The 144,179-nt window shown below is 38.8% G+C and overlaps 2 protein-coding genes and 2 long non-coding RNA genes across 4 annotated transcripts in view; 3 read left to right on the top strand and 1 right to left on the bottom strand.

Moving 5' to 3' along the window:
* The first annotated feature begins 31,342 nt into the window (after positions 1-31,342).
* On the top strand, positions 31,343-54,684 carry LOC115992075 (sister chromatid cohesion 1 protein 4). The gene is made up of 15 exons (XM_031116124.1): positions 31,343-32,325; positions 36,881-37,142; positions 37,640-37,737; positions 37,840-37,889; positions 38,086-38,135; positions 41,909-42,020; positions 42,217-43,186; positions 43,444-43,893; positions 44,092-44,236; positions 45,377-45,513; positions 46,224-47,260; positions 47,819-47,852; positions 51,695-51,806; positions 52,531-52,660; positions 54,236-54,684. The coding sequence occupies exons 1-15, from the start codon at positions 32,202-32,204 to the stop codon at positions 54,332-54,334; spliced, it is 3,810 nt and encodes a 1,269-aa protein (XP_030971984.1). The 5' UTR covers positions 31,343-32,201; the 3' UTR covers positions 54,335-54,684.
* Positions 54,685-55,258: 574 nt separating this feature from the next.
* On the bottom strand, positions 55,259-91,028 carry LOC115992084 (beta-glucosidase 42-like). Its single transcript, XM_031116136.1, has 13 exons — positions 90,844-91,028; positions 89,933-89,999; positions 89,745-89,803; positions 88,565-88,640; positions 86,469-86,543; positions 86,312-86,399; positions 66,485-66,710; positions 58,917-59,032; positions 57,547-57,761; positions 57,404-57,438; positions 57,193-57,295; positions 56,735-56,843; positions 55,259-55,848 (listed from the first exon to the last, which is right to left on the bottom strand). Exons 1-13 carry the CDS (start codon positions 90,958-90,960, stop codon positions 55,653-55,655), a joined length of 1,482 nt encoding a protein of 493 aa, XP_030971996.1. The 5' UTR covers positions 90,961-91,028; the 3' UTR covers positions 55,259-55,652.
* On the top strand, positions 68,041-70,475 carry LOC115992093. The gene is made up of 2 exons (XR_004092418.1): positions 68,041-68,165; positions 70,002-70,475. It is a non-coding gene; the product is annotated as an uncharacterized LOC115992093 (long non-coding RNA).
* A 49,400-nt stretch (positions 91,029-140,428) lies between the features above and the next one.
* LOC115960253 overlaps positions 140,429-144,179 on the top strand; it is a 21,137-nt gene continuing 17,386 nt past the window's right edge. The window contains exon 1 of the long non-coding RNA XR_004085137.1: positions 140,429-140,625. This is a non-coding gene — a long non-coding RNA (uncharacterized LOC115960253). The remainder of the gene's footprint in view (positions 140,626-144,179) is intronic.

Raw genomic sequence — 144,179 nt, forward strand, 5'->3', positions numbered from 1 at the left:
ATGTGGCAGAATGCATTAACTGACCCAATTATCCACTGAACCGACCAGTGTTTTAAAAAGGCTCCTTACAGGAATAACACGCAGGAATTGATTTTTATGATCTTTATACCATGCCGGATGGATTGCTATCAACGACTAGGAACGGCCTTAGCGTTGTCCCATTATATGTCCTGACGACGGGGGCCAAACCAACCCTTGAACTAGGTGAGCCGGGTTTCAACAATGAGGTTCAAGATGCTCCAAGATGATGAACAAATCACGCGAAAATAAACTTCCCTAGTGTAGGTTTTGTGTGGTCTTGGTTTGTGCAAAAAATCCCCAAACAAATCAGTTTACTACTAAACCGCCTGTGTACCACTGTTAGTGTTGAAACCGAGGGAATCTTTGCTCCAAAGCTATTTGCAATTTTTCATTTTTCAAATCCAATGGGAAAAAACATGTGGGGCTATGTCAGGAGGCTTGAAAAGCCCTGGTGCGTGTCTTGAGGCTCGGCGGCCACTTACGGTGTGCTAGGTAGGGCCAACAGCCACTAAAGGTGCGCTGGCCTCGAAAAGCACGCATAAAGGTCTGGGTGCCCGCCAGACCTTCCATATTCTGGTCTGTGATTTTTTGGGTCTTCTCTTAACCATTTTCTTCACTGAAAACTCTTAGAAACACTATTTTCTTACACTTTCTTGCACGAATTGGCATCAGAACACTGCATTCTTTCAGATCTGAACATGGATGCTCTTGTGTTCAAGTTTTATGACAGTTGTGGAGCTTGAGAGGCAGACTTTTCATGAGAGTGAGCTCAAGTGATGGTGGGCTTCAATCTCTTCTAAGGATCGAGCTTACATCAAGCGGTTCCTCGGAGATACCACTTCACTATTTCACACCCCTCTAGATTAGCATTTATTGGAGGCCATAGTCATTTGTTTTGATCCTATTTGAGGTGCATCACCATCGGGGATGTGGACTTGGTCCCTACTTTGGAGGAGTATGATCGCTTTCTTTCTCTTTCTACCCCTGTGTGTCGTGTTTATCGGTCACCGGTTCAATCTCACTTTCACAAGTGATTGGCGGAGCTATTAGGCCTGAAGACACCTGGAATGGATGTTCTGACCTAGTATGGAAGCAGGTTAAGAGGTAGCACCCCCTTGGATTTTCTAATCTATCAGTTTAGCCTAGCTCAGTGCCCTATTCTTACTTAGAGGACTTTGTAGACTTGGAGGAGCATTGGACCTTCTATTAGTGCTAGGCCTTCTTCTGCTCAGTGTTATTCCCTTCTCAACCGGGTTCTATTAGATTCACAGTCCTACCCCTAATGAGTACTCTACCTCATAGTACTTCCTTTATCCCCTCTCTTCTCTCTAAGACTATTCGATCTCTTTCTCTGTGCCATGAGACAGGTAGTGGTAGGCTTGGCTAATATATGCATATGTTGCAGCTTTGGTTCTATAGTCATTTAAGTGTGACATCTACAGCACAACCCATAAGGTTCTTAAGGAGGAATAGAGTTAAGATCACTGTAGCCCTTGATCTTCCTTTTACTGGGGATACCACCACTTGGTTGAGATATTTGTTTGGCTTGTGTCCTACTAACTGGGTATGGAGAGTCAAATGGGGAGTTACTAGGTGGCAAGGTTGGACCCACTATGTTGGTTTACTTGGCATCCCTTTGGTGGGTATCTAGGGTTATATAGGGTACTATCTTGGTATGGCCATGAGGCAATTTAGGGGTACCCAGCATATTCCTCGACTTAGTAATCTTTCTATCATCACTTGCAAGTATGGACTCCAAGATATTGATATAGTCATTATAGAGCACGCTTTTGATTTCTGGAAGGAGCGTAAGTTGACTATTGATTACCCCATTTGTCCCAAAGATGATTATGAGTGGTCTATCGTCGAGTTTAGAGAATGGATAGCCACTAGGGATCCGTGTTTCACCATTGACTTGTCGAATCCTAATCCACTTGATCCTCGCCTTCCAGTTAATATATTGAGGGACTATATACTAGAGTTTGTAGTCAGAGTTGAGAGTACTCTTAAAGACCTGAGAGAGTGCCTGACAAAGGCCATTAGAGACAGGGATTGCTGCAAGGAGGCCTTTGGTGCCATTGTGGAGGACTTCGATGAGATGGGGAGGACATATAAAGTTAAGCTCACCACACTTCAAGCAAAGCTCACACAAAAGGGTCAGATCCCGTCAGCCACAGAGGTTGAGTGCACTTAGCTGAGAACTTGGGTTATGAGTTTAGAGAGTGAGCTAGCAGATCTTACTTAGAGATTCACTATCTTGGGCCAAACGAGAGATGAGGAGAGGGCCATGAAGGAGGCTAGCCATGTCACAGCAAGTAGTAGGGCTGATGATTTAGTCATGAGGCTAGTGTAGGCTACATCCTACATTCAATCTACTTTGAGTCTTAAGTACAGGTCAGCTGATGAGCCTAGTGAGCCATAATTGGCATTTCATCATCTCCAAGCTGAGGTAGCCGAGAAGGAGGAGGCATTGAAAGTTGCTACTGATAGTCCAAAAATGTATTGACCCCTTTTGTAAATTAATCAACTAATTAGCCAAGTGAAATTAATTAGATTCAATTTCATGCAATAAGCATGATAACACAAACAAATCACCAACTAAGTTAAATGCAATGGAAAATAAATTTGACATAGTTGATTTTTTTACGAATAGGGAAAACCACCGATGCAAACCCCACTGGGTGAATTTAAGGTCACCACTCCCGAGAATCCACTATTATCAAAACAAGCAGTTACAAGTAAAAGGAATCCTAGTACCTAATACCAACTTACAGTTGAACCCTTACCCCAATACCCAATTGGACTTGTAATGTAGCGGCAATCTCTCCTTTCAATGCATGGCTCCCAGTACGTGACTAACCAATGATGCATAGATCCTAGTATGTTACTAACACACCAACTTAAGGAAGATGTTGACTGCAAAGTTCTTCAGTTTATCCAACAATGAAGATCAAGAAGCTCCTTGGTTACAAAACCTTTAGCACAAAGACGCAGTAGCTTCTACATAGAATATGATGAACTAGGGCAAATTGTTTTCGGTCACAATATGCATGGATTATCACTTTGCATCAAGTTGCATCACCTATGACGGCCCTTAAAATAATCTTTATTTATGTCTAGGGTTGTGAGAAAAGAAACCCTACTCAAATACACATGGATATGCATGAAATCAGATCTGGAAATTCTAATTTCATGATTCTCGACGGATACAGCTACTGTCGAGTTTCTGTTGAGCTTCAACATTAAACCTCGATAGATATAATTCTATCGAGATATCTGTCGAGCTTTAATGAACAACACTTCTTCACTTGTTTCTTGGTCAAACTTGCATGGCTTTAATACTAAAATTGAACACTTTTTTCTTGAAGTACTAAACTCATCCTAGATCTATCCAATTACAAGTAAAGTGCGTTTTGTCAAAGGATTAGCTAATATACATAACATATGTCTCTAACAATTTCACATATGTCCTAACAATCTCTCCCTTTAGCAATCCGTGACAAAACCACAACAAACAAATGAATCATGAGAGGTCTTAAATCACTAAACTCATAACCACTTGTTAAAATACAAGAAAATCTAACCCTAACATAAACTCTTGAAAAACTTTACAAGAAGAGAGTTTATGGCATGATAGATTTTCACAACCTGTCTTTCTGAAACACTTTAAACAAAACTCATCAAGGCATCTTAGTGTGAAACAGAAATAAAGATTGCATACATAAAGAAACATGTGTATAAAGAGAGAGAAAAAAAATACATGGAGAGATAGGTGAAAAACAACATACACCATCATATATATATGAAAAACAAATACAAGGTATGTCATAAATAAATGGTAACATGACCGGTGTACAAAAGGACAATGTAACTAAAGAGAAAGAAAAGAAAAGTACATAAAATCCTCACTACATCCCTCAAAAATCTAACACTCCCCCTAACAAAAAAAATCATATGCTAACTCTCCCCCTAAATACAAGACTACTCTCATTATCCCAAAGCTACTCCCTTTTTTGTCACGAATGACAAAGGGTAAGTTATCAAGAGGTCGTCATCTCATCATCACTGAAAGAGCTAGCATCTTCTTCCTCATCATCATCGTCAACACCATCATCGCCATCATTGTCTGCAGAAGCCTCCAAAGAAGGAGAGGGAGAAGCGGCGAAACCAACAAGGTGAGCCTATCGTCATGCAATACAACCGACACAAAACTCATCATTGATAGTGTCAAGGTGAGCATCCATGTGCTAAAATTGCACCATGATGGCCTCAAGAGTCATACCACCATTTGAGATTAGTCATCTCCGTCTGTGGCCACTTCGGTCAAAGCTGGGCCTCACTCCGTCGAACAGAAGTTACGCTGATGGCACTCATAACGGTGTAATAAGGAGAATCAGGAATAGGGATAGAAAAATGGTCAAGGATCCCCGTGATAACCGAAGGAAAAATGAGTTTATCATGAGTCACCGTATCCCTATAGACATCAATGATAGAAGTAATGAAATAAAAGGGGAAATCAATGGTGAGATCCTCTAAAAGGGACCACAAAAATTGAGCACGAGGCTCTGTGATAGAGTTATAGTGAGATAGGGGAATAAGAACAAATGTCATCACCATATTAAAGAATCTTGGACCTTTTGCCAAGCTTGAGCATGGGGTGTTTTAATGCTCACCCCATACAGAAGGTGTCTCATAGAAATGAGACAAAAGCTCGCCTTTGGACATAGTCCTCAGACACTGACAATCGGGGTAATCAGGATGCGATACCCTCGGAACATGTAGTATCTCAAATATAAGATTCGGAGTGACTACGATACGTGTACCTCTGAATGTCGTGGTAAACTAAGGTACAGAGGTATCGATACCGTATATATTGGAGTAAAACCCCTGTATAAACACGTAGGACATCTCAAGGGTATCTCACAAAGAGATTCCCATCCCCAAGTGTGAATAACACTAGGTAGAGGAGTGTCAGAAAAGCCCAACAGAATGACATGGTGCTCCGAATGAATGCCACGTTTTTGAAAGTTCTTAGAGAAGTCCTATTGGGCCTTCCCACATGGAACCAAACATGAAGAAGGGGTGTATCAGAAGAAGAAGACCTGGAACCAAGAGGATTTCAAGTTGGAGTAGATTTGCACTTAGATGCCATACGCAGTCTATCCGTGAGAGAGAGAGAGAAAGAGAAGGAAATAGAACACTATCACAATCCAGAAAAAGGAATGAAAGAGTATGTATGCATGAAATATGCATGAACATGTGACGTGCTAAAAATGAATTGGATCATAGGTTGAAACCCAATCCAAACCTACCAACACACAATTTTCAATAAGTAAGCACACATCCAAATGCATGAAACATTGTTATAATGCTAAAGGAATGTAATGCATGATCATATATCATCAAATAATCAACACCCAACCCAACAATTTCACAAAAATCTAAAAAATCCCAAAAATTTTCAAAAACCCCAAAACCTAGGTCTAATATGCATGAATGCATGAGAAAAGAGTGTTAAAGAACACATACCAAAGGATTAAGGCTTGATTTAGGCCGAAATAGGAGTGGGTGAGGAGATTTGAGTGAAAGAAATGTGTTTGGGTCAAGAGAAAAGTGTTTTCAGTCGAGAGAGAAGTGAGAAAATGAATCTGATTTCGCGCTCCATATATAAATAGAAATCGCAGCTCGATGGATCGAAGTATCTGTTGAGATCTATCAAGAACTAATTCTCGACAGTAATGAATTTGTCGAGGTGCTGTCATCGACAGATCGAGATTCTGTCAAGAATCTATCGGCCAGACAAAAAGTTTTTCAATGGATCGAGAAGCTATCAAGACACACCCCAAAAAGCTCAATGGATCAAGTATGCGATAAGATCTATCGAGAAAGGAAGACAAAGAGGCTCAATAGATGCGAATCTGTCGAGGATATGTCGAGAAGCTGTTGAGCTTAAAGAAAATGAGTTTTTCAAAGAGATGAAAAATACATAGAGATGAATGCAACAAGCAAGCTACTCAAACAGAGATCCAATCAACATGTTAAGCACTTAAAAACATCTCACAACAAAAAAATGCAAAGTATTCATGATCCAAAACACACGCGCAAAACAAGTCTAACCAATTTTATATTTCAAAAACAATTTATGACAGTTTAGTGAGCATACATTAACACATATATTCCTTGTGATGGCTAAATCACATTGTACCTGCACATGTATCAAAAGTAGCAAAGAATCTGGGTATTGTGTGTGAAAACATAGCAAGAGTGCATAAGTGTCTCATATTATGACAATTTGAGATATAAGAAAATCAAATACACTCACACACAATCATAACTACTTAATGGGGACTATCACCTTCGAGGTACATCCTATAACTCCCACATCTCCTAGAAACACGCTTGCAACCATATTTAAAAGCATTTTTATTCTTTTTGCTTTTGTTTTTCTTTGCATATTTTTCTTTTTGAGCATATCATGCATGGGCATATAAGGGAGAGAGAAGAAATACCCAATAATATTAAGCCAAAAACATCATAATTTTACTAAGTCGAAGCACATAGATGTTATACATGATTGGCAGGCTTTAGTGGTGACATAGTTATTTATGCCTTTCTTTTAAGATTTTTTAGTCGCTCCCATCAAAAAGAGTGATATGAGTGTTAAGTATAAGAGATTACTTAATTGTACTTATCACAAACACGAGTCACAAAGCTCACTTGCCTAGTTATGTATTGAGATGCCAATCTAAGTTACAAGAGATAAAAGTTTAGAAAATTTTGTTTCATTGGCCATCCAAGGTACACAAGTACCAATGTACACAAAACACACACTATTTTTGTATTTTTCTAATTTTTCAAATTTTTTTTATGAAAAACAAAATACCTCAAAGCCAGTTTTAGGAAAACCATTTGAAAACATTTTTGGAAAACATTTTTGAGTTTTGAAAATAGTTTACTAAGGATATAGTAAAAGCAATTTTCAAAAGGAAAGCCCTGGAGGCTAATGCCAATTTCAACATTTTTGAAAGCCAATGTCCAAAGATTAAAACGTTATCAAAATCTCTAAAGGCTAAACTCTCTAAGTGTCCCCAGTGGAGTTACCAGTTTGTCGATGCCTCACAACGATTCGACCACCCATTACAGCGATGCTCACATGCACCTGAAACGTACAGGCTCGAAAGCTCAGGTGCTATAGAGAAGGGTTATACCATTGGTGTGTGACTGGAAAATGAATCAATTTTAATGGAGTCACCAAAGGTAAGTGAAGTCGCCACCAATCATTGGGTTTTTTCTAAGGTGTGATTGGTCACCTAATTCTATTTGATTTTAATACCAATCCTAGGCTAAGAAAAATGTCGTTTTTCCTAATCTAATGTGGATGGATAAAAAGTCTTAATTCTTGAGTCCGGAAATCTGGTTACATGTGGGGAAGGTGTTAGGCACCCTATAACGCCGTCTGTAGATAGTCCTTTGTTTTGGTAAAATCTTAATTTAAGGACATTGGCAATTAAAAATCAAGCTATTGGCATTAGCTTTTGGGGCTTTAATTGAATTGGGCTTTGAGGTTTGGTTTCGGAAAAGGTGTAGTCTAGATCGATGCTTCCCTAGTGTGTTTGGGATTGTTGCTGAATTTTCACGACGAAAATCCGAAAACATTTCGCCTTATTTTCATGACGAAAATTCGGCAATGCTTCACCTCAGGTGCGTCATAGCACAAAAAACACTATTCTTACTAAGCTTTCGTCATGAGAATACGGCTACCGAGGTGCCCCATTTTCACAACAAAAATCCGGTAGAGTTTTGCGTTTTATGCACAATGGCATACCGGCAAGGGTTCATGCTTGTGTATACGGCATGCACCAACATTCTTGTGCTAGCTAGCAAGCCGGAGCCTCTCAATGCATTAAACATATTGATGCGTGTCGCATGCACAAGGAAACCAATATCACTTGGTGACATGGATCGGAACGATCACACCGCAATGATTATGCACACAATATAGTGTGAATATACACCTATAGCAATTGCCTTAGGCATATACCCACTCTACTAGATTAAAAGCACTCATGGCTAGAGAAGGTCGCTCACGTAGCCAAAAGGGTCCATCATACAAAGTGCACAATCACCCACATATAGGCATATATATATACATACATACATAGATACATACATACATCATGCACAATACTATCACAGCAAGAAAGTGAAGCAGGCATTGCCAAGCGGTCGTCAGCCCATTACCATTAGGCCCAAATGGTATGGGTTGAATAATGGCTCCTTAGTGGGCCCAATCTCTACTATTCAATAGGTTTAGCCGAGGATCGTTCGAGTCTTAGGGCCACACTTGCTTGGATTCATCTTGGGGTACGTTAGTAGTGCCTTGGGATACATCGCCACTGAGCAACATTCGGCGTTTAATATGAGTTCCAAAGATCGAGTTCCTATTTCCAAAGAGGGGCCCACTTTTGTCAGGAATAATCCAAATGGGCCCCACCCGTGCGATAAATGCTAAAAGCAATCATTGCTAACCCACTAATGGAATGCTATAAATAGGAGAAAGGAAAGGGAGAAAGGGGTTAGACATGGGAGGGTAGGGAACTAGAGAGGAGAGAGAAAGGGTGAACAAATTTAGAGGTAGGATTGCTCAGTTAACTTAATTAGCGACCCCTTTTAACTTTAACTCTTGTCCTAAGGAACTTCCCGTTGTAGAATATCAATCAACCCACTTCAATAAGTAAATTGTGAGCCCAACCACCCAGCTAGCCCTATAACCGAGGACTGGGCACGCACAAAGGGTATGACCCAGCAAGGTACAGTAAATGAAAAACAAGCATTGCCATATCTAGGGAACGCGGCCTAAGCAAGGTGTAGGAAAGATAAAGGGTACATAGAGAGGAAACCCTAATACAATGCTCTAGAGAAGAGGCTAAGAGAGAGAGGTAAAGATGTAACCACTCGGGGAGGCTAGGCCTCCTAATCTACTGAACAATGCCCTTTTTGGGCTTGTGTCTTCTTGATTACACCCCTTACCCTTGTTGCTTGCGCTTAAGAGGTCATGCACTCACTCCAAGCATCCACTTTCCATGCATGTATATGAAACAAACAAAGAAAGCAGCCATTAGACAAGCAAAAGAGATAACAAAGAGGTAAAAAGAGCATGCAAAGAGAGCCAAACGAGGGCAAACAAGTATGTTGTCAAACAAAATGGCAAACAAACATGTTAAGAAAACTAAAAGGCAAACAAACATGTTATCAAACAAAAGGGAGTGTCCTTGGAGGACCAATGTAAGTTTGGATTGGGTGTCTATAGTTTCATGAGATTAGAGTATGGACGACACATGTGCCATCAAGCAAAATTCCTAAAGGGGACTCGGGGTCTCGTATATCAAAGACGGGTATGAACCCACACGAGCTAATAGGAATTAGGCTTGGTGACATAAGCAAGCAAGGACTCTTGCATGAACATGTAGGCATGCGTGCAAAAATATAAAGAGACAAAGAGAGCCAAACGGGTGGCACAAAGCAAGCAAGGCAGGCATATCATCGCACGAAGTGTAGGAAAAGATGTGTATCAAGCACCCTAACATCAAGGAGATGTGTCTCACAAGCGGTCACATTCGAACAAGCCACAAGAGGGACAGATGCAACCACACAAGAAAGTGGCCCTAAAGACCGACAAGCATAAGCCCATGAATGGCACAAAGCATGGTAAAGCCTAGATCTAGACATGCAAACATGGATATAAAACATAGAAGTAAGCAAACATACACATGCATAAAGGAAAATTATCCAAACCCTTTGATATAGGCCTAGGTGTATGGATGTAGGCCTAGACCAAAAGATCTAGATCTAGACCTTACCTAAAGGGCCAAAACACAAGAAAGAGACATATCAATAGACAAAAAGGCTATAGAAGCACTTGGCATAGCAACCAACATGTAGATCTAGACACATAAACATGGCACAAAGCATACAACAATATAGATCTAAGCATAAACATGGCAAAGAGCATATAAACATATAGATCTAGGTATAACCATAGCAAAAGGCAAGAAGACATGCTAGGAAAGCTATAAAACATGCTAAGACACAAGATAAAGCAAGAGATATACTATGGAAAGCAATAAAGCATGTTATGAAGCAAGATAAAGCAAAAGGTTGTAGATTGTAGCTTAAAAGCTACATCTAATCCCTTAGAACCTCAAATTCAAGGTCCTAAGACCAAGGAAAGGAAAAAGAGTGCAAGAACACTATCTCTTAATTGTTGATAAAAGAGAGAAATCAAAAGTTTTTGGATGTGTTTAGGAGAGAATTTAGAAAGGAAAAGAGAGAGAAAAAGAGAGAGAGAATTTGCCCAGAAAAGTGCTCCAAAATTCCCAAAAACATTTTTTTATTTTATTTTTTTATTTGAGAAGGTCTAGGGATATTTATAGGTGTTTTTTGACCCTTCAGCTTCTGGCAGCTTAGTGGCCATTAGTTGGGGCCGGTGGCTCTTTAGCGGCCGCCGGGTCCAATGCTGACATTAGCAATCCTGAGTTCTTCTTTAGTTCAGTTTTGAATGCCTATTTTAAGACCTTCTCTATTTTGATTGAGCTGATCTTGGTGTCCTTAGAAAGGTCTAGATGTCTAGTTTCCAGAATACTGAAGGAAATGAAATTTCGATGGTCGGATCAAAAGTTATGGTCTCAGGAAGCAAGCAGAAACGCTTTGCACGATTTTAAAGATATCTCAACTATTTTAACTCTGATTTCGACTCATGAATAGTCGTTGGAAAAATAATTCAATAATCTTCACAGTGATTCTGGCCTCAACCTATTCTAATGATCTAATCAAAATTAGGATTTTTGAAGCCCTTGGGAGTTAACCTTGGGTCAAACTTAGTCAAAATTGACGAAATCACCAAGTAGCTCAGGTTTGATGTAGAAACATGAAAAATATGGTTTGGGGATGATTTTGATCACCTTTGACCTTTGGTCAACCCAGGGTTGACTAGAGCCATTTTGGTCAATTTGACCTAAAATGGCACTTAGAGTGCTCCAATGCTTGAACGGTTGCGCCACGTCAATTTAGATGTTTCCGCTGCCCCATAGAAGAAAGTTAATATTTTTGGAATTTTCGAGGTCTGGCATGCAAATCGAGGGCTAACAAAATACGGTATCTACATGGTCCATCCAATCAAACTCTTCTTGAACCTCCTTAATTATAATTATAGGCTTCTCCTTGAAAGTGAGCTTCTTCTCAAAGAAGATCTCCCAATCGGGATACACCTTTCCATCCTTGCCTACCCAAAACTTGGGAAAGACACAAAAAGGAAAGTCTCATCCTTCCCTCACAAAGTTCCTATTGAGAGTATTAAGGTTTTTCTTGATTCCGTTGCAGCCTTCAAAGAATCTCAAACCTTCCCTAGTCAGTTGAGTCTTGAAATTGGGGAATTCAGCCACCCTTTTTCCTTCTTTGCCAAGACCCATATTGGGCATTTACCCTGTTTTCATTATCAGTGCAATCACTTCATGTCTATAATATGGAAACAAATCTATAGTGTATTTCTCATATTTCAACCCATAATTAGTCATATTCACAAAATCAAAGCCATTCATCTAAAGCTCATTGTTCCCACTCTCAAGTTCACAAATGGGAGCCAAGATTTCTATATCCCTATGTATCACGGTAACTCCCCCATTCCATAGGATTTTAATCTTTTGGTGTAAAGTGGAGGGGATAGCTCCACTAGGATAAAGTCGTGCCCTTCCTAAGAGAAGGTTGTTGCTAAAGTAATATCCATCACATGAAATTCCACAATTTTATCCAAGGGACCAATCTTGCAAGGAGCTTTAAAAGTTGTTATTACCTTCCTAGAAGTGTTGTCATAGGCCCTAAAGATCAGAGGAGAAGGGATGATGGTATCCATGTCTAGACCAACCTTGAGAGTAGTCCTAAATGGGCATACATAAGCACTATTGGAACCTTAGCACCCATGCATTCGATGGTGATTTGTAGTGGCCTAGTATGAGTAGCCCCTTCCGGGAGGAAGTTCTTCACCAGAAAAAGCACTTTTGGAACCTTAGCACCCACGCATTTAATGGTGATTTGTAGGGGTCTAGTATGAGCAGCCCCTTCCGAAGGAAGTTCTTCATCAGAAAAAGTGAAAGAAGGGTGAGATGCAGCCTCTACTCTCAAATTTACATATTTTATTTGTCCTTTAGAAATAGGTGAGCACAAGATATATGGTTGAACAAACAATAGAAATAAAGGGTACCCCCTTTTGATAGGATCTAGTATCTCTTTATGTGTGGGTAAGCTCCTTAAAGCTAAAGGGATAGATCAATAGGTCTCTCAAAACTAGGTGTGTCATTATTCCAACCTTGGGCCTAAATGGACCCCATATGGATTAGTGGTGAACCTTTGATGTACTCAAATCCCATCATAGGCAATGGCACAGATTATGAGTTAGTGGGATGAACTTTGGAAAGTCTTGGCCCTAAATGGAGCCTCCACTTTCCCACTCATCACCAACAATGACAAAGGGACAACAAGAACCAAGTGAAAGTATGTGCAAAAAAATATTAGAAAAGCCTTTGTTAGGATTAGGAAATGGAACACAATGGAGTCAAACTTCTCTATCCCCAGTGGAGTTACCATTGTGGGCGCAACGTCAGTGACAAGTGATTTTTAGGTCTCTTCGTGAGAAGTATGCCTCGACCTAGGGTGGATCGTGGTGGAGAGTGTAAATGGAATTGCCACTTAGATTAGGTCAAGGCACCATGCATATGCACTCTTGCCGAAGGACTGATCTTTACCAAAGCACATGTCCATAGTTTAGGTATGGGGATGGGAAGGTGTTGGGCACCTAACCCCACCCAACCCATAGGTCGAGCTCCACTCATTATGTTCTAAATCCTAATCCTCTCAAAGGGTCTTCTAACATGTTATTCTAAACTCACATGCACTTTAACATGCATCTAAAGCAAATAACATGGCATATTGTCCCCAAACCCTAGCATTCATCTTACATGGCATTCAAACACATTAATAAAGGGCAGCAAGTTTATCACAAGAAAGTAACATCAACAAGACAAAAGTCAAACACAAACATCAACCAATCCTCATGGCATTCAACCAAGCAAATTATCATAATTGAATCACTTCATATTTAAACACCTAAATGCAAGTCCATGTGGTCAATGCATGACCCACATCACTTACCTCACTACATCTCAGTATCTATGCATTAATGCATGTTCATATTCTTATGCATGCTCATGGCATTCAATCAAACATAAACCCTAATCATTCATCTAACGAAAGAACAATGCAAAGCATGTAAATCTACTGGCTCCAAGACTTATACATGAAATTAGACCAAATAGAGGCTATGCATGTGAAAGAAAACAGATAAAAGAAAGGAAGAACTAATCCTGTGTTTTTGGGCACGAGTGTGCATGCACATACATAGGGTATGCGTGCGCATCCCAATTGAATGCGTACGCACACTACAAGTATGTGTATGCATGCATAAAGCATGCACACGCATACACTCCTAGAAACTCAGTCCATAAACACAGAACAAAAAAGAAACAAAGCAAGGAAACTAGCAACTTATCATGCTTATAATAAAAAAATTAAAAAAAAAAAAAAATACCTATGTTAACACAAGTATATCAAAACATTTAAACATGAAAAACAAACAATAAATAAAGAAGAAGTGAAAAGCCAAAATTGAACCTTTACCTTAACACAAGAACTCTCTAGAGCTTTGATTTGACTGTTCCCCCCGGTTAATCTAATCAAGAACAAAACCAAAAAGGTTAATAAACTTTTAGATTTTAAAGGTCAAGACCAAAATAGGTCCTAACCAAGACAAACTTGACTTGATGATGTTTTAGTGTAAAAAATCCCTCATTTATAGTTCGTCCTCCTTTGTAAAAGTGCCTTTTTGGGCTGTTGATACCATATTTTGTCCTCTCTCGCTTTTCATGCTGAACCTCAAAAATTCCAAAAATATCAATTTTTCACCAAAGGACCATGGGAACATCTAGATTGACATAGTACAACCTGTTTGGGCATCGGAGCACTTGAAGTGCCATATTAGGTCAAAATGACTAATAAACCCCTAGTTAGCCTAAGATTGAGTAAGGGTCAAAATTGGTCAAAAACACCCCGAAACAACATTTTCCATGTTTTTACATCAAACCTGAGCTTGTAGGAGATTTGTTTTTCAACGTTGACCAAGTTTCACCCAAAATTGACTCCTAGAAGCGATCAAAAATCTAGTTTTCATCTGAACGTTGTTGGAACTAATTTCATTATGAATATTATTGAATTCTCTTTCCAACAACTGCTCATGAGTCGAAATCGAAGTTAAAACGGTTGAGATATCTCAAAAACCATGCTTGGCACATTAGCTCGCTTCCCGAGGCCATAGCGTTTTATTCCTCCGTTGGATTTTCAAATTGTTAAGAGTTATGGAAATTGTACATCCATACCTTTCCATTAATACCAAGATTAGCTCAATTGGAGTTCGGGAATATCTTCAAATAATCAATCAAAGTTAGAACTAAGAAGCGGGGGAAGATGACAGGATTGCTAAGGGTGCGCCAGACACTTTTTTTCCTATAAAATGCTCAAAACAGCCCCAAAATTATCCAATAGGGATAAAAATGAATTTTGGACATTTTGGAGCTTTTTTGGGCGGTTTCTCTCTCTCTCTCTTTCCTCCTAAATTCTCTCCAAAAACACAAAAAACCTTTGATTTCTCACTTTTTCTACACATCAAGAGGTAGTGTTCTTGCTCTCATCTCCCTCTCCTTGGTCCATATACCTTGGATTTGAGGTTTGTGGTAGTAGATGTATCTTTTTAGCTATAATCTAAACCCATTTAATTTTTATGCATGTTTTATTACTTTATTTTGCTTTCTAACATGTTTTATTTCTTTTCTAGCATGTCTACTTACTTTCCTAACATGTTTTGTTAATTTGATGTTGTTGGCCTAGCCTTCTTGGGTTAGGATATGTCTAGATTTCATATTTATGTACTTCTTGCCATGTTTAGCTGCTTAAAACTTTGTTTGGATGCTTTAACTAGTGTTTTTATAGCTTTATACATCTTGTTTGTGTCTTTTTCTTGTGTTTGGCTTTTGGGTAGGGTGTAGATCTAAATCAAGTGGTCTAGGCCTACATCTATACACTCAAGTACAATAAAAGGGTTTGGATTAGTTCCTTTTTACATTTTTATGCTTTGTTTGCTCTTTTCCATGCTTGTATGCATAGATATTGTTTTTTGCATCCTTGTCATGCTTCTTTTGTCATGTTTCCTTTTGTGGGTTTGTGCTTGTTGGCCTTTTGTGCCTCTTTGTTTGGTTGCATCCTTTCCCCTTTTGTGGCTTACTTGGATGCAACCGTGAGGGTGAGATTACATCCTAGTGATGTTGGCTTGTTTGCTGCTTGTCTTTCCTTCCTTTGTTTAAGCTTTGCATGTTAGGGTCCCCTTTTTATGATAACATGCTTAGCCTCTTTTGTGCTTGCTTCGTGCCACCTCATGTGGGTTTTCTTGCTTTTGTTTGCATCTTTGCATCCTTGTTTATATTTTCATGCATATGTCTTTGTGTGCTTGTTATGTCATCAAGCGTCGTTCCTATCCAAAATCTCGTGCAGATTGTGGGTGCAAAGGAGTATGCCTCGGCCTTTAGAGTAGATCATGACAAAGGATGAAAAATAAAGTCGCTACCTAGATTAGGTTTAGGAATCATATTAGGCTTTTTGGGCTACTCACTTACATACATCGGTCTGCATACCAGATTATGGGTCCAGAGTTTGGGTATGGCTTGGGAAGGTGTTAGGCACCCAAGACAGCCTGGCTTGTGAGCTGGCCTCCATTATGTGTTACTAGGCTATATTTAGATAAAGAAGTTATTAAAAGAGCCCTAATCCTTAACTTAAACATACATCATGCACTTAAATAAAATAATACAAACAACATGTTAAATATCACATCACAATATAAAAGGAAACAAATAAAACACAATCAAATAAATATTATAATAAAAAGGGAAATATAACAATTAAATAAAACACAGAAGAAAAAAAATATCAAATAAACCAAATATGGCAAAAATACCAAAATAAACATGGAAAATAATTAAACACAAATAATTAACCTAAAATAGAGTCAAACATAATCAAAGAACATGTGAAAAATGATTAAATAAATAAAAACAAGATTTTTGCCTTAATCTGGGTTCAGGGTGCATATGCATACTCAACTATGCGTACTGTAGATACTTCATTTGTACCCCTTACGAGTCGGGCCCCCGTTCCTCAATGATGGTAAAATTCTAAAGCCCAAGGTTGGTTTAGGGCCCGATCAGATTATAAATTGACTTGAGGAAGGTTTTTATGGAAAATATAACTCTTTTATGAATAAAATAAAACTATTTTTGGAAAATAAAGACCATTGAAACCTTAGGGTTGCGTACGCATACACATATATGCATAGGTAGGTTTAATGTATGTGTGTATGCGTACGCAACTAGGGTTCCAGAAGCTATGAAAGGCAAGTTTTTCTGCCTTAAAACTGAAGTTTGGAATGAATCTCACATCGTCTAGGAGCCATTTCAAACCCCCCATTTTTCAACTATATAAAACCTTATATGGTATATTTCAAAAACACACGGGAAAATCCTAAGGGAAAACAAAAGATTCTCTAGAAATAGTAAATTAAAGAGAGAGTTTTTCACCAAACATACTCAAGTCAATATTTTCTTATTAGGGCCTCTTCTAACATTGATCTTTGAGTTTTAAGATTACTAATCACTTTTGTATTTGATTGTAAGTAGATTGACTGAGCAGAACAATTAAAATCAAACTTGAAAAGCTTCTTATCTAAGGTATTAAGTTCTAACCCTTTTCTTTTCATTTCTCTACTTTAATTCTATTTTCTTTTGGTTTTCTTGCTTTGTTTATGTTGAAACATGATAATAGCTTAATTTTGCATATCTATATAATTATTAGAAAAGTATTATCATACTTATTTTGAGTTAATTCATGCATTTTATAGTTGATTTTAGAATAATGCTAAATAATCAATTTTGTGCTTAATTGAATTTTAATGTGTGAATTTGTCTTTTGTAGGATAATGAAATTAAATAAGTGGATTTATGCAAAGAAGAAAGCTAATGGACTTTAATTTTACAAGGGCCATGATGAAGTCAAAGAAGGCTAGCCCAATTAAATTCAAGTCCAATTGGAGTAAGGAATCAAAGGAAATTTTCACCTAATCCAAGTTCAATTCGGATTAGGATTCCAGTTTACACACCAGTTAGTGTTTGGAGCATAACTTTTGGCTTAGATGTCCAATTGAGATGATTTAAGTTGGGCTAGAAAGCTAAATTAAAGGGCTACAACTTTGTAGTTACCAAAAGTCTGAATTTTGAAGTTAAATGGGCCAAAAATGTCGATTAAGTGAAGTATAAAAATCTGGGTTTTTTTCCAAACGAGAATTCAACCTGTAATAGGATTCCTTAACTTATTTAAAGGCTCTTTAGGGCAAAATTCAGGGGGGAGCTGCTGTAGAACATAATTTAGGTTTTCTTAAAATTTCTTTACAGTTTTTAGAGTTCTATTTATGTTATGGCTTGCTAGAAGTCTTGGTAAGGCAAGGGGTGAAACCCAACCGTTTATTGATATGTTCTTAACAATTATTTATTGGTTTTAATACTTATGTTTTTATGTTTTTGATTGTTTTACTCATCTAAAAAAGTGTTTAGTTCTGTATAATACTTTGATTTATCGTAGACTCCGGGCACGTTAAATGCTTAGTATTCCCTGTGAACTAATTCACTAGTTTTGTTTTGTCTAAAATCAATCAATTGCATGAAACTACCATAGACAATTAATTCTTGAGTTTTTATTGTTAAATCATCCGACTAAGATCATCCTTTGTATGAATTTTAGTTGAGTTATTAAATAAATATTATTAATACTACTAATAGATGTGTTATGTGTGGATCCCTAAACCTTAGCACCTTAATATATTGTTATTTTCTCTCAATTTAAATTACCTTTACTAAACTATTAAAAATCTCTCCAGTTAAACTTTATTGTTTTAGTTTTATTCTCTTGTGATTTGTTAATCAATTCTCTTTTTCCTGTGGATTCGATCTTGGACTTTTTGAGTTATTACTTCACGACAATCTTGCACTTGGGAGCATTATTTAAGTCGCAGCATAACATGTTTAGGTAGCCTAGGGTTTAGTAGTTTTCTATATGCGTACATAGGCCTATGTATGCGCACACATACTCGTACCCAGAAACCCTAATCTGAGTTTTTCTACTTCTATTTTTTTTTTCTTTTACATAATATGCCTTTGTTTTGACATTCTTTTATGTTTTTGAGTCCCTGTTTCTCTATTTGATTGTTTGTTTGTCTTTAACATGCTAGAATATGGTTTATTTCTATTTTTTGCTATGATATACTATGAACATGCATTAATATGATCATGCATTGATGCAAAGGTGCTGTGATGTAGTAAGGTAAGTGAGGTAAGTCATGTATTTATATGAATATGCATTTTGAGAGTTTGAGCAATTGCAGCTCTAGGAATATTTTTTAGAAGGGTCATTAAGAAACTTAAATTAAACAAAGTTTAATAAGAAGAAAACTTGAATATATTGAGATTTTTTTATATGAGTTTTCATATTTTGAAATTATTTCATGATAATTCATTATTAGTTGTCAACTTGTCATTATTTATTGTCAATATAGGTAAGTGTTTTATTTTAATAAGTTTATATAACATGATTTATTTTTATGCAATTGTCATTATCTATTTATCACTGTTTTTATAAATATATTTTAAACTAAATGACAAAGCTCAATTCACTGGTTTTGTATTACTTATTGACCCATACAGCTACATTTATATATACATAAATAATATATTAAATGTCTAATTAACCAATCAAATGCTTGAACAATCATTAACTATACTCTTTTTTCTTTCTTTCTTGAATCACTAATTTTATAACAAAAAGTTCTATAACACAATAACAATACACACATATGTTAAAAACCCTCAATATTTCCTAATTATTAAATTATATAAAGTTATATTATATTTATACTATATACGCACACATTCACACATATCACAATTCATACAAATAACATTATAATAAAATAATAATAATAATTCATACAATCAATATCATACACAATCACACACATAACATAAATTTATAATAAAGAGACACTCACGCACATCTATTGTGGGGGCCAATTTATCAAGAAGTATTGTTAAAAGTGGTACTAATTGGGCCTATGGCCCTATCTGAGGATGTTAGATCATCTGAGGAGGCCCAAATAAGGCTATGAGTAGAATAAAGTTAAGAGAGGAGTAGAGGCAATGTGAGATGGGTCCAATAAGTGTCCGAGGACAAAATTTTTCTCGGCAGCATGTGTCCGAGATGAATCTGAGTGCCTTATCATCACGAACTTACTTCGGGGCTATGTCACAGCTGAGGGTAGGACATTGGACCAGGGATAAGGATAAAAAAGTAGACAAATATCTTCAAAGGCTGTGGCCTCCACATTAATTGCCTCTCAACCAACTCTCTGGCCGCATTAATATGGAAGTGATGCCTGAATAGTGATCAAGCAGCCTTACAGCTACTGGTTGATGGTTCCAGGAAGTGTTGGATGGGATAGGAAGGAATCCCTCTAATCTAGCATACACGTGTGTGGTAAGGATGACACGAAGATTGCAGTATATAACCTAGAAGAATGCACTGAAAGAAAGGGGAGAACTCTTATACAATTTCTGTCGTGAAGAAAACCATATAAAACAAAGAACTTAGTTTGTTCCGAGGACAAATTTTATAATCTTATTTGTGTCAAACCATATTGAATTGTTAAATTTAATCGTTTTCCTTCTGAGATAAATTTAGTTCTTCAATCCACGCTCTACAAATTTATTGTTTGGGTCGCTAGAGTTTGGGCCGTTAGAGTTTGAGCCCAATTCGGTTTTGGGATCAACACAATTTCAGTCCCTACAATTAGCGCCGTCTATGGGAAGAGCTTGATTTAGATTAAAGGAAATCCGATTATAACGTTCACGATGGAGGAAGCGAGTCCAGATCACTTCGCAGCAGGACCACATCAGGTAGATGCTAACCTACACCAAGCACAGTCAGGAGGTTCCCAGCATGAAAATCCACAACGGAGCCTCGAACGGAGAAAGGGCCGTAAGGGGAGTGTGCGCACAACTCATACCAGCAAAAGTCAATTTCGTGGGAAGAGTCACGTTTCCTATACAGAGAAGGATAGGGACATGCAGCGTGAGATTGACGAGTTGAAAAGAGAGTTGTGCCACGCCCGGCGAAGGCTTTCCCTGCCTAGCTCCGAACCATCATCCAAAGAGACAGATGGAGCTAATTATAGGCGAAGATCCAGGACTTCGCCTAGTGAAACTTTTTCCTATGAAGAAGAGCACAGCCATCGACGTAGGTGCAAAAGCCCGCCTCGTAGGGGCTTAGGGAACAACGCCATGAACAAAGAGTTAAGCCAAGTTTCCAAATCACCCTTCACAAGGAATATTGAGGAGGCGATTCTTCCTCGGCGATTCCATCAGCCTACATTCACCCTGTATGATGGTCGGACAGACCCAGTAAAGCACGTTAGCCATTTTAGCCAAAGGATGGCTATCTACTCCAAAGATGAGGTCTTGATGTGCAAGGTTTTTCCATCAAGTTTGGGTCCGGTGGCAATGAGATGGTTTAACGGTTTAAGGGCCAACTCTATTGAGTCCTTCAAAAAACTTACTCGGGCTTTTGGCGCTCGCTTTATTACTTGCAGCAGGGTTCCTCTGCCTTTGCGATCCTTGCTGTCTATGTCCATGCGAGAGGGCGAGACTCTTAAAGCTTATTCAGACAGATACTGGGAAATGTCTAATGAGATAGAGGGAGAGCATGATGATGTGGCCATAAGTACTTTTAAGGCTGGTCTTCCAGCCAAGCATGATTTAAGAAAATCTCTAACTGGTAAACCTATTACTAGTGTACACCAATTGATGGATCAGATTGACAAGTACAGAAGAGTAAAAGAAGATCAACTGCAGGGAAAGGGAAAGGCTAAGGTAATCCCTCAAGATAGGAGGGATTTCAGGTCGGACCGTTACAATAATAATCGACCTCGGAAAGACTTTGTTGGGCAATCAGGTTCTGCTGACACTCAGGCGGTTAATGCTGTGTTTCGGGAGCCGGTGCGACAAGTATTGGAAAAGATCAAGAATGAGCCATTTTTTAAATGGCCAAACAAAATGGCAGGAGAGCCTAAGAGACGCAACCAAAATCTTTATTGCCACTATCATCAGGATCATGGGCACACAACTGAGGATTGCAGGAATTTATGGGATCATTTGGAGCAGCTAGTCCGAGAAGAAAAGTTGAAGCAACTCTTGCATCATTTCAGTGGTCAGGTAGGCCAGGCAGGCTTCGAGATGCGTGGGGATGCTTCTTCGAGACTCCCCCTTGGCATAATAAATGTTATTTTTGCTACCCCAAGGAGGACTGGATCTTGTCCTTCCAGGGTACTGTCGGTGTTACGATCTCCAGCCGAGGAGCATAGCAAAGCGTCTAAAAGAGCCAAGATGGACATCCCACTGATTTTGGGCTTTTCGGATGAGGACAAGGTTGGGACCATACAGCCCCATGATGATGCTCTGGTGGTCACACTGAGAATTGATGGGTACGATGTAAAAAGGGTGATGATTGATCAAGGCAGTACTGCTGATATAATGTACCCAGATTTGTACAGGGGGCTAGGTTTGAGGCCTGAGAACTTAGCAGCCTACAGTTCCCTTCTAGTGAGTTTTGAGGGAAGGATGGTCTTTCCAAAAGGCCAGATCAGATTACCTGTACAAACCGGTATGGATGTGGTGGAGGTGGACTTCATCGTTGTGGACATTTTCTCTTCGTATACGGCTATTATAGGTAGACCTTGGCTTCATACCCTGGGAGCAGTCTCATCTACTCTACATCAGAAGGTGAAGTACCTATCTAGGGGCCAAGTTTTAAAGATAGTAGGAAGTTAGGTTATAGCCCAGTAATACCTGGTAGCGACTATACAACATCGGCCAAAGGCAGAGACCTCGGCTACTGCCGATAATGGAATATAGCAATTAAAGCCCCAGCATTACCCTTAAAGTGTGAAGATTTAGAGAGGGTAATTATTGTTGATAATCCGGAGAGATTTTTCTAGGTTGGCGCTAAACTGCCTTTGCAGGAGAAGGAGCGATTGCTGCAATTCCTCAAAGAAAATGTCGATGTGTTCGCATGGAGCCTATATGAAGCCCCAGGCATAGATCCGAGTTTCATCTGTCATCGACTCAATGTGAATCCTACCATTATTCCAAAAAGACAGCCACCTTGGCGCCCATCAAAAGAGCACGCCAAAGTTGTCAGAAGTGAGGTGACCAAGCTCAAGCAGGCCGGGACTATCAAAGAGGTTTTTTACCCTCAATGGCTAGCTAATACAATGGTGGTGAAAAAAAAAGACTGGGAAATGGCGAGTGTGCGTGGACTTCACGGACCTCAATAAGGCTTGTCCTAAGGATCCTTTCCCTATGCCGAAGATAGATCAGTTGGTGGATGCAACAGTTGGTTATCCTCGGATGAGTTTTTTGGATGCCTTCAAAGGATATCACCAAATACTGTTAGCATTGGACGATCAAGAGAAGACAGCTTTGTCACCCCCATTGGAAACTATCATTATAAAGTGATGCCTTTTGGTTTAAAAAATGTAGGATCTACTTATCAACGGATGATGACTAAAATGTTCAAACCATAGCTAGGCAGAAACATTGAAGTCTATATCGATGATATGGTTGTGAAGAGTAAGGTGGTGTCCGAGCATGTGGAAGATCTTACGAGCATTTTTGGAATACTGAGAAAACATAAGCTACGTCTGAATGCCTCAAAGTGTTCCTTTGGTGTAGGCTCCGAAAGGTTCTTGCGATACATGGTGACTCATAGGGGAATTGAGGTAAACCCAGAACTGATTAAGGCCATTAACGATTTACAAGCACCTCAGAATCCGAAAGAGGTGCAGAAACTGACAGGAATAACTGCTGCTTTGAACCGATTTATCTCCAAGTCAACTGAGAGGTGTCGTCCCTTTTTCCTTTTATTGCATAAGTGGAAAGGATTTGAGTGGACTGAGGAGTGTGCTACGGCATTTCAGCAGTTGAAAGAGTACCTGTCCAGGCCGCCTATCATGTCTAGCCCTGAGGTGGATGAGGTCCTATTTGCTTATCTGGCAGTTGCCTTTCATGCAGTTAGTTTTGTCTTGATACGAGAGGACAGCGGCGTCCAAAGACCAGTTTATTACGTAAGTAAGTCATTTCACGAAACTGAGGTGAGATACTTACCATTGGAAAAGGCCATCTTAGCGGTGGTCCATGCCACACGTAAACTCCCACATTATTTCTAGGCCCACACTGTAGTAGTTTTAACTCAGCTACCGCTCAAGTCCATACTTTGAAGTGCAGATTATACTAGGAGGATTGCTAAGTGGGGCACAGTCCTAGGTGCTTTCAACATCAAGTATATGCCTCGCACCTCGGTGAAAGGCCAAGTCCTCACCGACCTAGTAGTCGAGTTCGCTGAGTGTCCAGAAGAAGCTGACATAAAGCAAACTGACATGGATGAAAAATCGGTTGGTCTGATCTCCACCCAAGGCGTTTCCTCCTAAAGAGTCTATGTGGACGGAGCGACAAACCAACGGGGGGCAGGATTGGGGCTAGTTCTGATATCCCCTAAAGAGATCATCATTGAAAAATCCTTGAGGTTAGGATTCTCAGCTACTAACAACGAAGCAGAGTATGAAACTTTGTTGATGAGAATGAGTATGGTCCAGAAAATGGGTGGAAAAGTAGTAGAATTATTCTTGGATTCAAAATTGATAGTCGGCCAGGTGAAAGGGGAACTGGAAGCTCGAGATGTAAGAATGCAGGAATATTTGAGTCAGGTTAGGCGTACGCAAACAAAGTTTGAATCTTTTGACTTGACGCATATTCCCGAGGTGAAAATACCCACGCCGATTCCTTGGCAACCCTTGCCACCTCTTCGGCACGGAGTTTTCCCCAGGTGATAATTGTTGAGGATTTATGCACCCCCACCCTAACAGGGAAGGACGTGCCTCAGGTTTATCAAGTCAATCTAGCACCGAGCTGGATGGATCCCATATTGAAATTCCTTGAAAGTGACACCTTGCCTGAAGAGAAAATAGAAGCCGAGAAAATACGGATGAAAGCTCCTCGGTTTTGGTTGTCCGAGGACAAAAAGTTGTACAAACGCTCTTTTTCTGGGCCGTATCTGCTTTGCATACATCCCGAGATGTCAGAGTCATTCCTAGAGGAGCTGCATGAAGGAATTTGTGCAAGTCATACGGGGGGAAGGTCCCTATCACACAGGGCCATCACTCAAGGATATTGGTGGCGAAATATGCAGAAGGAAGCGCAGGAGTATGTTAGAAAGTGTGACCAGTGTCAGAGGTTCGCTCCAAACATCCACCAGCCTGGAGGAATTCTTAACCCTTTGTCTAGCCCTTGGCCTTTTGCTCAATGGGGGTTAGATATTGTCGGCCCTTTTCCTAAAGCATTAGGAAACAAAAAGTATTTGCTGGTCGGCACGGATTATTTTATTAAGTAGGTCGAAACTGAACCTTTGGCTAACATAAGAGACGTAGATGTTAAGAGGTTTGTCTGGAAGAATATTGTTACGCGATTTGGAACTCCCCACACCCTTGTCTCGGATAACGACCTTCAATTTGATAATAAAGCTTTCAGGTAATACTGTTCGGACTTAGGGATAAAGAATAGATATTACACTCTGACTTATCCTCAAGGGAATGGGCAAGCTGAAGCTGTTAACAAGGTAATAGTCAATGGACTTAAGAAGAGGCTGGATGATGCAAAAGGAAAATGAGTGGAGGAATCGCCACATGTTCTTTGGACCTATTGAACAACACCTCGACGATCAACAAGAGAGACTCCTTTTTCCATGACCTATGGAGCCGAGGCCGACATCCCTCTGGAAACTGGTTTCCCAACGTTAAGGACTAGTACATTTACCTCGGACGGTAATGATGAGCTGTTGGGGGAAAGTTTAGACTTGATCGAAGAACGAAGGGATAATGCGATGGTCCAATTGGCTTACTACCAGCACAAGCTTAAGCAAGGCTATGATACCAATGTAAAGCTGAGGCCGTTAGCTGTAGGAGATCTAATGCTGAGGAAAGTTCTCGGAGCTACCAAGAATCCAGCTTGGGGAAAATTGGGGCCTAACTGGGAAGGACCATATCGGATTACCACAGTAGCCGGAATAGGGGCCTATTATCTGGAAGATTTAGACGAAAAACCTGTACTCCATCCTTGGAATGTAAACAATCTAAAAAGGTATTATTATTAATAAAAGTAATCTAGTTTGAGTTTCTTTTAATTTATACTAATCATGTATCTTGTGTTTCCACATCTATGGAAGTATTAAACAGAAACTAAGTTATGTCAGGTCCTCGGACCACAAGCTTAATGGAAATTAATACCCTATGACATCTTGTGAAGTATTAAACAGAAACTAAGTTACGTCAGGTCCTCGGACCACAAGCTTAGGAAATTAATACCCTGTGACATCTTGTGAAGTATTGAACAGAAACTAAGTTACGTCAGGTCCTCGGACCACAAGCTTAGTGAAAATTAATACCCTATGACATCTTGTGAAGTATTGAACAGAAACTAAGTTATGTCAAGTCCTTGGACCACAAGCTTAGTGGAAATTAATACCCTATGACATCTTGTAAAGTATTAAACAGAAACTAAGTTATGTCAGGTCCTCGGACCACAAGTTTAGTGGAAATTAATACCCTATGACATCTTGTGAAATATTGAACAGAAACTAAGTTATGTCAGGTCCTCAAACCACAAGCTTAGTAGAAATTAATACCCTTTGACATCTTGTGAAGTATTAAACAGAAACTAAGTTATGTTAGGTTCCTCGGACCACAAACTTAGTAGAAATTGATACCCAATGACATCTATTGAATTACTAAATGGGTTCGGTGGAGACTAATACAGCCTCTTGTTATCAAAATGCTAGTGCCGCGTGAGCTTGGGCTTTCCAAAATAATAAACCCTCAAAATCGTCCTCGGATCAAAGGGTTCTTAACTACCTGTTGAAGATATAAACCCCAATAAGCCTGTGGGCACCATTTAATGTATAACTGAAGTGCTTTAGACCCAGCTTTATCCAACTTTTGAATGCTTCCTTAAGTTTCGCTTTATTAGAAGGAATACATACGTATCCAAAATGTCTCCATGTGATCTCATAGTCTTAATATTTATCATCCATTTTAACCACCAACTGTAAATGTATGGAAGTTATATTTTTCCCTTATAAACAAAAGACAATCAAGATGAAACCCCTCAAACTGAAATGACAAAACGAACAACACAGAAACAACGTAAATGGTAACTCAAACAAGTTCCAAAAAGTGAAAATGCATACTTCATTCAGATAAGTCTAAAAAAAATAAAAATAAAAAACAACAACAACAAGCAAACGGAGAAAAAATCCTTATAAAAGTCCTAATCAAATTATAAAATAAGACCTATTTTTTTAGCTTAATTTGAAGCTTGGAAACTTGGTTGGTCGAATTGTCTGCCTCCGAGGTAGTTATTCCCTCTTTGTCCTTAGCAGCTCCCTCGGCTGGCATGACTGTAGAAGCCAAATCTTGCTGAAAGCCTTGAGAGGCTACCTCTGCCTCAGGAGTGGCTGCAGCTTTATCCAAGGATGCTTCTTGGGGGGCACTAGTCTCTTTGGCTGGTTCTTGTTGGCTAAGAGGAGGAGGATTCTGAGGCGGAACTTCTTGATTAGGATCAGTAGTTGTAGGAGTCACCTCGGCTTGAGTGGATGGAGGATCCGAGGCACAAATCGCAGTAGGATAGAACACATTCTCTGCCTTCCTTAACTCAGATGAAGCCTCAACCCCAGCTCGGTTAAGGGCTTCATTTCAAGTTTGGGCGCAGTAAATGCGGCACACCATTAGCACCTCTGCCCTGAGGGTTTCCTCTGTCTCAGCTACCCCAAGGTCATAACCTTTCTGTTCAGCCTCGTTCGTTGCCTGCTTTACCTCAACCTTTGCCTTCTCGGCCTCTTCCCTGGATTTTTCAGCTTGATTCTTTAACTTTTGGGCCTCCTCCAGCTTCTTTTTAAGAACTGCCATTTGATCCTTGGCGGCCTTCAATTCTTCGTTTGCTTCGTGCAAGCGCTTCCTCTGATCCTCGGTTTGCCTTTGCGCACCTTCCAAGGCTGAGTTAGCGCTTTTGTGAGCTTGCTTCTCAGCAATTAATTTTTTCCTCGCGTCCGCCAGGTTGTGCTCGAATATGGTTAATGTTTGTACGACAGACGCCCGTTTTTTCCTTTCATCCTTTAACTGTTGGTAACAGTTATTGAGCATCTCATCCAGTCTAAAAGTGTTTTGGATAACCTAAAAGGAAGAAATCAACACCATAGTCAGTAGAAAACACACATCCTTGAATAATGATTGCAAAAAGAAAAAGAAGAGAGTTAGCACTATACCATTCCCAAATATCTTTTATTGTTAAGGATGAATTCATTCTTCCTTGCATTTTTTAGTTTGGCCATGTCCTTCGGAAGTAATAAAGCCTCCTTTACAGCCGAGGCTATGTGGCACCCAATGCCACCGTTGAAGTCCTTAATTGATGCATCATCTCTTAGGGGCTCTCCACCGTGCATAGGTGCTGGCAGCCAGGCTTGTGGTTTAGGAGGTTGAATGTCCGACCTCTCCTAGCCTCGCTGTGAAGTATGGCTAGTCTTCTGTTGCTTTGCAGCTCGTTGGGCTTCTTCCTCACGGGTCGGGCGGGATTTTCCGGTATCTACCACGTCTTTCCCTTTCTACTCCCTTCGTCTTTTCAAATCGGTAGCTTCAGCTCGGACCGGCTGGGGAGGTTGGTAAGGAGCGGGAGGTGGAGACTTGGTAGGAGGAGGAGGAATCTGAGACTACGTGGATCTCCCCGGTGCACTCTTACTAGGCTGATTCTCTATCAGCTCCATTCGACTTTTCTGGGGCTTCCTTTGTACACCCATTTCGTCAAGATCTTCCTTGGAGTGTATAGTTTGATTAAAAATCTCGAAGTCGTCCGAGGAGTCTGACACTTCTACAACTTCCTCTTTCTTCTTCTTCTTCCTCTTTTTCTTCTTCTTCCTCTTTCTCTTCCACTTCCTATTCCCTGAGGGCAAGTTGGGATGAGAGGCTCCTGCTGAGACAGTGGCAATAAAAAGAGGTTGAGTGCGGGGGGTATCTCTAGGAAATGGTATACCTTCTAGAACGACGAACCCCTTGTAGGCGACGCTGATACGTTGGAGTCGAGGATCATGAGCTCTAATTACGTATTTGGGAGCTTGAAAGGCAAATGAGAGAGGTGTGTATCCGAGGATTAAGTGGGCTACTCGAAGTTGACCGTTAGCTTCGTTCACATATATTTCAGCTCGCAACACCCTATCTAAACTCGCTTTGTTGACTAGGCGGAGGTTGGGCTTGGTATAACGCCTATCTGCAAAGTCATTGAATTAAAGGAAAGTTTCATGAGAAACAAAGGTATTGAGACACGGAACAAACAAAGAAAAAACTCATGAGTCCATGGCTATACTACCACCTGGTACTCCCTCCTCTGTTGGGCAAGACAAGCCATTGTGCCATTCCCTGGAAAAAATTAGGAAGTCCTCATTTAAATTTTTGTTTGAAGTGGGAAGGCACTGAATTAGTCTTACTGCGGGATACCTCGATTTGAGGTAGTATCCCTATCCCTTCAAATTATGTAGATTGTACACCCAGTTTACATCATAATGGGTCAGGTTCAAGTTCATTCTTTCATTTAAGGCTTCTATACTTCCCAGGACCCTAAACATGTTTGGGGCACACTGTGTGGGAGACAACCTAAAAAACCTAAGATAGCTTCTAGTAATAGGACCCATGGGAATGGTCATCCCACCTTTTATGAAGGCGATCATGGGAATGACTACCTTCTCTGTTCTCCTATTGCCAACCCATTCCCCCTGAGCAGCGTATCTCATACCCACAGTTGGTGGAATTCTATATTTGGCCTGGAAACTTCTCATACCCTTCTCGGATTTAACCAGATCTTCGAATTTACCCATTCTCCTAAGGGGTTTCGAAGAAGAATCAATAAGTTTAAGATAGAAGTTAAAAAGAGGTTTCAAGAAGACTTACAGGTTTGAAAGAGGGTCCTCGGACAAGAGTCTAGTATTTGTAGACGCACAGGGAAACGAAGGAAAGTGACAGGTTTAGTGTATGAGCTCTAGGATTGTGTAATTGATGAAAGTAGGAGAGAGAGAGTTGATTTGAAAAGCTATTTATATTGGCTCAGAAGTTACAAGCGGGAAAGTTCCTGCTCGTAAAACAAGAAAAGCCTCCCACCGTTCAATTTACATCTTACCGTTGAACGTGGGAGATAGGGGCGTCGCCAAAATTTAATGCTAGGCACGCCTTGGATGCCAAAGCGTCAGGAGCATATCCAAAGCATACCAAAAGACATGAAGGAGGTCAGGAATACGGAGTGAAGCCAAAAACGAGACATAATAAGGACATCAAAATCATCATTTTCTTCCGAGGAGTCAAAAAGCAAGATTTTGAGGGGCTATTGTGGAGGCCAGTTTATGAGGAAGTATTGTTAAAAGTGGTATTAATTGGGCTTATGGCCCTATCCGAGGATGTTAGACCATCCGAGGAGGCCCAAATAAGGCTATGAGTAGAATAAAGTTAAGAGAGGAGTAGAGGCAATGTGAGATGGGTCCAATAAGTGTCCGAGGACAAAAGTATTCTCGACAGCATGTGTCCGAGATGAATCTGAGTGCCTTATCATCACGAACTTACTTCGGGGCTACGTCACAGCTGAGGGTAGGACATTGGACCAGGGATAAGGATAAAAAGGCAGACAAATATCTTCAAAGGCTGCGACCTCCGCATTAATTGCTTCTCAACCAACTCTCTGGTCGTATAAATGTGGAAGTGATGCCTGAACAGTGATCAAGCAGCCTTACAGCTACTGGTTGATGGTTCTAGGAAGTGTTGGATGGGACAGGAAGGAATCCCCCTAATCTAGCATACACGTGTGTGGTAAGGATGACACGAAAATTGCAGTATATAACCTGGAAGAATGCACTGAAAGAAAGGGGAGAACTCTTATACAATTTCTGTCTTGAAGAAAACCATATAAAACAAAGAACTTAGTTTGTTTCGAGGACAAATTTGATAATCTTATTTGTGTCAAACCATCTTGAATTGTTAAGTTTAATCGTTTTCCTTCTGGGATAAATTTAGTTCTTCTATCCATACTCTACAAATTTATTGTTTGGACCGTTAGAGTTTGAGCCCAATCCGGTTTTGGGATCAACACAATTTCAATCCCTACATCTATAATATATCTTTATAATAAAGAGAAATACCCACAACTTATAAACACTCACTCTTTACTCTTAAGAGTTAGTCGAATAGAGAAGAATGATGAGATGAGATTCTTGAGAGAGAGAGAGAGAGAGATGTGTGATTTGTGTTGTTTGGTTTTGGAATGAGCTAATATGTGTTATTGTTTAGTTTTGGGTTGGGTTAATCAATGATCAGGATGTGCAAAAATAACTTTAAAGATAAAGTAAACTAATAAAAAATATTATATATTATATATATATATATATATATATATATATGCTCATATATATGGTTCAGTTAATGTATACTTTTAAGGACATACATTAACAATTTATTTTAAGAAACTTTTTATAAAAAATTAAAAAACATGTCAAATTAGTTAGTTACGTTTTCTAAAATGGTTTATTAAGATATATACTCTTAGGGCACACTTTTATATCAAATTTTTATTTTTTCAAGCCGCCCTTGTTTGATCATGGGCACGCCCCATTAATTGCGATGATTTTTACAAAGCAGGAAGATATTTTGAATTATTTTTTTTTAAAAAAGAATCTGAAAGACAATATGAATAAAAACGTACAGGCCAGGGTGAAGGTTTTTGAAGACGAAAGAAACTTTGTTGCCCATTCCCATCCCATGCAACTCTTTCACACCAATCCCATTTCAAACCTACACACTTTTAAAAAAAAAAAAATTTAATTTAAAATTTTCTCAAATCAACCAATAAAAACTGCCGCCACAAACTCACTCGTGCACCTGACCACACCCTAATAATACTCCCCTACTTCTAAAATCAAATACAATCTCTCTCTCAAGTCTGAACTCTCAAATTCGTATGTATTTCTTTCGTTCTCGTTCTCTCTCTCTCTCTCTCTCTCAAATCAGTCTCTGTGTTTTCAAAAAACAACGATTCAACTCGTCCGATCCGTGACTCAGTGAACTCAGCTGAATTCCCAAACGGTGTCGTTTTCGTTGTTTTCTCAGTAGTGGAACAGCTCTCTCCGGTGTTTTCTCTCTTCGACTTCGATTCTCTCAGAGCCAGTGAATTTCTCGTAAATTTCGTCATAATGAAGCCCCTTTCTGCAACTTCGAAGCTCTGCTTTTCTCTCTGGAAGATATAGTTTTAGCTCAGTTCGTGAATTAGGGATTTTGTGGTCAAGTTGGGTTGGAATATAAGTGCAAATTTAGGGTTTTTGGAGGACAATTTGAAGAATTTGTTCTGGTTTCTATTCTAGGGTTTGCGTTTTAAGTTGAATTTCGAGCTGAGCTGTTTTGGGTTGGGATTCGAGTGGAAATTAGGGTTTTGGTTTATTATTGAATTCTAAGGGCTTTTAGGGCTTTCCTTGAACTCGAGCTTTTCTGGGTTGGATACAAGTGGAAATTTAGGGTTTTTTTCGAGGAATTGTAGTTGTGTGTGATTTAGGGGTTTGTGTGTGGTAAGTTATGTAAATTTGTTGAATTCGAAGGATTCGTTGGTTTTTGATGTTCTGTGTAGTGACAGCATGGTGTAGAAGCTAATAACTGTTTGAAGGGTCGTTGGTTGTTTTTGTTGTCAAATTTGAAGTGGAATTTGGGGATTGTATGAAATCTAGGGTTTCAGTTGGGGTAGTGAGGGGGAGATAGATAGTTAGACATATATATATATATATAATTATATATATAGGAAATGTTTTATTCTCAGTTTATATTGGCCAAGAAAGGCCCACTTGGGACGATATGGATAGCGGCACATTTGGAGCGGAAGCTGCGGAAGAATCAGGTGGCCGATACCGATATTGGCGTCTCAGTAGGTCAGTCTTAATTCTTCACCTTATGTGCTTTTGATTTATATTATTTTTGGTTACTCAGAAATCCGAGGAATATAAAATAAATTGTAAATAACTTGGCTGTATTGCTTTCAATTTTTTTGCCAAATAGTGGAGAACTTGCCTTAATTTGATACAGGAAAAGTTAAAAAGTTTTAAGGGGAAAACAAAGAAACTTTGAGCTTTAAGTTGTTATGGGAAAAGTTAAAAAATTGTGTGAAAAAAGTTTTGATTAGTGTAAAGTATGCTTGGTTGAGTGAAGTAGGTTTCATTGTTGTTTATGTGGTACCAGATTTTTATTTTAAAATTTGATAGTTAGAATGGGGGAGGGGGATTTGAACCCTAGATGTCTCCATTAGAAACTCCAGTAGGTGTTAGTTGAGCTACAAGGCTCTTGGCTATGTGATACCAGAATTTTGTAGATTTTAAGTGTCATTTTATTGGTTTTTTTTTTTTTCTCAGTGGCCTCCTAGTGGCCCATTTTTGAATGTCATTATGGATGCCTTCTAGGGATCGGTAGAATAACATGTAGTTGTTCCTGTGGACAAAAGCAAATGAAAGAATCGATTCATAAGTTTGGTAGTTAATGGTTAATATTAATAACGTGGTATACTGAGGTTATTTTTAAATCTTTAGATGGAAAGGTTATAATGCTGATGGAGCATTGTAAATGTTACATTTATTTACATTGATGTGATCAAATCCTTAATCAGAGGTCCAGTAGGCCTATATAATTGCTAGGCTAGTGCCCTGCAACTGATCTGAATCTGACTAGCAAAAAGGAGGCCTCTTATGTATATTTATTGTATTATCCCTTGGAAATTTTCATCCTATTTATGCAAAGTTATTTTAATTTTTTGAAAATAATTTTCAGATGGTAATTGTGTTGTATTTATATCTTATGTTTTAATTTGAAAATTGTAATCGTACATTAAATTATTAATGGCAATTGTAATAGATTAAATAAAAACATGTTTAGAATCATTAGTTTTTCTTTTTTTGATAAATAACACTTTTATTGAAAAGGTTAAATAAAAACCTTTGCTTTGAATCTTTATTTATTTTTGGATAAGTAATACATTTATCGAAAAGGAGAAGAAATTTTCTGTATACAGGATGTGTATACAAAACTCTTCCAGAGAACAGTTCAGAGAAAAATTATACTCTGAATGAAAGTGAATCTGTAAAATCTACAATGGACTTTCTGTCACTAATTCCCATGCAATGAGACCACTCAAATAGAGATCTCACAAACCAATATTCTCTTGATAACTGAACTCTCCATCCCATTAAAATCTGATTATTTGTCTCCCTCCAAAGTGTCCACATTAAACATATTTGCTCATTTTATTCTCTTGATAGCTGAACTCTCCATCCCATTAAAATCTGATTATTTGTCTCCCTCCAAAGTGTCCACATTAAACATATTTGCTCATTTTTTATAATTCGATAATTTGGGGGGGGGGGGGGGGGGGGGGGATTTGAACCTTGGATGTCTCCATTGGAAATGCCATTAGGTGCCAGTTGAGCTACAAGGCTCATGGCACATATTCCACACTAGATAGCTGCCATGTTTTGCGAACCAATATGGCCATTCGAAGAATAGCTCTGCAACAGTCTTAAGCATGACCCAATGAACCCCAATCATCCTCAGTCATAGAAAGAAGTAAAGACTACAACTCCCGAGCTGCATCACAATGTAACAATAAATGATCTAGAATCTTTCCATTGCATCTATGCATGCTACACCAGTTCACCAATGAAATGCCTCTTTTCATAAAACTGCCACATATAAAAGTTTTACCCTAAATTTAGTGCATTTGGTAAGTTTTCCAAAACACAATTTAGTGCATTTGGTAAGTTTTCCAAAACACGATTATTGGGGAAATAAGTGTGTTTGTGTATAGCTGCATTTTGAAACTGCAGTTAGTTCCCACCACAACTCTCCAGTTTTCCAAACCTCACTTTTTGTTGAACTCTCCATTTTACCCTCATCTCTAATGAGAAATACATAGAGAGAATCTTCGTTCTCAGTTCTCACTCCCAAAACCCATAAATTGAAAAAAAAAAAAAAAAAGTCCCTAAAATTGGAAATCTTCAATCGGAAAATTCAGAGAGAAACCAAAAATTGACCCAAGCTCATAAATTGGAAGAAACAAAGAGTCCCCAAAATTGACCCAAACCCAAAAGTGATCTAAACTCAACTCACTGAGATTGAGGTGTAACAGATTGGCCAATTCCCATTAGTATTCCAGTATGTATTTCTCTTATTCTTTTTTTTGCTCCACTTCTCTGATTTATTTTTTCTTTGGCTTCAAACATTTTTTTAAGTTTTAAAAGCCGCAAACCCATGAACGAGGTGCTCCTGTCCATCGTCCTTGTTCTGCTGTGCTGAGATGCCAATCTAAAAAAAATAAAATTGAAAGAGTAATGCATGGGCCATTTGAAATGGGAAAGAGAGAAGTCAGGTTAGACATGCCAGTTTCTAGAGGGTTCCTGTGTGGAGGAGAAAAAAGAAAAGGAAACAAAATAAAATAAAATGGGTGAGAAACGGGTGGATAAGAAAAAAGAAAAAAAAAAGGTAAAAAGGGTTATTGTGTGTGCCTTGATAAGGAAAAAGAGTTAAAAGTCATTAATAGTAATTATTAATTGGATAATTATTATGTATTCATTGATGAGGAAAATTCAGAGTTATTACTATTGACAAATAATAATAATAATAATAATAATAATGATTATTATTATTATTATTATTATTATTATTATGAAGGAAAAATGATAACAAGTTTAAAAGGACCCATTATATGATACTTTTTCCTTTTTGGTAATTTGCTTCTCAAACAGCAGTTTTAGTAAGTGCTAACCAAACTCTTAGTGTAATGCTCTGAGGAAAGCGCTAGCCACATCTATGCTCACACCCCAAAAGGACTAGTGAAGTTACAAACCTGATGTAATCACTCATAAACCCAATATTCACTTATAAATCCAATATTCACTCAGTAGACACCTGATGTGGGACTCAACATACTCCTGTAAAACACACTGAAACAATTAAATCCAATTAAATCCGCGCAATTTGGGTATCACAATCTTCCCCACGTAAATTCCTGATGTTTTCACTAGGGCCCTCGTGCTGCAGTGTCGTTCCCTTGAGCCACATGGCATTACCAAATTTGCTTTAATACCATTTGTCACGACCTAAGAAAAACACTAATCACATCTACACTTATGTCCCAAAAGGATTAGTCAAGTTGCAATTGGGGCTCCTCGTAATCACTCATGTTCTCGATGTGGGACTTCGCACATGCAAGCACAACAAACAGACACGCTCAAACAATCCAATCTAATCAAATCCACACAATTTGGGGTATCACACTTAGGTTATTGAAACTGCACTTTTTAACAGTTTTGACCAAACTCTCAGGTTTTTTCAAGAAGCCCATTTTAATTACGTAATTATTAAAGTCACATTTTTATAAAAAAAACCCTAGTTGCAATAAGCTCTACCAAACACACCCTAAATTGGCTTCATTATTTTTGAAAATGATAATTATGCAATGTGATGATGCTCATTAACCAATATCACATGCTTAGTCCCATGTTACATGTCTAGTTGTCAGTCAGGTATTGGAAATTTGTTAAGACATTGAAAGTTTAGTTGACTGGTGTGAGACGGACAACATGATAATGTACTTGAATGCTATGGGATTGGAATTGTCAATTGAATACTGCAACTTGCTTAGTCTTCCACCCTTTTCTTGATCTCCATTTATAATGGTGCTTTCAACATTCTTTAGTCCTGCGATGTGTGAAATTTTTATTAGGATTTTCCATTCTTCCACCAAAATTTGTGTTCATTTATCCCCTTGGAGGTTCTTTGGCATGGACCTGTTTTGATATTTTTTGAGTGATTGGTGGTGTTCTCCTTGAGATTTTTCTCTTTGGTTTGGAAGTAAGGTTGAGGGAGGGTGGTCTCTCTCAACTGCTTGTTGAGAGGATTTCTTATCCTTTGGAGGCCTCTTATTGAGGATTTTATTGCTGCCGTGTAATGTTTGCATTGGCTATAGTTCTTTTGAAAGCCCTGTTTTTGATGGTGAAGTCCTGTTTTGAAGAAACTAGATACTATGTTACGACTAGTCAGTAACCCGTGCATAGCATGGGAAATTTTAAATAACATGATTTGTTTTTTCTCATTCATTTTTTTTGACCAAAATATGAAATATGATAATTATGGTAGTTATTAATAAACTTTTATTATGATTGAGATTGTGTAAATAACTATCTTTTCTACCATTTAATGGAACTATGATTTGGCAAGATTCTAATGAAGGTTTCAACATAGAATAGAATCTAAACTCAATTAGAAAATATATTTAAAAATAATAATGTATAAAATTGTGAGGCTTCTAAAGTTATGTAGCTACATTAGAAGTAGTCAAAGGCTTTGGTTTTGTACATGTTAAGATTATAGATAATAGAAACTAATTGCATTGCCTAATTTTCATGGGTTTTTTTTTTTTTTCTTTTTTTTTTGGAGCAGATTCAATTCTTTTTCCTGAAGTACCAATTGCACTTCGGCTGTCCAGCCATCTTCTGCTTGGTGTAGTGAGGATATACTCTAGAAAGGTGAATTACCTTTTTGATGATTGCAGTGAGGCTTTGCTCAAGATAAAGCAAGCTTTTCGCTCCACTGCTGTTGATTTACCACCTGAAGAATCTACTGCACCATATCACTCCATCACCTTGCCAGAGACATTTGATCTTGATGATTTTGAGCTTCCAGATAATGAAATATTTCAGGGGTTAGTTCCAGAATTTTCAGCCTTTGTTTAAATAATCTGTGGTCCTTTGCCAATGAGCTTTATCTCAAACAGCACTTCCTCCTCCCATAAAAATGGATGGAGGGTAAGGTCGTTGTTTCAGAACTCATTGGGTGCTTGTGTAAATTTTCACTATAAAAAAAAATTGAATTTTTAGTTTGTTGCACATCATGATTTATATTTATAATGAGCAAATTAAGCTGGATGGGTATGTTGCAATGGTTCTTGAGGCACAGCTGAATTCATTATTAGTGTTACTTTTTGAAAGTTCCAATTGTTTGTGGATATGATCTTCTCTTTTAGCAGCCTGTTTATTTATTGGATATATTTATTGAAAAAAGAACTTGAGGGTGCCTACAATGGAATAGGGGATTGGATTTGATTGTATATCCTGCTCTTGAATATAGATAATAAGTTCTTCTATTGATGCTCTGGAAAAAGATTTTATTCATGTGTATTAACATTTAACTTTCGTGCAGTAATTATGTTGATCATCATGTCAGTACAAAGGAGCAGATTACCCTCCAAGATACAATGGAGGGTGTGGTTTACTCAACATCACAGTTTGGATTAGATGGTTAGTGTTTCTCTGATTTTTGTACATCATAGCTTGATGGTACAGCTTTTAATTTTGTATGGACAATTGAACTGATTTTGACATTTTGTGGTCTATTTTTAGAGCGGTTTGGTGACGGTGACACATCTCAGATTGGTTTAGACCTTGATGAGGTAATTTTGGTGTAACCACATTCGAATTTATGTGATGGAGGTTTCCTGGATCTCTCTTGGAGCTCTATTTTTATTTTTCTTCTTGGTGCTGTATTGAGCTTTTCTTGATGCTATTTGCAGCTCATGCATGGTTCATTAACCTAGTTCTTTTCTCATCTCACATATAATTTTCTTTCCTTGAACATTTGACCAACAGGAGCTGCTCTTGAACAAGGTTGTAGGTCCGGGGCATGATGGAATTTCAGAGTAAGCTGTTTTTTTAGGGCATTACTATTTTATCTCCTCTCTAATTCTATTTTTGTGTGTCTACGCATTTATGTCATGCATATTTGTGTATACCAATGATTCTTTGACTCATTTTTGAATGAAGAGGTGCTCAAAACCACATTCAACTTATTTGATTTTTGTTAGCGTGATGGTGTTGGGCAGATTGACTTTTCCTCTTTTTAAAATTTTAGATTATGATTTTTTGGGTCCTTTTATACTTTCTGCATTCTGCTCTTCTTTTACTCCCCCCCCCCCCCCCAATTTTACTGTGCAAAATAAAAGAAAAAAAATAAAAAAAGTAAAAGAAGACACTTTCTCAACATCAAATAGTTCAACATGGTTGCAAATTGTGCAGAAGCAGTATAATAATTTCATCTAGAATGATATTTGTTTTAAGCATTTGAAGATTTCAATATTAGGTGATTGACAGTAATCTCACTGCTTGTGATTTGTTTGTTTGACATGTGTAGGAACTTGTTTTGGTGATGAATCTGTGCATGTTTGTGGCTAACAATGTTTTGTCCATTATCATAATCGAATTCATGTTTGCACTACAACTTTTGTGTGTGTTTGTTTTTATTTTATTTTTTTTTAAATGAGTAGTTGGTATTTATAAAAGTAAAAAAAAAATTGTACAAGGAAGAAGGCATCAATAATTTTGTTCTGTGGACTGCTTGCTGCATGGTTCATAGACCATTTGATGGAGAACACAATAGGAAAATAGAGATAAGAGAAGAACAAAAGTAACAACAGAACAAATCCTAGGGCCTCACCACCTAGAATCTGCGTACAAACCCTCGGCATCACCACCAAAGGGAAACAAAGGAGGAGACATTTTCTCAACTTATAATAATAATTCTTATTCAAATTCATCTCCCCTTTTACAATTACAATAGCAATATTTTAATAGGGTTTAGGGAGTGCACTAATATGGAAAATGCCTAGTCAAATCCCTTAAAACCCTAAACATTAAAAACTAAATTCAGATTTAGAAACAAAATCTTAAATGAATTTGGTTTTAATGCTCCTTGCGTCATACTCCTCTGGTTGGAGAAAACTCAACCTTAAGTTTTAAAGTGGAGAATGATCAAAACTCTAGCACGCATTTTTTGCCTCAATATAGGAACCACCTTTGGGAGCACAAAGAATGGTGAAGTTTTACATTCCATCACATCATTAAATTCTTCTGGGATGACAAAATCAATGTTTGGAATTGCCACAATCTTGTCTTGAACCATAGGAAGCACCATGGTATCCACTTTCTCCACTTTAGCTAATTGTTTATCTTCATGCACGATGGAAGGCTGATCAAAAGTAGATTCATCAACGTCCACTAGCACATCATATGCACCCACAAGCTTAATGGGTAGTTTTTGAGTGGGTGCCATTATTTTGTAGCCTAGCTAGGCATTAATTCTAGTGATTATTTGCTCTCCCAATTTCCACGAAGTAGGTGAAACATTCTAATTTTCCTTCCTACACCAGCAAAAAGTGAATTGAGAAGATCCTGGGAAACGTCTTCACTTTCATCTATATGACCGGAGTCATAATGGTTTCCATGGCTGAAAATACAGCAAGTGGATGGTTGGACCTAATTATCTTTAAGAAATTTTGAAATAAACAACCAATGCATCACACTGACGATCTAGCATCACCAAGCATAACCTGACCTTTGTAATGGTATCAAGAATTAAAGCCACCTTTTTATAACAGCAAGTAGACACATGAGATGAATTTTCAAATGCTGCTACAATCAGCTGAAATATTTCCTTCATTTGCTCATCCTTATGTGGGGCATCTGGTGCGCTTATCCCTGTAATCTCAATAATGCAAGATGCAACTGAAACCTTCACATCCATTTCAGCATGTCTCAAAAGTTTATAAGTGATCAGTGCCTTCATTGAGGGTAAAAGTGCACTTCGCATTGATTTGGATGGTGCTTGCTCCACATTTGCCAACGAATTTTCTACATTATCAAGAAGAGTGAGGAGGTCATCAATGGAGGAAGGAGGGTTAAGGAGTCTATTCCCAGCCTCCTTAAGCTGCTTCTTAAGTTCTCTATCAAAGGAAGTCATTTTCAGCTCAAACTTAGAGCCACAAAACACAAAGATTGAAACTTAATTTGCTGCTAAAAGTTGAAGAGCACTTTCTGCTCTGTGTGGACCGTTAAGCAAAAAAAAGTCTTGGTCTATGGTCTGTGGGGCAGAGCAAAAGCCAAATACTGGAATGGGCCGGTTGCACAACACTGCTTCTGAACTTTTCCATCTTCCGTTCTTCTTTTTTTTTTTTTTTGGGTGAAGAAAATAAAAAACACGTGATAAACTTACTGGGCCTGAAAAGACAGCACCTTACATTAAAACAACCTGACCGAAACCAAGAGGAGGCGAGGAGCAAAACTAACGGCACTGAGGAGTACTGCAGTGAAATGTCCTTGATCGGCGTTGAGGTAGTGTCGGATTGCAGCGGCGGCGTGAGGTTGAAGTGACAGCATCAGCCTCGGATTAAGTGGTATGGTGGTGTTACAGCAGCATGGAGTGTGTTGTGGGCTTGGCAGCTTCGTGGGTCAGCAGCAGAGGTTTGGGGTTGAGCGTGTGGGTGTTGGTGGTTCTCGGCAACTGTTGGTTCTGAGGTTTTGATTGACTTGATTTGGTGGTGGTGGGATTTTTTGTTGGTTGGGTTTCAGCAAAATTTGTGTTAGTTTGCAGTGGTGCTTTGAGGTGGTTCCCGAAGTCTTTGGGGCGTGGAGGGAGAAGGGGTTGTCGATGGTGGTGGTGAGAGTACTTAGGACTTTCTGATATGGTGTTTTGGATGGATTTTGTGGTGGTGAAGTTGGGATTGCGATGGATTTTGGGGCTTTGAAAGATTGGAATTGACCTGGGTGTGGGTTTTGGGATTGCAGAACTGGACATGTCCTCTGGCAAGGATTTTTTTTTCTTTTTTGGTTTGGGTGAGCAGATTTGGTGGTGGTCGGAGTAGCTGTTTACACTTGGAGAGATTTGAAGTGGGCTTGAAAGGATCGGACACAATAGGAAAATAGAAATAAGAGAGGAATAAAAAGAACAACAGAACAAATCCTAGGCGTCACCACCTATAATCTGCCTGCGAACCCTAGATATCACCACTAGGGGTGTTTGGCATCACCACCAAACTAAGAGAAACAAAGGAGGAGACATTTTCTCAACTCATAATAATAATTCTTATTCAAATTCATCTCCCCTTTCACGATTACAATAGCACTATTTTAATAGGGTTTAGGGAGTGCACCAATATGGAAAATGCCTAGTCAAATCCCTTCAGACCCTAAACATCAAAAACTAAATTCAAATTCAAAAATAATTTCAAATTTAGAAACAAAATCTTAAATGAATTTGGTTTTAATGCTCCCTGCATCACCATTTGGCTACACCTTTTTTAGGTGAATTTCTTTGACCAGCCCTGGAAGTTTGACCCAGCTAGATAATTGACCCTCAGCATTACTTTGTGATTTGAACTCCCTAGTGCCATGTATGACACGTGCCTGTTCTTTTTTGAAAATTTTTGGATGAAGATGTTGGTGGATTGCCTGTAACTTTTTAATTTTCAGATTTATTTGTTTTCCTTTTTATTTTAAATTGTTATGCTGTGTCATTTTTATATCATCACAATCAAGAGGCTGTAACCTATTAGGGCATTGTAATTGTGAATGGGTTCTCTGCTGCGTGATCCATGGAATGATCATTTCCTGATGTATCTCATTCATTTGTTGATTGCAGTGCTGATCCTCAGGTACCGGTCCAATCAGAGACAACTCAGACAAAATATGAAAGTAACGAGGTGATAACAGAAACTTCAGAAGTGATGCACATGAATGGTGGTGGAAATCAGGTTTATACCAATACCCAAATATCTACTGTATAAGGTTTTTTACTTTGTTTTTTTGTCTGTACTTTTGTCCCACTTCTGTATCTGTCTCCCTCCCTCCCCTTTATTCATTGCCCACCCTTCCTATAATGTTGCTGTGGGGGAAGGAGTGATTATTGCTACCTGATGTAATCAGTGTAATTACCCTTTGTGTGAATAGGTTGATGTTCTAGTGACAGATCCCGAAATTGTTGAGTATGCTCAGGCTCCATCTACACCTGGATTATTGGAAGAGCCAAACTTATCCAGTGTTCAGGAGACTTTAGCCTGTGATGACCATATGGAATTAGATCATACTTTAACAGGATTAATTGCAGCAGAGAACGCTCTAACTGCTTCTGGAAAGTCAGATTTTCTTGGGGATAAAAATACAGTGAATTGGTCTTTGCGCAATGATTTGAATGCTGATACTGTCGAGAATGGCTGTCTTCTGGGTGACCAAGACATCAAACAGGTGAAGCCACAGGAACATCTGCCACCTACTGAAGCTAGTATGGAGCACATGTTAGCAGATAATCGACTTTCAACTTCTTTACCCTCTTCGGATCCCATTGAGCAAACTGAAGCTATTCATCGAGAATTAGAATGTTCGGATGGGACAGTTGGTGTGTTGGATGGTCCAGACAAGGCAGAAGATATTCATAATGGAGTTGTAATAGACAATGAACCTAGTACATCTTTTGTACATCAAACTGACGTGGAATGTGTAGAACTTGTGGGAGTTAGATTGGATGAAACAGTAGCATCTCCTAGTTGCTCTCATATCACCTCTGATTTTGAGGATCCTAGTCGTAAAACTTTTTCAAGTGGCATCTTTGCACTAGAATCGGAGGCTTATCTGGAGGATGATCAAGCATCACCAAGGCCGGAAATTCTCAATGATGTTGAAATTGCTAATGATGTGGGAAGATCATGCTCAACAAGCAAAGCATCAGCTTCAAATGCTGTCTGTCCATTGGAATCACCTGGGAGACCTGAGGTTGTGAATGCTGAAGCTCAGGCTTGTCAGGAACTGAAGGAGACACAGACTTTTGATCCAGTTGCTAATGATGTTATGCAATCAAATCAATCGCATGTGCTTCGGGCATGCAATGCCCATCAAAGCCAACCTGACATGTCATCTCTTGGAGGTATTTATTTAGTGGTTCTTGCAATGTAGTGTCTGAAGTTTTTATCACTTAGTTCCACCACCCAACAAGCCCTCCGCCCGGGTTATTTGCAGTAACTTACCTCAATTCGTTGGGCTGTGCTCATTGAATACTAATCATGTTTCATATGCATGTAACTAATTTAAACAATAGGCATAAAGTCTATGCTGACACACGACAATCCCTATTTTTGAGCACGCCCTGGTATCTATTGATTATGTCTTTTCATCTTGTTTTAGGTGAAGAGTGCCTTGCTACTGATGTTATGGATACAGTCTTAGAAAAAAATTCATTTTCAGAATCTGCTCCATGTGAAGAAATTCAGTCGGATTCCAGGAAGTTAGATGAGCAAATGAAAAACGCAGTCTCTAGTAATAGTCAGTTGAATAATTTAAGTAGTCCCCAGACTTCTGACTTTCCTGCACCGGAAAAGATGCTCTCTGTAGTGGAGGCACTCACTACAAAACAGAATGATTTGCTAGTGAATTCTACACCAGACAAAGAAGCCCTGGCTGGGGATGATGGAGCTGCCACTGGGATTGAACTGATCTCGGGGAAAAAGCGTAGTTTCACAGAAAGCACTCTGACAGTGCAGAGTGTAAATTCAGTTGAATCTTTTGGCATGACACAATCCAAGAAAACTGCAGAATCCATTCCTGATGACGATGATTTGTTGTCTTCCATTTTAGGTATCAAAGTGGTTCTTTCCTGATTCCTTTCGATTGATGCATGCATGTTATAATGATACTATGACTGTTGGATGAGTTAATGGACCTTTTACCTTAATTCTTTCCTTGATGTAAATAGTATTTAAAACTCAATTTGGCATGTAATATTTGCTTTGGTCAGTATAAGGTTATGACTGAAATGAATTTTTGTTGCTTTAGTTGGAAGAAGATCTTCAGTTTTGAAAATGAAGCCCACTCCACCTGCCCCTGATGTAGTACCCATGAAACGCTTGCGTTCTGCGCCTCGATCTAGTGCCTTGAAGAGGAAAGTTCTTATGGATGATACAATGGTCTTGCATGGCGAGTATGTTTTATATTCCTTGTCCATTACTTTGTTTACACTACTGGCTACTAGCCATCATTTGTAGTTCATCTGTTTATTACAGTTTCTTAAAGTTACTTTGTAGTGCTGTATTCTGTTTCAGTGAAAATTATTTAGAAAAAAATGAAGAGACCAAAAAAATCATATTCTTTTCTAGTTCATGAACATGGTTCAATTATTATCTTCGTAGAAGTTGGGAGCTCATGTGTTGAAAACTAGTGTAGAAATAAAGGAGATATCATCTGATTTGAGGCACATAGCTTTTCCTTTGTCATCCATTTTGTCTAATGCCAGCCCTTCACTCTACTTCCACTCCACTGAAGTGTTATCACTCTCTCATGATCTACTTTATCTTGGCTTGTCTGCTGTGAGTGTGTCTTGCAAGAGAATAATTCCCCTCTTTTCTTGTTGATAAACATTATACCCCATAACATCTTCACATTACTAGCTAAGAAAAGCCATACTTCTTGAACAAAAATTATCCATAGTATGTCCATTACTAGTAACATTGCTATCTGCTCTATTTGCTTTTGGTAAAAATGATTAAATCTCTTTTCTTTTAGCCTATGAACATTTGCTCAGATGGCACTGCCTTTCCCATAAGTATGGCGTAAAATGTGAGGTCAATGGTTCAAGGTTCATTAAATCTGCAATCCCAAGGGGTAGTTGAATTGGCTAGGGACTATGCCATATAAAGAGGAGGTTATGAAGTTCAAATCTTCCATTCTCCCTCCTCTTGGGCCAGAACTAATAAAAAAAAAAGATTCATTGGCACATGAGAGGATGGAAGGTGATGTTGTGGGTTAAAAGGACATTGGGTGTGTGTGTAGCTTGCCCCCAAAAAAGGCTGGATCTGTCTGTAACTAACAAAGAAAAATAAAACTTGATCAACAACTTATGGATATCCTTGACCATCTTGAAAGTGACAATTAACTCCAATGGCTATGCTCTTTGGCCAACCTGCCTATAATCTGCGTAATATGATGATAATTTTTTCTGGCAGCACTGTGTATGTGTTTTATTTATTTATTTTAGTGCCTGATTGTTATCCTGTAGTAAGCTTTTAAATATGCAATATTTTCTCTCTTAAATAAAGAACTAACAAACATTCCTTTTCTTTAGCACAATTCGTCTACAGTTGACAAATACTGAAGACATACGTCGTGTAAGAAAGAAAGCTCCTTGCACTCGTCCTGAGATCTCAACTATTCTTAGACAATTCTTGGAAGATGAAATATTTAATGAACCCATTTGTACTGGTGAGTTTCCAGTTCTATATATTCAATAATTTGACTTATTTTTATTTTTATTTTTATTTTTAAGAATAAACTTTAATTATTGCTTTTGATGCTTTCTGAATTTATATAGTTTAAGTTCCCTTTGTCTGTCCCTGTCTTTTTCGTTGGCTACTTAAGAGTTTGATTGCATTATATATGTAAAGTTGGTGAAACACTTCTAACATCCCTCTATATTAGAAAAGGAAAAACAAAAAAAATATTGTGATACACTTAACCTGAAAAAAAAAATGGTAACAGCCATTTATGCATCCCATTAGCCTTTTTTGAAGACTTGCTTCTATGAACCTAGCATCTTTTTTATGTATATGTTCCCAGCTGGAAATAATTATAGCTTGATGGTTTTATATCCACTTAAGACGTTTCATGACATTGGTCTTTTGCATGCCTCTGCCTGTTAATACCACTGTTTTGCTGCTTCTTCATCAACAATATGGCCACCACTGTTACTTTTGAAATGTAAATATTTGGTTTTGGTTGTATGAATTTCATTGAGATGAATGCATTTGACCTAAGTCATTACTGCTGTATCGGTTTCATTATGTCGTAACTAATTTATTTTTTTTGAGTTTGGTGATATTTTCCTTTTTTAGTTCCAAACAATGCAGCATCCACTTATGCAACTGTTTAAACATCAGCCTACAAGCTACCTGAGATTTTGATTTATCTTTCAGGTATGTCGGCCAACTTAATATTCTTGCATAGTGAGACATTTGATCTAAGCGGCATTAGAATTTCTGAAAATGATCAAGGCAATAATTCAGAAGTAGCAGAGGGTATGGAATCTTCTGTTAGGCCAAATGTCTCTGAAGAAAGTGAAATGGATGGGAGCACTGATCCTGTGGTAGTCAGAAGTGATGTAGAAGCACAACCTGCTGACAATTCCATTCAGACTGAGAGGCAGCAGGTCGTAAGTTTTAACTTAGGGTTGCAAGAAATGAATTCTCAAGAGCAGCCAAAGGCTCTTTCTGACATACAGGAGTTTGGATTTTCTCAACATGACCCCTTGGGAGAGTTCTATGAAATGGGAACTGAGAGAGGGAATGTTGAAGTTGCTGATGCAGTCAATGGATTTTTTGTTAATGGGCTTGAATCATTATCTGCAACTGAACCTGTTTCTGGATATATTTGCAACGTGCCAGTGGACTTTGTGGTTCAGCCATCTCTAATGGATAAAACTGATGATGCATCTGCTTCTCTGCCGATTGGCGCATCATGCATGTCACCTGATAATAAATTGGATGCTCAGACTGTTGAGGGCGATGCTTTTGTGGTGAATATGAGCAATGGGAATGCCGTTGATGCCATTGAAATTGTAGAACATGGGGTTGAAATCAGTGCACACCTACAGTCAGGTTCTCTTGAACTTGCTGAGAATATAAAATGTTCACTTGCAAGTGAATGCCATAATCTAGCTTTTGAAAATGGTAACCAGCCTTTGGAGGGAACAGGAAATGATAAGCCAGGGGTTTTGAATGAGGATGGAGTTGTGCCTGTAGACTTGGGTTGTGATGACAAAGACCCTACCTCTAACTTTATGTGTATGGGAGAAATGAAAATAGATTCTACACATTCAGTAGAGCTTGATTTGGATGTGAATAATGCTTCCCTGAATGTTAAAGAAAATGCAGACTGTCAAGAAGCTGATCCAAATAGTATCATGGATGGAGAAGTCCCTGCCCTTGACTGTTTTGGTGTTGAAGATCGTAGTGTAAGTTTTATGTTTTCTTCCTTTGTTGTTTTCCTCTCTTTTATTTGTTGCCCGAAATTTTCTTTTCCCTCTTAGAATATTGTTATATATACATAATACATAAGTAATATATCTATATCCAAACTCAAACCACAGTTGCATGTATATATATATATATATATATATATATATATATATTCTTTCACCCCGACAAAGAACTCATTTTGGTCCATCTTTTGGTTTAACATGCATGTGTATTATACGTGTGAACATGTGAACACAAACAAAAACATGGAGTTATCAATTATATTATATTACCATTTCATATTTAACTTTGTTTTGTTGCATAAAATGTGATCAACTGAAAATTTTACTATTTTTCTATTCCTTAACTGGGTGATTCTTGAGCATGGTCAATATTTGTTAGAGCAAGGTCATCTTCAGGAATAATCAGGATGATGCGTTTTTGTCATACATGTTAAGAATACTTTGTTGATATTCTCTGTTCAATTGAATTCAAATTTGTCTTATATTTTTCATGCATTCCTTAAAGAAAAATGTTTTGACTACATGGTGCAGGGTTTTGAAGATGTCACAGTTGGGAATGACACAGGTTCATTTTTCTCTCTTTTCTTTGTTTTTGATTCTCTCCATTTAGAAATTTTGAATTGTGTTCTAAATTTTGTTTGTACTACCTTGTGAAGTGAATAACATGTGAGGTGAGGCTAATTGGATGAATAAGTTATATGTATGGCAAAGCAATTTTTGTATTTTAGCCATAAGATTGGTGTCTACTATTCCTGTAGTTTTTATATTTCCTAAAGCCTAATCATGAAGGAACTATTTCCACTACGTGTTGTTGGGTAGTGCCCGTTGCTGTGGAGTTATGTGATACCTATAAATTGCTAATGATAATGAGCTATGGAAAAATTCTTTGAATTTATTGAGGATCTTAATTTGATTGACTTGCCTTTGGAAGGAGGTAGCTATACTTAGTCAAGTGGTACAGATCAACCATCGATGTCTAGGATTGATAGAGCTTTGGTAACTCTTGACTGGGAGGAACACTACCCAAATTTTATTCAAAGGATTTTACCTCGTCCTATTTCAGATCACAGTCCAATTCTCTTGGAGGCAGGGGGAATGGCGAGGGGGGAAAGTCCATTCCAGTTTGAGAACATGTGGTTGAAGACAGATGGGTTTGTGGATAGAGTTCATCCCTGGTGGAGTTGGCATTCTTTTGTAGGTACACCTAATTTCGTGCTTGCCAAAAAATTAAAGGCTTTGAAGGAGGACATTGTGTAGTGGAATCGTAGAGAGTTTGGTAATGTAGATCGTTAGAAGAAACAATTGCTGGAGGAGTTGAAAAATTTAGATGCTAAGGAAGGGGATCTTGGACTTACTGATGGGGAGAAATGTCATAGGGTAGATTTGAGGTCCCAGGTGGAGCATCTTCTTTCTTTAGAAGAAATTTCTTGGAGACAAAAATCTAGGATGTTATGTATCAAGGAAGGAGATAATAATATTAAGTTCTTCCACAAGATGGCGAACTCCCATAGAGGGTATAATCATTTGAGCATCTTGGGAGGTGGATGGGGTGGTTTTTGTGGAGGAATTTGAGGTAGCTGCTTAGGTGGTACAATTTTATAAAGCTTTGTATCAGTAGCCGGAGGGGTGGAGGCCTTTTGTGGAGGGTTTGGAGTTTGATTGTATTGGGGATACGGAGGGGGTTTGGCTTGAAAGGAAGTTTGAGAGAGGAAAATTTTCGGGTTGTAAGAGACTTGGAAGGGGACAGAGCTCTAGGTCTGAATGGTTTTACTATGACTTTTTATCATTATTGTTGGAGAGTAGTGGAGAAAGATGTCTTAGCGATTTTTTAAGAGTTTTTTCAACATTGTAAGTTTGAAAAAAAATTTATGTTTTTTTATTTTATTTTAATTTTTTTATTTTTTATTATAGGTTAAAAAAAAAAAAAAAAAAAAAGCTCTTAATCCACATTCATCGCTTTAATATCAAAAAAGAATGATGCCTCCAATATTAGAGATTTCCGGCCTATTAGCTTGGTGGGGAGTGTGTGTAAAATCTTGACTAAGGTTTTGGCAAATCGTTTGAGAGTAGTGTTAGATTAGTTGATCTCTGAGTCTCAGAATAGTTTTGTGGGTGGGAGATAGATCCTTGATTCGGTTCTTATTGCAAATGAATGTGTTGATAGTCGAGTGAAGAGTAGGGTTTCGAGGGTCATCTGTAAACCTGATATTGAGAAAGCTTATGATCATGTGAATTGGGAGGCTCTTCTGGATTTGTTGAAGAGAATGGGCTATGGGGAGAAGTGGTGTAAGTGGATCCACACTTGTATATCCACGGTTCAGTAATATGTATTGATCAATGGGTCTCCAACTGATTTCTTTGGTAGTTCAAGGGGTTTGAGACGGGGTTCTGTTATCCCCTATACTGTTTTTGATTATGATGGAGGTTTTTAGTAGGATGTTGAAAATAATGGAGGGTGCTGGATTACTCCGTGGCTTTAAAGCTAATGGTAGGAGGGATGATGGGGAATGTGTTTCGCATCTCTTGTTTGCAGATGATACTATTTTGTTTTGTGATGCAGATGTGGAGCGAATTCTTCATGTTAGGTTGTTGTTACTTTGTTTTCAAAATGTGACAAGTTTGAAGGTCAATGAGCAGAAAAGTGAAATGGTTCCAATAGGAGAGGTAAATGATGTGCACGCCATGGCTGAAATTTTGGGCTGCAAGGTTGGAACTTTGCCTATGTCTTATCTTGGCATGCCGTTGGGGGCTTCTCACAAATCCCCTTCAATTTGGAATCCTATTTTGGAAAATTTTGAGCGAAAGTTGGCCAGGTGGAAGAAGTTGTATTTGTCTAGGGGGGTAGATTGACGTTGCTTAAGAGCACGTTATCTAGTCTTCCGACTTATTTTGTTTTGCTGTTCACTATTCCTACTCATGGCTAATAGAATTGAAAAGCTGCAAAGGGACTTTCTTTGGGGTGATGGCAAGACACATTTGGTAGGATGGGATAAAGTATGTGCGACTATGGCTAATGGTGGTTTAAGTATAAGGAAACTAACTGCTCTTAATAAGGCTTTATTAGGGAAATGGCTTTGGTGGTTTGCGAATGAGGAGACTTAGCTTTGGAGAAGGGTGGTAGCTTTAAAGTCCGAGGATGAATGGGGGGGATGGACTTCTAAGTTGGGCAGGGGAGTTCATGGGTGTGGTTTATGGAGAGGTATTCGTATGGATTGGGAGGATTTTAGAAAAAACACTCAGTTTGTTGTTGGGACGGGAAATAGAGTGAGATTTTGGTAGGATGGGTGGTGTGGGGATCAACCTTTCCAGTTGGCTTACCTGAGGCTGTATGGTATTGCTAGAGATAAGGAGGCCTCTGTTGAATCTTTTTTGACAAGGCTTGGGGGGGGGGGGGGGGGGTGGAGGGGAGAGACGAGTTTCACCCGGGAATTTAATGATTGGGAGATGGAGGAAGGGGTGAACTTTATTCGTCTCTTGTGAGCAAATGTTCCTTTAATGGATGTTGGAGATCGAATGAGGTGGAAGTTGAAGCCTAATGGGGATTTTGACATCCGGCTGTTTTATAACAAGTTTAGAGGTCCCTTGCCAATCTTTCCTTGTAAAGGTATTTGGAAGGTTAAGGCTCCTCGGCGTGTTTCTTTCTTTGTTTGGATTGCAATTTGGGATAAGATTCTTATAGGTGACAATTTGCGGGGTAGAGGCTTTGATTTTGTTGACTGGTGTATTATGTGTCGATGTAATGGGGAGACAATGGATCATTTACTACTTCATTGTGAAAAGGCTTATCGGTTGTGGAGCCTGGTTTTTAGATCTTTTGGGATTTCATGGGTCTTGCCAAGATCGGTTGTAGATACTCTTTGTGGTTGGTGGAATTGGTTTGGGAAGCACTCATCTAGCATTTGGAATTTAGTTCCATTGTGTTTAATGTGGTGTATTTAGAGGGAGCAAAATTGGCGGACTTTTGAGGACATGGAAAGCTCCACTAACTAGTTGCTTGCTTCTTTCAGTGGCTCCCATTTTGACTAGTCTAGGGCTTGGGGACTCACATCTAGTGATTCTCTCCCTTTGTTCCTTAGTTCTCTTCTTTGTAATTAGCATTTTTTATTTTTTTTTTATTTTTTATTTATTTTATTTTATTTTATTTTATTTTTATTTTCTTTTCATTTCTCTTTTTGTAATATTTGGTCTGCCCTATGCTTTTTTCGGAATATACATCTTTCTTACTTATCAAAAAAAAGATAATGAGTTATGCCCTGCATGGGTAACAATATTGCTTATCTATCTGTTGGTTTGGGACAGTGCAGTGAATCGTGGTTGTAATTTAAAAAACTTCTTTTACTGCTTGTGTTTTTATTTGTCCTGTAGTTCATATGTTTGATACATTTTTTTTCTTCCCATTTCTCCCAGAATTCTTAAATGTAGATGATGAAGAAATAGCTGAAGAAGAAGATGATAATATGCCATCAAGTACTGAAGACACTCGTCTTCTTGAGAACACTGGATGGTCATCTCGTACCAGGTGTGTACGCCTCAGTTGTTTGGCCTTATTTTTTTTCCATGCAGCAATACTTATCCTATTAAGCAAGGCACTAGAGACCAGAGTTTTTGTTGCCTGTTTGTTTGATTGAGTTTTGGTTGGTACCTACAACTTTTGTGTTAGGAAGCCTGACCTAAATATGGTGTTTGGGCTTACTGACTGTGGCCAACATGTTGATTAAGCAATATTCTCTTTTGTTTTAAGAACATTTTTTTCCTTGTTTGGTCAATAGTGGTGTGCGTGTTGGGAAAATTGCAACAAAGGCTAAGGGCATGAGATAAGAGGTAGTGGCTAATGTTATTCTCCTGCTAGAACTGCTGGAATGCCTCTCCTCCCTCATAGCTGGCGCAGTTTATAATACTGCTGGTCTTAAGTGGTTTTACTATCTGGGTTCTGGTTTTAGCTATGTTTTACTATAAAACCTGAATGGAATATTAGGGAAAATGGGCTAATTGTTTGGTTCAATATTTTCTGTGGAACATTCTGAATGACTTTGTGTGGTTTCATTTTTGCAAGAATTGTCAGGATCATAGGGAACATTTTTTATTATGCCAGACAAGTTTGTCTGTCATTTAGTTTTCTGATTTTTAACATGTCTGCGTACTTTTCTACCTTAAAATTGTTAGTCCTTTGTTGATAATTAAAATTGCTTATAGTCATTATACAACCTTAACCCTCAATGATGTTCTTTCCCTTTTCAAAATAGGGCTGTTGCCAAGTATCTCCAGACTTTACTTGATAAGGAAGCTGTACATGGAAGAAAGACACTCCCCATGGATAATCTACTAGCTGGTAAAACTCGTAAAGAAGCATCGAGGATGTTTTTTGAGACATTGGTACGTTTGTAATATTTCTTGGTTGAAATCATACTTTTATCTTGCTAGATTAGGTGAAAATTTAAATTGAATTCTGAAGTGCATATTTCATAATTGATACAGTTTTGTTATAGGTGATCTATGAGTTTATACATAATATCACTGGGCCATTAACCACCATATACAGTTGAATTTTTATTTTTACTGCTGGGCTGGATTAACCATACAGCTGCTTTTATTTATTTTTTTGAGTGTGTTTAGAATCTCCAACTTACTACCCGAAACCCCCCCCCCCCTTCCTACCCCTAGCCCTAGGTACTTAGTACCTAGGGAGGTGCCATTTGACCATCTGGGTGGTTGGTGCACTGCTTTTATAGATATAGAAATTGGGTGCTAGTCCCAAAATTTTGGGGTCGGCTATGAATCCTCAATAGAATACTTAGGATCGTTCATATGTATTTGTTTCCTCCATTCTACTTTATTTAAAGTCTTACTCTTTGTTACTCAACGTCATTTTATTCTAATGTGATTTTTGGTATTCCTGCCTTTTTTTGTTCCCTCAAAGACCAACTTACTACTTACTAGTGCATTAGCCACTCTCCTCAGAACATGATTGAACCATCTAAAGCGACCTTCTCTCATCTTTTCATCAATGGGGGCTACCTCTATCTTTAAGCAAATTTACTTATTTCGAATCCTATCTTTTTATGTTTCCACTTGTCCATCTTAACATTCTTATTTTAGAAATTAGGTGCTAGAAGTCAAAAAATATGCATGCATGCATCTGTATATGTTTTTACACCTGTATATAAATGTGCATGTATGATGATAATTCATTTTTTATTTTTTTAACATATTCAGATTTGGTTGAGAGAATTCCATTCCCTCTTTATTTATTTATTTTTTTAAATAATTAAAAAAAGTTTCATTTCCTTTTTAAAGCTGTTGATGTTTGTTAAGAGTTCATATGGGGTTTACAGAAGTACTTACAACATGTATAGCTTTGTATGCGTGTAGCACACGCGCGCGCGTGAGTGTATTGTTCATTAAACGGTTGTAAAATTAAGGGTTTCATTTTGGTAGAAACCTTGACTTTTGAAAAATTAGTGTGAGGAGTAAAAATGTGGTTCCAAAGCATAGCTCTCAATTAGAGTGTAAGTCTGCTAAAAGAAAAGTTTGTGTTGAAACAAATCATCCTTACATTAATTCAGTTATAAGATACAAAGTTTAGAGTCTAGTTTTGAAGGGGGGTCTAGTTTGTATTGTTTTCCACACATTCTGTTTAACCACCCATGGAGATGAAAATAGGACTGGATTTGGACCTCGACTTTTAGACTTTCAGAAAGGGGAAAAGTTGATTTCTCAATGTGGCCGAGTCTGCATTCTATATGTGAAATTCGATGTTTCTAAAAGTGAAACAATAATTGAATTTTTTTTTTTTGTTGATAAGTAACAATAATTGAACTTCTTGAGGGTCATTAAATTAGTTTTGTTTTCCGGGACGGATTTTTTTTATTTTATTTTTTATTATTATTTTATTTATTTTTAAAAGAATTAAGCCTTCTATTTCATGCTTTAAATTTTACCCTTTTGCAGGTTCTTAAGACAAGGGATTACATACATGTAGAACAGGCAAAGCCCTTTGACAGCATAAATATAAAACCTCGAGTAAAGCTCATGAAGTCAGATTTCTGATATCTCACATAGGAAAGCAGATACAGTTGAAAAGGCCCATATAGTACTAGTTTCACTGATGCTCGGCAGGGATGGGATTATTTTTTCTTCAATAGATTTTTCCCTAATTGTCTTTTCTTTTTGTTTAAAATTTTTTGGGTTAGGAATTTATGTCTTTTATTTAGTCCATGTAACTGGTAGTTTAACAATGGGTCGAGTGTCACATGTATCATGTTGATTCTAGCAATAGTGTTGTAATGTGAATTATATTTATATGTATATATCTGTAAAGTATTATCATTTGCAATTGAAATGCTAATTTATCTGTTTGCTGCAGAAAAAGAATATATAAAAAGGAGAAAGTTGTATTATTGTGACATGTTTTAGTTGGGTCTTATAACAAGTACTGCATGGATCATGTATTTCCTATCAGGAACAAGTAGGAAAAGTGAGATTTGAGATCTCATTTAATGTGTCTATTTTAGCTGTCGTGACGTATGAATTTATGCATTTCTTGTTTTATTTCAATCAATTTGATCAAATCATGTGAATCTTCATGGTAATGCTGTACAAATCAATGTATGGTTACAAGTTTTCACATTGATAATATTCTGTCAACCTGCGGTTCTGATAAGGTGGTTTCAGACTTTTTCATGTCCGCTCAATTGCTGAGGTTTGAGATATATGCAGAATCTTGAACAGAAGTGTGAACTTGGTTAATACATCATACTGTGCTCATGTTTGACTAATGGTGTGAGTTGATTCGTGGATCAGGATATGCAGCATTATATAGGCTCTACTGCCCCACTGATGATTCATTATGACCTATCAGGTGGTGATTCATTATGACCTAATAGATAATCTCTTTGTGAATAGTTTATTTAATTGAAGCTGAAAATTTTTTTGTTGAAAGTATGGTAGAAAAAAAGCTAAAAGCCTGCTGAATAGTACAATGAGACTCATAAATAGTATTAAAAAAAAAGTTAAAAACTCAAATAGGCTAAAGTTGGATTACACCCCAAAAAGGCTCTTTAGAGTTCTATGGAGATACACATTTAGCCACAATTTGCACATTGGTCAACAAGTGTATTGGATACCATCACTTTGGGAACCATCACTAGTACTGGACGGGATATAACTTATATAGGATATAAGGCAAACTTTTTCTCTCTTTGCATGGACAGGATATGAAGATCACAAGTTTACAAATCCTAAAGTCCTTTATGGCTAAAAACTCAATTGCAAACACTTTTAATAAGCACAAGTAGGTTTGGACAATTTGTAAGACCAGGCTTTTTATATGTGCTTCAAAAATTAATTGAAGACTGGCACAAGTCAATTAGTCTTTCTTGCCATTTTTCCCTTCACCACCTTTCAAGAACCGCAAGAACCAATAAGCAGAAGACTTAGGGTGCCGAGAGAGCCCCTTTTTGTAATCAACATAAACCAAACCAAAACGCTTGGTATAACCTTGAGCCCACTCAAAGTTGTCTAGTAATGACCATGCAAAATATCCTCTGACATCTACTCCATCCCTGTCCAAGAAATCCAATAAACAAAATTGATTTTATAACACATTTGTTTGACCAAAACAAAAAAGCATAAGAGAGTCTCTGTTTAGACAAGTAGTGTAAGATGAAAGCTAACTTTATAAAGGCCAATTTGTATTTATCTCTGGTAAAACAAAAACGAACTAGAGCCAGCCAGTGAACCTATTTTGTGTAATGTAGTTGATAAAAGTTCTTACAAATCTGTACATGTATTTAGATACCTACAAGAGTTTTTTGGGTTGTTTGGTTCCTGTTTCTAAAAATAAAATTCACGAAAACAGAAAACAGTGCAAAAATGTGCTACCAAACACATTTTCCAAGTAATGGTTTTGAAAACAGCCACTTTTCACAGAAAATCAAAATGATATTTCTTTTTGTTCCTTGTTTTGTTTTGTTTTCAGTTTTAAGGAAAAAAAAAAAAAATCATTGTAACAATAACATAATGTTTCTGAGTTTCCTTTTTATTCTCTATAAAATGTTTTCTCTTTTATGAAAATACAACCATACAGGCATTTTGCTTACCTAATTTCAATTTCTAAATGGTGAGTATTTTCATTGCAATATCAAAATTCAAATGGCAATTAGTGGCCAAACTTCTTCTAGCCCATACCCCCTTATTTATTTATTTATTTATTCGAGCATGTAATGGTAGCACAGATTCAAAATTTAGGATTAATCAGTTGACTACTTAGCTCTGATAAAATAAAGATGAATGGTGATGCACATAGACAAACATTGGCATAATTAGCAGGCATCAAATAATTGGCTTAGTGCACAATTTAACAAGTACTTGCAAGTGAAGAATATGAATGAACCAGTTTATTATTTGACAGGAATTGAAACAGAATATGATATAATGAAGTAACTCAACTTGATTGCCTGAGCAACAGCAGCAAGGTATCTTTTGAAGTAAACAACTCTCAATTTGTCATCGAGCATCTCATGAAGTGGAGAAGTTTCATTATCTTCATCATCCATACCTGTATGTGTTGTGGAAAAAAGGTTCAGAGAAAGTGAAAGAAGAGCACTTTAGCATAATTGAAAATATCCTTCAGCACTATTATCTGAGGGACACCTAACATGGATGCATTAAGTAATTTTCCACCAATAAATAGAGATCTTATCAACCCAAAATATTTCTTGATCATATCTTAATTTATAGAAGTGAGTGTTTAAGGTTCTATTATTCTGTACCAGCCAAATTGGAAAAGCAAGGTCACCTAGAAATATCCAATTAGCAACTATGCGTGCATCTATAAGAGTTCTACAAAGAAAATCTATTGAAAATATAAACCGTTTTTCTTCTGATGGTAAATGTCCACGTTATACCATTCTCAGTCACGTATATTGGAGGATTATTGTATCTCTGTGCTATGTAATTGAGAACCTTCCGAATGCCCCAAGGAACAACATAAAGCCATTCTGATGCTGCCTGCCACATAAAATCTTTCAGCAGACCAGAGACAATCTAAAGATATATGCATGCTCATAAACACTGCAAGGTCTGTATCTGCGAACAAGAGAGAGAGAGGAATCATACCTTCTCACCAATTTTCTCACCCCCTTCCCATTCAACTGTTGATAAAGCAAGAACATTAGACATCAACATAAGTTTTTCTATGAAATAATAAGATCTCATAAAAAATAATATGAGTATGAAATACTAGGTAGTATCACGTTTACCAATTCTCTCCATCTCTTGGGCTTTATAGAAATCGCCTTCTTCAGGGCTATCTGGTACATGAGCAATAAACCTTGATGTATAGTGATTCAGACCAACAAAGTCGATTGAGTTCCTAAGCAAATCCTTTTCTTCCTCTGAAAATTTGGGAAGCCGATCTCCAAGCCTTTCTTGCATAACTTCAGGATAGTCTCCAAAGTATATTGGATGCAGATACCTGTTCCAGCATTAATTGAAGCTAGTTAATAATCTGAAGGGCAAGAAGAATGGATCTTTGAATGATCGAAATATATTCCAAGACAAACATACAAAGCATAACTGAGAGCAACTGGTGAAACCCAGTCTAATATAACTTACCATTGTTTTAAAATTTTGCTAATCTCATGCCAAAAGAATCCAACTGGTGAAACTCAGATATTCTATAATTATTTTCTGTATAATTTCCTATATATTAAAAGGGTTAAACCAGACCAGAGCTTGGTTTTATTTTATTTTATTATTATTTTTTTTAAATAAAAGAATTACAATATCTACACCTATGAACATTAGATGGTACATTTTGTGGAGTATTCCACAAAATTTATCATTAAATATGTTTCCAAAAAGTGTTATTTATATATAAAACTGAGATAAATGGCATTTGTAGTATGATGTATGACAGACATGCAATAATCTCAAACATACATACTAATTTGCATATCTACATTTTGTATTCCTCATGGTTGATCTTGTCATTTCAACCAATTTACTTAAATTGACATTGAAGAGGTTGAAGAGTCATTTTTAGCAAACTAATCCTTTCTTATATAACTCATCCCAGTCCCTCCCCAAAGTAACTGTTTAACATTGCAAGTCCAGTGATTTACAATACAATACATGAAACTAATAATTATTGAAGTGATCCAACAAAGTTGTGAGGATCTCATAGGTTTATTGACTTAAGCAGGCTTTATTCATCAAGCACATTATTAGTCTGATGCACAAATGCCAGCTTTTTTTTTTTTAGAGAGAGAGAGAGAGAGAGAGATGGAAAGTGGTCATTGTTTCATACTACAATCCCATAAATTGATTTAGAATTTACATAAATATTGCTATTTAGGTAATTAAAAAGAACAAGACCCAAAGTTTTCTTAGGAGATCCAAGTTAGTATATTTGGATAAGGAAATAATGTTTCATTTCATATAAAAATTAAAACCATAAAATTAAACCAAAAGTTTTAGTTAATGCAAATTAATGAAAAGAACTTCCCATAAATTGTGGTTTCTTATTGGTGCAAACATAAGCATCCTATGTATTTTCAATTAAGATGCAACATCACCAAGAAACTAAATGATAAGAGTTTAACTGTAAAATTGATCAAAAGGGAAGTACCATCCAAGCTGAAAATCAAGACGTCTTGCTGCAGCAGTTTTATCTTCATTTTTTTCTGAATTAGCCTCTGCCCACTCACAGTCTAGCACCAAGCCTACTTGTCCCCCTTGCTTGTCCTGGAATAAATACAAGGATTGCAAGAGCAAAAAATGGATGTTATTCTTCTAATGATTAAAGAGCACAAATGGCAATTTTATTGATGACCAGAAAAACAGTAACTGTACAGGCAACTTATGAAATTCAATCTATGATGGAACTTTGGAAAGACAAAATCATTTGTCTTCTACATTGTAACACTGTGGTCTGGGTACTCTTGGTGTTTACAATGGAGATGTCTAGGGTTTTAATTCCCTTACCCCCAACCATAAAATTAAAAAAAGAAAAAAAAGCACTGGGTCTTGGAACGTATTAAAGCACAGCCAATATAACCAAACAAAGAGAGTGACAACAGAAGTATATTTAGCAAACCTAGTTTTTGTTCCATCCTGACATCGTTTAAATATGGTCTCTGATGCTTATTCTCTCACATCAATGCTATTTTAGTCAGTCTTTGCTGAGACTCTTTGTAAAGGATGATACAGAAAATACGTTTACTCAGTAAAGATATAATGACTATTAATCACTAACTTCTGAATAGAAACTAGGAAAGGAAGTGTGAACAGTGCTTTTCTCTTCATTCTTTCTGCATGGGGGGGGGGGGGGGGTTCGTAGTTTCATCATTGAGTCCAAATTTTTTCAGTTAGTAGTAGAGGAAGGGGGCCGTTATTTCTTGTTAAGGATTTTTGAGGGGTATATTCTTTATGAGATCTGTTTTTATGGGCAAGAATGCAGCACAATGGTTGATGTTTAACATTGAACATCTTGTCGTTGGGGTGAACTCCAAACAGTTTTTTACTTTTAGAGAAGGTGACACTGCTTTTACTCTGCAATGGAGCTCTAACTCCTCTGGTCAGTTCTTGCTGTTGACTGAACTCAAAGCTGGAGGGCCTAGGAGGTCGCTTATTATTCCGGAAGGCAAAGAGAGAAATGGTTGGAGGGCTTTTGGTCTGGAACTAAGAAAATTGTTGAACCCTTCTCATTATGCGGTGGGTGGAAAAGGTCTTCCTAAGTTCATTCCTCAGGTGCGGAGGCATAACTTGGAGGCTCAATATTCTAGAACTTTTGCTGAAGTTGTGCAAGGTTTTCACGGAAGAACAGAGGATAGAAAGAATCTTAAGCAACTAGGATTCACAGCTAAGGGGAAGGTTACTCAGTTAGGAGAGGAGAAAATGGAGTTGAATCTGAGAATTGCAGGGGCAAAAGCAGGGGATTTTCCGGTGGGTAAGTCTGATAAGAAGGAGGTGGTGGGAGGGGTGAGGATGGAGCAACGTATTAATGAGGTGGTAGAGGTAGGTGAGCAAAATCTGGCAGATAGGATACGTTTCCCAAGTCCAAGTCTGTGTTTGAATTCAAAAGTTTATGAAAAGGGGAGGAGGAGTGAAGTTAGGAGATCTTGCTGGACAGGGAGAGGTCTTGTCGTGGAGGTTGATGTGACAGGGAGGAGGCGGGTTTTCTGGGTTAGAAAGAAAAGAGGAGATATGAAGATCAGAGGCGATATACGGGCAGGAGATTGGAAATGCAATGAAGAAGCTTCTAAGACCCTTAAATGGGTTCCACTGGGAACCAACCAGGCTGCAAATAACCCAGCTTTGGGCCTAGGTACAAGCCCAGTGGTGACCGAAGCTGGTGTGGGCCATTTTCAGTCAGTTTTCTCAGGCTCAAGTCTTTTTGAAGTGGGTGAGAGTTCTCTGACTGGAGAAGGATTATCAGCCCAGCCCCCGTGGACACTGGCGCACCCCAAGATCTTCTCCCAGCCTTTCGATCTCGAGCCAGTAGAGTCAGTCCAGTGCGCAGCAGTCCCGTTGGTGGCCGACGGCCCATTCTCCGCCGGTACCAACTCCGATGAGCCTTGGTTACCCGGTACCAGCTCCGACGAGCCTCCGGTTATGGCCAATGGCTCCTCCGCTGCTGGAACTAGTGCCGTCGTGCCTTCGTTACCACCAGGCAAGGCCGCCGGAACCTTCTTCGTCGGAAATAGCTCCGATGATCCCATGGTGACACCGGGTAAGTCAATCAAGGGGTTTTCCCGGCCACCGGTTGAATGCTTTTTAGCTGATTTCTTCTTGAGCTTATACCGGGCTGGGCTTGTGGTATTGGGTAACAATGATGGGGATAAAGGTGGCTGGGAGAGTCATGCCATTGTTAGGACGGAAGCTGTCCTTGATCTTGAGAAACCCAGTCTGGCAGTGATACCCACAAAGACAGTGTGTGTTGTCCCTGGGGTGAGTGCTTTGGCGGTGGAAGGATTGATTAGTCCAGACATGGGTTTGGGTGGAGAGGAAAGTTTATCTATACCTCTGTTGTCTAACACTCCCTTTGGATTACCTTCGTCAGCTGAATTGAATTGTGGTAATGAGACTGTGGAGTGTGAGAATATGTTGGATATTTCTAGATGGGTAAAGAACAGGCTTCCTAGTTTTAGTAAATTGGTGGGGCTGCCTTTGAGCCGACATGAGGATTTATGCATTGCTTTGTTACAAAAGATTGAGAAGGAGACGGAGGCTGCCAAAGTGTTGAACAGGAAAGTAACAGCTTCTAGAAAAGTTGTCATCTATAAGGATAAGGGGAAGAGAGAACTGAGGAATTTGCAATCTTCGGTTAATTATGATGGCAGGTAGTGTGCTGGCTGCTGAGCTAATTTATCAGTTGGGGAATTCATGTCTTTATGAATTTAAAAATTCTTTCTTGGAATGTTAGGGGTCTGAATGACATTCGGAAACGTTCGATAGTGAAAAATTTATTGCGTGAGTGGAAGTGTGATGTAATCTGCCTTTAAGAAACTAAGCTTTCTGGTCTGGACAGACAGATGGTTGGCAGCCTGTGGAGTTGTCCTTATGTGGATTGGGTGGCTTTAGATGCAGTCCAGACGGCCGGTGGGGTGTTGTTGATGTGGGATAGTAGGGTTTTAGAGAGGTTGGAGTTTTTGGTGGGTTCTTTTTCTGTGTCTGTTCGGTGGCAAGGGTTGGGAGACGGCTTCATTTGGGCGTGTTCTGGGGTCTATGGCCCAGTTGATAACAATGCGAGGGGGCTAATGTGGGACGAGTTGGTAGGTGTTCATCATTTCTGGAACGTCCCTTGGTGTTGTATCGGGGATTTTAATATTGTTCGTTTCCCTAGTGAACGGTTGGGAAATTCTCGTCTTACTCCGGCTATGGAATTGTTTTCAGAGTTCATTGAGGATCTTCATTTGATAGACTTGCCTTTGGAGGGAGGGAGCTATACTTGGTCTAGCGGATCGAATCAGCCCTCGATGTCTAGGTTAGACAGAGTTTTGGTGTCTCCCGATTGGGAGGAACATTATCCGGATGTGATTTAACGGATTTTACCTCGTCCTATTTCAAACCATTTCCCAATTCTAGTGGAAATAGGGGGAATGGCGAGGGGGAAAAGCCCTTTTAGGTTTGAGAATATGTGGCTAAAAACGGAAGGGTTTACTGATAGAGTGCATTCTTGGTGGAATCGGCATTCTTTCTCTGGTACTCCTAGTTTTGTGTTTGCCAAAAAGATGAAGGCTTTGAAAGAAGACATCGTTCAGTGGAATCGGTTGGAGTTTGGTCATGTCGGACGCAAAAAGACTCAATTATTAGAGGCTTTGAAGTTATTAGATGCCAAGGAAGGGGAGTTTGGCCTCTCTGATGCAGAGACATGTGAGAGAGTTGCGGTGAGATCTGAAGTTGAGAAACTTCTCTCCTTGGAGGAAATTTCATGGAGACAGAAATCAAGGATGCTATGGATTAAGGAAGGAGATAATAATACTAAATTCTTCCATAAGGTGGCTAATTCCTGTAGAAGGTTTAATCATCTGAGTTTTTTGGAGGTGGATGAGGTGATTTATGAGGAGGAATCCGAGGTGGCTGCCCAAGTAGTAAATTTTTATAAAAATTTGTATCAGGAGACAGAGGAGTGGAGGCTTTTTGTGGAAGGTTTGGAGATTGATCAGATAGATGGGTCGGAGAGGGGTTGGCTTGAAAGGAGATTTGAGAAGGAGGAGATTCTTCTAGCTGTTAATGAGCTGGCTGGAGATAAAGCTCCAGGTCCAGATGGTTTTTCTATGACTTTTTTCCATCATTGTTGGAGAGTGGTGGAAAGTGATGTTCTAGCAGTTTTTGAGGAGTTCTATTATCATAGTAAGTTTGAGAAATCTTTGAACGCTACCTTTTTAGCCCTTATTCCTAAGAAGAATGATGCTTCTAATATTTGAGATTTCAGGCCTATTAGCTTGGTAGGGAGCTTGTACAAGATCTTGTCTAAGGTTTTGGCAAATCGTTTGAAACGGGTTTTAGATCAATTGATTTCTGAGTCTCAGAATAGTTTTGTGGGAGGAAGACAGATTCTTGACTCAGTTCTTATTGCCAATGAGTGTGTTGACAGTCGAGTAAAGAGTAAGATCCCGGGGGTGATTTGTAAGCTAGACATTGAGAAAGCTTACGATCATGTGAATTGGGAGGCCCTTCTAGATCTTTTGAAGAGAATGGGCTTTGGGGAGAAGTGTAGATGGATTCGCATTTGTATTTCTACCGTCCAGTTTTCTATTTTGATTAATGGGGCTCCAGCTGATTTTTTTGGGAGTTCGAGGGGTTTGAGACAAGGAGACCCGCTTTCTCCAATGTTGTTTTTGGTCGTGATGGAGGTCTTAAGTAGGATGTTGAAAAAAGTTGAAGGTGCTGGCTTGATCAGGGGTTTTAAGGCTGATGGGAGTCGGGGTGAAGGGGAATGTGTCTCGCATCTTCTATTTGCAGATGATACTATCCTGTTCTGTGATGCGGAAATAGAGCAGATCCTTTATGTGCGGATGCTTCTCCTTTGTTTTCAGGCTGTGACAGGTTTGAAGGTTAATGCCTTGAAGAGTGAGATGGTTCCAATAGGGGAGGTTAATAATGTTCATACCTTGGCAGAGATTCTTGGTTGTCGGATTGGGTCTTTGCCTATGACCTACCTTGGTATGCCGTTGGGGGCTTCCCATAAGTCCCCTTTTATTTGGAATCCTATCTTGGAGAAAATTAATAGGAAGTTGGCCGGGTGGAAGAAGTTGTATTTGTCAAAAGGAGGTAGACTGACTCTTCTTAAGAGTACGCTCTCTAGTCTTCCTACTTACTATTTATCTCTTTTTACTATCCCCTCGCATGTGGCTAATAAGATTGAGAAGATCCAGAGGGACTTCATGTGGGGGGATTCGAAGGTTCATTTGGTGGGGTGGGATAAGGTGTGTGCTCCTAAGGCTAATGGAGGTTTGGGGATAAGGAAGTTAACTACTTTTAATAGAGCCTTATTAGGAAAATGGTTATGGCGGTTTGGGGTTAAGGAGACTCGTCTTTGGAGGAGGGTCGTAGCTTTGAAGTTTGGGGAAGAGTGGGGGGGGATGGTCTTCCAAGCTAGGTAGGGGTGTTCATGGATGTGGTCTATGGAGAAGTATCCGAAAAGGTTGGGAGGTTTTTAGCAAATATATCCGGTTTGAGGTAGGGGTGGGGAATAGAGTGAAGTTTTGGACAGATCAGTGGTGTGGGGACTTACCACTCCACCTATCCTTCTCGGTAGTGTATGGGATTGCCACTAATAGAGAGGCTTCTGTGGCCTCGTCTCTCGAACGGTTGGGGACCAAGGCTCGAAGAAGCTGGAAGGTTCTTTTACTTAGGGATCCTAATGATTGGGAGATGGGAGATGTGGATGATTTCCTTCACACCTTGGCTTCTAGTTTACCTCAATTTGAGCAAGGTGACCGTTTGATATGGAAATTGTCGAAGAAAGGAGATTTTAACATCCGCTCGTTCTACGATAGGCTTCGAAGCCCCTTGCCTATTATCTTTCCTTGGAAAGGTATTTGGAAGGTTAAGGCTCCTACGCACGTCTCTTTCTTTGTTTGGACTGCAACTTGGGAGAAGATTCTTACAGGGGACATTCTGCGATGTAGAGGCTTTGATTTTGTTGACTGGTGCATTATGTGTCGTTGTAATGGGGAGACGGTGAATCATTTGCTTCTCCATTGTGAAAAAGCTTATCAGTTGTGGAGCTTGGTGTTTAGATCCTTTGGGATTTCTTGGGTCTTGCCTAGATCGGTTGCAGATATGCTTTTCGGTTGGTGGAATTGGTTTGGAAAGCACTCTTCTAGCATTTGGAATTTAGCTCCGATGTGCCTAATGTGGTGTATTTGGAGGGAGCGAAATTGGCAGACTTTTGAGGACAGGGACAAATCCGATGACCAATTGCTTGCTTATTTTTGTGGTTCTCTCTTTGATTGGTCTAGGGCTTGGGGACTCACCTCTAGTGACTCTCTCCCTTTGTTCCTTAGTTCTCTCCTTTGTAACTAGCTCTTTGTTGTTTTCCATTTGTTTTCTTGTCTTTTTCTTCTTCTTTTTGTTTCTTTCTCTGTACTCTTTGCTCTACCTTATGTTTTCATGGGGTAGTTTCTTGAATATACATCTTTCTTATTTATCAAAAAAAAGAAAGATATAATGACTATTACATTAATTACCCAGCAAAGATGCATCCTTTAATAATATGAGGTTCCAGGTCAATGGTAAATACCATATGACCTTGGTCTATGATATTAGCCATAGGTGCATAGCTGAGAGACGAGGAGATGCCTCCATTTAATATATATATATATATATATATTTGATTAGTAATAAAGATTTATTGATATAAAAAATGAGAATCCCAAGTACATAGAGAGTATACAGGGGTATGTACAAATCAAATACAAAAATTACATAAATCAAGTAAATCCAAAGTTGAAGAAAAGGAATGGTCTCCACACTGACAACCAGTCCAATAAGGTTCTAAAAAATGAATAACTTGAGATCAAACATAGAACACTCACTATCTTCTAAGCACCTACTATTTCTTTCCTTCCCAATACACCACACCAACAATCCATATATATCCATTATGATGGTGACCAATCAACCTTGCCAGCAAGCAAGAAGCTCAACAGCAGACTTTGGCATAACCCAACTTATTCCAAATAAACCAAAAACCATAGCCTCCATTTAATATATACTAACCACAAATATCTCCAGGGTGATACTTTAGGCAGCTTTAATCACTTCTAATTTGTTATGAATTTATTCACATTCTTTTCAATAGGCAGTAAAACTGAGCAGATGAGGACAAAAGTTTGGAAACCATTAGAAGTAATAACCCGTAATGTCTGTAATCCTGGATGGTGCAAAAAAAAAAAAAACTACTTAAGTTTTCTTGGCATAATATATTAATCGTTATGATTTACAGAACATAATGACAAACCTTGATTCTTTTTTGACAAGTAACAAAAAATTTTATTAATAAAAACAAAACTAAATACACCAGGGGTGTACTCAGAGAGAATTACAATCAAACTCTAAAAATTACAATGCTCAAGAGAAGACAAAGCTTGATAAAGAGAAACGCCAAGCAGACTAAGCTCTAAAACCACACCATCCTTATTTAGAAGACAAAGTTCTCAATCACTAATACATAATTGAACAGCATACCTTATACTTGCTTCTGTATATTGAAACAGCTGCTGCATGGGCCAAGATCTGGTGGTGCGCAGCCAAATATGGTTCTATTGAAGAACCTTGACATCTTCCAGGAGCAAATCCCCCCACATCATATCCATTCACAGCAGTTTGAAGGGGCTCATTAATTGTAATCCAGATTTTTACTCTATCACCAAAACTTGCAAAGCAAGTGTCTGCATAGATTGCAAAATATTTTCTGAATGCCAAACATGAAAACCAGATTTATTGTTAATAGAAATGAAACAAAAGGAATAAAAAGCAATCCAATAAATGTATGGGTAATATATATATATGTATGTATGTATGTATGTATGTACATTATTTGGTACTAAGTTTCCTGAAACTCATTAATGCCATTGCTAATATTAAATCTTTTACATGATTCTCCCTCCCTCCATGTACTATAAAGAATAAGACTTAGGAAATTTTTATCCGACTATATTTTCTGGGGAAAAAAGAGAAGCAGAACAAAAGAAAATAGAAATAAAAATCAAATAAATTGGTTTCTCACGTCCTGTGGCTCACCGATAGTTATTAGGCATAACTACTTCCTTGTGCATAAATCAAAGAAGACCACATTTGCCATTATTTAGACTATGAAAAGAAAAGTGTCCATTCAATACTTGATTAGTTGCATGTGGCACGTTAAGCATCTCTTTCAAAAAGATAAGATAATTGTAGTTTATATTCCCTATGCATAACAAATTTTTACTTTATTTCCTAGGTTTTTTAGTATGCCTACTAAATTTATCATATCCCCTTTAAAGCGTCATGTTTCTGTAGCTGTAAGATGTTTTCCCAAGCAAGCATAAAAAAGCAGAAATGTTCCCATTTCTAGATGGTAACATCTTCCCTTAAGCCAGAAATTTTAACCACAAAGATTTTCAGCTTCTCTGAGCTTGACATGTATCAAGACAAGTCAGAAGTGATCTAGTCACCCTCTACATTAGGCCAGCCAACCAACCAACCCCTACTCTTAAGGACTGTCAACCAGTCACCCTCTACTCCTAAGCCAAAACAACCAGCCACCATTTCTGAACTCTTAGGGCAGTCAGGCAGCCCCTTACTTTGACTTCTTAATAGCCTACCTAGATGTAACTGTTATCTAGGTTATTCCCTAGTAGTTAAAGATTATAAATAGACTTGTTATGTAAGAGTAGAATCAGTTTTTGATGTAACTTTTAACTTATGGCCTGTTTGGATGTTAAAAAAAGAAGGGGGAGTAGAGTAGAGGGAAGGAGAGTAGTTCAATTATCTTATTTGGGAGTTTTTTAAGGAAGGAGGGAGAGGGGTTTGGAGGGGTTTCAACTACCTCCAACCCCTTATTTTTAATTCCCCCAAATTGGAGAGATTTGGAGGAAGAGTAGAGCACATAAATTATTAAATATGTCAATTACCTAATTTACCCTTATTATATTAAAAAAATTACAAAGTATTTTAACGTTAAAAAAAAAAACACTGTAACCACAATCTCTCTCAGCTCTCTCAGCCAAAAATTTCTCTCAAGCTCTCTCAGTTCTCTCAGCTCTTTAACCCACGATTTTCTCTCAAGCTCTCTCAGCTTACGGTGGCTCTCTCTTTCTCTCACGACTTCTTTACTCTTGGACTATCTTTCACTCTTCTCTCACACGCCTAGCATTCTCTCACAAAGGTAAACTCTGTTTTAATTTCTGTTTCGTGGGTTTCTTAAGTTGAATCAAATAAGTATGTCCTTAAAATTGTGATTTTATTGGGTAATTTCTTATTAATTGTGATTTTATGGGGGTAATAACATGTTATTTGTGGGTGGGTTTCTGATCTGAAGGCTTTTTTCTTAAATTTTGAAGTTTCAAAGTATTGCTCATAATGTGTTTGATAAAGTGCTTGAGCCGCCAGTCACCTCATCTAGAGTCCATGGTTGTCAGTCGACTCCATGCTTCTATACTTAACTGTATCACTGGTATATCTCTCTCACCATGTGTGTTTAATTTGTGATCGGCAGTGTACTGCTACTGCTGAAGAGTGAAGAGTTAAGAGCAAAGACTAAAGCTAGACTTTTTAGTTCACAGCTTTTGTTTACTATGTGTTGTGTTATACAGCTGTATTGTACTATTGTTGAACTTTAGAAATATATCTTGTTGACATTCATTTGTGGTTGTCTGCCTGTGTCATTAAAAAAAAAATAGTAAATAACTTGTGGTTGTCAATTTCTTAACATTTTGTGTTTAGCATTTATAATATATTACTGCGTAGTTGATTTCCTGTTGGCTGTTGCCATGTAGTCATGAGTGAATGTTATATATATATATAAGAGAATGGAAAATAGACTTTCTGGTTGGAAGAGCAAAAATCTCCCTTGGGCAGGGAGGGCCACACTTATAAAATCAGTAGCACAATAAACGCTAGAGTGATAATTTTTTTTTAATCTCTTATATTACTCCATGGATGTTGTGGTCTTGAGCTCACTCAGCATGGGTCAAGAATTATGATAACCGTTTATCTCTATCTAGAACTTTTGTCCCATCTCTATCACCAGGTTCTGGTGCACTATGGTCCCAACTCCCAATTTTGGTTATGTTCATTTCACATAGAAGTCCCTTCTTGTAAAATGACTAAAGAATCCCTAATATGTTTGTTAACTTTTGTCAATTTTTAAGGTGGAAGAGTGGCTATCTAGAGTTACAAATGTGTCATTTCCTGTCTCCCTCCTAACCTAAATGCCATAGATTAGCTTTCAAAAGAGTTTGAATTTTTTTTTCTTCTGGATGAGGAGGAGACCAAAAGAGTAGTGCTTATTGATAGATAGTGTTTTAATAACTTTTTATCTTTTCTTGAAAGATCAAATAATGTGGTGATATTGCAAATAGTTAAAGTTTAATTAGTGTCGTATTTACATATTAATAAGTGGTTTAGGGACCCATTAAACTTTGGAACATTTGTAGGGTTGTTTCAACTTGATTTTTCAGTGCAACTATTATTCCATGCTTGCTTAGAAAATTCAAACCCTTATCATTGTTAGACTCTCTAACTCTAATTTTATTAGATGGATAGACAAGAGAATAAAAGGAGACGTGTATTGCAAATTTGGGAATGGAGACGTGGATTATGGGATTGGGAATGGCAACAGATGTTTTGGAAGTGGCAATTACAAGTCACTGCTAATATGATATATTTAGATAAAGAAAGATGAATTGTGTTATATAACATATAGTATATGGTTTTATAATTTATATCACATTTTGATGTTTGTTTTCGTAGATCTTATAGTCACTGTTTCAATCTGAATAGCCACACACCATTATAATTAGGAATCTAGATATGGAATTATCGAGCTGAATTTGGGGGTTTGAAGCGAAATTATGTATATATTTTTGTTATAATTTGTCTTTTGAATGTAAAGGAAATCGGAGCATTTCATTTGTGTTCGCGCATCAAAATATTGTTTTAAGTGCTGTTTATTTGAGTAGTTTGATGATGGAATTGTAATGTTTGTGGTATGTTTGCGCAGACAACTTCGAGGCATCTTGCGGATAGGAAGGTGGAGAGGTTCGATAAGAACATTATGAAGAGAGGAGCTGTGCCTGAAACAACCGCGAAGAAGGGAAAAGACTACCCCGTTGGTCCTGTTCTTCACTGTGACAGAGGCAATTCAAAAATTGGCTGTACTGCCAATGCTCACAATCTCTTGAGCTTGCCTTCATTATTGCTGAGCGCCTAAGAAGGAGGAGGATTACATCACAGCAAGCTCTTGCCCTCTAGGCTTCTACAGTGAGGCTTTAAGAGCCCACCAATGTGCTCTTTTTCTTATGTTAATAGCAGTTATATTAGCATTAGCACTATCGGATTTTCAGTTATTTATGTTGTGTATTGTGTGTATACTAAAAGGAAGAGTGATGGTTTGAGACACTATGAAAACACACTGGAATAAATGGATAACAATTTATTTATTCCATAAGAATATAAGATATGATTGCATTTTATTCTTGGTTGTGTGGTCCGGCCAGATAGTACAGTCAAAAGTTATTTCAAAGCTTATTATTTCAGATTTTTCTTATTTGAGATACCTTTCAATTGATTCTAAAAATAAAGAATAGATTTTTTTTATTAACCAAAACTCTTATGCTTCAATGTCATTGTAAGCCCTTGCCGTAGTATTCAACCTGGTGGGATGGCTGTGATTATTGAAATAGTCAAAATTCAATATTTTGTTGATTTTTTCAGTAAACAAACAAACCAAACATTTTTTTCTTATTTTAATTATTATCAATTAAGGATGGTTTTTTTCTAGTATAATAAAAAAGTAGAAAAAATATTTAATCATAGACTAATGTTGATTATTTAAGTCACATAAAAATAATTATAAAAAAAAAATATTATAACAAATTAATCATAGACCAATGTTACAAGTCCATTTTCAAATAGGGGTAAATTTGTCTATTTTAATGATTTCTTCTCCTCTCCATCCTAATTTTTAAAACATCCAAACAAGGGGAAGGGCTAATTACTCCCTTCCCCCTTACTAGTTTTAAAAACATCCAAACAAGGTGGAGGGGAATCATTCCCCTCTACTCCCCTCTACTCTCCTCCCTCTCTAAACTTCCAAACAGGCCATTAGTTTCAGACCTGGACAGAGATTCTGTTTCTCTAGTCATTTTCTCTGTAATTCCAGCTTTGATTCTTAATTTTAATGCAATTCTAATTCAAGTTCTCAATTATTTGATCTTGATTTCCATCATTTGGTATCAGAGCACAGATCTGGTCCTCTTTTTCCCTACTAATTAGATCATTTGAGTCCTAGATTTCCTTGTGTTTCTTCTTTTTCTCCCTTCATTCAAGATACTAGAATTCAGATTTAGGTTCCTTGTGCCAATCAAATCTGTCTTGCTGCTGCAAATATCACAGATTTGATCACTTGTGCTGTTGCAGCTATTTACAATTTTTTTCAAAGATTGTGAAGCTTTTAATGGCCCAAAGAAGGAGAGGTGGAATAAGGGGGAATCTTATGGATGTTGGGGAAGGAGTTGAAGCTAACCTTCATGTGGGGAGGAATGGTGGACAGAATCAAAATATAGAGAGAGGAGATGAGATTGCTGAATTAAGGAGACAAGTTGCATCACATATGGAGGTGGTGCAGTGTATGCAGCCTCCTCATGAGGCTACCGATGAGTCTGATGACTCCCATTCTCATTTTGAGAGCCCTTTTGGAGTTCCTCCAAGGGGTAGGCCTTTTGTGGAAAGAAATGAGCCAAGGCTTGACTATAACTTCAAGGTTGAAATTCCAGAATTTCATGGGAGTCTCAAACCAGAAGACTTTGTAGATTGGCTTAACACCGTTGAGAGGGTGTTTGATTATTATGAAGTTATGGATGAAAAGAAAGTGAAGCTAGTTACTATTCGCCTTAAGGGAGAGATTCTGCTTGGTGGGAACAATTGCAAATTTCTTGCCAAAGAAGTGGTAAAGTCAAGATCAAGAGTTGGGAGAAGATGAAGAAAAAGCTCTGTGAGCAATTTTTTCCTTTCAACTACACCCAATCATTCTACAAAGACCTACACAACCTTAAGCAAGAAGGAAGTGTAGAGGAGATTATAGAGGCATTTCACCAACTTGTAGTAAGGGCAGATTTGAATGAAAGTGAAGAACAAATGTTGCAAGGTACTTGAGTGGATTGAAGCCATCCATCCAAGATGTCCTTAGCCTTCAATCATTGTGAAACGTGTCGGAAGCCTACAACCGGGCTTTACTAGTGGAGAAGCAACAAACTAGGCCAGCTTTAAGGTCTGGACAGTGGGGTTCCAGGTCTGGTTAGGGGATTTCTGATCAATATAAGGTTGGGAATTCAAGTACAAATGGGTGAGGAGAAACCTCTGGGGTTGGTCAGCAACCAGCAAGTCCTAAATCTGCTATTACAGCCCCAAAACAGTCCCAAACAGCCACTGTTGGCTGGGGTAGACAGCAACAAGTGGGTACTTTCAAATGTTTCAAGCGTAGAGAGCCGTGCATAGATCTTCGGATTGTAGGAAGAAGGCTATTATGTTGGAGGAAGTAAAAGAGCTTGAACATGAAGATGGAGAACCCTTTTTTTTTTTTTTGATAAGTAAGAATGTTATATATACGAATGGCTACTCTATGCATGAAAAACCTAGAGCAAACCCAGAAAATACAAGGAGGAAACAAAGAAAAAGCAAAAAAGAAAACCAATCCACAGATTAATTACAAAGAGAAAGAGAGCTAATGAAAGAAGGGAGAGAATTACTAGTCGTGAGTCCCCAAGCCCGAGACCAATAAAAAAGATTCCCACTAAAAGAAGCAAGCATCTGATCACGGGAGCTATTCAAATCCTCAAAAGTCCGCCGATTTCGTTCCTTTCAAATACACCAAAAGATGCACAACGGAACTAAATTCCATATCTGAGACGAGTGTTTCCCCAACCAATTCCACCAGCCAAAAAGCAATTCTGGGATCGAACTAGTTACAACCCAAGACAGGCCAAAAGTTATAAAGACAAAGCTCCATAACCGATAAGCCATCTCACAATGAAGAAGTAAATGATCTACCGACTCTCCACAATGTCTACACAAAATGCACCAGTCCACAAAAACCAGTCTCCTCAATCTTAGATTATCACCCGTTAGGATCTTATTCCAAGCTACACACCAAACAAAAAAGGAAACTCGCCTAGGGGCCTTTACTTTCCAAATAGCTTTCCAAGGAAAAACAATTGAAGGAGAATTCCTTAATTTGTTATAATATGACCGAATATCAAAATCCCCATTAAACTTCAACTTCCATCTCATCCGGTCTCCCACATCCGTTGGAGAACCCATTTTTAATCAACCTTCAAATGAGGTTGGTGGTGATTTTGAAGAAGAAGAGAGCTTGACACTTGTGATGAGGAAGACTCTTCTTGATCCTAAATTCAAATCCAAAGAAGATTGGTTGAGAACCAATATTTTTTATACAGCTTGCAGCATTGGAAGAAGAGTTTGTAGTATGATCATTGATGGGGGAAGTTGTGAAAATGTGGACTCTCAAGAGGTGGTTGATAAGTAGAAGCTTTTTTTTGATAAGTAATAAGGATTTATTGATAACGAAAAGATAGAGACACCCAAGTACATAGGAAGTATAAAGGGGTGTACATATCAAATACAGAAATTACATAAATTGAGAAAATCCAAAAAAGAAGAAAAATGATGGTTTCTCCATACTGAGAACCAATCCAGTAAGGTTCTGAAAAAAAGAAGCTTGAGATCAGGCATAGAATGCTCATTGTTTTCATATGGTTGATAAGTTGAAGCTTGCCACTCAAGATCACCCATATCCTTACAAACTCTATTGGTTCAAGAAGGGTAATGAGGTGAAAGTAACGAAGTGTTGCTTGGTGCCATTTTCTGTCCAGAAGAAATATTTTGATGAAGCTTGGTGTGATGTAGTACCAATGGATGTGTCTCATATCCTTCTTGTAAGACCTTGGCAATTTGATCACCAAATGATGCATGATGGGAAGAAGAACACCTATACCTTAAGCAAAGACAATCAACAATTTAATTTGCTGCCAATGAAGGAAAAGGTGACTTCTAAATCCTCTACAACCTCTTTACTAGCTTCTAAAAACTTCATTCAAGAAAGTCGAGATGGTGGTTACATTTTGGCATTAATTCCAGTCAACACAGTGGCTGGAATTGATGTTCCTAGTGCTGTCACTGAGTTATTACAACAATATGGTGATGTTTTTCCCCATGAGTTACCTCCCGACTTACCTCCTCTGCGAGACATTCAACATGCCATTGATTTGGTATCGAGAGCACCCCTTCCAAACAAACCAGCATATCGTATGGCTCCAAAGGGGAAGGAAGAGTTGCAAAAACAAGTTCAAGAGCTTCTTGATATAGGCTCCATTCAGGTTAGTATTATTTGTGCAGTACCCACTCTCTTAACTCCTAAGAAGGATGGCTCTTGGAGGATGTGTGTGGATAGTAGAGCTATCAACAAGATCACAATCAAGTATCATTTTCCGATTCCTAGATTGGATGACATGCTAGATTGCTTGGTGGGTTCAAAGATGTTTTCCAAGATTGATTTGCGAAGTGGGTATCATCAAATTAGAATTCGCCTAGGAGATGAATGGAAGATGGCCTTCAAGACACATCATGGATTATTTGAATGGCTTGTTATGCCATTGGTTTGACAAATGCACCTATCACTTTCATGAGGGTGATGACATAAATGTTGCAAAGACTGCTAGGGATTTGTGTTGTGGAGTGTTTTGATGATATTTTGGTGTATAGCTGCTGTTTGGAGGATCACTTGGCGCATTTGCAGCTTGTGCTCAACATTTTGAGGAGAGAAAAGTTTCATGGTAATATGAAAAGGTGTAGCTTTGGGATGGATCAAGTGGTGTTTTTGGGGTATGTTGTGTCTTCCAAAGGAGCATTCATGGATGAAAACAAGGTTAAGACAATTGTTGATTGGCCTACACCTTCTAGTGTGCATGAGATGAGGAGTTTCCATGGTCTTGCTACCTTTTATAGAAGGTTTATTAGCGATTTTGGGGAAAATGGGCTTTTGCTCTTATTTTAATATAAATAAAAAAAAATAAAAAAAATCTAGTACAATGTCCTTGTTTTGAAACTATTAAGCACCGTGTCCCTGTTTTGAAACTCAATTTTAACAAAATCGAGTTACAGGTGGAATTCGGCTTTAAAAAAGTCGAGTTCTATGCATATTTTGCCACTTAATGTCGAGTTTCACTTTAAACTTTACATATAACTCGATTTTGAGGACATCAAGTTTTATACAGAACTCGATTTTGTTAAAATCGAGTTTCAAAAATAGGGACATTCTGCTAAATAGTTTCAAAATAGGAACATTGTGCTAGATTTTTAAAAAAATAAGGGCAAAAGCCCATTTTCCCCAGCAATTTCAGCACCATTGCAGCACCTCTCACCAATTGTCTCAAACAAAAGTCCTTTGTTTGGATTGTTGAAGCCCAAGAAAGCTTCCAACTTTTAAAGAGGAAGTTAACCGAAGCTCCTATCCTTGCCTTGCCCAATTTTGACAAGATATTTGAGCTTAATTGTGATGCATCAGGAGTTGGAATTGGTGTGTCCTTAGCCAAGAAGGACAGCCCATAGCATTCTTTAGTAAGAAGTTGAACGAAGCAAAACTTAGGTATTTTACCTACGACAAGGAATTCTATGCTATTGTTCAAGCCATCAAGCATTGGAGTTACTATTTGGCCTACAAAGAGTTCATTCTACACACCGATCATGAGGCTTTGAAATATCTCAATAGCCAATCGAATGTGAATAAAAGGCATGCTAAGTGGGTAAGCTTTTTGCAGCAATTCACTTTCTCATTGAAACATCAATTGGAAATTCTCAACAAAGTGGCTGATGGGTTGAGTAGGAGGACTAATTTCTTGGTGGAAATGCAAACAAAGGTCGCTGGTTTTGAAGTTCTCAAGGAGAATTACCAAGATGACCCACATTTTGGTAATCTATACCAACAATTGCAACAGGGACTGCAACCTGCCAGGTCTGACTTTTGGTTGAAGGATGGATTTCTTTTCAAAGGGCTGAAATTATGTTTGCCTAAATGTTCTCTAAGAGAGTTGATGATTGTTGAACAACATAATTTGGGCATTTGGGGCATTTTGGCAAATCAAAGACCCTAGAATCCCTTAAACAAGACTACTTTTGGCCAGGAATGACTAAAGATGTTGAGCAGCATGTTCAAAGGTGCTAAGTTTTGTCAAAAAGGAATCGGTACAGCCACTAATGCAGGTCTGTATTTACCTCTTCCAGTGCCTAATAAACCATGGGAATGTATTAGTATGGATTTTGTTCTTGGCCTTCCACCTACACAATGAAAGAATGATTCAATCATGGTGGTAGTGGATTGTTTCTCCAAGATGGCGCACTTCATCCCATGCAAGAAGACTTCGAATGCTTTCAATGTGGCTGTTTTATTTTTCAAAGAAGTCTAGAAGCTTCATGGTGTGCCCCTCTCTATTGTTTCCGACAAGGATGCTAAATTTCTTGATCATTTTTTGGTGAACTCTATGGCACAAGATAGGAACTGAATTGAGCTTTAGCACTTCTTTTCACCCTCAAACGGATGGTCAAACTAAAGTTATCAACCGGAGTCTTAGAAATCTCTTAAGATGCTTGATTGATGAAAATACAAGGAATTGGGAAAGTATCCTTCCTTTGGCTGAATTTGCTTACAACTGTTCTCTTAATCGGGCTATTAACACATCTCTTTTTGAAGTTGTGTATGGGAATAAACCTTTGAGTGTCTTAGATTTGGCACCCTTGCCACTTTCTAAGAGGGAGAATATAAGAGCAACAAAAATCCATGCCCAAGTCAAGGAGAGAATTGAACATTCCAATACTAACTACAAGGCTGTTGCTGATGTTCATCGAAGGAGATTAATTTTCAAGGAAGGGGACCTCATATGGGTGATTTTAACTAAAGGGAAGGTGTCCTCAAGGCTATTATTCCAAGTTGGGAGCAAGGAAAGTAGGTGACGCAGGACAACCAGAACAAAATTGAAACAACAATAAAATAAATGGATATGACCTAGGAGTCAGCACCTAGATCTTGCTTGGAGTCAGCACCAAGCGGGGATACTAGGAGTCAGCATCTAGGGTAGACCTGAAGTCAGCACCAGACCAAAGAAAGACCAAACGGCCATTGTTTTCATTCATCAAAATATCAACTATCTCCTCAAGGAGTACAATAGGTTGCTTATAAAAGATTGCTAAACCCTAGTTCTAATTGGTTAGGAAACCCTAATTGCCTTATTACAAAAATAAATTTGCTTTCCCAAATTAAAATACTAATAGCCTAATAAACTACTAGGACCTAAAACATAAAAATACAGTTGACTTGCAAACATAAATAATATTTTTTTTTAATAGGTAATAACAAATTTATTGATAATAGAAGTACAATGGATTTACGATAGTAAACTCACTGCACTGATAAAAATACAAACCAATCAAAAAGAAAGACTAGCAGAATTAAGAAAATCAAATAAAGAATGACAATGTGTAAACCCCCAAATACGAGACCATTCAAACAAAGTCCTATGCAGCAAAGACTTCACACAATCTACAAGTCTCTTAGTTTCCTCAAAAGTTCAGGCATTGCGCTTCTTCCAAATTAACCACATAAGACATGTTGGAACCATGTTCTACACATTTGAAGTGTGACTCCCTAACCAATTCCACCATGCAGAGAGAAGAGAAACAACGTTCTTCGGCATCACCCACTGAACCCCAAACAAACGAAGGACTTCACTCCACAAGGTATGAGCATACTTACAATGGATCAATAAGTGATCCGCAATTTCCTCTTCACATCGACGAAGGCAGCACCAATTAACAAGAGGTAAATGCTTCTTAACAAGGTTGTCTATAGTAAGTATCCCACCCCTAGCAGCTGTCCATAAAAAGAAAGCCACCATTTTAGGGACCTTAACACACCATATGCTCTTCCAAGGAAAAGACACCAACGGGGCTACTAGCAATGAGAAATAGAAAGAGGGCACATCAAAAACACCACTACGATTCAATTGCCATATCATGGTGTCATCACCCCCTCTAGGTAGCTTGGATGAGATATGCGCAAAAAAATCATAAAAGATCCCTGTCTCCCAATCCTGAAAAGCACGACGGAAATGTAAGTTCCAGCTTCTACCACCCCCATCCGGTGCATAGTCAACCATATCAGAAATCATAGCTGACTTATCCATAGCAATAGCAAACATAGCCGGATATAAATCCTTCAGGGCAGTAGGGCTTCTCCAAGGGTCATACCAAAATCTGATACGAAAACCCTCACCCGCTGCATACAACACATGACCAAAAAAGCTCTCAACCCCCTTCCTAATGTTCTTCCACATACCACATCCATGCGTCCCTCTAACAACTAGTACACCATCCCCCATTGGCCTCCCCATATTTGGAAGCTATAACTTGCCTCCATAAATGTGTAACCTCATTCCCAAATCGCCATAACCACTTCCCAAGCAAAGCTTGGTTAAATAGCCCAATCTTCCGGATCCCCAAGCCACCTACCTCCACGGGCCACACAACTTTCTCCCAAGCAACAAGTGAGAATTTAAAAACATCATTAGATCTCCCCCAAAGGAAATTCCTCTGAATCCTCTCTAATCTGTCTGCCACATGTTGTGGAATAGTGAACAAAGATAAATAGCATGTAGGAAGACTTGATAGGGTACTCTTCAATAAAGTAAGTCTACCCCCTTTTGACAAATATAACTGCTTCCAACCTGCAAGCCTTTTTTCCATCCGTTCAATGATAGGGTTCCATATTGAGGAATCCGTATAATGTGCCTCCAAAGGCATACCCAAATAAGACATGGGTAAACAGTCTATCTTACAATATAAAATACGAGCTAAGGCATCCAAATTCCCAACCTCACCAACCGGCACAATCTCACTCTTGCCAACATTTACTTTCAGTCCTGTGATAGCTTCAAAGAAAATTAGAACCATACGAATATGTAATAATTGTTCCTCGGATGCATCACAAAAGAGAATAGTATCATCAGCAAACAAAAGGTGAGAGATTTGCAAACCACCACTTGCATTGGGACTTGCTTGGAAACCACTGACAAAGCCTCCATCTTCTGTCCTTTTCAACAATCTACTCAACACCTACATTACCAATAAGAATAGGAGTGGAGATAAAGGATCCCCTTGACGAAGACTACGAGAACTGCCAAAGAAACCAGCTGGAGACCCATTAACAAGCACTGAAAAACAGGCAGTAGAAATACACATCTTCATCCATCTCCCCACTTCTCCCCAAAACCCATCCTCTCCATAAAGCACTCCAACTCACATGATCATAAGCCTTCTCAATATCCAATTTAATAATCACACCCGGAACATCACTCTTTAATCTACTATCCAAGCATTCATTTGCGATTAGAACAGAGTCAAGAATCTGTCTTCTCCCAACAAAAGAATTTTGGGAATTAGAAATAAGTTTATCCGGAACACAGCGAAGTCTATGTGCCAAGACCTTAGAAAGTAGCTTGTACAAACTACCCACAAGGCTGATAGGGCAAAAATCTCTAATATTGACTGCACTAAGCTTCTTGGGTATCAAACACAAAAATGTGGCATTGAGAGATTTTTCAAAGATACATTCTTTGTGGAAGTCTGCAAAAAAAGCCAAGATCTCCTTCTCAAGAACACACCAGCATTTTTGGAAGAAAGCCATAGTAAAGCCATCTGGACTAGGGACCTTATCACCCTTAGCCTCTCGAAGGACTGCAATGATCTCCTCCTTCTCAAACTCCCTTTCTAAAGTAACCCTATCAGTTTCATCCAGATTTGCAAACTCTAAACCATCAATAGTGGGCCACCAAGATTCGGTCTCCTGGTACAAAGACTTGTAAAAACCCACCACTTGATCCTGAATGGCAGACTCATCCTCATACAAAATGCCATCAACTTCCGCAGCCCTCATAGCATTTGTACGTCTATGAGAATTAGCAAGCCTATGAAAAAACCCAGTATTATTATCCCCTTCTTTTAAGTACAGAGCCTTCGATTTCTGCCTCCAAGAAATCTCCTCCAAAGAAGCTAAATACTCAATTTTAGCCTTTATCTCAAGTCTTCTTGCACTATCTGCCGATGACAAAGATTGCATCCCTTCTCTCAAGTCTAAGTCCAAAAGCTCAACCAGCAAGCATTTTTTCCTAAAAGACACATCCCCAAAAACATGTTTGTTTCAATGCTTCAAGTCTCCCTTAAGAGCCTTCAATTTGCAAGCTAGAACATAACTAGGAGACCCCACAAAATGGTAACCGTTCCACCAACCTCGCACAAGATCCACAAATCCCTCCACCTTAAGCCACATATTCTCAAATTTGAAAGAAGTCTTTCCCCTCGACATTCCACCTGCCTCCACTAGAAGAGGACAATGGTCCGAAATCACTCGAGGAAGAGGCCTTTGAGTCACATCCAAAAAGTGATCCTCCCAATCAGCGGATACCAGCACTCTATCAATTCTAGACATAGAAGGGTTCTTTGAGTCACGGAACCAAGTATACTCGCTTCCCACCAAAGGTATATCAACCAAAAAATTCCTCTCAATAAAGTTCGAGAATTTGAACATGGCTGGACTAAAAGAAGTGCAACCAAGACGCTCTGTTGGGTATCTGATGATATTAAAATCACCAAAAACACACCAAGCTGCACTCCACCTCCCTCTCACACTATCAAGTTCAGTCCACAAAAAATCCCTAAGACCATCAGCATTCGGACCATACACCCCTGTACATATCCAATCAAAACCATCTACCACACCCTTAAACAAAATAGAAACAGAAAAGCACCCAACCAGAACATCCATTTTTTTATATACCCTCGTGTCCCAAGCCAAAATAACTCCCCCTGCTGTATGAGTGGCATCCAAAGCTACCCAATCAACAAAAGGACTACTCCAAAGGCTTTTCACAACAGCAGAATTGACAGAATCTAATTTAGTTTCTTGGAAACACACTACATCACACTTCCACTCCTTGAGTAAATTCTATTGTTTAATCCTCTCACATTCCAAGATAAGATTTTCAAATTCATGGACAACTAACTGAACCCACCCTACAGAAATTCTCAATTCCTCTGGTTTGTCGACCAGATTACCCCTCATAGTTGACGGAAGAGACTAAATTCCTCAATTCCCTCATACCTTTTTTAGTTGAAGAGGTATTGCGGTGAAGACTACTGGTTGTAGCTTGCTTTTCCCACACTTTCTCAAGCTTTTGAAAGAAATCAATGCACTGATGCTCACATGAATCAATAGGAAATCCCACATATTTACTAAAGCCTTTAATCTTCCTCTTCACCCACACTGAAGGTTCCATATCCTCCCCCACAAGAAAATCATTCAGTGCAGCCTCTGATACTATATCCAAACCCCCATGAGGATCCCACTTAGCCAGAGGTACACAATCCAAAGCATTATCACTCTCCTCATCCTTACCTGACCCCTTGGGGTTAACCCAATCCAACAACAAAATTTCATCATCCTTAGAATCAAAACCAAGCTCAGATAGAGGAGAGAAACAATTTTTACCCAGCAGCTTGTGGTGGCGGATCATATCGGAGAGTTCAACAACCGAAAGAGACGGGGAAGCATCGGACTCAGCGTTGACAGACTGCCCATCGGAGTTTAGAACAGCACCGGAGTTTGGGAAGTTGTCCGCTGCACTACCGGCGACAACCACGGTGTCACCCAAACAACCCACCTCAGCCCCGCTTGATTTATGGCCCACTAGAAGACCACCAACAGCCCCAACCTCATCACCGTACCCATCAGACCTTGGAAATACTCCACCCAACTCGCCGGAACCCAGAAACACCATCAGAAACTTCTCGGCTGAGCCATGGGGGTCCGATCCTTCACTACACTGGGGTCCCGCCAAACTATTGCAGATCGAAACCTCCTCCACACACCCATCAGCCCTTGGGAAGTCCCCACCCAGCTCATCGTTGAGCGGTGACAGCTCCAGAACCTTCTCAGCTTGTGAGCCTGAACCTTCGCCCACCTCCCACAAACTTCTTTCAGTCAACCTTTCCAGATTTTTAATAAACTCATTTTGGGCTTTAGTTGGTTTGGCCTATTGAGCTTGATCACATGTTATTGGGCCTAACTTAGCACCTGTTGGTTTGACAAAAGTACTCCAACGTACCTTACGTTGTGTATTCCCATCAAAGGCAGCAGTTATTTTTAATGAAAAGTGGGCCTAGGTCCATCTGCCAGAAGGGCCAAGTAAGGGGCAACTATTTATGGAAGGCTTATTTGAATTTTGAAGGAAATCAAATACCCCAAACTCTCCTTCTGATTTAACTTCCTAGGAATATTTGGAAACTGATTCTCCTGGCATAACTTCCTTCCTGATTTCACGTCGCCATTAAGATTTTCCCAAATTTGATTCCTTGAGTTTCCGGTGGATTTTTCTAGCCCACCACCGCTAGCGACCACCTCTGTTCCCAGCCTAGATGCTGATTTTCCCAAGAAGAATTCACGTAGCTTCATTTCAAAGAAAGCCCAACCTCCCTTATTCCTCCCTTCCGGGACACACAAACAACCACGTCTTGCCCCATTATGATACTCGGAGATTTCCACAAAAAGACCACTCTTGTTTGACCTACTAGAAAACTCCAAGAGTTTGTACTGCTCATGAAACCGTTTGAAAAAGTGTTTCTTGCTAAAGTCCCAACGGCACAGCTCTACTAAACAAGCAATGGTCCAATCCAACCCCGCTCTACCAACCCGGAGAGAGCCACGATACCTACCCCTATTTTCAGTAATGGCATAAGCATCCATACGACCCCCATCAAAAGCCAAGAGAAATGACTTTGAATCAATACGAAAAGAAAAAGAGTGCTTCACCTCTGGTACCCCTGGTTTGGCTGAAAAAGGCTTGGGAGTGGGTTTAGGCAGGTGCTGTGAAGGCTTGGGATTTAGGGGTAAGGAGGTCTGGGTTTGGGGAGGGATAAACTGACCAAATTGAATTGGCCAAAAGAAGGGTTGTGTGAGTGGGCAAGGATAAGGGGGAAGGAATTGTTGTGGAGTAGGAAAAAAATTTTGGCCGGCAGGGGTAGAATTGGAGGCTGGGTTGGCAGGGAAGAAGGGAGAGATGGTAGTCGTTGTGGGAGCATTTTTCAGCCACATTTAAATATTGTTTGATTAGCTTTAGTTTTTGGCTGCTCTTTCTTGTGTTTTTGGTTGTATGTTTTTGTTGTAGTTTCAATTGGCCTGCTGAATATTAAATAATAATTTTCTTTCATCTCCCGCATCATTCTCCTTTGATTGGAGAAAACTCGACCTCGAGTTTTAAAACATTGAAGGATTAGGATGTTGACAAATAACACTTGCTTCAAGTCTGAAATCATCTTAGGGAGCACAGGGAAAAAAAAAACCTTGAATTCCACCACATCAAACTCATTTGGAATAACAAAATCAATGTGTGGAATCAGTATAATCTCTTCTTGAACCTTATGAACCGTAGGAAGCACTGTGGTTTTAACCTTTTCGACTTCACCAAGATGTAGATCTTCAAGGACTGTGGAGGGTTGATTAGAAGCACATTCAACAACTTCAACTTTCACATCATGTGCACCTTCTAACATAATACTCTCTTTAGGCAACATCTCTTCACCTTGTTACTCTTCAATAAATTCATTTCCTTGCACGCATGTTAAAGCAACACTTGTCGAGGCATATACGTTTGTGCCAACATTAGGCTTTGGTGTTGCTGGAGGAGTTTCCACGACCAAGATATCATCGTCAATGTTGTCTTCGATTGGGGCAGCAATAAGTTCATTGTGATCAGGTATCCTTGGTTTCCCAATTGAATCGGTTTGAGTCTTCTTTTGCTTCATCTGAGCAATCCTGTCTTGAACATTTTTCATGAGCTTTACAAATAATTCCTTTAATTCCTTGGTAGATAACTCCTTGGGAGATTGTTCAAAAGTGCGTTGAGGGAATGAAATAGGATGAGGATGAGAATTCATCATATTTGCTTCAACTTGAAAAGTACCACACTGAGATTAGGGTAGATACTTAGCTCGATTATGGTGACAAATACTCATCACAAAGGTTTTCTTTCATATCTTCCCACACACTGATGGTAGGTTCATACCTCATATAGCGGAAATATTCAAGATTCTCCCAAAACCTTTGTGCTTTACCTCTTAACTTCAACTTGGCATACCTAACCTTTTTGTTATCTGCAAAATTTGCTTGCTCAAAGAATTGCTCCATCCCATTCATCCAGTTGACAAAATCTCGTGGATAAGTTTCATAACCATCAAAATAAGGTGCTTCTAATATTACCATGATTCTCTAAAATAGTGCTTCAACAAATAGTTGGAAGTTGGAACAAGAACCTGAGTTGCTGTGATGTTCTCTGGATAGATTGTTGGAATAGGCTTCTAAGACTATTCTCTCAAATAGTTGATGGGACTAGGCTGGTTGACAGGTTTAGATTTCGTGGGCTGGGTCTTTTTTTTTTTTTTTTTTTTTTGCAAAAATAATAAAATACACTGCTGCTTTAAGACACTACAGACACGGACTTAAAAGAAATTCAAACGGACTTAAAAGAAACTACAGACACGGACTTAAAAGAAACTCAAAGTACAGACTCTAAAAGGAACTCAAACCACGAACTAAAAAGAAAGACTACAGAAACTAAAAGAGACCGGCGATGGGCTTGCGGTGCTAGGGACCGGTGACTGTGGCGGCGTGATGACAGGGAAGGCAGCGATGGCACGATACATGGAGGAGTGGTGATGATGGTGTTGGCGGCGGTGGCTGTTGGGTCGGCGGCAGCTAAGTCCTAATTTGTGGGTTTCAGCGGTTGGTGGGTCAATATCAGCGGTGGTTGGTCGAGGTTGCCGATGGGTCTCGACGTGGGTCTCTTCTCTCTTTGTGGTTGCATGGGATTTGGAGACTTGATTGTGGTTTCTAGACTAGAGGTTTCTGGTTGGCTTCAAAATCTGGGTTTTTTTTTTTTTTTTTTGGGTGATATTTTTTGGCTCTTTCCTACAGTGATGCTTTAACAGATCGGTGTTTGCTCTAATACCAAAACTGACGCAGGACAACCAAAACAAAATTGAAACAACAATAAAATAAATGGATATGATCTAGAAGTCAACACCTAGGTCTTGCTTGAAGTCAGCACAAAGCGGGGAAACCACTAGGAGTCAGCATTTAGGGTAGACCTGGAGTCAGCACCAGACCAAACGGCCATTGTTTTCATTCATCAAAATATTAACTCTCTCCTCAAGGAGTACAATAGTTTACTTATAAAAGATTGCTAAATCCTAGTTCTAATTGGCTAGGAAATCCTAATTGCCTTATTACAAAAAATAACCTTGCTTCCCAAATTAAAATACTATTAGCCTAATAAACTACTAGGACCTAAAACATAAAAATACAATTGACTTGCAAATATAAATAATATTAAATAATAATTTTCTTGCATCTCCCGCATTAGTAGGTCCATGCAAAGTGTTGACTAAAATCAATGACAATGCCTACACAATCCAACTACCCCTTCATCTAAGCATTTCTAATGCCTTCAATGTGAAGCACTTGAAGCCTTATTTTCCAGCTGAAACTTGAGGGCAAGTTTCCTTTATGGAGGGGAGTATGATGTAGTCACCCTCTACCTTAGTCCAGCCAACCAACCCCCCCTCTACTCTTAGGACTGTCAATCAGCCACTCTCTACTCCTAAGCAAAAACAACCAGCCACCATTTCTGACCGCTTAGGGCAGGCAGCCTTATTTTGACATCTTAGATCTGCCATATATCCTCATTAATTCAGCTTTGACCTATGTTGTGATAGCCTGACTAGATGTAACTATTAGCTAGCTTATTCCCTAGTAGTTAAAGATTATAAATAGACTTGTTATGTAAGAGTAGAATCAGTTTTTGATGTAACTTTTAACTTAGTTTCAGACCTGGACAGAAACTCTGTTTCTCCAGTTATTTTCTCTGTAATTCCAGCTTTGATTCTTAATTTTAATTCAATTCTAATTCAAGTTCTCAATTATTTGATCTTGATTTCCATCAAGAAGAGATATACAAATAAGAAAGCCATGATCAACAAACAAAGTGTAAATTCGGGTCAGCATGTTTATGATTTTGAATATATTTAGAACTACTGGATGCATTCAACTGAAATGATAAAAATATTAATCAACATGAAAGAAACTGTTTATATCAAGATTTCTGAAACTAAAAATTTTATTATGACAATACTTACACAATTTGCTTATTCAACCACCCTCCCATTGTCTCATGAAGATGCAAAGGAAGATCCCAATGGTACAAAGTTATGCAAGGCTGGATACCTGCAGGAACAATGCTGTCAATTACGCATTGTTGGTGCAACTAAAAGGAAATCAACTATAAATTAATACCTTTTTCAAGAAGAGCATTAATAAGATTGTTGTAGTAATTAATCCCTTCATCATTGATTTTGGTTCCTAAACCATCTGCAACGATAAGCAAACCATGGAAAAATCCATTAATCATTCTAACTAAGCTCAGGCAGCACTGAAAATAAAACGCAACAATGATGAAAGCAATTTTCGTAAAACTCAACCTATATGAGGTGAAAACTAAGGCGTAATTTCACTTTACCACCCTAAATTATACCCCAACTTACCCTTTGCACCCTAAACTTTTAGAATGCACAGTTAGCATCCTAAAATATAACATGTGTTACACTCTGCACCCCATCATTAATTTTGTTGTTATCTTGGATGGAAAACCAAAGTTTAGGTTGTAAAGTGTAATTAAGAGTATAGTTTAGGGTTATAAAGTGTTATTTCTCATATGTTTTTAAGGGGTTGAGAAGAGGGGCAGTTGGGTCTTTCCATGTGATGCCATCCAAGATAACGGAAGAATTGACGGCATGGTGCAAAGTGTAACATGGGTTATAGTTTAAGGTACTAATCGTGCATTTTGAAAGTTTAGGGTGCAAATTGCAAAGTGTAATTTGTGGTATAGTTTAGGGTCATAAAGTGTAATTTCCAATGAAAACTAATCAGCATGGTTTTTCATGTCAATATTACGGTACAGCATGAAAACCAGGGATTGGAGATGTCAAAACCACTTATTCCTAAAAGGACAAATTGAAGGGTGAACATACATAGTCATACAACTTGTCTTCATTAAGGGTCTAACATCTTTATTTCAACCATTTAAGTAATGACTGTGCCTAATAGACCAAAAGAAGGCATATATACTTTTGGAAAAAGAAATTTCAAGAAAAGCTTCATGTATTAGAAGACATGGCCCTGAACTCTACTATATATATATATAATATATATATATATATATATATATGAATATAGGCATAGCATCGCCCCTTTTGTGTCAGCCTAAATAATTTTCATGCTATTATCACAAAACTATGCCTCATCTATGACAACCTGATCCAAATGTATCTTACACACACAAACAAAAAACATAAAAATGAAAAAGAAAGCACCTAGTCCATATCTATTTCATAAAATCAGAACTTATATAGCAACTGAAATAAGACATCCCCACCAGGGATTTGATGGGTATACAATCTGCATACTTCAATCATCCCCTATTCCATCTATTTTAAGTTTCATCAATACAGTTTTTATTACAATTTTTTTATATTTAAAATAGACTTGCATATTGTGCTAATGTAAAGATATACTAAAAGAGGCCAACTTCTGCCTGAACTTCTATAACCAAGTCCTACCTGAATTCTTTGCTCAGAGATCTCAACTATAGATATCCCAAATTCTAAATGCTTTAAATTTTAGTCAACTTTTAAAGTCAGCCCATATAAGTAGAGAAAATTGACAAAATAGTTGTACTATCTTATGTGGAGATTTAATGGGCAGGCTACTTGGACTGTGCTAAAGTCTTTGTTTTTGAGATCATTGTATGATTGGATGAGAGTGCTAGTACGAGTTCATTAGTCCTCTTTTTTGGATTATCTTGATTTTTTGAACTTCAGATTGTAATGACTAAACCATTGCACACTTCCTGTGTAATTAAGTGTTCTCCATTTTATTTTCACTTAAAAAAACGAAGAAAATTTACAATTAACTGCCTGTCTCAAATGCTACCACAACATTAGAACAACTCAAGTTGCGTCAAATGCATACGGATGACCCCAGTCTTACAGACTCATTTCATAATATATGAACTAAGCCTCCTGCATGCCGACTGATTGATTCTTTCTTATATTCTGGATTCCCAAATGGATATATCATGTACATAAATTCCTAATGTAATCCAAATTAGTTCAACTCTGGTTCAACTAAAACTCATACTTCTTGAGACTAAGTGCCAAGGCAGGGATATGGGAAGAAGGGAGGTAAACAACTAGATGAGGACTCAGAAGGAAATAATAATAATTAGTATGTTCCAATCACTAATCATATGTACAACCAATATACTCTTCCTGAACAGTAATGAAAAAGTATTAATGATAAAATGCATTAAACATTGTAATAAAAGGACATACCAGGGAAGATACGAGACCATGATATCGAAAAGCGATAATATTCGAATCCCAACTTGGCTATAAGTTCAACATCTTCCTGTATATCAGTATTGAATCAAATAATCTAAACCTAATGCAACTTTAAAACAGAACATAAAAGTGATACGAATCAAATTTGTTTTCCAATATACCAAGGGAAAAGGATCAATGTCCACATACAAGAACTACACATACACAAATTCAAGTAAACTTGATGAGGCCTTAATCCAAACCAAATTTAGGTTGATTCCAAGGATCCTTTTCCAACTGGTTGGGATTAGCTAACATATATCATTGTCCTCCATTCTATCTTATTTAAAGTCACAGTTTACAACTGGGTGGGATTAACTAACATATATCCTTGTCCTCCATTCTATCTTATTTAAGGTCACAGTTTACATCACAGTTCATATGTGTGTGTGTATATATATCACATCGATTTGGCTACTTCCATCTATGTTTGGAAATAGAAAGCTTAAACATTAGTATTGAAAAAAAATACAGAAAAACAAGCATCTAGCTAGAGATCAAACTGCTCAGTACTTCCATTTCACAATCAGGAATGCATTAAAAGGTGACGAAACATGCCAATAAAGCCAAATTGCATAATAAGAGATAAAAAATGTTTGAACAGGTGTAATGCACTGAGAAGTTTTAGATGTAGAACTGGGAAATATGCAATGTCATTTGTGAAGGATGATGATTCATATTCCTTTCTTTTTTTGATAAGTAAGAAAGATATATATATATATATATATATATATGATGATTCATATTAATAAATAACAAATTAGTGATAATAGGAAAAAATTATGGATTTTTATCTAAATCCTCTATAAATCAACAACCATTTAATGAAATACTTTATATTCACACACACACACCCAAAAAAAAAAAAAAAAAAAAAAAAAGATTATGGCTTATGTGACAGATGTTTCTTCACAGTGTATGGTGTTTCTCTTAGATTTGGAATTGGGATCAAATAAGTCAAATAGCCCACAGGACACATGGTGCATCCACTTGATAACAAAGACAAATCTCAAACTAGCATAATTATGTTATAAGTATCTAAAACGGGGCTAATTACTATATAAGCACTACAAGGGCAATCAACCACAAAGGAATAAAATAACTGTGAGTCACTCAATACATTGTTACTAACCTTGTATCTATGATATTGATCCACTGCCACATCACCATTGCTTTTGTCAATGATCTTTCCTAACAAAACAAAAGGTCGGACAAATAAGTTTCTAAAAATGCAGAAAATAAAATTCATCCACATCAACCCAAAACTTGTCATGGAAAAATTTGTTATAAGCTTGTTAAAAAAAAAAGAGAGAGAATTACCCTCAGTGTGTGAAAAAGCATCCCAAATACTTGGACCCCTACCACCCTCCTTGTAGGCTCCTTCCACCTACAAAAAAACAACAAGGAGACTAAATTAAAAAAGTGTGAGTTTTCCATTATTTATGGAAACTACATTAACCAACACACACACACACACACACACACACACACACACACAAAAACCAGACAAGCTACTTTTCTTATTAACATTTCCAAAAGAAACATTTTGCAAGTTAGAGTTGATATTCATTTAGTTTCACATATCAAGGAAACATCACGAAGGAGAATACTGTGCATGTACTTGTGTGTTGTGTCCCCTACTTGGGAGGCTGTAACTTCTATTTCTGCTAAAAATGATGATCTTTCACCTAGGTGTCCATACCCTTCCTCATACTAGAGAAAGATGATCCTTTGAAACTTAGAGCCATATATCAAAGATAATGTTCTTCCAAAAATTTAATTAAATGACACCAATCACTTAGATTTTGCACAATAGTATGCAACAAAAAACTATGCCAGAAAAGGCCAAAAAGAGAGCATAAGAAAAACTAAAAAGAGAGGAAGCAGCAAGCATGCCTCTCAGATATAATAGCCCATAACAACAAATAAATTCATAGAAATCACATGATACGACGAACCCAAAGAAATCAATTTGATAAAAAAAATTATGATCAATTTACACTTCTTTTTTCCGACAAGAAATCAAAACTGGTCAACCAAAAAGGCTTGGAAAATTGTAACACAAAACCCATATCGTAATTTGTAAGAAAATGGATAACAAAGCTGATTTCTTTTTGTAAAATCTACAATAAGACAGTAAAAATGAGCAAATACCCAGATCATTATTTGTCAGAATATAAATATAAACAAACGAGAAAATGTGACTGCAGAGATAATGGTAGAAGGAGAACCTGATAGGCAGAAGTGGCCACGCCAAAGAAGAAGTTTGGAGGGAAGTCACTACGAGTCACTTCCTTCTTGTTGGACTCATCACCTTCATATTCCTTCAACAACTCCTTCTTTGCCATTGTTATTGTGACTAAAACAGAGAGAGTGAGTCAGTGAGTCATGAAGAAATAAATAGGAGATTGTTGTGGAACTCCCTTTCCAAATAACAATAAATATAAAAAAAAATGAGTTAGTTGTCACGTTTCAAAACAATGTTAAAAAGTAGCATCTTGAGTGTCTAAAACTCGAGTTCCAAAAAAAAACTCAAGTTTTTAAGTCTTGATTTGTAAGCGGGATGGGTCTGATGTAGAAAAAATCTACATGGAAATCGAGTTTTAAAAAGTCGAGTTCCATAAATCGCAGGAAAACGCCGCTATAGGGCTTTAAAAAGTCACTATAGGGCTTAAAAAGGCCACTATAAGGCTCCCTGAACCTGGTACGGGATGATCATACTTATAATAAAAAAATTTGCAGGAAAACGCCGCTATAGGGATTCAAAACGTCACTATAGGGATTAAAAACGCCACTATAGGGCTCCTTGAAGTGTGGGACGATCATATAAAAAAAAATTTGCAAGGAAACGCCGTTATAGGGCCTTAAAACGTCACTATAGGACTTAAAAACACCACTATAGAAACTTGAGTTTCTAAAACTCGAGATCTATGTAGCAATTTTTAGCCAACTCAGCAGTTCACAACAACTGCAAAGCGAGTTTATAAAACTTGATTTTTAATTGAATCTCAAGTTTTTAAAACTCAAGATGTTACTTTTCTTAAAACTTTGAAACGGTTCCTAACTTACTACTTTGAATATCTATTAACAGCTATTCTTCACATTCCCTCGATTGTTGTGGCTAGACATGGCAAAACTGGTCCCAATTTTTTGACACACCAGACCCAAAAAAATACCTGATCCAGATCCCATTTTTTGACTCGAAGTAAAAACAAGTTGACTCATAACCTGATCCATATTTTTTGCGGGTCAACCCGACCCTACCCGAACTCGAACCATTTTTTAAAACTTTTTTTTTTGTACAAAAAAAAAAAATTAAGACAATATTGGTTTAATTGTTTGTTGTGAGTTTCAAGGAAACAATTGAGACATTTACATAACTGCATGCAAATTAATTGAAAGATGAATGGTTGAGCATTCTGTAATGAGTAAAGAGTTTTAGATATCAAATAGCAAAGTACATGTCAAGATACAGTAGAGTTAAAAACATAGATTTAAAATTATAGACATGTTTGAAAAATATTCACAAGTGTGAAAATAGTGAAGCCAAAGTATGAAATTAGTATAAATTATGAATGTTTAGACTTATTTTTTTTAACAATTTATGTCCAAAATAAACAGTTTTTCAAAATAAATTATGATACTTCCTAGAGTATATGTTGCTTAACATTGATATGATATTCATAAAAGAGACCATGTATAAATAAGTAAACAATTAAATTTTAATGTATATATCAGAATGAAATAGAGTGTCAACCACAATAGATAATATATTATAAAATTAATTTTCAAAATCGTAAATTTCTTATATGCTTTTATTCTTTGTCAAATGAGTTATCCAATAAGTCATTTGTAATTTTGTTTTATATTTTGGGATGTTGATATTGTGTAGAAATAAAACTTATGTATTTTTTTTTATGGTAAAAACTTGTGTATTTGTTTTACTTATCTTTGTGTTATTTTGTTTTCTTTGTGTTATTATTGAATAATTATTAATAATTTTAACTAAGTTCATTCTTGATATAAGAGGTGAATTCAAAGTAATGCATTTTACATTAAGTAATTTGTTGTATGACTTTCCAAATGACAAATACATGTTGATGATACATAGAAAATCAGTAGGCTGAATGCTCCGAGCTTTAATGGATTAGAGGTTGTTTGAAAGGCCTGAAAAGAAAGAAACACAAGATCAATGGTAACCAGGGTGAACTGGCCAAGAACCCTCAGATGCTTAAGTTAGTTTTTTCTTATAACTTAAGAATTCCAACTTTTGAGAAGAGGTGGCAAAACTTACTTTCGTTTGAAGTGGATGAGTCCTTATATAGTGAGCCTTGGAGTGGTTACTTGATTGGTAACTTCCTCAAACCGCAAGGAAGTTACAAGGTTTAGATTTAATTTCTACAACAGCTATAGAAGTTAGAAGATTTAATCTTGTCTTCTATAACTGCCATTAGAAGTTAAGAGTTTAGTGAGAAGTTAAAGCGATGAACAAGGATTTCGCTTATTCTTCAAAATATTAGAACGTGGTTCGAATGATAAGCTTTTGTGCATAAATTCATTTCAAAGATTTTCTAAGTGTTGAGGGGTCGTCTAGGTGTTTCTATGCTGGATGACCTTCTTAGATTGGACGAACTCCTTATGTTGGACGACCTTTCTGGATTTGGACAACACCTTGGATGAACTGGAGATGGCCCAATTTTTGTAGTTTCTTATATGAACTGGACGACAACTCAAGGACGAACTATATTTGTTTCTCATCCCCATTAGTTGCCCCCTTGTCCTTGTCTTGTCTATTATTAGAACGCCCTTTTTTTTTACACATGGCCCAATTTGATGTATTTCAATCATGTCGTTTCGTCTTTCAAAAAACATGCCACGTGGCTTCTCATGGTGGTCCCGTCATTTTAGATGCCAAGTCTCGTTGCCTATAAATAGTAGAATTCCTTTCCTACCCTTTCACATTTCTAAAATTTTCTCCTATGACATTTTTCATCCAGCTCCTCGTCTAGAAGTCTTCCTGCGTCCTTAGGCCTTCCTCATTTAGAAACAGGTATTTTCTTCATCTTCATCTTTAGGTTTTCCTTTAAGTTTTATCTCAGATGTCTAAAGTTGTAATATCCTTGTCTAGCACTAGTGATAATAGGGAGATAGATGAGTATCATGACAGTACTAGTGATAGTGGTTCCAGTAGTAGCAGTGGCAGTAGGAGTAGTAGTAGTAGTAGTAGTAGTAGTAGTGGAGGGAACACCACGGACGAGCAATACACATCTGGGGTTCTAGGGGTTCCCTTAGAAGTTCTTCAAGATGTACTTAGGACAAGGGCAACTTCTAGGTCGTAAGCTGGTACCTCCACGAGTGTTCCTTTGTCCACCGCTTTAGACGAGGTAGAAACTGTGTATAGCTGTGCTGTAGGCGTCCATTCAAAGACAGATGAAAAAAGGCTTATTTCCTTTAGAAGCCGGTATCAAATTCCAGACAACCTTAACCTTAGGTTGGCCATTCGTGGTAAGTGGTGTTGTGACCCTTGTTTTGGAATTGGTGTTTATGAGGCTTATCTCTTGGGGGGACTTAGGTTGCCACTCAATGCTTTTGCTAGAGAGTTACTTACTAGGTTAGGTTTAGGAGTATGTCAATTTAATCCTAATGCATGGAGACTGGTCATTTCTATGCAAATTTTGTAGAGGGAGGTGTTTGAAAGGGACCATTCTCTCACTGTGGACGAGTTCCTTTATTGTTACAAACCCTCAGAGATTAGTCAATCCCTTGGTTTTCATCAGTTCAAGGCCAGGGGTAAAGATTGTAGGTGAATATAGTCCCTTCCCACATCTGATAGAAATTGGAAGATAGAGTTTTTCTTCTTCTTTGATTTTTGGGTTGGAAACCCTATTGAGGTTGGCATGAATCCATTCGCCCCTTTTACTAGAGAACTAGGACCTCGTTCATCCAGAAGGTATGTTTCTTTCCTATTAAATATTTCCTATCTTTTTTGAATTCGTCTAACATTTTTCTTCCTCCTTTTCTTCTTTCTTTCTTTTTATTTATTTTTATTTTTTTTAGCTGTTAGACGACCTTCCTTGAGCAGATTTCATCTTAAACGCATCCAGAAGGCTCATCTATTTGCTGATAGGAGTTTTCATTCTTTGGTTACTCTCCAACGTCTTGCAACTTGGGGATTCGGACCTGAACCATCCCTTGAAGCTTTAGCCCACGAGCTTTCTACCCGTAGACATGAGTTTTACTTAGAAAGTTTCTTTCATTATTTGTTTTGTCCAGACTTAACACTTTTTTCCACAGGGATTGCAACCATGAAGGAAAACAAAGGGAAAGGATTAGTGGACGAGGTGACCTTGCCAGAGGCTTAGTCCCAGCCTCGTCCTTTTGCTAGAGACAAAAGAAAAAGTTTATCCAAGACGATTGATTTGGGAAATCTTCCTAGTCGTTAAGGAAATAAGAAGGCGAAGCATAGTTCGTCCAAACCTGGGGTAGTCAAATCTGGCTCAGTTATCCCCCCTACCTCTCAACAACTGTCCATCCAAATTCATGACCTGGACTCGTTTGTACCTGTTGGAGTCACTCCGTCCAAGCCTGTGGTAACCATCTCATCCTAGCCTTCTGGAAGACTTCCCATGAATCTTCTTGAGAACGAAGATCTTGCTTGGGAAAGGTTTCGAAAGGCTATGACCGACGAGGATGTGGCTGTGTGTTATGACATGTCCTTGAAAGAATTTGAACATTTAGCTATTCATGATCTCTTCAAGGAATGTTTTCATTATTGTTTTCATTTCATGTTATTTCACTTCACATCTCTCGTCTAATCAACTTCAATCAATTGCATATCTAGGTTATGTCAAAGTTCATAGTAGCGTCTAGGCAGGCTACTAAGATGGACCAAAATAGAAAAAGGTTGGAAGCAAAGATTAGTGAGGTGTAGGCAGACTGTAGGGGAAAGACTGAGGTGGCAGCCAAAGCAATGGACAAGGTTAGGGAGTTGAAGAACCTTGTTGAAAAGCTTAAGGCTGATGCCGTCGAAAAGGATACTCGTCTTGACCATCTTCAAAAGGGGAATGACGAGTTGTGCGCCCTTCTCAAAAAGGCCAAAGAAGATGCTGTTGAAGAGTTCAAAGCTTCCAACCAGTTTACCGTTCTTTCGAATGGGAACTACGCTGCTGGCTTTGAAGACTTCTGTATGGATGCTGAGGAATGCTTCCTTGAAGTTGACTTTAGCTCCATCATGCTCAATATTGGTGCTGCAAGCTCTCTCCTTCAAATGAGCTCTAAAGATGTCAACATCGAGGATGATGCCATTACCCAGCCTGCTTAGGACGAGCCTAATTCTAAAGATAACCCTCAGTGAAAGACGTTTGAAATATTATCTTGTCATCTTCCTTTTTTATTATATATATATATATATATATTTAGATATGAGGTTTGTTGTCTTGGACCATTTAAATTCGTCCAAGTACATTTGACTCATCCATGTTTTTGAAGTGAGTTTTCATACAATTGCCTTTTTAGGCTAACTTTATAAGAGTTTTTGGACAATGGTTGTCTACCCTTTTTTTTTAATATTTATGAATGAGTGTTTGTTTTAGTCTTCATTCTTTGTTCTTTGTTAAACATGCTATACTTTGTTCATCGACGAGTTTTCTTCTGTTTATATCGTCCATGTTATATCTAATGGTTTAAGTGTGGTCTGTCCACTTTGTGAAGGCACTTAATTCATCCATATTAGGACAACTTTTTTATGCTTAACATTCCATTTTTATTATATTTTGCACATGCAACTCATCTATGAACGGAATTTCTTTTGCCAACTTTCTTTGTCCATAAGTTTGACTTATAGCTTGCATTAATCTTCGTCTTTGGGCAAGATGTTTTCCAGGATTTGCTCATCTAGAGATTGGATTGTTTAACTGGTTAGGTTTATCCACGGATTTTGAATATTTTTGTGCACTTTTTTTCTCGTCCATTAGTTAGACGAATATACCTTGTCCATTTATTAGACGAATCTACCTTAGGTTTTACTTTGTCAATTGAATAGACAAATATACCTTAGGGTTTACCTCGTCCATTTATTAGACGAGCGTACCTTAGGTTTATTTTTCTTTGCTTTATCCTTATGAAAAGTTTATACATTATATCCTTGCATCTAGAGATTTTACTCGTCTTGGGTCTTTAGCCTTGTTGTGGATTAGTTTAAATGAAAACAACATGAAAGTTAGAAATTCACACAACATTTATATTGGGAATTCAAACATAACATAAACATCGTCCATAAGCATGGCACATGCTTAGAAGCTGGTGCCTTAAGTACATGACTTCGTCTATCATCTATCATAAACTTGTCCTTAGACAGTGCATAAGGTAGAAACTAACACTTTTTTAGGGAATTAAAATACTAAGCAACATATGTACTAATAACGAACACAAGTAAACATAAGTAACGGAAAACAACAAACTTTGGCTTGCCAAATATGATGCTCGTCTAGGATGATACCTCACTGGTAATATTTCCTTAAATGCTCAACATTCCAAGAGTGTTCCCGCTTTCTTCCATCTACGGCTTCCAAGTAGTATGATCATTGCCTCTTGCAATTAATAACCCTGTACGGTCCTTTCCAATTAGGCCCTAGTTTCCCATGATCTGGATTCTTGGTTGCTAAAGAGACCCTTTTTTAGGATGAGGTCCCTAATGTTAAAGCGCTTAGGTTTCACTATAGCATCATATTGTCTAGCCATGAGGTTTTTATACCTTGATGTTATCTGCTTTGTCTCCATCCTTACCTCATCTATTAGATCGAGGTTAAGACGTAGTTGTTCTTCATTCTCCTGATACTTCATCACCTTGTGATCAGCCACCTGTACTTCTGCAAGTATGACTGCTTCACTTCCATAGGCTAATTTAAAAGGAGTTTCCCTTGTGGGGGTCCTCACAGTCGTCCTATAAGCCCATAGAACACTTGGTAGCTTGTCTGGCCATACTTCTTTTGCCCCTTTAAGCCAAGCCTTGATGATCTTCAATAAGGATTGGTTTGCTACTTCCGCTTGTCCATTTGCTTGCGGGTGGGAGGGTGAGGAATAATGATTTTTTATTCCAAGTTGCTCGCAGAAATCTCTGAAGGGTGTGTTATCGAATTGTCGTCCATTGTTTGACACTAGTACCTTAGGCATCCCAAATCGGCACACAATGCTTTTCCAGACGAAGTTTTTTACATTATGCTGTGTGATTTTTGCTAAGGGTTCAACTTCCACCCACTTAGTGAAGTAATATATCCCCACTACTAGAAACTTCATCTACTTGGTTTCTATTGGAAAGGGACCAAAAATATCCAATCCCCATTGTGCAAAGGGCCATTGAGCCATCATTGGGGTGAGATACTTTGATGGTTGTCTAGGTACGTTGTTGAAGTGTTGACAATAATCACACACCTTTACATAAGCCTTAGCATCTGTTTGAATGGTTGGCCAATAGTAACCTGCATGGAAGACCTTGTGGAAGAGGGCTCTTGCTCCTGAATGGTTTTCACATACTCCTTCGTGAACTTCTCTCAAGGCATAGTTTGCCTCTTCTGGAGCCAGACACCTTAGGTAAGGTTGAGAAAAGCCTCTTTTGTACATCACCTCGTCTATAAGGACATATTTAGCTGATCTAATCCTTAGCTTTCTGGCCTTATCTCTTTCTTCTGGAAGCCTTCTATCCCTTAGGTAAATTCTTATTGCGGTCATCCAATTCCCTTGGCCTTCTATCTGTTACATCTCTAGAAGATCTATGCTAGGCATGTATTGGACTTCATCAAGCTCGTCCACTGATCCATCTGCGGATGTTGCCTTTGCTAAAGCATTTGCTTCCATGTTTTCTTTCCTTGGGACTTGAATGAAAGTGACTTTTTTAAATTTCTTAATAAGACGTTTCACCCTACTGAGGTACTTCTTCATTCGTTCTTTCTTTGCTTCACATGTTCCATTTACTTGGCCTATGATTAACTGAGAGTTTCCTTGGACGATAATTAATTCTGCCTTTAAGGACTTAGCCAATTCTAGCCATTTAAGAAGGGCTTCATACTCGACCTCATTGTTGGTTGTTTGGTACTGCAGACAAGTCGTATACTTCAACTTGTCCCCTTCTGGGGATTTCAATACAACTCCTATTCCTCCAACATATATTGTGGATGACCTATCTACTTGGATGATCCATGCCTTAGTCTTATTTTCTTCATGTAAATCACCATGGCTTGGAGTGAACTCTGCAATGAAATTTGCTAGGGCTTGAGCTTTTATTGCATTCCTAGGTTGATACTTGATGTCGAACTCACTAAGCTCAATGGCCCATTGTATTAGTTGTCCTGCGGCTTCCAAACTGTTCATTGCCTTCCTGAGTGGATGATCCATCATGAAATTAATGCCTTTAGCTCCTCTTAATGCTTGGCTTGTATAATAAACAGGCTTCTGTATCTTCCCTTCTTTTTTAACTAATGTAGAACTTACTGCATGTGGGGACACTACTAGGTGTAAATACAACTCCTTACCTGGTATGGATGGACTTAGTAGGGGGCGCCGTGGTAAGATAGACTTTAAGATCCTGAAAGGCCTTTTAGCATTCGTCCGTCCATTCCAATGCCTTCCTGAGAACTTTGAAAAAAGGCAAACATTTATTTGTAGCTTTTGAAACAAACCTATTTAGAGTTGCAACTTGTCTAGTGAGGGACTGGACTTCCTTGATATTCTTTGGTGGTTCCATGTTTAGAATGGCTTGGATCTTGTTGAGATTCGCTTCAATTCCTCTTTGTGAAACCATGAACCCAAGAAATTTTCCTTTTCCTCATCCCAGCTTTTCCTCATCCCAGCTTTTCACCAACATATCATCCACATATACTTCTACATTTCTTCCAATTTGTGGACGAAACATATGGTTAACTAGCTTCTAATAGGTTGCCCCCGCATTCTTCAAACTGAAGAGCATAACCTTGTAGCAAAACAGGCCTTGACTGGTAATGAAGGATGTCTTCTCTTGATCTGTCTCATCCATCTTTATCTGATTATACCCTGAGAAGGCGTCCATGAAGCTCAGCAACTGATGACCTGCTGTTGAATCTACCAACTGATCAATGCGTGGCAAAGGATAACTATTCTTGGGGCAAGCCTTGTTTAAGTCAGTGAAGTTTACATAAATACTCCACTTGCCATTTGCCTTCTTGACCATCATCACATTGGCTAACCAATCTAAGTAATAGACTTCCCAAATAAATTCTGTTGTGGCTAACTTCTAGACTTCTTCCTTGATAGCATTATCTCGCTCAGGAGCAAAGACTCTCTTCTTTTGACGAACAGGCTTGGAAGATGGATACACATTCAATTGATGAGTAATGACACTTGGATCAATTCCTAGCATGTCTTCATGGCTCCACATGAAAACATCAATGCTTTTTCTTAAGAACTGGACAAGGTTTTGCTTCATCTTCTCCTCCATACTCACTCCAATTCTGGTAAACTTCTCGAGATTACCCTATTCCAGAGGGATGTGTTCTAGTACTTTAGTGGGCTCTGTAACAACCCTTTTTTCCTCTATATTCATCGTCTACACATGCTCGTCCATAGCAAACATAGCTAAGTAGCATTCCCTAGCTGGTAACTGATCTCATTGTATTTTCCTTATTCCATAATTTGTTGGGAACTTGACAGATAGGTGGTAGGTGGACGTCACTACTTTCCAACTATTTAGAGTTGGTCGTCCAATGATGGCACTGTAGGAAGATGAGCAATCCATGACGAGGAAATTTACTTCTTTGGCTATTTGTTGCGGATATGCTCCTACCACTATAGGTGGACTAATAGTACCCATTGGTTGTACCTTCATTCCTCTAAATCCTACTAAGGGAGAATTCATTGGACGAAGTTGGTCTCGTCCAAGCCTCATTTGCTGGAAAGCGGGATAATACAAGATATCTGCTGAACTTCCGTTATCTATCAACAACCTTCTAGTCGTGTAATTTGCAATGAGCAAAGTTATGACGATTGCATCGTTATGTGGGTGATGGACCCTTCCAGCATCTTTGTTTGTAAAAGTAATGGCCTACTCGTCTACCCCCCTCCCCACCGGTCCTTGGTGGTCATTCAGAAAGTTAGATGTTCTATACCACCTTCAAGTAGGTCTTATTTGACTTAGAGGATTGCCCTGCTAAAGTTCCTCCTACAATGACTCTTATTTCTCCAAGTGGGGGCTATGATGGCTCTTCTACCTTTCCTTTTAACTTCTCGTCTTTATGATCTCATCCAAGAAAATTCCTTAGTTTTCCTTGCCTGATAAGATTCTTTATTTGCTGCTTCAAGTCATAACACTCATCCGTGTCATGCCCCGTGGTCTCTGTGGAAGCGGCAATACTTATTCTTATTGTGCTTGTTAGGATCTCCTTTCATCTTCTCTTGCCACTTCAGGGATGGATCATCCTTGATCTGCATAAGCGTTTGATCAAGTGGAACATTCAAAGGCGTGTAATGCTGACCTCTTCCTGAAGACAAAATTGCCTTCTTGTTGTTTCTATCCTTCTTCTATCCTGTCCGGGCCTTCTTTGGATGAGGACCTTGTTTAGGATGACGTGAGAAGTCTGCTTCCATTCGTTTTGCTCTCTTCCTCTTCTTGGAAATGATTTCATCCTCTGCATTCATAAAGCTTTAGGTTGAATGGACGAGTTCAGCCATGGTTTGTGGCTCTTCTTCATAAAGCTTGTGGATGAATAAATTTGAACTAACTCCATTGTGGAAGGTTGCCAACATCAATTTATCATCCATTTCGTCTACTGTTAAGGCTTCTTTGTTAAAGCGAGTGATGAAGGATCGTAAGCTCTCGTTTTCTCCTTGTTCTACAGTCAGTAGGCTGGGCAAGGAGCTTTTGTGCCTTTGCCCTCCAATAAAGTTGTTGACGAACAACTTACTCAACTCCTCGAAAGAACCAATAGTATTCGGAGGTATTTTACTGAACCATACCCGTGTTGGCCCCTTAAGGGTGGTTGGGAAGGCCCTACACATTATCTCATCAGGAACTCCTTGAAGGTGCATTGTAGTCTTGAAGGTTGCATTGTGGTCATATGGGTCGTGCGTTCCATCATACGAATCCAATGAAGGCATCTTGAACTTGGAAGGCAAGGGATGACTATTAATGGAAGCTACGAAAGGGGAATCAGTTCGATGAACTAAATCATCTACATGATTCATCCTTCTCATATTCTCCCTCATCTCGTCCATAGCCCTCTTCATCTGATCCATTTCTCTTTCTAAATGTGGCACCCTACGCGATACTGTCCCCCTTGAGTGGTTCTCGTGCTCCACATTTTCTCCTTTTCCAACTTCTTGACTCTGAGCCTGTCCTTCCACGTACCTTTCATGACGCTACTTTCTTTGATTTATCTCTCAAGAAAACTCTTGATTCTGACGGGTTAGCTCTGCCATGGTGGCTGCCATGGATTGCATTTGTTGGACAGAAGGCGGTTGCACAATAGGCGCTGACTAGTAAGCGCGATTGGGGTAGCTGGAAGCGTTTCCACTCTCCTGGTGGCCTGGACTAGTGGCCATTGACCTTGTCCGGACCATATAACATTTTTGTCAAAGAAAGATAAATTGTAAAAACACAAATTTAATCTTTCCCATAGACGACACCAACTGATGATACACAGAAAATTAGTAGGCTGAATGCTCCGGGCTTCAATGGATTAGAGGTTGTTTAAAAGGCTTGAAAAGAAAGAAACACAAGATCACAGGTATTGGGGTGAACCGGCCAAGAACCCTCCAATGCTTAAGTTAGTTTTATCTTATAACTTAAGAATTCCAACTTTTGAGGAGCGGGGGCAAAACTTACTTTCGTTTGAAGTGGATGAGTCCTTATATAGTGAGCCTTGGAATGGTTACTTGATTGGTAACTTCCTCAAATTGCATGGAAGTTATAAGGTTCAAACTTAACTTCTACAACTGCTATAGAAGTTGGAAGATTTAATCTTGTCTTTTATAACTGCCATTAGAAGTTACGAGTTTAGTGAGAAGTTAAAGTGATGAACAAGGATTTCGCTTATTCTTCAAAATAGTAGAACGTGATTCGAATTATAAGCTTTTGTGCATAAATTCATTTCGAAGATTTTCTAAGTGTTGAGGGGTCGTCTAGGTGTTACTATGCTGGATGACCTTCTTAGATTGGACGAACTCCTTATGCTGGATGACTTTTTGGATTTGGACAACACCTTGGACGAACTGGAGATGGCCTAATTTTTGTAGTTTCTTATATGAACTGGATGACAACTCAAGGACAAACTATACTTGTTTCTCATCCCCATCACATGTTGTTTTCTTTATAAAAAAAAATTCATGTGAAAAATATAGGTCAAACCGACCCGACCTAACCCAACCCGCAACCCGATTGACTCGAACTTGTTTTTAACCTGCTTAAAATGACCCGTTTTTGACCCATAATCTGTTTGACCCAACCCGAACCGAACCTAACTCAAACCGCCTGTTTTGCCATGTCTAGTTCTGGCCTTGAAAAAGGTACTAGTTATATACATTTTTTTTAATGATGAAAAGGTACATGTGACATACTTAGTCAATATTATATTCACGTGAAAGTATCTCATGAAATGGTCCCATGAGACCAATGTCTCACTGATATGTGGGTCTCACGCAAAGGTACATGTGATATACTATGTCAATATTACATTCACAAGAAAGTATCTCATGAGACAGTCTCAAGAAACCAATGTCTCACTGATATGTGGGTCTCACACGAAGGTACATGTGATATACTGTGTCAATATTACATTCACGAGAAAGTATCTCATGAAATGGTCTCATGAAACCAATATCTCACTAACATGTGAGTCCCATTTGTTTATTATTTTCACAATTTTTGGAGGTGGTTGATTGTGATTATTAGTGCAATATCACTCTCATTAAGACCACCACCACACATTAGTTTTATTGTACAAAAACACTAGTATATGTGGTGAGTTGAGTGGTGGAAAAAAGTGGTGGGTCTACAAATTCATCACTCTAACTCTTTATATGGGTGAGTTGTGGCAAAAGTTGTGTCATTTATTGTGCTCTTAACATTTTTGTTATCGTACACCTATCACAAATTTTTGTACATGAGCTATGTAGTTAGTATTCCACCATGTATGGAAAGGTCTTTTGTAAATTGCTAGGCAATTACGTGTGGCCTTCCAATTTTGGAGTTTTTAAAGCATAGTCTAGCTTGTAAGGCATGCTTAAAAATGGAAAAAGATGGAAACATAGTTGTTTTTGCATATATTGATTATCATGTGATATTTATATCTATGATATTTGTGTTTAGAGGCATAATGATGAATGCACGAAAGGGTTAGAAAGGTACAAAACAAGCATGTTTAATGAATATGTGCGCAAATATTTTGGAAATCCAAGATCATACAAATAAAATGGTAAATGTAAGTCTATGCATATCAATATCTTAGGATCCAAAGGATACATCCTGTTCTAGATGGATCTTTCCCATTCCCATTGGGGTACGCCTTTCATTGACATGGGCCATAACATCTTTGAATGAAACCACAGCAGGCCATGCGTGTTGCAAACATATAGCCACCTAAAGGGGTGCATGCTTCTTCTCTTGATCTTGATCATAAACCCAAATAGATTAAACTGACTGATTTTTCTTTTAAAATGTGATCGGGCCAAGGTGGCTGCCAACGTACCTCCATTAGGAAGGATTAGGTCATCATGTAGTTCAACGGACATTTTTTGATTGCCTTAATTTTTGCCTAGGTTGCTTTTTTAGGTTTGCAATCAACATTTTCATATTTTTTGTTTTTTGTTTTTTGTTTTTTTTTTTTGTATTTTTGTTTTTGTTTTTTGTTTGTTTACATAGGAATGTAGAAAAAGCGATTGCACCTGGAGGCTCCTTCATGCAAAGTACTATATGATAGTATCATAATTGTTGGGCATATTGAAGTCGTTCCTATCCATGTTGGCTAGGATCAAGGCTCCTTCGGAGAAGGCCTTTTTCACCACATATAGGCCCTCGTAGGTCGGGGCAAACTTTCCTCTATGATCAGGCATGGCTTGGTTTCGCTTTTTCAAGACTAGGTCACCTTTTTCAAAGACTCTGGGTCTAACTTTCTTATTGAACGCTTGCTTGATGCAACATTGGTACAATTGTCCATGGCACATTTCTATCATGCGCTTTTCGTCTATCATGTTCAATTGCTCATATTGGGCATGGGCCCATTTAGCTTTTGATAGCTCTGTTTGTGATAGGATTATAAGAGATGGGATCTTTACCTCTGCGAGGAGGATGGCTTCCATGCTGTAGACCAAGCAATACGGGGTCGCACTCGTGGACATATGAACATAAGTGCGATAATTGCACAAGGCAAATGGCAGGAACTCGTGCCAATCCTTATAGGTTTTTGTCATCTTCACCAAGATCTTCTTTATATTTTTGTTGGCGGCTTCCATCATGCCATTTATCTAAGGACAGTAAGGAAATGAATTCCGGTGTTCGATCTTGAACTGTTGGCAAAGTTGCTCACACATTTTTCCGTTTAGGTTTTTCCCATTATTAGTAATGAGCTCTCCTGGTATGTCGTAGTGGCAAATGATGTTCTGTTTCAAGAATTTGGCCACCATAGCTTGGGTGACGCTTTTGTTGGAGGTGGCTTACACCCACTTGTTGAAGTAATCGATAGCCACCAAGATAAACTCATGCCCATTTGAGGCTTTCGGAATCACGGGTTCGATGACATCTATTCCCCAAGTTGAAAAAGGCCATGGTGTTGCTAGAGAGTGCAGGGGTTGAGGGGGAACGTTCTTTCTATTCTGGTAGACTTGGCAACGGTGGCACATCCTGACATGCTTGATGCAATCGCTTTCCATGGTGAGCCAATAGTAGCCGGCTCTTATGATTTTTCGGGCCAACAAGGATCCACTAGCATGGGCTCCAAGCAGGCCCTCATGCATATATTCCATCAAATGGCTAGCCTTAAGGGCATCTATGCATTAAAGCAAAGTTGTATTGTGTGCAGACATCGTATTTTGTCCACCCTCGATTTGTGTGCCAGACCCCGAAAATTTCAAAAATATTATCTTTTCTCCATGGGGCCATGGAAATATCTAGATTGACGTGGCATAACCCGTTTGGGCATCGGAGCACTCGAAGTGCCTTTTCAGGTTAAATTAACCAAAAAACCCCTAGTCAACCATGTGTTGAACGAAAGTCAAAGTCAGTCAAAATCATCCTAAAATAATATTTTTCATATTTCTATATAAAACTCGAGCTACTCGGTGATTTTCTTCAACTTTGACCAAGTTTGACCCGAGGTTGACTCCTAAGGGCACTAGAAATCCTAATTTTGATCTAACCATTAGAATGGGTTGGGACCAACCCCGTTGTAAAGATTATAAAATTCCCTTTCCAATGATAATTCATGGGTCAAAATCGGAATTAAAATAGTTGAGATATCTAGAAAACTGTGCAAAGCGCATTAGTATGCTTTCTAAGGCCATAACTTTTGATCCGACCGTTGGATTTTCAATTTCTTTAGTTTTCTGTAAACTAGACATCTAGAGCTTTCCAAGGACATGAAGATCAGCTTAATCTGAGTTAGAAAAAGCCTTCAAATATGCATTAGAAGCTGAACCAAGAAAAGGCCAAAACTGTTAATGTCAGTAGGGTGGCCGGCGACCCTTGTAGGGTCACTTTTCAGTTATAAAAGCTTCCAAACTCCTCATTTTGCCTCCCAAAAAAAAGTTTTGGGTAGTTTTCCTGGGTAGATTCTCTCTTTCCTCTCTCTAATTTCTCTTACAAACACATCCAAACACCTTCAAACACCTTAGATTCTCCTCTTTTCTCTACAATCATCAAGGTAGTGTTCTTGCACCCAATCTTCCTCTCCTTGGTTCCATACCTTGGATTTGAGGTTTAGGGGAGTGGATGTAGCTTTTTAGCTACAATCCACACCCTTTTCGTTTTTATAGCTTTCCTAGCTTTATCTTGCTTAATAAAATGCTTTATTACTTTTCCTAGCATGTTCTTGCTTTCTTGCATGTCTTTATAGTTTTTCTAGCATGTTTCCTTGCCTATGCCATGATTTATCACTTTGATGGTGTTGGGCTAGGATATGTCTAAATTTAGTGTTTAGATCCACATGTTTTTAGGCTCCTTGCAATGTTTATGCTTAGATCTACATGTCTATGTGTTCTTTGCCATGTTTTTGCTTAAATTGACATGTTCGTGCTTAGATCTACATCCCTATTCTTAGATCTATGTGTTTATGTGCTCTGTGCCATGCTTGTGTGCTTGGATCTATGTTGATTGCTATGTCATGTGCTTCTATAGCCCTTTTGTCCCTTGAAATCTCTATGTCTTGTGTTTTGGCCCTTTTGGTAGGGGGTAGATTTAGATCCTATGGTCTAGGCCTACATCCATACACCTAGGCCTATAGTAAAGGGTTTGGATAATTTCTTTTGCATATCTATGTGTGCTTGCTTGCTTCTATGCTTTATCTCCATATTAGCCTTTCTAGATCTAGGCTTTGCCATGCTTTGTGCCCTCCGTGAGCTTGTGCTTGTGTGGTCGCTCCCGTCCCTCCTAGGGATTAATTGGATGTAACGACTTGTGAGATACACCTTCGGGGTGTTGGTCCACTTGATTCATACCTCTCTTCGCTCCGCTTGATGTTGATATGCTTGCCTTGTGCCACCCGTTGGGTTTTCTTTGCTTCTTTGCATGCTTGCCTACATGTTCATGCATGACTCTGTGTGTCCTCCATACTCCAATCCAATGGAACTATGGACACTCTATCCAAACCTACATTTGTCCTCCTAGGACACCCTTTTTTTTTGGATAACATGTTTGTTTGCCCCTTTTTGTTTGATAACATGTTTGTATGCCCCTTTGTGTGCTTCACATGTTTGTTTGCCCCTATTTGGCATCTTTTGCTGGCTTGTCTTTTAGCATGCTTTCCTTCTATTTTTTTCTTTGCTTGTCTACTGGCTTGTTTATTTTGTCTTTGCATGTACACATATGGAGCACGGACACTTGGAGTAAGGAAGCGACCTCCTAGGTGCAAGCAAAAAGGGCAAGGATGCAAGCAAGAGGATGCAAGCCCATAAAGGGCAATGCTTAGTAGATAGGGGGCTTAGCCCCTCCTGAGCGGTCCTCTCTTTCTCCTTCTTTAAGCCTCTTCTTTAGAGCATGTATTAGGGCTCCCCCTCTCCTTGTACCCTTTATTTTCCTGATCTTTGCTTGGGCCGCATTCCTTAGGTATGATAATGTCTGTTTTACATTTCTTGTACCTTGCTGGGCCATACCCATTGGAATGTTGGCAATGTCTGATCTACTTTTCCGCTTTGTGTGGTTGCATTGTGCATGATGTATGTGTATATATATATATATGCTTACGTGTGTGTGGGTGGGTGTTGCACTTTGTATGATGGACTCTCGTGGCTACGTGAGTGACCCTTTCTAGTCATGAGAGCTCTTATCCTTGTAGTGTGGGTATGCATTTAAGGCGATTGCCGTAGGTGCATATTCATACTATATTGTGTGCACGGTCATCGTGGTGTGATTGTCTCGATCCTTGTCACCAAGTGACATTGGTTTCCTCGTGTATGTGACACACATCAACATGCTTGACACTTTAAAGGGCTTCGAATCGTCACAATATGAGCATGTCGATACGCACCATACACATAGACGCGAAACCTTGCCAGTGCGCCATAGTGCACCAAATGTGAAACTCTACCAAATTTTCACCGTGAAAATAGGGCATCTCCATTGCCGTATTCTCACATTGAAAGTTTGGTGAGAATAGCGTTTTATGTGCTATGACACATATAAGGCCAAGTGCTGCTAGATTTCCGTCACAAAATTAAGTTGAAATGTTGCTGGATTTTTGTCATGAAAATTTGGCAACAATTCCAAACACACTTGGAAAGCATCGATTGAGACCACACCCATTCTGAAACAAAAAACCACAAAGCATCTAATGCCAATAACTTGTTTTCAATTGCCAATGTCCTTAAATTATGATTTTGCCAAAACAAAGGATTGTCTACGGACAAGCGTTGTGGGGTGCCTAACACCTTCCCTACATGAAACCAGATTTCCAAACTCAAGAATCAAGATTTTTTACCCATCCACATTTGTTAGGTTCTAAAAATTTAGAACAATTGGCAAATCGTGAACCAAAACTTATCTAGATATAGATCCTAGAGTCTATAGGTATTATTAGACAATGCTCAAGGTGATACAAGTCAAGATTCAAGAATATACAAGCTGCAGAAAGAAGAAATCAGAAACTGCCTGGTTCGACAGATTGAGAAATAGGCTCGACAGATCAAAACACGTATCTGCAGAATTTTAAGTTCGGCCCAATAGTAGTTCAAGTCCACTAAGGATTAGAGTTTTAGATTTACTTCTTCTAGTATATAAAGGAAACCCTAGGCGTGTTTTATTATGACTTTGGAGGTGCTCTTATGATATCTAAAAAGTTTTGACCCTTCCTCTATTAAAGTCACTATCGGATATCACTCTTATATCTTTAGAACTAGTAGATCTAAAGTTGTTGCATGAAGATCAACAATAGTTGATGATCTAAACCTTCAAGGGTGGTCTTGGGGTCATAAATAGGAGAGTTTGTGTTTTTTATCACAAGTGTGGATGCTTGTGTTACAAAAGCCTAATAGAGAAGGAGTTCGTGGATTCGGAGCTTGTATGTGGTCATGTCAGTAAGTTCTACATATGGTAGCAATAAGATGTTAGTGGTCTAAGTCTTATTGTGAACTTTGATTCTCTATAGTGGATTTGCTTTTTACCCTGAGGATAACTAGGTTAAATCCTCCCCAGGTTTTTTATTAGCTTGGTTTTCCTGGGTCATCATATCGTTGTGTTATTTACTTTTCCGCTACTTTGCAGGATATGATTGTTTTGTTTTAACCTAGATTTGAATAATAAACCTAAGTATTCACTTGGTTAATTAATTAGGTTAAACAATCTAGTTTACAGGGATCTAAAACCTAACAACATTAGATTAGGAAAAACGACCATTTTCTTAGCCTAGGATCGGTAATAAAATTAAATAGAGTCAGGTGACCAATCACATCTAGAAAAACCTAGTGATTAGTAGTGACTTCACTTACCCTTGGTAATTTCCATAAAATAGACTCATATTCCAGTCACACACTTGAGGTACGACACTCCTCCATACCAGCATCTCTTGCACCAAGGTTGAGACAGGATGAGAGGTGCGCGAGCATTGTTGCGATGGGTGGTTGAGTAGCCATGAGGCATCGACATTGTGGTTCCTCTTATACAAGACTTCCTCACTCAAGAAGAATTGGCACTCCATGCACCTGATAAATTTCCTCTCACTGTTTGTGGCTCTGGATAGGTATTCACCATTCTTTATATAAGCCTTGATATCATGCTACCATGGCTTCCCGTCAATTTTAGCTTCGACGTTCATGCATTCTTCGATGTTCATGCAGTAGGCTAGCATGTTGCGGACCTCTATGCGTAATTTTTGCATTTCATCTCCTTCTACCCATTTAACCATGATAGCCAGGGTTGCTAAAGCATCTGCGAACTAGTTGTGTGTTTGGGGCAAATAAGCATAGGTGATGTTTTGGAACTTTGGGATTAGGCGGTTGACACATTTTTGATATGGAATTAACTTGGTATCTCTGGCTTTCCACTTTCCCTCTATTTGGGAGATGATCAACAAGGAATCTCCAAAGATGCTCAGATCATACGAGCTGAACTCGAAAGCAACTTGCAGGCCCACTATGCATGCCTAGTACTCCATGATATTGTTCGTGCAATCAAAATTCAGCTTGACTGAAACAAGGATTTGTTGACCTTTTGGGGATACTAGAACTACTCCCATTCCATTTCCAGTGCTATTGGCAGCTCCAATGAAATAAAGCTTCCAACGCCATGGTTCTACATTGCCGGGTTTTGGTTCTATTGCCAAAACATCCTCTTTTGAGAAATTTGGATCATTCAACAGTTGGTCCATTAGGTAATTGGCTATAGCTTGGCCCTTGATGGCCTTTTGCACCACAAACACAATATCAAACTTGGATAGCAACATCTGCCAATGGGAGATCTTCCCTGTGAGGGTAGGCTTTTCAAAGATATACTTGATGAGGTCCATGCAGGAAATCAACTGTGTGGTGAAGTAGAGCATGTATTGCCACAATTTACGTGAGGCCTATGCTAGGGCGCAACACATCTTCTCAATGGTGATGTAGTTGATCTCACAACTGGTGAACTTCTTACTTAGGTTGTAAATTGCCTTCTCCTTAGCTGGCCTAGCATGAAACCTATAGATGCTTCTTGCACCGCTAGATAGAGAATCAACGGATGTCCCATTGTTAGGGGAACCAAAATAGGAGGATTTATCAAATACTGCTTAATCTTGTCAAAGGCTGCTTGACACTCATCTGTCCATTCTATCTTTGTATCATTCTTCAAGAGCTTGAACATGGGATCGCACGTGGTGGTCAACTGCGCTATGAAGCAACCTATGTAATTGATCCTTCCTAAAAAGCTTCGAACTTGTTTCTTAGTTTTCGGTGCGGGCATGTCCCTGATGGCTAGGACTTTTGTTGGGTCCACTTCAATTCCTCTTTGGCTGACTATGAGGCCGAGCAATTTCCCTAAATTGGCTTCGAATACACACTTGTTAGGGTTAAACCTTAACCTACACTTGACGAGGTGCTTGAATAGTTTTCTCAAATCTATCAAATGATCTCCAGGAGTGCGTGACTTAGCAATCATATCATCCAAATAGGCTTCGATTTTTTTATGCATCATATCATGGAACAGGGTTACCATGGCTTGCTGGTAGGTCGACCTAGTGTTCTTCAAACCGAACGGCATGACATCATAGGCGTAGGTTCCCCAATGGGTGGTGAACCTCGTCTGGCTTTGTCTTCTTCATCCATCTTGATTTGATTATAACCCGAGAATTTGTCCATAAAGGAGAAGAACATGTTGGTTGCGGTGTTATCAATCAAGGTATCGATATGTGGCATGGGAAAATTATCCTTCGGGCTAGCCCAATTCAAATCTCTATAATCGATGCATATGCGTATGTTCCCATCTTTCTTTGGCATGAGAACAATGTTTGCAACCTAATCGAAGTAGGCTATGGCGTTAAGAAAACCGGCTTTCAACTGCTTTTCTACTTCTTCTTTGATTTTCAGGATAATCTTTGACTTCATCCATTGAAAAGCTTGTTGCACTAAGGGGCATTTAGGATTAACTGGAATCCTATGGACAACGATCTCAGTATCTAGTCCTGGCATGTCTTGATAAGACCAAGCAAAGATTTCCTTGAGTCCGTCTTTCATGTCTTTGGGAAAGTTTACCCCGATCTTGACGGGTCTTTCTATCTTGCCTTCATCGGCTAGGTTTATCATCTCTGTTTCATCTATATTGGGCTTGGACCTTTCACTCTCTTTGTTCAACACTTCTAGGATGTCTCGAGGTAAGTTCGGGACCTATTCTATTCCTCCAACATCATGATCCAACTCTATTGTCTCAGTTACATCATCCACACCCTCGTTATGGCAAAGGGACGATGTACCCACTTGGGAATCAGAATAGAACCTATAGAGTGGAACATATACAAAGAAACATAAGATAATTTGCACACACATATTCATAGGAAAGCAAATAAAGAGAGATGCAATAATTTCCTGAATAATATGCTAAATATTTCATTAATGGATTATGGGTAGGGGAAAACAAAGTTCATGCTTGATAATGATAAAAGGGAAACACTTTTTTTTTTGGTTGTTTCTGGGAAAACAAACTGGGGAAATGAACAAGGAATACAAAATAAAGTAGGAAATAACATAAGCATGCAAAACAAACTAGATATGCTATTCCAACTCTCTCGGGTGATTGAGAGGCCCAATCACTCATTGATTGAATACTCTTTACTTAGCCAATGCAACCACAAAGCAAGGCTCGATGGTCTAAAGGCCTATCGTCTCACTTGGCATCCCTGGCTCGAAGCTATGGAAAGACGCTTCAGGGAAGGTGTTGGCATCAATGTAGGGGATAAATGTCTCTTGGAAGATAGTTATAGGCTCTTCAGCCATAATGGTGATCAATTGATTCTCGGAGATGAACTTGAGTCTCCGATGGAGGGTAGATGCGACTGCACCTACTGTATGCAACTAGGTCCTCCCTAAAATCATATTGTATGGAGAGTCCACTTTGATCACTTGGAAGTTGACCATAAAGGATCTTAGGTCAATCTCAATCATTAGCTCGATTTCACCTTGCACTTCATGACGCGTAACGTCAAAGGATTTGATGATCATGGTGCTAGGCTTAATAAGAGACATATCCACTTTCAGGTGCTCAAGAGTGGCCATCGAACAGACATTTAGGACTAATCCATTGTTAGTTAACACCCTTGTGACAATCATGTCTTCACACTTGACTATGATATGCATGGCCAAGGTATGATCTTTACCTTTTAGAGGTAACTCATCATCTGAAAAGGAGACTTCGTTGGTGGCTAACACTAATGATACCATACCCTCGAAGGAGGAGTTTGTGGTACTAATACGAACATGTGTTTCCTTCAACACCTTCAATAGAGCTTCACGATGGACCTCAGAAGATAGCAACAGGGCTAAAATAGAAATTTGAGTTGGAGATTTGTTCAACTGCTGAATCAGGATATAATCAGCCTTTCTGATGGTTTTCGAGAATTCCTCCACTTCTTTAGTAGGGACCTTATTCCTGATTGGCTTGGCTATGCTTTTGCTAATCTCTTTCCTCATTTTTTCTAGTTCTTCAAGAGTATAATATCGACCACTCCTAGTGAGTCCGACTAGGCTTGAAGAGTATTAGAGAAAACCTCTTCCTTTCCAGTTTGGGTGGAGATTAAAGTCACATTGTACTTCTATGGGACATGATGGCTATCTTTTTAAGGGAAGGGCTTTGGCATGCGGATGACCACACCTTCTTGAGTATGCAGATTTGGTGCCAGGGAGAACTTCTTCGGACCAATGACGATTGGGCTAGCTTGGGTAAAGTAGCTTCTAAAGCTTTTGGGCCAGGAGCCCTAGAGATTCCTTGGATGGGCCTTGGCAAGACTAGAGGATCGAAACCTTGAATGGCCGGGACGACAGGGCTTCCTTTCTGGATAAATCTTGAAGATGGCTTTGCGATTACAGGTAGTGCCAAGACTAAAGGGGTAAAGCCTTCAATGGCTGGCATGGCTTGTCCTTTCTTCAGAGTTGGAGCCCTTGAATCCACAGGTGATTCTATAATCTCTTCAATGATGACCGAAGTTAGAGGAGTTGAAGGAATCTTACACAGGCGTTCTCGCAAGTATTCATCCCAATCTTTCCTTGATCTTATTGTCATGACACTGTGACTAGTTCCCCTTGGGTATTTGGAGGGCATAGGTTAGCTGCCATGCAATTGTTCCTCCGTACAACCTCCCTTTCGATCTAGATGATACCACGGTTGGCTAGACTCTGAACTTTTGCTCGGAGCACTCTACAATCGAATAGGACATATCTGTCCCCGCTGTCACAGAATAAGCAGACTTCTTAGTCAAAACCTAGGGCTCCTATGTTCTTGAGAACAACGTGACTTTCTTGGGCTAGGGCCCACAGCATGGCTTTCCAAGGGAATGAGGGGGATGTGAAATTAGGGATCCTCTCTTCTAATATGGAAATTGTATTCACATACCCTTCCTGATGAGGAGGTAAGGGGTTAGTGATGACATTTAGCTTGACCGAGTTTTCGAATTGTATTAGCTTGTTGTTAATGAGGGCTTTGATTTAATGCCTCAGCTGTGTGCATTCTTCCAAAGTGTGCCCTTCGGCCCCAAAATGGTGCTCACATTCCTTGGATGGGTCAAAATAGGGCAAAGGAGGACCGTCTTTGGGTTTCGCAAATATTGGAGTCAATAGCTTCTTCTCCAATAGATAAGCATAAAGCTTTGCCATGGGTATGGGTAATGGAGAGAATTTCCGTGGCTTCGCCTTGCGATATCAGGGTTGATTAGGCCTTTCCCTCTGATTGAATGCTCGATAAGGTGCCTGGGTTGGCTTAACCTGTTGCTAATAAAGCCGAGCATTCGGGGCTGTATAAGCAGAAATGACACCCTTTGGTCCTTCAGGTGCTTTGTCGATCATATGAACATCAGCTTCCTTCCCTTTGCATCTGGTTTCCTTCTTCACCTGTTGTTCTATCATAGAATTCAAAGCCTTAGAATCGACGATTTTCTTGCTCCTAATACCCTTATCAATACACTCCCCAATAGGAATCAGGCTTGCAAAATGAGTTACTTGGGCACTGATCATCTTCTCGTAGTAAGGTGGCTTAAGGTTATCAATGAACCACTTGATCATTTTGTCTACCATCATGGGAGGAAGCACTTGGGTGGCTAGCTTGCGCCACCTCCAGGCATACTCACGGAAAGATTCCCCATTCTTCTTTTCTTTTCTCTAAATGACTATGCGGTCGGGAGCTATCTTAGTATTGAACCAGTAATACTTCAAGAATGCTTTGGCCATCTCTCTCCAGTTGGAGATCTTTTCCAATCTCACATACCATGTGGCTGTAGGGCCAGTCAAGCTATGAAGGAAAATCTGGCAGAGCAAAGGATGATTGTCTCTATAGGGTGCCATCTTCCTACAAAACATGTGCAGATGGGTGCAAGGTCTCCAGTGCCATCATACTTGATGAACTCGAGTGCCTTGAACTTGAGAGGCATAATGACTTCGAAAAAATTGGTCAAGTTGTTTAGATAGACACTTCCTTGGGCGCTGGAGCCCTCTATTATATGGATTTTCTTAGTCATTGTCTTCACTTGACTTTTGAACTCGAGTGCCTTGAACTTGAGAGGCATAATGACTTCGGAAAAATTGGTCAAGTTGTTTAGATTGACACTTCCTCGGGTGCTGGAGCCCTCTATTATACGGATTTTCTCAGTTATTGTCTTCACTTGACTGTAACTAGACTCTGAGGTCCTATCCTTAGGAGGATCCACTTCCTGGTTATTCCCTTGTGGGGTGAATGGCGGCGTGGTGTGGCCCTGATTTGGATCTGGTGGAGGCCGAAGCTCATTTTCAGAATAGTGTGAAGAGCCCTCTGGAGTGGGGCCAGATGATTCTTGGTTCCCTCCTACAACTAGCTGTTGCATCATGCATATCATTTCTACCATCTGCTCTTTTAGGAGAGTGATCTCATGAGTGTTTTCCTCTATAGGGGAAGGACCACTAGTAGACATCTCTTTAGCACGAGACCTAGTGATAATAGGATCACGGTGTGATGGTAACTTGGACTGTTTCCTTTGAGCAATCTTTTCTCTTTATAATCTTGGAAAGGAAAAGAACGGGATGGGAAAGAAATGGGGTACATATGAAAATTTGACAAAGTGGAAACACAGAACGAATGTTAAGTTAGTTTAGGTTCTTGCTTATTTAAAATGCACCTATCATTTACGAAATGTTGGCTTGAACCCTTGAGCGGGTATTTATCATGGTGAGTTTCTATAGTGATGCAAAATTAATGCACAAATTTGGCAAGTAACCATAACTTTCATATCATACTTGAAATTGCGAGATGGACCTTTCTCTTTTGATTACATGGAAAAGTAATGCTTTTAAAAAGTTTGACTTTTTACAATGCCCCCTGATCATGGGTTATAGACAACGGCTCTAATAGTCAGCCGTTTACAATATAAGGAAATTCAAATTTACAATGAAGAGGTTTCATTTTGGATGGTCTTGCCTTCTCGAGGAAGATTTTGAATCCTTGGCAATGTCCTCATTGGTGTAGAGTTCTAGCTACTTGCCACAAAATTTATCTGTACATGACGAAGCCATTAGTGTATGCATGCATGCCCTTGTAGGTTTGGAAACCCGGATGGATTGGGTATGATCTAATGTGTAAGCAATGGGGTTACTTTCCCCTAGGGGTTAATCACAGATGCTGTGTAAACAGGATGGATAAAACTTGGAGTAGAGCACAACTTTTTGATGCAAGCAAAAGGGCAAACCTGCAAACGGAAACTAAACACTTTCCCATTGACTCATTTTGAAAACAATTCTATAAAGGATATCCTACCCTAGGCTGGGACATTCACTCAAATTTGGCTCTTCCCAGTCCTCACGGGTTTGACATAATCTAGGCCAACTATATGAGACATGACTTAATTAGTTAGTTGGTCCTATTCTTGGGGGGGGACCTCGATCATCTAATCTTTCCCTTCATAGAAGTTGTGAGATAGAGTGGATCATGGGGGGCCTTTTCAGCTACTCTTGTCTACCCATGGACCCAGAAGTGCCTATAAATCGGCGCCTAGTAACTATCTATGGTTTGCAAGTTAGGTGGTAACCTTAAAATGTTGAGCCTAGGTTCAACTCAAAATGAGGGGTGATGTCATGCATTTTGAAATGAAAGGGGAAAGAATTTCGCTGCGCAATAGATATATGCAGAGATAAAGGTGTAACAAAAATTAAATCTTACTACCTTAGGTTCGCACATGTGAAGGAAAGCCGTAAAGCATGCTTAGGAAAGCGGGAAAGCTTCACACATATGAAAATACCTCAAAGCCGGTTTTTGGAAAACCATTTGAAAAACATTTGAGTTTTGAAAATAATTTACTAGGATATAGTAAAAGCAATTTTCAAAAAGGAAAGCCTCGGAGGCTAATGCCAATTTTAATGTTTTTGAAAGCCAATGTCCAAAGATTAGGATCTTATCAAAAGCTCTAATGGCTAAACTCTCAAAGTGTCCCCAGTGGAGTCACCAGTCTATCGATGCCTCACAGCTGCTAGACCACCCATCGCGGCGACGCTTGCGTGCCTCTCTTTGTCTCGGTGCGAGAGTTGTATGATGGTCACCTGACTCTATTTGATTTGATTACAGATTCTAGGCTAAGAAAAAGGTTGTTTTTCCTAATCTAATGTGGATGGGCAAAAAATCTTAATTCTTGAGTTATGTGTGGGGAAGGTGTTAGGAACCCCACAACGTTTGTTCGTAGACAGTCCTTTGTTTTCGTGAAATCATAATTTAAGGACAATGGTAGTTGAAAATAAGCTTTTGGCATTAACTTTTGGGGCTTTAAACACATTGGGCTTTGAGGTTTGGTTTCAAAATGGGTGTGGTCTCGATTGATGTTTTTCTAATGTGTGTGGAATCATTGCCAAATTTCCATGGCGAAAATCTGGCAACATTTCGTCTTATTTTCCTGGCAGAAATTTGGCAGTGCATCGCCTCAGATGCGTCATAGCACATCAAATGCTATTCTCACCAAACTTTTGACATGAGAATATGGCAATGGGAATGCCCCATTTTCACGGCGAAAATTCGGCATAGTTTCGCGTTTGGTGCGCTATGGTGCATTGGCAGGAGTTTGCGTCTGTGTATACGGCGCGTATCAACATGCTTATATTGTGACGAACTAAAGCCCTTTAAAGCATCAAGCAAGTTGATGCGTGCCATATACACGGGGAAACCAATGTCATTTGGTGACATGGATCAAGACAATCATAATGCGATGATTGTGCACATAATATAGAATGAATATGCACCTACAGCAATCCGCCTTGAGCGCATACACACACTAAAAGGACAAGGGCACTCGTGATTAGCGAGGGTCGCTCGTGTAACCACAAGAGTCCATTATGCAAAGTGCACGATCACCCACACATACGCAGGCATATATATATATACATACATCATGCACAATGCTATCACATAGAGCAGGAAAGTAAAATAGACATTGCCAACGTTCCAAGGATATGGCCCAGCAAAGTACAGGAGATGTAAAATAGACATTGCCATACCCAGGAAACGTGGCCTAAGTAAAGAGTAGGAAAAGTAAAGGGTACAAGGAGAGGGGGAATCCTAATACATGCTCTAGAAAAGAGGCTTAAAGAGAGGGAGAAAGAGAAAACCACTCTAGAGGGGCTAGGCCCCCTAATCTACTGAACATTGCCCTTTGTGGTTTTGTAACCTCTTGCTTGCATCCTTGCCCTTTTTGCTTGCACCCAGGAGGTTGCACCCTTACTCTAAACGTCCATGCTCCATGCGTGTACATGCAAAGACAAAAGAAACATAGAAGCAAACAAGTAAGAAAGAAACAAAAGGAGATAGGGAGAGCATGCAAAGAACATACTAACAAAGAGAGCCAAATGGGGGCAAACAAAGCAAGCAAGGCAGGCATATGAAAGGGCAGACAAACATGCTATTTGACAAAAGATGGTTTCCTAGGAGGACAAATGTAGGTTTGGATTGAGTGTCCATAGTTCCATTGGATTGGAGTATGGATGACGCATAGACTTATGCATGAGCATGTAGGCAAGCGTGAATGATGCAAAAGAAGCAAAGAAACCCAAACGGGTCACACCAAGCAAGCAAGGCAAGCATATAAACATCGCACGAAGTGAAGAAAGGTGTGAATCAAGCACACCAACACCATAGAGGTGTATCTCACAAGTGGTTACACCTCATTAGGCCATGAGAGGGATGGATGTAACCACACAAGCATAAGCCCATGGGGGGCACAAAGCATGGCAAAGCCTAGATCTAGAGAGGTTAACATGGAGATAAAGAATAAAAGCGAACAAACAAACATAGATATGCAAAGGAAATGATCCAATCCCTTTGATATAGGCCTAGGTGTGCGGATGTAGGCCTAGACCACTAGATCTAGATCTACACCCCTCCAATAAGGGCCAAAACACAAGAAAGAGAGATATCAAGGGACAAAAGGGCTATAGAAGCATATGACATAGCAACCAACATAGATCTAAGCAAACAAACATGGCACGGAGCACATAAACACATAGATCTAAGCATAAGCACATAGATCTAAGCAAAAACATGGCATAGAACACATAGGCATGTAGATCTAAGCATAAACATGGCAAGGAGCCTAAAAGCATGTGGATCTAAGCACAAACATTAAATTTAGACGTATCCTAGCCCAAGAAGGCTAGGCCAACAACATCAAAGTAATAAATCATGGCGAAAGCAAGGAAACATGCTTGAGGAAACATAAAACATGCTATAAAGCAAGAACATGCTAGGAAAAGCAATAAAGCATATTATTGAACAAGAAAAAGCCAGAAAAAGCTATAAATAGAAAAAGTGTGTGGATTGTAGCTAAAAAGCTACATCCACACCCCAAAACCACAAATCCAAGGTATGGAACTAAGGAGAGAAAGATTGGGTGCAAGAACACTACCTTGTAATTGTGGTGAAAAGAGAAGAATCAAAGGTGTTTGGTGTTGTTTGGATGTGTTTAGGAGAGAAATTAGATATTATTGAACAAGAAAAAGCTAGGAAAAGCTATATATAAAAAAGGGGTGTGGATTGTAACTAAAAAGCTACATCCATACCCATAAACCTCAAATCCAAGGTATGGAACCAAGGAGAGGAAGATTGGGTGCAAGAATGCTACCTTGTAATTGTGGTGAAAAGAGAAGAATCAAAGGTGTTTGGTGGTGTTTGGATGTGTTTAGGAGATAAATTAGAGAGAGGAGAGAGAGAATATGCCTAGGAAACTACCCAAAATCTTCTTTTTTCTTGCAAAATGAGGGGTCTGGAAGCTTTTATAGCTGGACCCTTTGACTTTTGGCACACCTTGTATGGCTGGTTTTGCTTTAGACACATATTTGAAGGTCTTTTTGGAGACAGATTACACAAATCCTAGTATCTCTAGAAAGCTCTAGATGTCTAGTTTCCAAAACACTAAAGAAATTAAAAATCCAACAATTGGATCAAAAGTTATGACCTGGGGAAGCATACTGATGCGCTTTGCACGGTTTTCTGGTTATCTCAACAGTTTTAACTCCGAATTTGACCCATGAATAGTCATTGGAAAGGGAATTTGATAATCTTCACAATGGCCCTAGGAGTTCTGGTGCCCTTAAGAGTCAACCTCAAGTCAAAGTTGACGAAAATCACCGAGTAGCTCGGGTTTGATGTAGAAACATGAAAAATGTTGTTTTGGGATGATTTTGACTGACTTTGACTTTGTTCAACCTAGGTTTGACCAAGGGCAATTTGGTTAATTTGACTTGAAATGGCACTTCAAGTGCTCCGATGCTTGAACAGGTGCGCCACGTTAATCTAGATGTTTTTGTGCCCCTATGGAGAAAAGATAATATTTTTGGAATTTTTGGGGTCCATTACGGAAATCGAGGGCAGAAAAAATACAGTGTCTACACCCCTAAATCAGTTTTTAGTTAATTACCTACTAAAATGAATTAGAAAAATAAATGACCAATCACACCTAGTATAAAGCCAATAGTTGGTGGCGATTCCCAAAAGAAATAAAAGTAAGAAAAGAGACACACACACACACACACACACCTCACCCTAGAAACACATACACACATCACCATGCCACCAAGCCCTTGACGTGGAAACCGGAAAAAAGAAGAATTGAGTGTTCACAGCTTAGCATGCCTTCTCTTTTTCGGTCTTTTCTAATCATCCACATTCACCCATGGTGCCTAAGATTTGTAGTCTTTCAATCAGTTCTTCATAGGTTGATTTTCTTTTGGGGGAAATTACACTTTACCACTTGTGAGAGATTGCAAAATTTAGGGTGCTCTCAAAAAAGAGTGGGTTCTTTTAAGGGCACCTCTCTTTTTGGGTAAGTGGTGTGGAGTTGCCACTTATTTTTTATACAAAAAATAAGAAAAAATAAATACAAATTACATGATCAAAATACTTCGAATGTCATTGATTGAATAAAGACAAGTACAATTTTGGTAAATTAATCCTTACAAGGCTTTGGGTCCTAGTTACAATCTATGCAAAAGAATACAAAGCTTTTGGTCCTAGTTACAATCTACCAAAATTAAAAAACAAAACACTAATCTACCTATCCAAAAACCCTAAACTCAGGGGCTAGGTTATGGAATGGAAAGGTGTTAGGCACCCATTCCACCCAGACAGAGTCTAGTCTTCTAGAGTCTAATGACCAATATACCCTTTTTTTTCATGATGTTGAATGATATGTTGAACATACACGACACACACTTAACAAAAATTAATTTAAATAAATTTACCTTATGAATAATGTCCTCTTTTCAAAGAAAATTCAGATCTGTTTTAAAATTTTTTAAAAAAATTGGCTTGTAAAAGAATCAAATCTGTTTTTTTATGTAAAAGAAAGAATAAGATTTTTGTTAAAAAGTATTAGATCTATTTTTTGTAAAGTTTTTTTTTAAAAAAGTGATTTTATCAAGAAGAATCAGATCTTTTTTTTTTTAAATGTAAAAGAAATAAATAAAAAAGACTTTTTGAAAGAGGATCCACATTCATGAGATAAATTTATTATACATGCATCATATATTAAAAAAAACTTCATAAAAAAAAAAAAAAAAAAAAAAACTTCAACCTGAATTCAATCCCTTCTTTTAAATTTCAAACTCAGCAATTTTGTTACAAAGAAATTTTTTTTAAAAAAAATCAGGTCTGTATTTAATGAAAATACAAATAAGTTTTGAGTTTAAAAAAATCAGATTTTTATTTAATGAAAATACAGATCAGTTTTGGGTTTAGAAAAAACCAGATCTATAAAATACAGATCTATTTTTAGTTTAGAAAAATCAAATCTGAAAGATACAGATCTTTTTTTGTGTTTAGAAAAATCAGATCTGTTTAGTGTTTAGAAAAATCAGATTTGAAAAATACAGATAAGTTTTTAGATTTAGAGAAAATCAAATCTGAAAATATAGATCAGTTTTAGTTTTCATAGAAGAATTTTGTTAGCCATTATAGATTTTGAAACTTAAGAAATAGAATTATAATACACAATTACCTAAGCACATGTTAAAGAAAATTCTAGCAATGTATTCAAGCATGGAGATTATATATCAAGAACAAAACATAATAAAAACATGCTAACATATTCATGCAACAAACAATAACAAAAATTAATGAAGGAAGAAAAGAAAGAAGAAAAATGAGATACCTCTTGCATGAGAGCGCTGTTCTAATGAAAGAATATTTTAGGATTCAAAGAAATTTGTTCAACTCTTTGAAGCCTAAAATATTTTACTTACAAAAAAGAAGTTCCTAAAGCAAAAGACTCCAAAACGTCTTTAACGTAAGGGAAATTGAAAAATCAGAAGAGAAGAGCCAGAAAGAAAGGGGGCGGGGTCAGAAAGTGTGCTGAATTTTGAGAGGCATCCTCTATTACTTTGAAAAATTAGCTGAGTGATCAGATACGAATTGGGACGTGTCCTTATCTCTAAAAAATTAAAAAGGGTAAGGTTTATCTCAGTCCAGGAGCCCTTGGGCCGAACCACGATTTTGTGCCAATCGGCACTTGGGAAGTGCCGAATGGCTCCTTTAGGTGCTGAGCTCACGTTTGAATTTTGCTCCCATTTAGACTCCTTTTTTGAGGGTTTTTGAGCCAGAAATTGTACTTAGACGCATTTTTAATCTATATTCTAAAAATTAATCCCTTTTCCATATATTCAAATCTTTAAAGTGATAATTATCTTATAGATAAATATACCAAAAAGTTTTGTTATCTGATTATCCACTTTATTCCCATACAAGCAAGTCTATTTTTGACACTAACTAACAACCAATCACAAAATTATTTAATTAATTTTAATTTTTTAGCCAATTAGAATTAATTTAAAGTAATCATGTCTGGTTGGTTCCACCAAAAAAAAAAAAAAATGCATGCAGACTAAGCAAACTTGATCATGTGATATCTTTCAATTCGATGGTCCGATTTGGAAATCGGACACACCGTCTCGATCGTTAGAAACTCAAGATCATTTTTATGATATGCAATGAATGAATTAATGCATGTAATGCAACTCTAAATTTCAGGTATATGAATGGTCACTCTAGCCATCTTCCTTGATTAAATTATGGGTGCAAAATCGAGTGTCTACACCACCCTAAACTATGCTTCAAACTACATTTTACACCCTAAACTTCTAGATTGTACGGTTTACACCTTAAACTATAACTCATGTTACATTTTTCACCCGCAGTCAATTTTACTGTTATCTTGGATGACATTACTTAAGAAGTCTCAATTTCTCTTGTTCTCAATCCCTTAAAAACAAAGGAGAAATTACACTTTGTCACTGTTGATACTGTATTTTGTTTTCCCTCGATTTGCATGCTAGACCCCGAAAAATCAAAAAATATTTTTTTCCATGGGGCTGCGAGAACATCTAGAACAACGTGGCGTAGCCCATTCGGACACCGGAGCACCCAAAGTGCCTTTTTCACCCAAAATGACCAAAATGCCCCTGGTCAACCCTAGGTTTGACTAAAGGTCAAACGAGGTCAAAGCCCTCAAAAAACAATATTTTTCATGGTTTTACATCAAACTTGAGCTTCTCGGAGATTTTTAACAACTTTGACCAAGTTTGACTTGAAGTCGATCCTAGGTGGGCCTAAAATCCCTAATTTTGATTCGGCTATCAGAACAGGTTGAAACCAATTCCATTGTGAAAATTATCAAATTCTCATTCCAATGACTATTCATGGGACAAAAATGGAGTTAGAACGGCCGAGATATCACGAAAACCAGGACGATGCACCGATCGATGCACCGCTATCTTCCGAGAGCCATAACTTTTGATTCGACCGTTGGATTTTAAAGTTCCATACCTTTTTAGAAATAGGAAGTCAAGATCTTTCCAAGGGTGTCAAGATTAACCTGGGCACCCTTCAAACTAGGGAGGAGAGATTTTTTTTCTGAGTTTTGCTCTCTGCCTAGTTTTTCTACACATTTTTCTCTTCTCCAAACACCAAAAAACACACAAAAAACATATAAAAAAAAAACACATCAAAGCTTCTTGATTCTTCTCTCTTCACCAAAAGCACAAGGTATTGTTCTTATACCCAATCTTCTTTTCCTTGGTTCTATACTTGGGATTTGGGGTTTAGGGGTGTGGATGAAGCTTTTTGGCTACCATCCACACCCCTAACCTTCTAAATCTTTTTCTAGTAGTTATCTTGCTATTTTTGGTTGAATAACATGATTTATCACTTTCTTTAGCATGTTTCTTGCTTTATTCATGTTTCTAGCTTAAATCTCTTTGTTTTTACGCCTTATGCCATGTTTCATGCTTTGATCTACCTTTTTATATGCTTATATGTTTAGATCTACATGCTTAGGGTTTTATGCCATGTTTTCCTATGTTTTATGCCTCTTTTTGTTCTAGGTTGATGATTAGAGTTATGTGCTCACATGCTTGTATGACGTTGTTTACCTATGTTTACATGTTTGTTTCTATGCCTATATATTTCGATCTATGTTCTCACATGTCTATGTGCTTGGATCTATGTTTTCTATAAGCTTTAAGCTATATTTCATGTGCTTGTGCACTCCATGCCATGTTTGTGTGCCTAGACCTAGGCTATGTTTGTCATGCCATGTGCTATTGTAGCCCTTTTGTCTTTCTTTATTGTGTTTTGGCATAATGGTTGGGACCCGATCTAGACCCTATGGTCTTTGTCATTGTCCATACACCAAGGCCCATATCTAATGGTTTGGATCATTCCCATTTTGCATGTCTATGCTTGCCTACTTCTATGCTTTATGCTTATGTTAGCCTCTCTAGTTCTAGGCTTTGTCACGTTCGACACTCATAGTGGGTTTGTGGTTGTGTGGTTACATCCAATGCCCATGAGGCCTTGTTTGGATGTAACCATTTAGGAGGCATCGCCATGATGACGGCTACTCGTGCATATCTCTCCCCTTTTATGCTTTGTGTGATGATATGCTTACCATGCTTGTTTGTGCCACCTGTTGGCTTTATATGCGTCTTTACACGCTTGCTTACATGTCCATGCATGAGTCTTGCTTGCTAGTGTGTCATCCATGCTTCAACACAATGAAGCTATGGACATCAGATCCAAACCTTCATTTGTCCCTTGCGGACACCACCTTTTGTTTGCTTTTTTGTTTGTTTTCCTTTTTGCTTGTTTGCTTGCTTTCTGGCTTCTTTTCTTACCATGCTTATCATGCTTATCCACTTTATGCCTTTTCATATGCTCTTTGCATCTTTTCCTTCCATTGCTTGTTTGTTGGTTTCTTATCTTTGCCTTTGCATGTACACTCATGGAGCGAGGAGGCTTAGAGCTAGGGCACAGTCTCCTAGGCGCATGCAAAAAGGGCACGGATGCAAGCATGTGGTTGAGCCAAGCGGCAATGTTCAGTAGATTTAGGAGTCTAGCTTCTCCCATTTGGTTATGTACTCTTTTAAACCCCTTCCTTCCTTCTCTGTTTCTCTTTTAGATGGGTTATATTAGGTATATCATGCCGTGTACCATTCGTCCTCATCTCTACAGTATGGTGACCCCTATTTATTTTCCTGTACTTATACATTTTGGGCCATGCTCTAAGGATGTAGGCATTTACTTTCATACTATGTGTGCTTGCATTGTGCATGATGTGTATATATATATATATATATATATATCTGCTCATCCCTTTCGGTTTGGTTGTCACAGTCCGTGTCACTTAAGGCAAGTGATGCCTAATTTCCGCCGCGAAAGTAAGGTGACATCTCACCGTATTTTCATCCTGGAAATTTGGTACTTTGCTCGAATGCCTTAGGAAAGCATAGATTGAGACTACACCCATTCAAAAGCCAATCCTTAAAGCCCCTATGCATGCAAAGGCTTGGAAGCCAATGCCAAAATCATGTTTTTCTGCCAATCTCTGAAAATTAAGGTTTTATCAAAATAAAGGACTGTCCTTGGACAGGCATTGTAGGGTACCTAACACCTTCTCCACACATAACCAAACTTCGGGATCTAAGAATCAAGATTTTTTGCCATCCACATTAGATTAGGAAAAATGCCCTTTTTCTTAGCCTAAGATTGGTAATAAAATCAAATAGAAACAGGTGACCAATCACAGCTTAGAAAAACCCAATGATTGGTGGTGACTCCACTTATCTTTGGTAATCCCTTAAAATTTGGCCTAGGTTCTTGCCATAGCACCAAAGGTAGACCTACCTTCCTCCATTGAGAGAGAAAGCACTCGAAGCCCCGCGCAAACCACACCACACACACCACACACTACACACATGTGCACACTCGCACCACTCTGAGAGAGAGAAAGGGGCCCACCAACGGTGGGTGGTCGAACGAAGGCCCATGACGGCGGTTCTCTGCCTCGATCGAGGCCAGCTGTCGACAATCACCCTAAATTATACTCTTAATTACATTTTTCACCCCAAAATTTGGTTTTCTATTCAATATAATGGTAGGGTATTGCTCTTGTTCTCAATCCCTTAAAAACAAAGGAGAAATTACATTTTATCACCCTAAACTATACTCTCAATTACATTTTTCACCCCTAAACTTTGGTTTTCAATTCAAGATAATGGCAGGGTGCAAAGTGGAACATGAGTTATAGTTTAGGATACAAAGTGTAACTTAAGATATAATTTAGGGTGAAAAAGTGTAATCACCCCTTTCTTCTGTTATTAAAAAGTGTGTTCATGAGGTAGCACAAAAAAAATATTTTATCTCCTTTTAATCATATATACGTTTTTAACTGTCTAGGTAGTTATTTTAACTAATTATCTGATTATTTTTTTAAATTATCTATTTGGGCTTGTCTTTTGGGCTAACCTCTCCGTTTCTCTCGATAATTGACATAATCTAGGTTATCTTCCATTTTTCAAGATTTGGTGCAAAAACATTGAACACATTGAATATCCCACATTTCTTGTTCAGAATTTGTGGTGGGTTCTCAATTTCTCTGCTATTTTTTATTTTTCCTTTTCATTTACTCTTTGAAGTTCCTTCTTCCTGGCTTTCGGAATTATGGTTACTCTATTTTATTATCTTTTTTTATAGGAAATTAGGAAATGCTACTGCTCCATACTCGTTTTGGCACCAATGTATCATTTGAGAACCCATTTGGGTCTTATAAATCTTCCAACTTAAATTTGGGTTTAATAATGATGAATCAAATTTCGTAATTTTGGAGGTGTTGTGTTGGTTGTCACTTTGGCCATTTCATTTTTTTTTTTTTTAATAATTTTTTTTACAGATTTAATGTCTTGCACCTTTTTCCTTCAAACGCCTTTATATGTGTTGCGTTCTCATGCCATATGCCCATCTTTTAAAATCTATTTTGGGTTAGTTGCAAATAGACCTCTTGTGGTATCAGTCATTAATCATTATCACACATTTTTAAACCCTCATGGTTTTTATTTTTTTATTTTTTAATTTTTTATACAAGATAAAAATGTTTACTCTAACATAATCTATGTGTATATGTGTATGAGAAAATTATTGAATACTCTGGGAGAACCTGTAAGGACCTGGGGTCAGTGACCAATACTGGCCCAGTGTTGTTAGGGTAGGCCCAGCCTAATGGCCCTAGTACAAGGACATAAGATCAGCACTCGGAGGTGGCCTGCTGTAATTGGGCTGGGCTAGGCCTAGTACCGACGAGTAGGCTAAGGATGGCTGAAGGGGGGAGCAGTCAATACTTGGGTCGAACCTCGAGCACTGTTAGTGCCTTGGGGAAATCTGTTGCCGAGTGCTATTCGGCGTCTAGTACAAGGACATAAGATCAGCACTCGGAGGTGGCCTACTGTAATTGGGCTGGGCTAGGCCTAGTACCGAAGAGTAGGCAGAGGATGGTCGAAGGGGGGAGCGGTTAATTCTTGGGTCGAACCTCGAGCACTATTAGTGCCTTAGGGAAATCCGCTGCTGAGTGCTATTCAGCATCAGGTGCAAGTTTCAAGAGAATCCTTAGAATGGACCAGTTTTCTAGGGATTTTAGGCAGAAGTGGGGGCAACGTGGGAATAAATGCAAAAGTAATTATTTGGATCCCCACTAAGGGGAGACTATAAAAAGGAAGGGAGGATGAATGGAAAGGGGGTTGGGAAACAAATGAAGGTAACAAAACAAGAGGGAAAGAGAGAAAAGTATATGGACTAGGTGTGGGAGGAGCAAGGGTGAGGGCACTGGGCTGTCAAGGTAGCATTTGAAGCTATACCTAGTAGGAGTGCAAGGAAACCCACAAACAAATAAATTGGAAGCCCAAATTTCCCCCATAGTGAGTACCGTTGGGTTCGGGAACCACTATTGGCACCATTTATGGGAATCCTACTTAACAGAAGACTTTTAGTTAGCTTGATACCATCCAAGATGGAAGGTCCACTTGCAAAAGAAGGATCGGTTGGACCTGGAGGAAATCATTCAAGGGCCTCGTCTCGAGGCCAAAGGAGGTTGGAGAGGGAGCGTAGAAGAGAGCAGCAACGCATGCAAGAAGGGCATCAGACCAAACTTGATTTAGATGAAGGGTCTTCACAAGAGGAACGAATAGTATCTTACATCCTCGAGCTGTAACGATATAAGGAAAAGTGCTAGCCACATCTGCGCTATACCTTAAAAGGACTAGTCACAATTGAGGTTCCTTGTAGTTGTTAATAAACCCCAGATCAACCTAGTAAATATTGGATGTGGGACTCATCACACACTCACACACATCACACAATCAATCAAATTGAGTTATCACAATCTCCCCCACTTAAATCCCTAACGTCCTCGTTCAGGCCCACTTTGTGGGGTAGTGTCTCTGAGCCCATGCGGGATTACCGGGCCAACTCTAATACCATATGTAACGATCCAAGGGAAAACACTAGCCACATCTGCGCTATACCTCAAAAGGACTAGTCATAATTGAGGCTCCTTGTAGTTGTTAATAAACCCCAGATCTACCCAGTAAATACTGGATGTGGGACTTATCACACACCCATACATATCACACAATCAATCAAATTGGGGTATCACACGAGCAGTCGTATCGTAGCAAGTGAGACCAAGAGCTGGAAAACCTATGAAAGTAGGTCAAAGAGTTGTAGATAAAGCTTAGAGGTTGACACCATAGGAGGGATCGTGAGGGGCCATCAGATGATCCTAACTACACTAGGGGTGGCACTGCTGAATTATCTCACTGTATTGGTTCGTGTCGGTCGACGGATAGATCCAATGAGACCATGGGACGTCATCATGATACTCCACACAGGGATTGACACGGGCATTAGAATGCAACTTTGGACGCCATGAGCCGAGCGTTTTAGAGAGCTTCTCGATCACCTTTAGTTGATGAGAAAGAGCATACAGAAATGCCGAGGCATTTGAATAGCCTGTTGTTCACCTGCTACGATGGCAAAACTGACTCGGTGGAGCATGTTAGCTATTATATTCAAATGATGTGTCTATATTCCTAGAACGATGTGTTAATGTGCAAAGTGTTCCCATCCAGCCTCAGGCCCACGGCAATAAGGTGGTTCAATGGTTTGAGGAAAGGGTTCATTCATAGCTTCGGGGAATAAATTCAAGCATTTAGGGTGCGATTTATCACTTGCAGTAGGGTTCCTCAACCGATCGACACATTGTTATCCATAAGGATAGGAAGTTAAGAGACTTTTCGGTCATATGCAAATAGGTATTGAGAGTTATATAACGAAATAGGTGGAGGGAATGAACAGTTTGTAGCAAGTACGTTTAGGCTCGGGCTGCCACAGGAATCAGAATTGAGGGACTCTTTGACCATGTGGCCTCCCGAGAACATGCACTAACTAATGAGGAGAATTGAGGAACATAAAAGGCTGGAGGATGATAGGCTGCAAGGCAAGGGTAAGGCTCTAGTTTCCTTCTGGTACAATAGAGACTCTCGACCCGAGAGATTTCAGCAAAGAACCAGAAGGGAACCAAGGGTTCCAAGTGTGAATATGGCGCTACAGCCTAAGGGTGTTTATGTGGCCTTCAAAGAACCTGTCTATAAGATCCTTGAGCATATTAAGAACGAGCCATATTTCCAATGGTTGGGGAAGATGGGCGGAGACCCAGCTAGAAAGAATCAAAGCCTGTACTGCACTTACCATAGCTAGAAGGAATCAAAGCCGATCACTTTTGATGAAGCTGATCTAGAGGAAACGTTACAGCCATATGATGATGCACTGGTTGTGACTTCGCGGATTGGAGGATTCCTGGTGAAGAGAGTGATGATAGACCAATGGAGCGGGGCTAAGATCATATATCCTGATTTGTACAAGGGATTAGGATTAAAGCCTAAGGATTTGAGCAAGTATGACACACCTTTAGTGGGATTTGACGGTAAGATAGTGGTGCTTGAGGGAATGATAAAGCTCTCGATTGTGACTGAGGGAAAGGAGGTTATGGTAAATTTCATAGTAGTTAACGCCTTTTTGCCATACATGGTGATCTTGAGTTAGCCCTGGATTCATGCTATAGGGGCAGTATCATCCACGTTGCATTAGAAGGTTAAATTCCCTACAGAAAATGGAGTCGTTGTGGTCTAAGTTGATCAAAAAGTTGCGGGGAAGTGCTTAGTGGCCGTAATTAATTATGAGATTAAACAGAAGGAGGAGGTTGAAGCAGAACAATTATAACAATTACAGTGCCCCGAGGACCTAACAAAGGCTGACAGTGCTAAGGAGTTGGTTCAAATATGGATTTTGCCTTACATTGACTAGTATTTTCAGGTAGGGAAGAGCTTGCAAGTAGAAGATTGAGTGGAAGTCCTCCTGTTGCTAGTATAGAACTTTGATGTATTTGCATGGAGCTTGTACGAAGTGCCCAGGGTGGACCCAACTTTTATCACACATAAGCTGAATGTAGACCCCTTAGTGCCACCAAAAAAGCAAAAGTTGAGGAGATCAGCAAAGTCATATGTGGAAGTCGTGAAGGAAGAGGTGGAGAATAGAAGTAGGTGGGGGCTATTAAGGAGGTGTTCTTTCCGAGTGTCACCTAAGGCGAGCGATGCCTAATTCTTGCTGCAAAAGCAAGGTGACATGTCGCTGGGTTTTTGCTGTGGAAATCTGGCACTTTGCTCGAATGCCTTAGGAAAGTATAGATTGGGACCACACCCATTCAAAAGCTAAACCTCAAAGCCCCCGTGCATTCAAAGGCCTGAAAGCCAATGTTGAAATCATATTTTTACTAACAATTTCTGAAAATTAAGGTTTTATCAAAACAAAGAACTGTCATTAGACAGGCGTTGTGGGGTGCCTAACACGTTCCTCGCACGTAACCAAACTTCTAGACCTAAGAATCAAGATTTTTTGCCATCCATATTAGATTAGGAAAAATGCCCTTTTTCTTAACCCAAGATTGGTAGTAAAATCAACTAGAAATAGGTGACCAATCACACCTTAGAAAAACCCAATGATTGGTAGCAACTTCATTTACCTTTGGTAATTCCCTTAAAATTTGGCCAAGATTCCTGCCACACCTCCAAAGGTAGACCTACCTTCCTCTACAAAGAGTGAGAGAGAGCACCCGAAGCTTCGCGTGAACCACCAACTGTACAGTCATTCGAGAGGGGCCTTCAACGAGCCCCGCGCGTGCTGGAGTGTTGCCACAGTGGGTGGTTGGATGAAGGCCCGATGGTTCTCCGTTCTGGGCCGAGCGTCGACAGAGGGGGCGAAAAGGAATTGGGTCCAGGAGCTATCGAGTGTGTTATGGGCCTACCAAACCACATCGAGTAGGTTAACCGGTGAAACCCATTATTCCATGACGTATGGGGCAAAAGCAATCATCCCAGTGGAGATAAGCATGTTAAGTATAAGGGTTGCTAGTTTCTCTCGGGTAGTAATGATGCATAAATGACTGATAATTTGGACTTCTTGGAAGAGAGATGGGACATGGTGTCCATTCGACTTGTTGATTACTAGCAGTAATTGGCTTGGGGGTACAACGGGAATGTGAGGCCTAAAGAGTTCATTGTAGGAGACTTGGTTCTGCAGAGAGCAGTGGGAAGCATGAAAGACTAGAATGCAGGAAAGCTTGCCCTGAACTAGGAAGGGCCTTACTGAGTGACAACCGTAGCTGGAACGGGGTCTTACTATCTAGTGGAAATGGAAGAGAAACCCTTGCCCCGACCTTGGAACGTCAGCAATTTATAGAAATATTATCCTTGATTGTAATTATTGTAAAAAATGTCCAATGTTGTAAGTAGGTTTGAACAGAGTACGTGGAATGGATCTAGTTGTTTTTCATCTCAATACTGTTGAAAGTTGTTTAGTTAGTTTACGCGATGTTCGTCATATTGTTAAGGACAGAAACCTAGCCTCGGCCTGACCCCAGTTACCGACTAGGTGGAAACATTAATGAATTGTTTCTAAGGACAGAAACCTAGCCTCGGCTTGGCCTTGGTCACCAACTAGGTGGGAACCTTAACGAATTATTTCTAAGGATAGAAACCTAGCCTCGGCTTGACCCTAGTAACCAACTAGGTGGATACCTTAATGAATTATTTTTATGGATAGAAACCTAGCCTCAGCCTGACCCCGATCGCCGACTAGGTGGAAACCTTAATGAATTATTTCTAAGGGCAAAATCCTAGCCTCAACCTAACCCCGGTCACCAACTATGTGGAAACCTTACCAGATCTTCAGTTCTAAAGACAAAGGATTAAGCCTTGGTCGATAACCGTCTAACTAAAAGACCTCGGCTATATAAACTATACTACAAGTCATTTGGTTTGGGACATTTCCTATGCATCTTCCACAGTTGCTAATGGAGTTTCATAAAATTTCTCAAAGATTGTAATAGCGTAACATTTAGGCTAAAGGAGTCGGTTATGCAACATTCAGGTCATCGACAATAAATACTTAGAACAATTTGTGAAAATCATTAGTACGATATCGTCCTAAAGTTGTAATAGTGCGCTGTTTAGAAAAAAGGGATCGGTTACATAATTACATATTAATCAAAATGCTGTAATAGTCTAAATTGTAAGAAAAGAATTTAACCAAACATACGTACTTAAAGAGTTCAATCTCATATTTAGCAAACAAAACACTGTTCAATAAATAAAACAAATACAACGTAAATGCATACATAGAGTTTAGCAAAATTAAAACATAAAAGAAATAAAAACTGATTAAGCAAGTCCGTGTCTTCAATGAAACTGACCTTGGGTCACGGTGGGGGTGGCTGAGGAAACTTCATTGGCAGTTGGAAAGGTCAGTCTTAGGTTCACTTCAGGGGTGCCCTGGCCATTGGGAACGATGTTGGTTGCTGGGTTGTCCACGTTAATTACCACTACATGGGAGTCGATTTTCTCAGCCAACTCCGCCATACTAGGGCTATCCTTCCCCTCTTCATTTTCTTTATCGGGTTGCTCCTAGGTTGGGGCCTGAACGGGTGGATCATTGGGCTAGGGGATCTGATTGGGGTCCTTGAACGTAGAAGACTCAAGGAGACCAATAGCATTCACTGCTGGCACCAAACCCTCTGAAAACCCAAGCTTCTAAGCTTGGAAGACGACCGCACTCGTTGAATTCTCAGCATCAGTGAACCCCCTATTGTAGAATTCCTACTCGCATGTCTTTATGGTCTCCTTCAGGGTCGTAAGCCCTTGTCATGGGTCGAGACAATGCTTGCGGCCTTGGCGAATTTGGTCTCAGCCTCCCCGAGCTTGCCCTGTACAGCCTCCACCTGTTGCTCAGATAGTTCTTAAGCCCTCTCTGCAGAAGTTGCCCTACGCTCATTAGTGGCCAGCTTAAGGACCTTTTCGTTTAAAGTGACCTCGACCACCTGCTTTAGGGTCTTTTCCTTATTGGCCTCCTCTATGACACCCTTCAGCTGACCCTCTACGATGTGGGTCAGTTGGGCAGCTTGGAACAATAATAGAAGCAGCCAAAGAATTAGTACAAGCTGAGAACTGATAATTAAACAAAAAAAAAAAAAAAGAAGAAGAAGAAGAAGAAGAAAAAGAAAAAAGATGAGAAAAAGTAGGCGGGCACACTTACAACTATATTGTGCCATTTGAGCTTGAGGATAAGATCTTCATCCTAACACCCTAAGTAGTGCTCCATATCTGCGAGCAACAGCAGAGCTTGGCCAAGGCTCTCTGCAACTACCCTTCCATGCCACCCCTTTAAGTATGAACGAAAGACTCATTAGGGCGGGACTTGTCACCCAGCATGAAGGTGCATTCCCATATCAAGGAAGGGGGCGCGGAGGTGGAGGCCATGTTAGACCCAACAGTCATCGGTTGATCATTGAGCCTTATCTTGGAGGGAGTAGCCTTGGCCGGCAGAGCCGAAGACTAGAGCAGGGGACTGTGCAGCAGGAGGGCCACCGGACCCTGATAGAGGATCGTCAGCGCCCCTTTACTTCTTCCTGCATGGACGAGCCACAGGGGGAATTTTCTGTTGAGGGATTGGTTATGGAATGGCCTAGCCCTCGATGGGTTGAGCGCTTAGGAACCAATGCTCGAGGCCCATGTTACGTCTTTGAACTATGTCTTTGGTCGATTAAGGGGATTAAGGGCTTCAATGGGGATGTGTTCTGCTCAGTCGTGAAAAACTGTGTTTGCCAAACCATCACAGATCGGTTCGAGGGAGCCCTCCCTTACCCTTTGAAATCCCTAGTGCTGAGCCTCGCTGCTTATGAGGCCGTTTAGTAGAAAACCTGGCAGCTGAATGTCCAAGTAGGATAGGAAGGGCTTGTCGACTGTTAAAGCACCTAAGAAGTCTTGGTAGTTGGTGTATGACGACATGCAACTGAGGATCAGATGTGACGCTCTAAGCTGACCGTTGTAATGAACGAAGATCTCTGAGTGCAAGATGAAATTGAGGTCCCAAATCTGTATGACGTTCAAGTCAGGTTGAAATCATTTGGAGGCTGCATTAAGAAATATAGAATAGCATTACATGAAAAAGTCAAAAAATGCTTGAACAACTAAAAAAAAAAAAAAAACAAAAAACAAAACAAAACAACAAAAAAGGGAGGGGGGGGGAGTTCAAACTAAAATCCGTTCTTTAGGGTTATGCTAAATCTTGGGGAGAAAAATACCAACCTATTTGCCGAGGAGAGGTCGGGCAAGTGAGTTCTCTATTAACCTAGGCCTAAGTTTTGAAAAATTTAACCGATCCCCGAAGAGAAAGGACCTCGATCCTATTTCCACTTCATGAAAATGGGATCATGGGGGGTTGCTGTAGGGACCTAGGGTCGGTGACCAATACTGGCCCAGCATTGTTAGGGTAGGCCTAGCCCAATGGCCATAGTTTAGGGACATAGGATCAGCACTCGGAGGTGGCCTACCATAATTGGGCTGGGCTAGGCCTAGTACCGACGCGTAGGCCTAGGTTGGTCAAAGGGGGGAGCAGTCAATACTCGAGTCGGACCCCGAGCACTGTTAGTTCCTCGGAGTCAAGTACAAGTTTCAAGAGAATCCTCAGAAGGGAGCAATTTTCTAGGGATTCTGTGCAAATGTGGGGGCTACATAGGAATTGATGCAAAAGTAATTATTTGGATCCCCATTAAGGGGAGACTATAAAAAGGAAGGGAGGATGAATGGAAAGGGGGTTGGGAAACACAAGAAGGTAACAAAACAAGAGGGAAAGAGAGTGAATTATACAGACTAGGTGTGGGAGGAGGAAGGGTGAGAGCACTAGGCTATTAAGGCAGCATTTGAAGCTATACCTAGTAGGAGTGCAAGGAAACCTACAAACAAATAAATTGGAAGCCCAAATTCCCCCCAATAGGGAGTACCACTGGGTTTGGGAACCATTACCATAAATGCATACTCACTCATTTCACATGAATTATGGGTCCTACCATAAATTTAATTAGTGGGATTCACAGTTATGTGAGAGGGGGGAGTATGCATTTATGGTACTCCGGGAGTACTCAATAATTATCTACGTATGTGAAGCTCCCTCCTGGAGACTTGAACCTTAGCCCTTGCCCCCCACACCCTACACCTCACAAACACTTATACTTGTGGAGTGACCGCCCCACCAAGGGTGTGCGATGATAACCTTTGTGGTATTTCAATAACACAATTGACTCCTATATTAGACTTCTAACAATTTTTATTGGATAAAAAAAATATGACCATGTGGATCACGTGAGTTAGAATAAGTGAACTGTAATTAATTCTCACCCAGCACATGGTGTTCACATGTTCACTTTAATCTAATCAGGGCTAACCTAAGGCCTAGCCCACTTAGGCATGGGCCTAAGGTGCACACTACAACAAATCTCTATGCCCTCATAAAAAAGACCCAACTCCCATTATAAGAAGGCCCAAAATTTTACAATAAGTATTTTTTTTATAAATGGTTGTGCATTATTTTCTCATGAATGATACAGATATCAAAATTATTTAAAATGATAAAACTATTACAAATTTTAATGCATAAAGTTTACAAATTATTTTTTAAGGAAATAAAATTTACAAATTGAAGTTGCAATGAATGTGATATATAGGGAAAAGTTAACAAATGCCCTAAGAACAGGGACGGAGCCGGGGGGGGGGGGGGGAAAAGGGGGCACCCCCCCCCCCCCCCCCCCGCGGGCGGCTCCACCAAAATTTTCACATATGACTTCTATATATTAATTGTTAAGCACTTTGCCCCTCCTGATAGAAAAAACAGAACAAAAAACTCCACACTTGACTTGAAACCAAATATCAAAAGGAAGGAAAAAAGTTGCTCCGTACATTGCAAAGTCTATATTATGCCAATCACGACCCATGTTTTATTGTCTTATGCCAAATTTACTCTTATCATCACTTTGCTCACAATACTTTTTATAGCTAATCACCCTTTTTATTTTTTAAACTTTCTCACTGCACTTCAACTTCAAGGCTTAAATTAGTGGGTCCTAAAATTTACCCAAAATAATAATAATAACCAAAACAAATTATGTCCTAATACTTATAGGGTAGAAAAAAAACTTTCTTTTTTCATATTTTTTTCTTAAAAGTAATCAAGGTGGTGAGACATGTATACATAGTATAGTACTATACTCTTAAGTCTTAACATTCATTGATTTATTTGAAGGAATTAAATTAGATATTTAAATTTTATGTATTTAGATTAGTCTCTTACTTTGATTGTTATTAATAATGAATTGATTAATTTTGCTCATTTATTTTGATGATATGAAATAAAGAATTGATAACTTTGATTATGTGGTGGGCCTTTTTTGCAACTGTAGACTGGGCTATCTCTTGCCACATTACGGCCCAATGATTCTGGGTAGGAGAGTCAGGATTGACTTGACTGCAACACACCCCAAGCCAGCTTGTTTACAAGCTAGAACCCCTTTGCTAAGACCTTGGACACATGCCCATGGCGGAGGAAACTGTTACAAAAAAGTTATGGTAGACAGGTGTAATATGACAATAATAAGAAGAATATGTTTACTGTCAGCCATAAGAAAACGGAAAAGCTAAATCATGATCTCAGTAAAGGAGGAGATAATGCAGTGATGTAAATGTAGCAGAAATGAGTTAATAACAATGATAAAAAGAAAAGGAAATAATATTAATGCTTGATCAACAAAATAAAAGGAAGGATGGTTAGTCTGCTGTGCTTGATTTCTCAATGGAGTCAAGTTCAGGAATGGAACCACCCTTCAATGTGGGCAATCTCACCAGGACATCCTGCCACAAAAATTGCCCACTTTGAGAGAATGGGCCTAGATGGTTTTTCCTCAAATTCCTTAATCCTTACTAGAGGTAGACTTTTAGAAGGAGAGAAAGGAACAGCCTATTGGTGCATGCCTACTATCACACTCTTGCTCACTCTCTGTTTTTCCACTCTGGTTCCTTTTTCCTCTTATCTTTCACTCATTTTATTACTGCTTTTTCTCTTTTTTTTTTTTTTTTTTTTTTTTTTGGTCTCTCGTGTTTTTCTTTCCCTTTTCTCCGTTCTCCCTTGTTTTGCCTCCACTGTGCACAGTTAAGTCCCTTTTTTCTACTACCTGCCATGATGGGTTTTTACTGTTTTGCCTCTTAACAGCTTTTGTCCTGGTATAGGTGTCCTTCCTAGAACACCCACTGGTTTGTTGGCTACCTAGCCATCACTACTTACCTGTGCTGGTCGTGCCACATTCCATTCCCTGACAAAATAGTTTTATTTTGTTTTCTTGCTTATCGTGGCATTCCCATCAGGATAAGGGTGGGCATTCTCTTTTACTATCCCTTATGGCATGCATCTAGTGATTCCAGCTCATCTTTCCCTCTTTTGGGTGATATGTCATCCCAGCTGGACATTTCCCCCAAAAGAACTTGAGCGGAAACCCCAGAATAGGCCTTCCCCTTCTCCCCACCACTAGACCATACCCTCTCTTACCTCTGACCCATGGCCCACCACTCCTGTATTAGCTGGGTATAAGTAGGTGGTGCCTGAGCCTTGTGCATGCTCCACTTCCATGTGTGTCCATGACTTGTCCGCTGTACGTGCGTTTGCCATGACCTAAGGGCTTGTCTGTACGTTCTGCTACTCGTTCTTGACCTCTTGTGGCATGGATGAGTCTTTGGGCTTTCATTCTTTATGTCGTACTTCTTTCTTGGGCTGGGTCTTGCTTGGTCGTGGGCCTTTCCTTCTTCAATCCATCCTTTAACCTCTTTGCAGGCCGATTGATGCTTTTGCCTTGTTATTATTTGACTTGTGCTTGCTAGGCCTCTTTTGGGCCTGTTGTATGCTTTCCTTCTGCATAATTCCAGTAGCCCAGTACTATCATTGGGCTTGTACTCATGCTGTTTTGGGCTTCCTTGGCCCATTTCATCGCTTTCGGGCTCCCTTGGCCCATTTTATTCTTTTGGCCATCCTCGGCCCATTTCATTTTCTTAGGAATCCCTGGCCTATTCCAATCCTTCATTCCCATGGGTTTTGGCTAAGTCTTTTAGGCTTCCCTGGCCCAAGTTACCATATCCTTTACTTTTGGGGTTTATAGGCTTTTCCACCAACCCCTATTTACTTAATTCATTCCTTTGGGCTTATTCAGCCCATTCTTTCTTACTTTCCATTTCTCATAATGCCCATGGGTTTACTACTTCTTTCTTCGGGCTTCTTTGGGCTCGCTTGCTTTCGTTGAGGCCCTTGTGCTATTTTACAAGCCTATGGTCCATTATTTTGGCCATTCAGGCTTAATGGTTTTCTTCTCAATTTGCTAATTCTTCTTCTTTATTCCCTCCCATATTATTGGGTTTTTTCCCATTATTGGGCCTCCTTGCCAAAGTGGGCATCAACAGATTGTTATTTATCTTGATTAACAATTCTTTGTTTATTTTGTTATTTAAATTGATTAATATTTTAAAGTTAATTTTATCTTTCAGTTTTGCTTTTTAAATCTTGCTCCCTCTAGACAGAAATTTTGGCTTCGCCCCAACCTGAGGGCATTGATTTAAGAAATATTTGTAGAAAATTTTTATGGGAAAAGAAAAAAGGTAATCAATTTTTTTGACATTTTTTTATATTTTTCATAAAATTTGTATCAAAACTTTCCTAAAATAATTTATTAATAATTGTCTTAAGGACAACCGTTAACATTACCCATATATTTAAAGTCAAATCTAAGGAAAAAAAATCCAATTAGATTCCCAATTTTGTGTCATGTGTCCCATATATGTGTTTTTTTTTTTGGGTGCTAAGTGAGTTATCATATCATATGTTATATATAAAAGCAGAAGTCTTTTCCTACAATTAAGGTTGTACCGCCATGTAGGAAAAAAACCTATCTAAAATTCCGCCACGTTCATTATTAAAAAGTGATAAATTATACTGTTTCACAATGTTAAAACACCTTTTGATAGCCTCTCGGTATAAAAGAAAAATAACTGGTTAAAATACAATTTAAAGGCACGCAATACTCCCAAAAACAAAAAAAAAAAAAAAAACCCGCAGGATACAGAGAGAGGAGACAAAGTTCGTAAGTCGTCAACGTTTGTTCTTTCACCAGACTTAGAGCATCGAAACTGCAAGCACATAGAGTGAAAAATCTATGGGCATCAACATCATTAGGCTATATATTTGCCACCATCAGTTTGTCAGAACCATACAACAAATAGCAAAAACAATCCCTTTCACTCCATATTCAGAAGGAACAGATTGAATTTTTCTGGAACTTCGGCGAAGAGAGAAATATCAGTTTCCCCACCACCGTCCATTTCCTTGCCACATTTGGACCGCCAGATTGTCGGAACTAACACTGGTACATTTTTTTCCTCCATTTTGTTAGTTTGGGTATGAAAGGTTACTTTTAATTGTGTTTTTTTGTTGGATAGGTTTAGATTTGATTTGTTTTTATTTTGGGTTTTTGGATTCTCTATCAAAATGTTTGTTTTCTCAATTTTAGATTTTTTTTTTAAATTTTATTACAGAAATCACTAAAAATATTGATTTAATCTTAACGAAATCATTGAGATTAAATAAGAATAGGATTGAATGTTGCGCTAATAATGGCGTGACCCATTCTTCACAACCATGTTTGTCTCTCTGCCTCACTTCACTCTTTCACAGTCTCAGTAAGTTATACTCACTTTTGTTTTTTGGGTAACTTATGATTTTGGAAATTATGATTCATTCATTCTGTTCTTTCTTTGTTGAATTTATTTGTGATTAAGGAACTGTCATTTTGTATGTGAATGTTTTGCTTTATGAAATGGGTAGTGCTTTTATGATTTCCTCTTTTTATTTTGCTTTGTTATAGTGTGAAACTTGGAAAACATTTGTTTGTCTATAAGCTCTATACAACAAAATACAAAGTAGCAATGCTCTTTGACAAAAAAAATCTTCCCATTGAATGACCTTGCAATTCTCTGAATCCATATATGGTAGGTAGCACACTTCAACTTATCAATACCCATTTGAGAACTTAATCCCAAGAGCATGCTAATTGGTGAAATTGACACAAATGCATAAGATTGCTCTGAATTATGAGTGAAAGAGCACTTGAAGAACAATGACTGCGACTCTCTATAAAGTTTATGTAGAACAAGTGCGTGATATCACCCCCATATCCCCGTTTAAGAAGCGATAGCCAATTGATAAAAGAGTGTTTAGGAATACAAAGAGGTTGCCAAATCAGTTTATCCCCATTTACTATCTCATGTTTAACTCAAATATTATTCCAAGCAGAAGAATATGATAACATACTAGATTTAGAGAGAATCCAGTGAACATAATCAACACCTGCAATTCTAACTTGTGAAAGACCATCTTGAAAAACTACCACCTGATCTGATCTAGCTGGGGGACAGATCAAGTTATCATCTTGAAGAATACTCAAGAATTTAGCATCATAACTATGTTGGAGTATGTGTGTTTCAAACTCTTAAACTATGCTTGTGTCCCACATTGGTTAGAGATGTGTTCTCATGTAGGATTATAAACCATTGCACCACTCAAGTGTTAGCTTGAAAGATAATGGGCTAAGGGTTAGAGTTGGGCTTGGGTTGGGTTTAGGTTTGTCTCTATCTCTCTTGTTCCTCTTTCCTTTTCCCTTTCTTTTCCTTTCAGCCCATTTTGGTTCTGCCTGTTAGGCATTAAACAGCAGCCCGTTGGGGCATTTAATGTTCAATCTGTTGGGCATCAAATCTGCACAGTAACCGTTAGAAGCCTAGTCCTCTAGTCAGCCCACTTGTCTTACATGTTGGCATATATAAAACCCTAAAACTCACACTATTAAAAGTCATATATTTATTCATCTTCTTCAGCCGTATCTTCTCTCTGTTTGCTCTGGTTTGCTGCACAGAAATTTCAGCTTCAAATATTTTTTATTTTAAGGAAAGGAAAGGCAAGTAAGGTTGTTCTTAGTTCTTCTTGCTTGAGTGTGTGATCACCTTGAAGAAATTACTATAGTCTAAACTTGGGGGGTTGTTCGGCCAATAGAGCCATTCACACCGAGTTCTACTCTGGGTGGCACGAATCAACCTTCAAAGACAACGCATTTTGCGTGATTCTATAGTTTGTGAGATCTTTCTAACTCTGTCTATTTATTTTTGTCATTGCTAATTTTTTAGGGTTTGTATTGTTGAATCAAAACTTGTTTATTTAGCCATATTTTCCAACAAACTACTCACTGCTTCATATACCAATCTGAATTCAAACTCTCGAATTGAAGCACCTTTAGGATGCTAGTTACCATGCCAAAGTACAGTTCTTACTCCATTACCTACAAAATGGCTAAATAGAGGTTTACCCATCTCTCTAAGCTTTATTATCTTCCTCCAATCCCATGAGCAAATTGGGGTGTGTGGACATACCAAAAGCTTTTGCCTTTTAAGTGATAGGTATGTACCCTTGCAACCACAAGGAACCTGCCTGTATAAAGAGATTCCATACATGCTTAGTAACATCAGCCTTATTCCAGTCCTAGAGCTTTTTAAGGCCCCAATCCTCCTTTTGATTTAGAAAAGCAAACCGTGCAGCTATGCCTGCCTCTAGAGACCATAGAATCAGCACCCATTGACAAAAATCTGTTGAAGCACCTCTCTATCTCTTCGATCACTTTAACTAGAAGAATGATGATATTAGTCCAGTAAACTTGAATACCATAGAGCATGGATCGTATGAGTTGTAAAATCCCTGCAAAAGAAAGTTTTCTGTCACACCAAGAATTTAAAGGCGTGCAGTCACTACTAGACAGTTTTATAGATATCAAATGCAAGCCTAAATATCTAAAGTGGTAGTTGGCCTTCAACAAACTTCAAGAAAGATAATATCTGGGCCATTGTACCTTCACTCTTTTTGGTGTTTGTTTGAAGACATGAAAGAATTTTGAATTCGTCTAATGCATTTTCTATGATGCTAACAGAGCCTAGGTGAGCACTAGCTACATATAAAAGCAGAAGCCTTTTCCTGCAATTAAGGCCGTGCTGCCACGTAAGAAAAAATGTCCATCTAAAAATCTGCGACACTTACAATTAAAAAGCAAAACATTATACTGTTTCGGCGACGGCGAAAATGGGTAATTACCCATAAAAATCTAACTATTTAGTTAGTTGACGCTGTTTGGAAACATATTGGAATTCTAGCAACTCGAGTTTCAAAGGCTCGATTTTGGGGCTGTAAATCGACTCTTTGAGGCTCGATTTGCATGTTTTACTCGGGTCTAAGTTGGCATTATTTTCACGTGGCATCTACTTGTAAATCGAGTCTTAGAGACTCGATTTACATTTACAGTAAAAAAAAAAAATTTTGCCTTTACACCTTCTCACCTCAACGACCACAAAACCACAGCAACAACAGCAATCCTAACAAAACCACCAAGAGAAGAAAGAGAAGTTTAAAAAAAAAAACCCAGAAACAGGTCGCCTGCAACCCAGGCCGCGCGACCCCAGGCCTGGGTCGCGCGCCTGGGGTCGCGCGGCCTGGGTCGCGCGCCTGGGGTCGCGCGGCCTGGGTCACCTGCGACCTGGGTCGCGCGCGACCCGGGTCGCCTGTGCCCTGGGTCGCGCGCGACCCGGGTCTCGCGACGGGTCGCCTGCGACCTGGGTTGCGCGCCTGGGTCGCAGGCAACCTGTTTCTGGGCGCGACCCCAGGCCGTGCTGGTGAGAGAAGAACCCAGAGAAGGAAGAATGGATATTGAGGTGAGGTGAGAAGGTGTGGTTTTGTGGTTGTTGAGGTGAGAAGGTATAAAGGCAAAAATTTTTTTTTGTACTATAAATGTAAATTGAGTCTCTAAGACTCGATTTACAAGTAGGTGCCACGTGGAAATTATGCCAACTCAGACCCGAGTAAAACATGCAAATCGAGCCTCAAAGA

Source organism: Quercus lobata, chromosome 1 (genome assembly GCF_001633185.2).
Source record: "Quercus lobata isolate SW786 chromosome 1, ValleyOak3.0 Primary Assembly, whole genome shotgun sequence".
Taxonomy (NCBI): domain Eukaryota; kingdom Viridiplantae; phylum Streptophyta; class Magnoliopsida; order Fagales; family Fagaceae; genus Quercus; species Quercus lobata.

Excerpts from the sequence above, each read along its gene's own strand:
- LOC115992084 (XM_031116136.1), bottom strand. The coding sequence starts at position 90,960 with ATGGCAAAGAAGGAGTTGTTGAAGGAATATGAAGGTGATGAGTCCAAC. Across the intron at positions 59,033-66,484 it reads TATACAGAAGCAAGTATAAG|GACAAGCAAGGGGGACAAGT; the intron begins GTATGCTGTTCA and ends TATTTATTCCAG. Across the intron at positions 56,844-57,192 it reads AATATACGTGACTGAGAATG|GTATGGATGATGAAGATAAT; the intron begins GTATAACGTGGA and ends CAACACATACAG.
- LOC115992075 (XM_031116124.1), top strand. The coding sequence starts at position 32,202 with ATGTTTTATTCTCAGTTTATATTGGCCAAGAAAGGCCCACTTGGGACG. Across the intron at positions 32,326-36,880 it reads CGATATTGGCGTCTCAGTAG|ATTCAATTCTTTTTCCTGAA; the intron begins GTCAGTCTTAAT and ends TTTTTGGAGCAG. Across the intron at positions 37,890-38,085 it reads TTGGTTTAGACCTTGATGAG|GAGCTGCTCTTGAACAAGGT; the intron begins GTAATTTTGGTG and ends TTTGACCAACAG.